The 144,179-nt window shown below is 40.1% G+C and overlaps 3 protein-coding genes across 6 annotated transcripts; 2 read left to right on the plus strand and 1 right to left on the minus strand.

Moving 5' to 3' along the window:
- Positions 1-3,256: 3,256 nt before the first annotated feature.
- Positions 3,257-81,534, plus strand: RIC1 (RIC1 partner of RAB6A GEF complex). 4 transcript variants are annotated; one of them, XR_012691351.1, is made up of 27 exons: positions 3,257-3,555; positions 13,336-13,443; positions 37,414-37,493; positions 51,303-51,410; positions 51,602-51,744; positions 53,025-53,161; positions 53,737-53,828; positions 54,740-54,828; positions 55,259-55,403; positions 55,919-55,967; positions 56,982-57,122; positions 57,878-58,075; positions 61,111-61,149; positions 61,750-61,860; positions 63,300-63,389; positions 63,621-63,787; positions 65,359-65,497; positions 65,795-65,911; positions 66,819-67,547; positions 70,231-70,389; positions 72,630-72,760; positions 74,974-75,260; positions 75,669-75,863; positions 76,392-76,569; positions 76,935-77,123; positions 78,440-78,813; positions 78,970-81,534. XR_012691351.1 is itself a non-coding variant. In XM_075209250.1 (26 exons), exons 1-26 carry the CDS (start codon positions 3,415-3,417, stop codon positions 78,723-78,725), a joined length of 4,248 nt encoding a protein of 1,415 aa, XP_075065351.1. In that variant the 5' UTR covers positions 3,257-3,414; the 3' UTR covers positions 78,726-81,534. The 4 variants fall into 4 exon arrangements, 3 of the variants coding, with proteins under 3 accessions (XP_075065351.1, XP_075065375.1, XP_075065365.1); XM_075209250.1 differs by having other exon boundaries at positions 78,440-81,534; XM_075209274.1 differs by having other exon boundaries at positions 53,740-53,828; positions 78,440-81,534.
- Positions 81,535-89,127: 7,593 nt separating this feature from the next.
- ERMP1 (endoplasmic reticulum metallopeptidase 1) lies at positions 89,128-113,569 on the minus strand. Its single transcript, XM_075209287.1, has 15 exons — positions 113,264-113,569; positions 105,104-105,405; positions 103,200-103,327; positions 102,561-102,666; positions 101,228-101,374; positions 100,394-100,486; positions 99,119-99,331; positions 98,631-98,851; positions 96,978-97,152; positions 94,171-94,361; positions 93,123-93,275; positions 92,752-92,951; positions 91,735-91,850; positions 90,858-91,021; positions 89,128-90,272 (listed from the first exon to the last, which is right to left on the minus strand). Exons 1-15 carry the CDS (start codon positions 113,530-113,532, stop codon positions 90,108-90,110), a joined length of 2,643 nt encoding a protein of 880 aa, XP_075065388.1. The 5' UTR covers positions 113,533-113,569; the 3' UTR covers positions 89,128-90,107.
- Positions 113,570-134,986: 21,417 nt separating this feature from the next.
- MLANA (melan-A) lies at positions 134,987-143,631 on the plus strand. The gene is made up of 5 exons (XM_075209298.1): positions 134,987-135,111; positions 135,821-135,925; positions 139,116-139,212; positions 139,312-139,416; positions 143,490-143,631. Exons 2-5 carry the CDS (start codon positions 135,849-135,851, stop codon positions 143,556-143,558), a joined length of 348 nt encoding a protein of 115 aa, XP_075065399.1. The 5' UTR covers positions 134,987-135,111; positions 135,821-135,848; the 3' UTR covers positions 143,559-143,631.
- The last annotated feature ends 548 nt before the right edge of the window (positions 143,632-144,179 follow it).

The raw sequence follows: 144,179 nt of genomic DNA on the forward strand, positions 1-144,179 counted from the left end.
CTCACGAGATCTCCTCAGTAAGGAGACTACAGCGCGCCGGAGAAGGACCGCAGTGAAAGTGCTCAGCAGCACTGTTTGGGCTGGGGCGCCCCCGACTGATCAATACTGCTGCTGAGCACTTTCAAGGGCCCCCTGGATGCCATAGGCCCCTGGGCTGTAGCCCAGTTAGCCCTATGGTTAATCCGGCCCTGGGTGTGCCTACCACTTTAGAAGCACTTGGATGCCTTACAACACCCTCATCCTACACCCTTTGCGGAACATACCTACTGTCTGTTAGGACCGCGTAGAATCGATGGCAAGTCTCCCAAAATCACGTGACAGTAAAGCTGGGTACACACTACACAGTTTTCATCCAATAATCGGCTAAATTAGCCGACATACGACCTCTCGTTCAAAAGTCGGGTCAGTGTGTACAGTGACACGATGGTCGAAAGTCTGCCCAAATGGACGATTATCGCCTCATTTAGTTGGTCGTACCGTTTAATATTTTCGTTCCAATTTCGTTTCCGCTGTGTAGTGTGTATAAACTTCCAACCGATCCACAACAGTGAGTATGAAATTACAGTCATTGCTCACGACAACATGGCTGTAAAAAGTCGCTAAAGGGACGTCCGCTCTTCCCTTTCTTGTCCTAAACAAGGCTAGTGTGTATGCAGTCCATGGGCCGAGCGATCGGACCATCGGTCGCATGTAAAATCGCACGGCATAAAAAGTTGGTCGAAATTTCTGTAGCGTGTACCCAGCTTTAGGAGGCATTGCAATTTGTTTCATTTCCTGTTATCTTTGGATTTTTGCATACACAAATAAGGATACAAGATACATATCAGGATTTTAGAAGTACAGAACCAGAAGTCCCACAGTTATTTCATTTTTATGTGTTTCTCAAACTAAAAATAAAAAGTATTTGATCATGGTCAGAAGATTACCTTCACATAAAAGGATATGCATAGGTGCCATTTAATTACTTTTATCATTTTGCTGTGCCGATAGTTTACTTCAACACTTTCAGTTTACTCTATGGGAGAGATTAGTGTACTCTACACACTCATTCAGTGTAATTGAAAACTCTGTAAAAGGTAGATAATTGTTATAATTCAGTTCACAGCACTGAAGTGAACAATAGAGTTTACTTAGTTTATTTCTATTGTTTTTGCAAAACACAGAAGATAATCTTGCAATTTAACTGGAAATGCCTTGTTCTGAAAATACTTATTTGTGTGGCCAACATATAGACTTATCTATGACAAAAGCATTCCAGATTCTTTGTAGAACAGATTTAAATGAAAAAAATAAAACAATCTATCAGGAGCAGTGGGCTCAGACACGCATCTGTGAAAGTAGTTTTTTTTTATGCTGCCAGTTCTGACCTTTGCCTGGCTCAGACTATTCCTTGGATTGTTGCCTATCCTAACCTTTCGTTTGGATTGCTGTTGACCCTGATCTTTCAATTGGATATTGACCATTTATGGTTTACCACCAGCTAGAACTCTTCTCAGATTTTGGACATTATTCCAGACAGTTTTGATTATTATCTCCAACATTTTCCCGTCATTCAGAAGTCACATTACTGTACATCAGCCATCATTCCACATTACGATACTTGTGTAATGGGGTACAGGTTTGGGGGAATGCATATGCAAAGAAGTTACTGTGTAGGATTAGGGGATATGGGAAAATTATGAAATTGTGAAACACACACAATTTTATTGACAGTTCAGGATTGACATGGCATATAAAATGACTACAAAACAAAAAGACATATATGTGTGTATCTAGCAAAATAAAAGCATGAAGTATTAGTTCATATTTTGATCAAAACAGTTAAGCCTGCATCCCAGCATCAAAGGCACCTCATTATATGCAGGTCCTACACTAACCTTTATGCTTTAAACACCATTAAAATGCATAAAATCAGATGCACTCACCTCCCAGTATATGTCATTCCATAGCAAACAGACTTTAATCCAAATGTAAAACATGACCAAATATCTTCGCAAAAAGTGTGTGTAAGATATAATTCATAGGTGCAAGATTTTTTAAAATATAAATAAATGTTATCTTCTAGAGTTGCCACAAAATTAAACCTTTATGAGATGAAGTTATTGTTAAATTTTAATGAATCCGATAAGTAACTTCTACAGCCACCGCACCCCAACCTTCCCTGGCCCTTTTTGAACTGTACCCGCCTGATCTCCCAGCTCACCACAGGTACGTGACTGGTGTCGGCCAGCACTGGAAGAACCCAGCTCCCCTACCTCTTCCAAAATCATACTGAAAACTAAGTATAGTTATGTGATGGAAACCATTGGTTTAAAGTATTCCACTTCAGTGTCCTCCCCCTTAATGAAGTGGTTCGCCTATGCCGACCATTACGCTACCCATACGGCTGCGGCCTCGCCTTCTAGGTCGTTAGGGCTCACGCCAATTCCTCTGGGCCGCGCACGCGAAGGGCCCTTTTGCAACCCACTGACCTCCCTTCTCAGGCTGCTCCCGGTGATTGCTCCTACCCCTCCCTGCCTCTTTCCTTCAGGTTGTTGTCCACCCTGTCTTTGTCTTCTTTGGGTTTGTTTTTTTTTGTTATTTTTTATGTGTTTTTTGTTTAATGTAACTGACATACACATTCATCTGCCATTAGAGCTGTGTTCATCTTTGTATTTTTTTGTTAGACTGTGGAAAATATTTTGAGTTCCAAAAAATACATACATAAATGTTCAATTTGTTCTCATAGTCCATTGGCATTTCCTTTAGAACCTCCCTTAACTAGTGATAGACACGCAATTGGGGAATAGATAAAAGTTTATGATACCCTTTATATCTGAGTGTATACTTTAACAACATAAACTTTTGTAACAGCATTATGTCTCTTTATATCCAACTATTCTAAGGAGAGTATTTTGATTAATTGTGATTTCTTAAAATAAAAAAGTAATAATTTGAAGTAACATTTTGCCTAACAAAACATCCCCCTACATCTTTCCCTTTATATGATTTCTGAAGCCACTGAGAATGATCCCCCCCTTGCCCCCACAAGTTTCATCACTCACTCACACCCCCGGTTTTACATTGTCCCTCACTGGGGCTCAGCGGGCTGCTGCTGCCGCGATGACGTCACGTACAGCTCTCATTTTTGCTTCCCACTCAGAACTCACTGAAACTATTACTGTCTCTAGCCAGTCACACCAGCTGACTGCCGATAGCCACATTGCCATTGGCTTTCCATGCTCCATGCGCCTATTGGCTAGGAGAGGCACGGTGGGCGGGGCTCCGCAGGGAAGTGCATTGCAGGGTTACAGTACGGGTACACTCTGCTTCCGGTACATACCATACTCGCTGGCTCGCCGGGGGCGCTGTGCCGGTGCTATAACGGAAAGTTATGTTCTCCCCTGCGCGGCGGTCTTTACACTGACGGGCGTCATGTATTTTCTCAGCGGCTGGCCCAAGAGTCTGCTCTGCCCCCTGGAGAGTCTGGAGAGCCCGTTCCACATCCAGCCGGACCCGCAGCGCCTGTTTCTGGCAGTGTTGTCTCATACCCAGCTCAGTATATGGTACAGCAGAGTAAGTATCATCTGCCCTCCAAGCCCCCCACACTCCACTGCCAGATATTATCCAGTGACAGTTCCAGGTTTCAAGACTTGTCCCTGGCAATGTCCCCGTTTTTTCTCTAGTGTCCAGCTGTACAGAAACAAATTATTTATTAGATGACAATCTCATGATCTAGGGTGTTGATGTTATTTATTGAAGATGAGTATGCAAAATGCAAAAAAACAACATAATCAAATCCAGTAAACCTGAGAGTTGTAGTGCACCAAGGTCTGCTATGCCATTGGTATTTCATGTGTTTTGATGCACCTGCTCAACAGGAAAGTGTCTAGAAATTATTTGTAAGCGTTCCAAAAAAATCACAGTCAACTAACTCCTCTTGCATGTCGCACATTATGTCACACAAAGATAGTTAATTTTAAATGTGACATGTGAACACAGGTAATTTATTACACACATACATGTCTTTTGTTTTGTATAGTTCCTATATGTTGCATCTGTTTACGTGTCATACACTTTCGCTTTCTGTGATTGATAGCTACTGAACTGAGTTCTCTTTCTGCCACATTAGCTTCATTTTCATTATTATTTTGATTTTGCTATGAGTGTTGAATGGTAGTTTTGCATAAGAAAAACCTTACATGCAAAGAAGTATACATATTATCCAGAGCATATCATGGAAACTAAACCAGTTAATAATAACTTAAAGGAACATGTTATTTTTAATGTCTTTGCCCAGAATTTTTGTTGTATTAGCCTTTTGGTTGGATTATAGATGTATACTTTTATCATCATAATATTTATTTATAGGGCGCCCCAAGCTCTGTAGTGACGGACAAATATAACATACATGAATATAATAAACATAATGATTACATGAATAAAATTAAGGGGCATATTCAATTGTTTGATTTTCCTGTAGTGTTAAAAGTATTACCGTTATTACGGTAATTACGCTCACTATTACGGTAATAGTGCGCACGCCGCATTACTTTTCCGTGTAATGCCAACAATTGAATATGCTCCTATGTGTAATAATACATACATAGATAATCATGAGCTGACAATAAAAGCTATTACAGATGCAGGTACGAGTTCTATAAGTATAAATAAACAGGAGCATTAAATTCCAAATAAGACTACATCAGGTAAGTACAAGGTAGACAGCCATGGGACATAGGTTAGATAGCACCCTGGAAGTGAGTGCTTACGTTCTAGAGGGAGAAGTTCATTTTATAGGCAACATGACCTGTGAATAACCACAATACAATTGTATTGATACTGTTATAGTTCTTTTTTTGCAACTTAATTTCATAGATTTGTTATGTAAACAGTAGTTGTGTCATGCCTGCTGACATCTAACAAGTCTAAATTGTTTTATAATGGCACATTTTAGTACAATATATTTATTTTTAGTTTTGTTCACTATTTGAAAGGCGTTTGATTTTTTGTACAACAATGACATGCCTATAGGACTAAACCATAAATGAGAACTGTTGCAGATCTATATGTCTGAATAATAGATAGTTGCAGTTCAATGTACGCTGAAGGATCTAATCTTCTTTTAGCCTCTCCTTTTCCATTTCACAAAGGTGGCAAATGTTGCTGTTGTACAGTATGGAGTATTTTTTCTATTTGGATTTTACTTGGCTGGCAATTAAACTAAACAACAGTCACAGCATGATTTATGCAAAACTGTTTTTGTATGTTGTAGTAGCATTTGAACTGCACTAACTTCCTATCTTGATCTGTTACAAAGTTATTTTAAAGGTACATATGCATGCTGCCATTTTGCTAATTATTTTCTCATTACATTTGACACTTTTTTTTTTTTTGGCAGAACAATTAAGCAGCTTGTTGATTTGCAACATATGCAGCTCTTAATAACATGTATATAGCGTCCTCCTATATCACAGTGCTTTACTAATTGGGAACAAACGCGGTAATAAAAAAAGAATGGGTATTAACAAAAACCGACTGAAGGTTAAAAGGGCCCTTTGACCGGCTCACTTATAAGTAACTTATGGTATAAATTTATTTAAAGGAAATAGCGCAGAAGGCTTATTTATATAATTGCAAATGCACTTATTTTTTGATATTGTGTATATTTTGGTAAGGGAAATCTTTATTTCTGAGTGAAGAAACTCCTTTGTTTTAACCTTGATAGAGGAAATTCATTATTTCTGATGTGTATATCTGATACAATAAGCTTTTGTTTAGGAAGTCTTTTGTATAACTTGGTGTAAGGAAATGCCTGGTTTGGGGTTTTGCAACTTTTCAAGAAGAATTCTTTTTTCATTTTTTTTGGAGGAAATGTGTATTCTGCAACTGTTGGAAGAAAGGACCCATGCTAATCTCATGTTATTTAGAGCTTTTGATGTGAGTGTCCAATACCCTTTAAGGGAAAGGAAGGGGTAATTCGATTTACTGTCAGATGTCCACTGTGCCCAAAATAAGAAGCAGGAAATCACAGCAAGGGTTTGGGATACTGCAGATAAGCGTAAATATTGTTAGCTTTGCATTGGATGTAAATCCATGTTTGGGTAAAAAAATTGCATCCTGATTCTAAAAATAGCATGTGAGGCTGTGTCTAAAACTGTATAAAACTAGAGCCCTTGTACACTGAAATGTATAATTCTGTTGTTCCATCTGACCTGACCACTGATACCTTTAATCAGTGGAACTTTCCTTGTCCGGGACACTTGAGCAAAATAAACATCTCTCTCTGCATCAAGACCCTGCTTGACAATTTCTTCAATATTGCTGTAATCATACAGATTAGATCCTAAATCTAATCCGTCCTCCGGCTGTTCTGAAGTTTGGACCCAGCTCCTAGTACCACCACGCTGCCTGCTACCCAGTAGTTCTGGCCAGTGTGATAGGCCAGGGGGGTCCGTCTAGAGCACCTTAATCCATAGTAAGCGGTCAGGGGTACCAGCCCAAGTGTACCAGCACAGGAGTACACTAGCAGCGACAGTTACCCAGAAAGAATGTGATTCTGAGAGCCATAAAGGAGTCCAGTGGAGGCAGCAGGCTCCTCCTACTGCGGCAGGAGGGGCATATTCGGAATAACGAAAGGGGACGGTAGCAAAGTAAGCCCAGCCGGTTCCCAACAATAGACAAGGTGGCATAGGCGGTCCATCCTGTCACAGGCATTGCTTGCAGGCTTACAATCAAAACTGTGGCAACTTACAAATTGATGATGATATAATAGGAAAGTAGGATTTTTGTACATGGGATTAAATGCTACAAAATGCATACTGGTCCAGTCAGGTTGCAATGTGGAAAAAGTTATTTGAGTATAAATGTTTTTTTTGGTGTTTTTTGTGTGATACTGAAACCCAAAGAAGCTTATTAATTTTCCAAGAAAAGTAGTACAGATAAAGAAGAGCAGATGGCCTAGAACTGCGACTTGTAATGCTGCAGCAAATAGAGGAAGTGCATACGAGATGGATCTGGGGATATGTACACTGAAGGAGTGTTTTGATAAGTAGTGGTATGGAAACCAGTATAGGACAGTGTCTTGAATTAAGAAATGCAGCATTTCTATGAGAAGTGAGTAGTCGACAGTGTCAAATGCAGCAGAGAGGTCCAGGAAAATTGAAAGCGAGCTATGGCCTTTAGGTTTAGCAGTGACCAAATGCTTAGTCAGTGCAGTCTCTATGAATGTAGAGAATGAATGCGTGGCTGAAAAGGGTCTAATCAGTTTAGTGAGGTTAGTGCAGGCAAACCATCTGAAGGAGCTTGGAGGGGAATGGGACCTAAGAGAAAAGATGGGTCAGAGTCTATTTTTCGGCATAGGATTGATTACCAGATGCTTGAAGAGTAGTAGCAAAGATACCAGTGGATAGATACTTAGAGAAATTTAATAAAGTTTGGAATGAACACAGTAGACTGCAAACGACTGTTGGGTTTGAGTGGACAGTTAAGACTTCATCTGCATTTGTGGAATCAAATGAAAATAACGTGCCAGAGGGTGCAGGAAATAAATTGATCAGGTTCTTGCTTGGAAGAGGATATTATTTCATATCTGATATTGTCCTTGAAGTAGAAAGCAAGGCCTTGGGCAAAGTGATAGTGGTCAGAGGGATTGGCTTGGGTGGGTTGAGAAGAGATTTAAATTTATTAAAGAGGTTTTGGGGTTAGAATACTGATAGGAGGTGAGAAATTGCAACTACATTTGTTTGTCAATATGAAGAGGCTATCGTTAGGAGTGATAAATAGCAATATATTTGAAGTCAAGTGCAAGCCTTTTACCAATGAAATTGATATTTGTTTTATAAGGCGCCACAGTTTTGCGCAGCGCTGGGCATTGGGAAAGCGGGACATTCCTGAACGCAGGGTCATACAAGGTAGACAAAATAAATGCAGAAATGAATTAGAGTAGGGAGGGTCCTGCTCATGAGAGAACTTGCATTCTAATCAGGAAAGGTCACACCTGAAACAAGAGGACAAGTGTGGCCCAGAGTGGAGATTGTGACAGTCTATTTTGCTGAAGAGTTTTATTTGAAGGCTGCACATTTCCTTTGTGTGTCTTGACTGATGTAGTAGTCGAAACTAAGAAGAATGAGAAGCTGTCGCTACTTGATTAAGGGAAGTTGCTAGTTTTGTTATTTAAGATGTTGCACTGCCAGATCATGACAGGCTAATGTAGAAATCTGCAAGAGAAGTTGTTGAAGGGAACTACAAGTCCTTGAAATTGAGATTTCTTTTATTTTTAGCAGGCTTGGTTGAGTTTGAGTGCAAAGAGGTTAAAGTGCTTGAGAAATCTGAAACTGAACAAAGTTGGGATAAAACAAGTTCAAATAAGAGTGTCTACTGCGAGAGGAGGTTGCAGAGGGTATTGGACCATAAATTGATATGTTGACATCGCCCAAGAAGATGATGGGTATGTTGGAGGATTAGAAATTAGGGAGCCAGACTGAGATATTTTCAAGGAGTTGCTGAATTCATCCATTGGAATATTGGATGTTGGCAACATGCAGAGAGAAGATGTTTAGAATATGATTGTAAAGCTAGGTACACACTACAGAAATTTTCTCCCAATGTGTTATCTAGAGCAATTTTACCAACTGCTGGTAAAAGTCCTTATCAGCATGCCGATTCATGTGTACACACTTCACACATTTTAAAAGATTTACCTTCAGATCTATGCTCTTAATCTGTCATAACCATTGTCTGAAAAGATCATGATTCTGTAAACTCTATTGAGATCCTAATCTTGAGTGCATACACACTGCAGAATTGGAACGACATTGTTCTATTGCTGAACAAGATTTTCAAGTCAGTTTGAAAATCTTGATCAATTATTTCATGTGCTTTGGAACGATATATGTTCATTGTTCCAGGGTACACATTTCTGTGATATCAGGCCAATCGGTCGTTTATCGTCTGATTGACTCAATAATCCCCTGAAAACACTGTAGTGTGTACCTAGCCTAAGATTTAAACTCTTTTTAAGGTCTTGTTTTGTGGCAATGGGTAAAGGATATTACAATTCTCACCATGGAAAACCCCACATTCTTCATGTGTTTATCTAATAAACAATTTATTGCATATTTTATAAATATATACTACAGTAAAATTCATACATATCTCTATTGTATGTGATTACAGGTTATAAATACTAATGTAGGACCTAGCTGAAAGCTGCTTTAATTAAAAACACACATGAAAAAAATGGTGGAGTGCTGAGCCTCGGTTAAGGAAGTCATAGCCTTTAAATTAATAGACAGAAAAAAGGGGGTTTTACTCCACACACCCAAACTTGTAAAATGTATGGAAAGGTGTATTACTTGTCACGAACACGCTCCCAGCTGCCGTGACTTTGGGGTGTTCGCTGTATAAAGCCACACACGATTTCAGCCTGCAGTCTCTCTCCCCTTATCACACAGGGTATAGACCTATGGAATCGCCCCCAACACAGCGCTCTCACACCCCCAGACACTTCAGGTTCTGCCACCACCTTTAGAAAACGGACAATAGGACCCCAATATACTGTTCCACACTGGCATGCAGCTTTCTAGTTATCCACAAACTAGCAAGACCCACACCAGCGCACACAGGGTTAACTCTTCATACCTCCAGACTGTTACACAAATGTAAATGCAAGCACACACAGCTTGTTAATCAACAAATTGCACACTGGCATTCCAAGGGTTAACTTGGTCGAGCTCTGACTCTTCTAAACAGGCTAATGTTCGTTAGAGTATCAAGAACGCAACTTATTAAATTATAGATTTAATATACAAAAATACAGGGCATTCAGATATAAACAAAAATAATGAATAACAATTAATTGACATAACAAGCAAAAACAGTTTAAAATAAAAAGGGTTCCATTCAGATTTGCACTTACATGAATTGCATTCTGGCCAAGGGAAATTTGGTTAGGAAGATGGACAGCTTATCAATGTGAATTGATTTCCCAAAAAGTCTGACAGTTTGTGCTTTCCAAAACACAGGTTTTTAAGCAAAATGAAATAGGATGGTCTTCACAGGGGCAGCGTTTAATGCTAATAGGGGGCAGGGATGTCCCCTGGGTGTCACTATACTTTACTCACAAATATTCCCAAAGTCTTGACCTGTGGGTAATTCTTCACAGATATTTCCCAGAGAAATAACTCCCCCCTTCAATAAACCGGTCATAATCTCCTGCACATTTAAATACCAAACATGATGGAATTATGACAATGTGACATACCTTTTTCAAAAAGATATGTGATTTTAGCTGTTCAAGGATACCACCCGTACCTGTCATTCACAACCCTGGTGTGATTTCTGCTCCTCGGTATGGAGGTTCACCCAGATTTCCCGAAATTTGACCTATGACAACATTTTCCTTTTTAAAGGTCCTATTTCTATATACCTGTATAGGCTTTCACATGCTGCCTACAAGGATCTCCAGCTGGGAATGGCCCCACACAGTCTATTCAAGTGTCCAAAATTCCCTCCCCAGCCAGGCTGTCTCACAGTAGGAGCCATTTGAAGATGTCCCAGGTGACCCACTTATCTTTTCACACTGGAATGTGCAATGCCAACAAACACACTTACATCAGACTCTCTGTGTTTAAATTTTACACTTATCAATTAATTTGATACAACCTATTTACACTGCAGTTATGAATTATCCCTTATAAATAACTGAAAGCTCTCTATGTTCACGAGACTTCTATTAGTAGGCGTGACAGTACTAAATACATCTTCTGTACACTGTAGAAATGTAGCAGATTTTACCCCGCTGTGACCAATATATGACTCGGCAATTATGTAGCCAAATCACCAACATATTTTACGATGTGTCTTCAATGTGCCACCCACACATAATCTACCGCTCATGTTCCAGCCCTATATAATACTGCATAAAGCATAAACGGACAAAGCAGCTGTAAGTCCCCATTGAAGGTTTAGCAGCTGTGGTCCCCTCCCACCCCTCAAAGGACATAACATCCCCCCCCCCCTTGTCCATCTCAACACTGTATGCAGCCCTGTGCCCCACCACTGTAATGGCCATTGACCATTTGGCAATGGAATGCCTCCTATGCATAGTCTATAACACTTTGCTATTACATTGGATCTAAACGCACTTTTGTGCAGGAAGAGTCCAGCACAGGTAGAAGGGTGTCTCTGTAAAAACATAGTGTTTTAGAATGTTGTGTATAGTTATTGTAAACAAAAGTACATAGCCCACTTCAATTGCCATGATGAGAGGAGAGCAAGGACATACATTATTTGTTTGCTGGGGTGCATTTCATAGTTACTGTGGCGGCTGGTATGTATCCAACCCTGCCCCTGCCATTCAGCAGATAGGCACACAACACTCACTCTTGCTTGCTATATAGTCCCTTGAGCCTAGAATGGTCTAAGTGAGTTTTACTGACAGTAGGTGAATTGTGGGCCTGATAGAACTGTTGGAAATATTAAATTTGTCTAGTGACCCAAACATTTTTCACATTCCCAAGCCTTGGAATCTCAGAGCTTGTAAAATACATTGAGGTGTATATTTGTAGAATGTAGTGTTCCTAGAGTAGAAACCCATGCTGGTTTTGCTAATTGAAGAAAAGGAAGGTTTATCTAAATATATCCTTGAGCTATGGATAACGTTCACAAATGTATGTTTACCAATGAGGACTTTGACAGAATTGTATTGTATTTGAAAGGCCCTTTAGTGGAAGATGTGCATGGGGAAACATAACTTTTCTGGACGTTTTAGTCTTGATGGCTTACAAGAGTTATTACAGTGTTGAATTCTGACATGGCATAGGATGAGTTATATGTACTTGTGACTTAACATGTTTTATGTACTTTGTTTCTCATTTTCCTTAAAACATTTAAATGGTTCTCTGCGTGCAATGGGAAGTCATTTTCTGGTAATAAATTGACAGATCTGTTGTTTTTGGCTCATCACTTCCATGTGCTAAGTAGGATGAGAGGTTGTCTAATTTTCTTGCTTTGTGTCACTGTTTGGCTGGCTCCTGTGCTTAGTTTGTAAGTGAACATGACTAATTATAGGTTTTTTTTTGCAAGCTAACCTTCTTGTACATTTTTTACGCTTCTCTCTCCACTGCCTCAAATACAAGTGGTGAGTTGCTATGGGATGTCCCTAGTATCACACACAATGTTATTACTGAGTTTCATGTGTTCACAGCCTGTGAATAACCTGGAACAGCAGCATAGTGTTTAAACCAGGGACATCCCATCCTCTAGTCGCCTCTTGTATATATGGTAAGAAGAAGCAGGGGAGAGAGAAGCTTAAATTGCCAGGGGAGAGGGTGAATAAATTACAGGATAGTACTGACTGGGTGAAATGCACAACATGATATTAGGGAGAGTGGTGGGGGTGGAGTATTAAATGACAAGGGATGGCGGTTGGAAATTAATAACCGGACCGGGGCAGAATGGTGGAGGCAGAGAGGTGCCAGTGGTGAGGCTTATAGTACATGGGAGCATGGTGGGAGAAAATGAGTGTGTATATCTATATCTATATCTATATATAATATTAATCTGACAAGTTGGTTTGTCAAACGTATGCCTTGCTAGAGCAGCACCTGTCAACTGTAAATGCTGCTATTGTGAAGTGGAAATGTCTAGTAGGCCACACAAGCTCAAGGAGCACCGAGTGCTGAAGGGCATACGTAGCATGTAAAAATTGTCTGTCCTCTGTTACAGCACTCACTACTGAGAAACTGGCCCTGGAAGCAATATCTGCACAAAAACTGTTTGTCAGAAGCTTCATGGATTGGGTTTCCATAGTTGAGCAGCTGCACACAAGCCTCCAATATATGCAATATATTTTATCAACTGGAGTGGTGTAAAGGAAACTCCATTGGATTCAGCAACTGCCTTTTTGTAGGAAAGTTTCTGTGTCGGTGCTAGTAGTCCTATGGCAGACATCATGATTAAATGCAGTTGCCATAGTTTTATTTCTCTTCCCTGTAAACTCTTGTTTCAACCTATCATCTCCAAGCCCTCCTGGCAATGTTATTAAAGTAAATGGTAATTCTCTCACAATACAAAAGATAGGAGATATGGCTTGGTCACAATAAATATGTGTGATATCACTGGGGGGTACGTTGTATTTGAGGAAATATAGGTAGATCTGTAAAAGACTGAACTGTGTCAGACGCAATGCCATACGTTTGCTCTTGACCTGTACAAAGAAGTAATGTAAAACTATATCTAACATTTCCCTGTGCTAGGCACAATTAAACACAGAAAGTGGGATGTTAATATGCTTTTATGGATGGCTATTGTTTGTTCCATCTATTTATTTATTGTCTGTCTTTTGTGTTTTAGCCCGGCGTTTTAATTGCCAGTTACAAGGAATCGGCGAAGGCAGCTGCCCAGTTTGGAGCTTACAAGCAGTCAGAATGGAGGCCAGACAGCAGTGTCATCGTGATTGCAGTAAGTCAGCTGATGGAAAAAATCCATGCCTCTTCCAGTATGTGCTTTATGTTTTTCATTCCTGCAGCCATGTCCAAGGCTGACGATGATGATGATGATATTTTTTTTTCCTTTGTGAATGTTTTTTTTTTTAAATAATTACTTTTAGGGTAACTGAGTTGCTATACTTCTTGCTTAGCTAAAATATCAAATTTATCCTCGCGTAGAAGGTGAAACCAGTAAGAAATACATTTATCTTGTCTTTTATGGAAGGGAGCAGGATTCCCATCAAATTCAATATTTTGGGTCAAACTCTGAGCCATTGTTCATGATAATGTGAGTCGAAAGGCCCTGTGTTTGGCCTGGAACGTTGATGTTTTTGGGACTTCCGCATTTTTTTTGTATTTTTTTTTTTTTATTCGAGCATAACAAACAGAATGCTAGGATATACAATTTGTTTTAACGCATCTAACCACATATCGCAAATAAGTAAGCATGTCTCATTATCGTGTGAGCTATGTAACCTAGCACAGGGTTACTGACAATATAATGTTGTCTAAGGCTAGGTACACACTGAAGAATTTTCCGACCGACCTGTTATCTCAAATGATTCAACCTACGACTGAAAGTACGATCAGTCTGACAATTCATGCATACACACACTGACACGATTTACTTTCAGATCTGTGCTTTTCATCTGGTCCTCTAGTCTTCAGAGAATGAAAGCACAATATTCATTCATTATTGTCATATTGTCACACTGATTAAAACAGACTTGTTATAGCTATCCACATGTCCTAACGAATTTCATTAGCTTCTGTGACTCTGACACAAAACATTCTATCTCGGAATGAATAAATGAATTATTCCTTTTACAGCACTCTCTACATTTATTCACCGGGACATTCATCGCTAGCATCGGCTGAAAAGAACGCAACTCTGTAAACTCTATGGAGCTTGTGAGCATAAGTTCATACACACTACATGATCAGTCAGTGATTGGTCGGAAAATATTAAACAGTACGACCACCCAAGTGAAACGATGATTAGCACTTTGGGACGACTTTAGATCATCGTATCACTATACACACACACACAATATCTGACCAAACTGTCGGATGTCGGCTGATTTGGAGATTTTTCGTGCAATCATCGGGCCAGTGTGTACCTAGTCTAAGACATTGGATCCAGCCCCAATTCTCCCCCCCCCCCCCCCTATAGCACTGCTGCGCAATTTCTACACTTCTTAACAATGACAACATACATTTATTTATTACTGGCGTAAGCTTCTTCATGATATAAGCCAGGATAAATCTCTTCTCCTATTCCTTTTTTTGTCATTTTGCTCATTGTTTGTTGTGGACACATCTTGGTTTAGTAGATTCAATTGTAGCACAGGAGAACACTCCCCTGTTAGTATTTCTTCAGCACATATGTTTTGCATTCACATTGCCCAAGCAGCTGATCAGTGTGTGTCTACCATGTAGCTTTAAATGGTCTAACATTTGTAATAAAGCCTAATTGCAATATACCGTTCTGAACAAATATACCAATGTAAACATTCTAGAGAACATGAGTTTTAACATGTTCTGCTTGTGACTTCAACTTCTTTCTGCTAATACAGATTAGCTGTTGATGGCTCCTAGTCCTGTTTGCTGAAATACCTGTGTTACTTTGTAACTGCGCATATCCTCTGTGTTTTTTGTATTTGTATTTTTATTTATTTTTTATTTTGCAATTGGGCATGCAATAACAAGGGTGAAATCATACTGCCTATGTACCTCTTGTTAAATACACTCTAATAAACAGTAGGTATGAGAAAACTGTATGGTGTCATAAGGTCCTCTGAACCAGTGTTTGAGTAACCACTTTTATGCAAAAATAGCAAACTGCAGATTAGTAAAATCACTCTGTAGGGAAATGAAACTTTTTGCTGTTCTGTTCCTCTATTGCAGTTGGTCTAGACACTAGTATCCTTCATGTCTTGAAGATAATCGCACGGATATCTGTAAAAGGGGTATTGAACTTTATAACAGCCACCCTAACTTTGTAATTTAGACCAAACTGGCCTTAAAAATTGGATCCGGCCATAACATCCACAGTTGAAAATGGCAGTTTTATATAATTTTGACTACCTAAGTGTGTGGGCTTATGGCGATTGTGCCAAACGGGCAAATGATAAATTAACTAAATGTGGTCACAAATGGTATCCACCAGGTACATCTTCCTTTTTGTTTTTTTTTTGTTTTTTTTGTATCTATACTTAACTAGAACTAAGAGGCCCAGGCCAGACCATCACAAATAGCCTCAGACCAGTATTCCTCCTCCACCAAGCTGTACAGTTGACAGTATGCATTCATGTAGGAAGCGTTCCCATGGCATCCGCCAAACCAGATTCATCTTTCAGACTGCCAGATTGTGAATTGTGTGTTGTTGCTCCACATCTCATTAAAAAGACTCCCATCCACCACATACAAGGTACAGAATTTATTTAAAAAAAAAAAAAAAAGGCAGGACATTTTAAACCATTGCTCCAACAGTTTAATGGATCTCATAATAAAAGTGAGAACCAGTGAACTGGTTCAGCTCGAAAGAGATATAACTACTGCAGATTCATATTTAGAGTCATATAAAATTCATCAGGACTACACTAGATGGCCTAATTAAAACAAGATTAAACAACAAAGAGTTTATAACTAATACAGACTAAGAAAACTAAACTTCTAGGTGGCAAATTTGGAATAAAGGGTCCTTCCAACAAGAAAAAACACAAGTCACTCTTGACCCTTACGCATTACAATCCTACTCCGCATCACACTAATTTTGTAGGGGGTAACACCCAAACACTCAGAACATCACATTTGAATACACCACCATATAAGAAACTCAAACTAACATATCAACAATATGACTCTAATCCACGCCAGGAAAACAGCTAGACCTATCGGGTCTAATAGCAAAGCATCTGTCTCTTCGACATCACCCTCCGACACAGACAATTCATTTTCCATTTATAATATAGAAGATACTTCTCAATACGGTAAGTTAGCGAGAGAATCATTTGGCCAGGGGTGGTGATGCGGATTTGACAGAACTCTTTGCGAGAATCACGCACAAATGAAACTACCATGAAATCTAGACATGACATACCTATTGTCAGGCCCGGCGCTCCCATTAGGCAAGGTTAGGCACTTGCCTAGGGCGCCGGGCTCTGGAGGGCGCTACAGAATAAGAAAATACTTTAAAACTGTGCGCCGACCGCTGACCATACCTGTCACGGCCGCCGCACAGCATCAGATGCACGGGGAGGGGGGGAAGAGGCTATTTTGTCACCACCGCCGCCTCTCTGCTCCGTCTCCTCCCCTCCACTTACTAGTGTCAGTGAGTGGAGGGGAGGAGACGGAACAGAGAGGTGGCGGTGGTGAGACAAGGTAAGGAGAGGAGGAAGGAGGGCGGCGCTTTTTTAAAAATGCCTAGGGCGCCGTGGACCCTAGCACCGGCCCTGCCTATTGTCATAATAAGCCTGCAAATAGACACCCAGACTTCTATTAGCCTTCTATCAGTGAGACCACTACAGTACAACTTGTACCTTTTTTAGGGCTAGCTCCCTCGCCCGTCGCCCTAGATCCACAGATGACATCTATACAACACCAGTAAGCAAAACAAAGAGAAAGCTAAATCTAGAAGAAGAGGTGGAAGGGTAGGCCAAAAAAAGTCACAGTATAACTCAAGTCACTATTGAAAATCAGAGGGTATATTCAGTTTAAGCAACCTCAACTTTCCACCTCACACATCTCATTACTACACAAAGGTCTTAAGTTTGCACCGTCAAATAAACTAAACTAATTCGAAATGTACCTGGATTTACATAACTTTACTAGAAAACTCCATTTGAAGAAATAAATTTCAAGACAAGCACTTAATCTCGGGTAGGGCTAACTGAGGATGGTGATATCAGAATCTATCTACAGCAATTTGGAACCTCCACATTCAATTGAATCCACATTCAATCCCACCTACCTTAAGGGCCTCATGTCCCAGACATTAGCAAAAATGGTAATGAAGGACATTGAGCTGTTGAACACAGACATCAAACCAACACAGATCAGTCTTACGAAATTAGAGACACTGCAGAACAATCAGGATATCATAATTAAGGGTGGCATAATTGTAATCGTAATAAAGCGGACTACTTTACTGAGGCCAACAATATATTGCAAGATGATACCACATATACTATCTTGACGTCTGACCCCACTACCCAATTTCAGAAGATATTACTGGATCATCTTAAAGGGGGTCTAGAATTCGGTATCCTACTGAAACATGAGTACCAATTTATTTATACGGCACACCCTAGTATACCGGTCCTCTATTACTTACCAAAGGTCCATTAAAAACACCATCAATCCCCCTGGAAGACCCATCATATCGGGCATTACTTCCCTAATGTCTAACCTTTTACAATACATTTACTCAATTTTACAGAAGTATGTTACGAAACAAAAATCCTATTTACGCAACACAACACACATTCTCAATGTTTTGCAAGGCCTTCAATGGGAAGAGGACCATTGGCTAATTACCAGTAATGTCGCATAACATTGAGTACTTCATGTCCAAAGATCCCTCTCTGCAACAGGTGAGATTTATATTTGATAGTGTTAGATTCATACAAACACACAGTTATTTTTGGTTCAGTAACATTATTTACAAATGAGAGGTACTGCCATGGGTACCAGATTTGCTCCCAGCTCCGCTAACATTTTTATGAGTAAATAGGAGGACGAATATCTGGTCTGATCCCACGGTGGGGGCAAATCTGGTCCTCTGGCAACGGTTCATTGATGATGTCCTCTTCATATGGAAAGGGGACGAACCTTCTCTTACTAAATTCACCAATAACCTCAATTATAACCCGTATAATCTCCATTTTACCATCAAATACAGTAAAGAATCGGTCGAATTCTTGGATCTTGACATTTTTATACAAAGCGATCAGATACATACAAAACATACCAGAAAGTCATCTATGTAAACAGCTACATCTTAGCTACAAACATATGCAAACAAATCTGGCGCTTATACTCTATAAAATCTCAAAAAGAGCACAAAAAGGTAGTCCAAAATATATACGTATTTTTAAAGTCCCAAAAACAATGTCCTCAATGTTCATATGGTTCCAACAAGATTTGATCCCAAAAGGAGGGTATTGTGTATCCAGATATAGTTTTCCACCAATGTTCATACATATAAATAAGCAGAAAGAGATTGTGTTATTCTGTATTCACTTATATTTAACTACGATCAAAAAAACCTTATAATGCCCGTGTAGTATAAAAGGTATTATAATTATCACCATGTGTGACCAGAAGTTCTCTACTGAAACAAATATGCACTTACACAGGGGAATATCTGTGATTCCAAAGATGGTAGTGGATTACACTTGTAGGTCTCCAATTAAGTCCACATAATTCTTTAAGTATGAGCTCGAAAGAAGAAAAAATAAAAGTGCTCCAAATGGTGCATTACCACAATAAAAATAAATTTATTCTCAGCACAATATAAAAACACAGAGAGAGGTATAATCTGAGTGAAAACCGCTGCTGAACCTGATAAGGTTGGACTCTTACCCCATAAGGGATGATCTTGCGCATGTAGGGAAACCTTTTTATCCCTCTCCAGAGGTCGGGTTGCCGGCTGGTTACCGCTGCATACTTCCCAACACTTGGGTTTGAAATCGTCTCCTCTCAGGAAATCAGTGTGTTCTCTCTCAGTCCTCCTCGTCACCGCCTCTGCCAACGCGTTTCAATTTGAATAAATCTTTATCAAGGCAATATGGTGACACTACAAACGGAAAGGTCTTAAAGCGCTTGCATCCAATCAAAACTTTCCCGATTTGCATATGGTTGTCATGGTAACCCGCCGCAACTCGAGGAGGGTATTACTAAAACAAATCCAAGTATTTCCTTATATGTTCATATCCGGATTTCACAAATATAAAATATTTCAAACATACTTCACATAATATGCTGTGACAAACAATGAAAAAATATATATATAAAAATATATAAAAACACTCCCCCCGCTTTCCATTAATGATCCCATACATTCACAGGCTATTTTCATAGGTTCACGCTTTCTTTCCCTCCTTAAAGAAAACATACCAAGTGCCACTTCAATGTATACACAATAAGGGGGATATGAAAGAGATTACTTATCTAATTGGATACAAATATATACATTAAGAAGGTTTATAGGCACAGCCTGATCTATCTTGACCTTCACAATTCCCTTATGTTAATCATATTATAATATTTTATCACTCAAGGGTTTTTTTTCACTATATCCAAATAGACATAAATCTCTTCAGGTTGCACTAACCTTAGTTTCAAAATCGCCATTATATTATGTACATTCCAACTTATGTATACAACGGGAAGATCTATAACAAGGCAAATATATATAACTTTTCTAATCACCTAGTAACCTACTTTATCATGTCTTTCTCTATTCTTTATTCCCTCACAGAAACCATTTGATTTCAAAATCCGAATTCAAACCTTTCGGTATTAAAGTGTCCATCAAATATATAAACTTCATCTCCATTCTAGCTAATTCTCCTTTGGACTCTCTTTTTCTCCAATCCCCCAGACCTTTTTAAACCCGCAAAAATATTTAATGGATGAAATGTTGCACTTATGCTCATTTTTACAATGGAGTGATAGAGAATGTAAATCATATCCTTTTCCAATATTTCTCAGGTGTTCTGCCCAACATTCTCTTAATTTGCGACTAGTTCTCCCTATATACTGTTTCTTACATTCACATTCCACCAAATAAATGCAGTTATTTGTGTTGCATGTAATAAAATCGTCTATCTTATAGACTACACCAGTGATGTTAGATTGGACTTCTGTCCATTTGGTGGTCTCAGATTTTACACTCCTGCATACTATGCAGGAACCACATCTAAAAAAACCTTTGGATTTATTGAGTGTTCTTTGAGGTTTAGAGATTACACTCTTTACCAACATATCTTTTAATGTTGGTGCTTTTCTGTATATAAAACCAGGACGTTCGTTTATAACTTCTTCCAATTCCCTATCTTTTCTTAAAATGGACCAATGCTTTCTTATTATTCTTTCAACCTGTTTGTGGTAAGGATTAAATTTGGTAATAAACGGTATACCTAACTCCTTCTTGTTGTTTTCTTTATTGGAGTCCTGATTTAGTTTTGGAATCAGGAGTTTGTCTCTCTCCATATTTTGTATTTTTTCAATAACCATATCTAATTTTTGGTTATCATATCCTTTTGCTACAAACTGGTTTCTCAGATTTGAAGCTTGTTGATTATATATCTCTACCTGAGTACAATTGCGTCTCATTCTCTGGAATTGACCTATGGGGATACTTTCAAGCCACTTCTCATAGTGGTTACTATTCATTGGAATAAAGGAGTTCGAATCTGTTGGTTTATTATAGTTTTTAGTATTTAGTTTTCCCTCCTCTATATATATATATATATATATATATATATATATATATATATATATGTGTGTGTGTGTAAATCCAAGAAATGTGTTTCTTGCTTGCTTATATCAAAAGTTAGATGAATGTTGTACGGATTACTATTAATTGAATCACAAAATTCTGTTAAGGAAGAAACATCTCCTTTCCAAATTAAAAGGATATCATCTATGAAGCGGTACCAAGAGACCAGATTCGCCCCCGCTATGGGGTCCGTCCTAATTAGATGTTCCTCCCACCACCCCATAAACAAGTTAGCGTAGCAGGGGGCGAATCTGGTCCCCATAGCCGTTCCTTTGAGTTGTAGAAAGAAACCCTCTGAGTTGTAGTGTCACCATATTGCCTTGATAAAGATTTATTCAAATTGAAACGCGTTGGCAGAGGCGGTGACGAGGAGGACTGAGAGAGAACACGCTGATTTCCTGAGAGGAGACGATTTCAAACCCAAGTGTTGGGAAGTATGCAGCGGTAACCAGCCGGCAACCCGACCTCTGGAGAGGGATAAAAAGGTTTCCCTACATGCGCAAGATCATCCCTTATGGGGTAAGAGTCCAACCTTATCAGGTTCAGCAGCGGTTTTCACTCAGATTATACCTCTCTCTGTGTTTTTATATTGTGCTGAGAATAAATTTATTTTTATTGTGGTAATGCACCATTTGGAGCACTTTTATTTTTTCTTCTTTCGAGCTCATACTTAAAGAATTATGTGGACTTAATTGGAGACCTACAAGTGTAATCCACTACCATCTTTGGAATCACAGATATTCCCCTGTGTAAGTGCATATTTGTTTCAGTAGAGAACTTCTGGTCACACATGGTGATAATTATAATACCTTTTATACTACACGGGCATTATAAGGTTTTTTTGATCGTAGTTAATTATAAGTGAATACAGAATAACACGATCTCTTTCTGCTTATTTATATGTATGAACATTGGTGGAAAACTATATCTGGATACACAATACCCTCCTTTTGGGATCAAATCTTGTTGGAACCATATGAACATTGAGGACATTGTTTTTGGGACTTTAAAAATACGTATATATTTTGGACTACCTTTTTGTGCTCTTTTTGAGATTTTATAGAGTATAAGCGCCAGATTTGTTTGCATATGTTTGTAGGTTTATTCATTGGTACATACGTAGATAGGTTGTATGTTAGCAGACAGAGGCAGCTAAAATACTAGTCAGCGCAGACAAATCCATTTTTTGATATTAGTTTTGAGCTACATCTTAGCATCCACTAACAATCATCCACAGTGGCTTCAAAATATCCCATATGGTCAATTTACCAGACTACGGAGGAACTGTTCACAACTCATTCATTTTGAAACACAAGGACAGAAACTCAATCAACAGTTTCTAGACAAGAAATATCCAGTGGATAATGTAGACATCATGTACCAGAGCACTAGAAAGAGACAGGTCTGAATTACTCACAATAAAAGTAAGGCCATACGATTGAGGAAAAGACAAAAAAAAGTTTGCGTCATCACCAACTACAACAACACCTCCTTCAAAAATTAAGAAGAGTTGTGAGTTAAGGGATCTTAAAGACCTACTTCCGTCTAAACCAGATGTAAATTTTCATAAAGCCCCAGATCTAAAGAAGAAACTTGTTGGGAATCATTTCATTCCTAAAACATTGACACAAGCCTCTCACACAGACTAATCCACCAGTCAGATTTTATAATTGTGGCAGATGTCAAGCATGTAGGGTATGCAATAATAGGAGCACACAACCCACGAAAATGATCAGATCCTTAAGTACATCGCTTGAATACAAAATTAAGGTCTTCATAACTTGTGACTCGAAAGAAATAATATACCTCTTAGAATGTCCTTATCCGTAACAGCGTAGGACGTACTATCCGGTCATTAAAACCAAGGATATTCGAACATATGAGAAACATTAGAAAGGGGCTGGAATCGGTGTCTCGCACCATTTCAAACTATTTCACACAAGCGATCCCTTCAAACCTAAAGTTCACTGCTATCATAACAGTACAAAAAAATTGGAGAGATGAGGTGGGGATTTTTCAAAAGTGATCAATAAGGAAGAACACAAGTGGATATACGAACTTAAAACTTTAACTCCTGAGGGCATGAACATAGAATTCAGTATCTGCAACTGCCTATGATACATTATTACTGGGAAAGGTATGGTTTAGGGATCGGATTCTACTGTCATACCACCCAGTGTATGCCCAAACCCCTCTCTAACTTGGAAGCGATGCTGGGTGGGCTTGACTAGTACCCAGTGTAACAACACTGCATAATCTCAAATTCTGTAGATTATTCAACCCCACCGAGTTAATCTCCCTGCCTGTCCTGCCAGAATTATATTATATCATCATAGCAGAATACTAAGGCTTATTTAGATACATATTAGGATGTCACAAATATGCTGGAATACGCATATGCAAATTTTGTTTACATTAAGTTCATCTGGTCATTTTAATTGGGTAAATAGTCCACTAATGTACGCAACAATACTATAGCATTACACCAAAATGTATGTTACCAAGATCATGAGATCACGTACAAACAGCACCAGCTTTGAGAAAGTCACTGTCCTGTGACGAAACTCGTCGGCCAATCATGTCACACCCGGAACTAGCTATGTGCGTTCCAGTGTGTTACTGTTACCGGCACGAGCAACGAGCGGCCTCACACTCGAAGGTGGATTTCCTTCTCCCTTATGGTCCCCAATCAATTGGTACCTGTAACCATGGAGCTAGATTGAGACTTCAGGAAGACAATAATCGCAAGTATTTGGGTTTTTTTAAGAACTCTTTTTCTATTGACACCATTGAACTTAATTGTTTGGAACTGGAACAGATTACCCTTCCTTTTCGAATATAGTGGACTTTTCCAAGTCACCTTTGGAACACATTAACATCCTCTTTGTATCCTGGACATTGGTGTATGAGCATTTATATAGAGTTTTTGATGCATGTAATAAATGTAACTTATTTTATCATATCCACATACTGTTATTAACTCTTCATACTCTACTTCTGTTATTTACACCTTAGATCTATGGTTTGAGCGCTGTTTCATTTTAATTTGTGCTCCACATAACGCATTTCCACTGCTCTAAAGTCCAATGTTTGGCATTGTGTATGGTGATTTGAGGCTTGTGTGCGGCTGCTTGGCCATAGAAACTCAACTCATTAAAAAATTTGTGTCCTGATGTTTCTTCCAGAGCCAGTTTGGAACTTTGTAGTGAGTGTTGCAACCGAGGACAGGCCGGTTTTTTGAGGTTGTGTGGCCTACTGCTTTGTGCCTGAGCTGTTATTGAGAAGTGGAAATGTTTAGGAGCTCTTGCAGTTGACTGGTGCAGCTCTAGAAAGGACATAAACTTGATGAACTGATTTGTTGGAAAGGTGACATTGAAAGTCATTCAGCTTTTCAGTACGACCCATTCTAATACTAATGTAGATTGTATGCTTGATTTTTATTTATTTTTTTGTACTTGTTGACCAAACACACTAATTAAATTGGGTGTCCATGTATCTAAATATAGCCACTCTCAGTTTGAGTGACCAGATCATGGCCAGTTTAAAGATGCATGTAAACAAAGAAGAGAGCTGCTTCAAGTGTGCCAATAACAACCTAATAGAACAATACCTTGTGTAGGGAGCTGACCTGTAATCTTGTTGTTATTATTATTATTATTATTATTATTAATTTTTATTTATAGGGCGCCACAAGGTATCCGTAGCGCCGTACAAGGACAAACAATGGCACAGTACAAGGTGAAACAGCACAGTACAAGTAACAGTAAGCACTATAACTCTGGGGACTCAGGCACAGCATGAAAGAGAGGGAGGGAGGGGAAAAGTGAGTACAGGCAGGTACCTATGGCCCAAGAGGGTGGGCACGGATGACAGGTTGAGAGTCACTGAGGGGAGCGGAGAGAAGCGAGAGGAGACAGAGGGCAGAGGGACTGAGAGGAGGTGAGCTGAGTAGCTGGAGAGCGCAGTTAAAAGTGATGGAAACAGAAGGTAGGAGAGCCCTGCTCAAAGGAGCAAACAATCTAAAGGGAGGGGAAGACAGACAGACACATGGATAAGACGGAGAGACGGGAGGAAGGGGGAGAAGGGAAGAAGGGATGAGAAAGAGAGGTAGCCGACCGGTGGGAGTTTAGGCATGAGACTGGAAGGCTTTAAGGAAAAGGTGGGTTTTTAATGTTCGTTTGAAAGAGGACAGATCATTGCTATAAGTAGTATAAGACATTACCTTGTAATTTAAAAGAACAGCCCACCTTTATTTAAAACTTGTAGAAAAAATATTAAAGTACTCAAATTCTTAATTCTGTTCTCTTTATATTTAGAAGCATCCAAATGCCTTTAGGTTCTAATGTATAATTTTTACCTAAACAATAACACCATTTACATAAATATTAAAACAATGAGTAATTTCCTCTTATCAGGTTAGGGCATATATTATGTTATCACATACATACACATTCCAATTAGGGTTCAAGAGGAACCATATATCTAAAAAAGCATTAGTAAGTATAATGAATGACCAGTTAATAGCTAGACATAAGGACAACTGTTATATTCTAATCCTTGGTATTCCTGCTGAATTTATTGTGAAAGACCATGTCCTTTTTATAGAACACCTAAAACCGTTTTGTGGTGTGAAAACTATATCTCACCAGGAATATTCTCCTCTGCACTATTTTCATTGTCATGTGTATGGATAAATGGTAGCCAGCTCAAGCTGAACCCTGATGAAACCTAATTACTTGTGGCTCTGGGGTAGAAGTCAATAATAAGATAAGAGCAACTGATCGGTCTATAGTAGTAATAGGAAACCTCGTGCACTTCAAGGGCTGCATGCGCTGCCCTCTAACCTTCAAAAGGGCCGCAAATTGCTCTCAATGAATTAAATCTACATTTAATTGAAGAAAGATAAGCAAATATATAATATATCAGCAGCCATTTTAATGTAAGATAAGCGTTACAAGCTATTGAAAAACAAATTTGACAATGCATTGTGACGTCTGGGTGACCAGATTTTCCACCTGTTTTAGAAAATTGTGAGTAAGTTTGGCACAGGCTAATCGCAATTCTGCAGATGTTTTTTTTATCAATCAACCTATTGCGTTTATTTTAATAGGATTATTTTGTATTATACAGGTGCATACAAATGTTTTGACTCCTCTGGTCAAATTACTAAGTGAACACAACCTCTGTCGAACATAACACATTTCTGTATATTTTAATGTATGATTGTTACTTAATTGCTGAATTTGACAGATTAAAAAAATAGCATTTCTTGTGCAAAGGTTTGGACACCCTTCAAGTTGAATTCATTAATTTTTTTTTTTATTTACTGACTTTTTATTAGCCAGATGAAGACTAGTTAGAGTTGAATAAATATTGTCATCATTCTGACCTTTCAGAAAGCCGGTTCTATTCTCAACAGCCATAGTTTTCTTTAAGCAGCTGACATATGACTTGAAAATAAAAATAATTGACTGTTACAAAGCCAGTGAAGGCTACAAAGATATCTTATACCATGTTCATACTGCCGCCCCTGCAATATCCCGGGTTTTTGAAGCCAGGTTTTTGCAGGGTCTCGGAGCGTCCCACCTCAGAAACACCATTCATACTGCACCTCGGACCCGGGAATTTCCCAGGTTGACCCCATTCATACTGCACAAGTCTGTGCCCTGGCAATTTGTGGGAGTCATCACCAGAGCAGTTTTCATTGGCTGAAAAACGGTGATGTCATTGAAAGGTGACTGGTTTGTTGACGCATAAAGATGATGCAAAAGTGGGTGGTGATTGTTTACCACATTACTTTTCATCATGGCCGACGACTCACTTTTGTGTAGCCCAGAGTTCATGTGTTTTTGCTGTTTTATGCAGCAAATGAGAGTTTGCTGCAGCTGCTGACACTGTGCACTCTTGCACAGTCCCAGTTCAGGAGGAGGAAGGCGAAGTTTATGGCACAACAGAAGAAAACTCTGTGTCTGTATATGCGCAGGAGGAGAGCTTTTCTCAGGGCCAGCATTGCCTCAATTTTGAGATTCAGTGCTGCCAGTAACCGAACCATGCGTGCCAGAGAGCGTAGCCACGGAGAAGCTTTCTGGTCTACTGTGGAAGCGTTTGAGGAACAGCAGTGGATGCAACACTTCAGAATGTCACGTGGGACATTTAACTATGTGCTGGACCTTATTACCCCAGCACTTTCCAGGAAGGCCACTATCTTTGGGAAACCTATTCCACCATGTAGGCGCCTTTCTATTGTGTTGTGGTGGTATGCTACCCCTGGAGAATACCGGACAATCTCCTGCTTGTTTGGAGTGGGGATATCCACGGGTGCACTCTAGTGCATGAAGTCACCACGGCATTGCTGGAAGCCCTGTATCATCGCTTCATCTCTTTACCGCAAGGTCAGTGCCTGGATGATACAATTGCAGGATTCCTGAAGCGTGGGTTTACACAGTGTGCTGGAGCCATAGACGGGACACACATCCCCATCATTGCCCCCACAGACAACCATGCGGATTACTACAACCACAAAGGCTGGCATTCCATCATTCTGCAGGCTGTGGTTGACCACAACTATTGGTAAGCATTTTTATGGGTTTTTTTTATGTGACTGTGCCATGTGTAATGCGTATTTTAAAACATTGCTATATGTATTTTTTTATGTCAGTTTCACAGATGTTTTCATCGGCTGGCCTGGACGTTCCCATGACACCAGAGTTCTAGGAAATTCAGACCTTTACCAAATTGCTGAGGAAAGACAAGATGGCTGACTGTTCCCTAGAGAGGTAAATATAGGTGTATTGTTGTATGATGTTTTTGTAATTGAAGCTTATATACTATTGTTTGCTATCAATATTGTATGTATTTACTGCCCCTTTTTATATATAGATATACCACTTGCAAAATGCATTTTCACCATATAGTACCAAGTGTACTGCGTTATATGACCAATATTTTTAACATGGTGACGTGAAACTGCATGTTTTTATTTACAGAAATCTACGTTTGTTGATGGTGTGGAGATACCGGTACACATCATTGGGGATGCTGCTTACCCTTTGAGGCGCTGACTGATGAAGGGGTTCACTCAGCAACATCACCTGTCTCTGGAACAGATCCGGTTTACACATACCCTAAGCTCGGCTCGGATGGTGGTGGAAAATGCTTTTGGGCGCTTGAAAGGATGTTGGCGCTGTCTATTGAAGTGCATTGACATTGACACCAAGCTTGTGCCCCACGTGGTTGCTGCTTGCTGTATTTTACATAACATTTGCGAAATACAAAAAGAGCAATTTCTACCTGAGTGGAATGTGCAGGAATCTGAAATGCCAGTGCTGTCAGTGGACTCCAGTACTTTTGAAGGAGAGCACACCAATACCTCTGCTGAACTTATTAGGACCACCCTCACTGCCAATTTGACCTCACTTGTTTGAATGTACCACACAAATGTAAAAGTAATAAAAACATGTTTATTTCACATATTGTATTTTCTTTTGTACATATATTCCTCATATGTCTCGTCACAAAAATATAAAATGACACAATATAAAAGTGCTTACTTGCATGTAGAAAAAAAAATATATATACACAAGTAGTAAACAGAAGACACAAATGTGCCCAAACAGTAAGTGCAAATTTGCTTTTCACGTTATATGTGAAGCTAACGGTGTGATTCCAGATCACACGTAACATACATGATAACAATTAACTGTGAAACATTTGACCATAAAACATGATTATTACAATTGCCTATATTGTGGCATTTCTGGTTGTGGAGTGGTTTGGTTACCCGGTGGGTATTCTATGTTGGGGTTACCCATAGGTTGAGCATGTTGTGTATTCTGTACCGGGTTTGGAGGGTTATTGTTGCCGAACATTGGTTGCCCCCGCTGGTACATAGGATAATATCCGTCATAATAATAAGGACTTGAAGGAGGTGCCTGCACCCGTGAGAGGAGTCTGTCCATGAATCCCATCATACACTCACGATTTTCGCGTAACACGCGTTCCTGCATGTTCATGATTTGCATGAGGAAAGAGTCCTGGAGTTCCAGCTCATTGTCCATGAAACGCTGCAGTTGTGTATTCTCGTGTTCCCTCATGGTGCTGTCCATCTCTCGCAGTTGATCCATCATAACAGTTGTCATTGTTTTAGTTGCTTGCCCCATTTTGTTGGGCCTTTTGCGTTTTTTAGGAAAGTTGTAAACTGTACGTAGAAAAAAACACAGTAAAACATACATTCGAATATATAATGTGGCAGAACAAAAAAGCAGTGCTGATATGTGCTTGATGCCTCCTCCCTCTTGCCCAGTAGTTTTGCACTGCAACATACGCGTGTTAGTGTTTTAATACTTTGGAGTATATTATATTTGTCTTTTGGGCTTTTTGTTGATATAGTTCTCTTTTTTAAGTTATGTAGATATATTGGTATTTGGCTTGCATTTCTGTTGATATAGTTCTCTGTTTTTGGCACTTTTGTTTACACAGTTCATTTTTTTTTTTCCAATTATGTAGATATATATGTATGTATATATAGTTTGTTATTATCTGAGATTATTAAAGATACTTACTGTTGGAGCGTAAACTGGGACCTGGCGTAGACTTTGACACCAGCACTGGTTCTGGCTGCGTTTCTTGCAAAGTATCTGTAACGACTTGCGCAGCAGGGAATGGCTGTGAATCGTTCAATTCCTCCCAAGAAATGTTGGTGTCATCTGTTGTGGCAGAGCACTCCAGTTCTGGGGTGTCTTCAATAGAATCTTCTATTATTATCGTTGCGGTCTCGCTTGTCTGTGTGCTCTCTGGTGGTGTTGGTATAGCCGCATCCACATTGCTAGAAGATGACAGTGCAATTGGATTTGTCAGAGGAGAATGTCCAAAGACCATATTGCACTGGTCATAAAAGGGCCAGTCCATTCTTTCAGCGCCACTTTTGCGCCTGTTGTGGTCATGGACTTTAGTCTACTGCTTCTTCAGGGACTTCAATTTGTTCAGGACTTGTTGCTGTGTCCTCTTTATGCTACGTTGTGTGAGTATTTTGGCGATGTTGTAGTACACTGTGGCATCCTTCACAGTCCCAGTCACATGCCTTCTAATTTCTTCCTCCCCTCTGACATTCAGCAGCTCACGCACCTCTTCCTCCATCCAGTGTGTCATAATTGCTGTAAATAAACACTGTTTTTGTGAAATAATAAAAGCAATTTTCTCCCTAAAAAACCTTTCTGCTTCAGCTTGATGTTGAGTACACCATCCACCAACTCTCCTAAAAAGCTTCTACAATTTTCCACGGGCTTCCAACGATGACATCATCCTCCAGAGACAGGCAGACAGCCAATCAGCATGTTTTCTGTGCAACCCGGGTTGAAAAACCCGGGTTGCACCATTCATAGTGCAGGCGACCCGGGTCCGACCCGGGAATTACCCCTCGATAAATCCCAGGTTTTTAGACCCGGGATTTTGGACTTGTACCATTCATACTGCACCAAGACCCGGGTCGTTTGAGCTCGCCCTGGGAAAAACTTCAGATTTTGGTGCAGTATGAATGGGGTATAAATGCTTCCAGCATGGAATTCTTTCAAGGCAAAATCTGAAAGATGCAGAATAAGTCCGATAGAACCGCTTGTAAACTGGTTCGATATGCAAAGCAGAACCAACTTATCACAGCAAATGACATGCAGAAAGGTTTAGCTGGCAACAGATTAGAAATCAACAATCCCCAATGTTCTCCTCAGAAAATGTTGCCAGCTTGGTGGCATTAAGAAGCAGCCTGGTGGGGGCAGTTGTAATACTTTACAATAATAATGAAAAATGTTGGAGGTTATTACCCACACCTGCCAGGACTGGTCAGACTGGTGGCCAGTGGTCTAACACACTGCTGGCTGTAGTGCTCACATAGTGCCTGTTCTACTAGGAGAAACAATGGTTTATTCTATTATAATAGGAATCTGTTGGGCTTCAAGAGCCAGGTGGCAAGTAAAAACAGCTGGGTGGAGCACACAAGAAATAGGGCTGGGGAGAACACTGGGCCCACGGTACAGCGTTTTTTCACAGAAAAATTATCCGCATGGAAGATTTGCCCAAGGAATCTCTTCTATGATCTCATCACAAAAAGCAGCATCTGAAGTATGCAAAACAATATTTGGATAAGCCAGAATTTTTTGGGAACATATTGCTGTGGACTGATGAAACAAAAATGTAACTGTTTGGCCCCAACATTGAAAGATATATTTTGGATAAAAAAACATCTTGGCAATCGTTAAGCATGGGGTTTGGTATTATGCGTTTGAGTTGTGTTGGCAGCCTGTAGTACAGAAAATATTGCCAGATTAGAAGGAAGAATGTACAGTTTTTAACTAGATATTAGCAAATCTTAGACATCAGTAAAGAAATCAAAGCTGAAAAGGGATTGAATGTTACAGAAAGGCAATAATCCAAAACATACCTCTAAATCAACCATGAATTAGACTAGGTACACACTGAAGAATTTTCCAACTGACTTGTTATAACATTTGTACCTGTGACTGAAGGTCCGATTGGTTGGGCAATTCATGCGTACACACTAAACAGATTTACCTTCAGATTTGTGCTCTTCATCTGGTCCTCTAGTTGTTTACATAATGACAGTACAATAGTAACTCATTCCTGTCACACTGATTAAAACCACCTTGTCATAGTTATCTACGTATCCTTATGAGTTTCTTTAGCTTCTGTGACTCTGAACAAAATTTTCAGTCTCAGAACGAACAAACTATTTAATCTACAGTGTTTAGTCACCAGGATAGTTCATTGCTGGCATTGGCTGAAAAGATCGTGAGGTATATTTACTACACTGCAGGTTTCCAAAAAGTGGATATGTTGCCTAAAGCAACCAGATTCTAACTGTCATTTTGTAAAATGTACTAAATAAATAACTATAATCTGATTGGTTGCTATAGGTGACATCTCCACTTTTTCAAACACGCAGTTTAGTAAATAGACCCCCATGACGCGGTAAACTCTGGAGATCGTGAGTGCATACACACTACCTGATCGGCAGGTGATTGGAACAAAATTATTAAACAGTTTGACCAACCAAATGAACTACAATCGGCACTTTGGAACGATTGCCGATCATCGTTTGCGTATACACACTAACACAATATGTGGCCGAGCTGCCATTTATAGGGTGATTGGCCTGAAATTCGGCTGAGAAACCTCCAGTGTGTACCTAGCCTAACTTACAGGAAACAAAATATTAAGCTTTTGGAATGGCATTCACAGTCCCTAGACTTGATTTGAATGTTGGGTGATCTCAAGCATGCAAGAGCACCTAAGAATATTTGAGCTAGAAGAGTTCCACAAGGTAGCGTGAAACAAAAAAAAATCATAAAGCATGGATATAAAGATTCTTGGCTCTCTAATTTTATTGTTTGGAAACTGTTTTCTACCAAAGGAGGTGTAAATATTTACTTATACAGGTAAAATGGTGCTTGTGTATGACAGTTCCCATAATGTGTAGGCCAATTCCAAACAGTTACTAAAAAACCTGCATTAAAAACGTATACTGGTTGTACATCCATAGATAAGGAGTATTAAAAAAGTACACTGTATTTAATATCTACTTTTAATTGATGTTGAAACAGAATTATGATTCAGAATTATTGCCCACGCACTTACACCAGTCATGGGCAACAGGCTGGCCTAGGGCCGAAAGCAGCCCCCCGAGCCTTCCAACTGCGGCCACCAGCTCCTTCCTGCTTTATAGTCAGATTTGTTTGTTATAGCTTATACGGTAGATCTTGTTTAAAATGCCTGCTGATATGTTATTATAGATACATGTCTCTTTCTTTGATTAAATGTATTATTTTAAGTTATCACTGAGATTATGAGGGCAATTCAATCGACCGTGTTACTTTCTACAGTAACGCGGCCAATTGAATTCCCCCCTATGAGTAATGTGCAGCACGTTTGAAGGTCAGAGGGCTGTATCATGTGGCCCCTGTAGTGTTTCAGGTTCCCTATCACTGGCTTACAGTCTATTTCCTGCATGCAGCATAAGTCTTGAGTTTTTGTCACAACAGCATGTTTAAGCTCTGTGAACGCCGTCTGCAGTATAACTTGGAAAGTAGAATACGCCCTTATGCCACATATCTTTTTTTTGGTTTTTTTTTTTTCAATCTTCTTATTTATGATAAACTAACACATGTGAGAAAGTGAATACATTCGAGAGACTTGCAAATGTGCCTCCCTAAGGGCTAGGTGCTACAAAGGTTATTTTTAGTAGCATAGTCTCCTAACAGAGAGTACTGATTTTGCGTCCTGTGTGTGCTGCTAAAACAAGCAATTTTTTATTGAACTTCAGGCGAATAATATCCTCCTTGGAGTTTAATTGGAATAACGATTGCTTATTCAGAACATATTGGGCAATTCTGGGCAGAAAATGCTCATTGACATACAGTACAAGGGAAGGTTTTGTTTTTTGTTTTCTTTCCTTTTGACAATTTAGTATCATGAGGTTTGTTGCATGCAAATGCAATTTCATGCAGTGTGACAATCACCTGTGTATCTGTAGCCTAAAGAAGCTACAGCAAGAGAGATACTTGACTATCATGATGTACAAAACTACAGACTTTGGCTCAGAGATATACAGCCACATAAGCTTGAGGAGGAGCTGAGAAATGGAGGGTTTCAAATTTCTTTCCATGCAGGTTTCCTGTTATTCAGCTAAGGAGCCAAGAATAAAAGGAATCTTAAACAGACTGCACAACCTTACTAATTCATAGTTGCAGGATACTTGTTATCCATTCAAGGCCAAAAGGACTTTTTTTATGTTCCCATTGAACAACTTTAAGATTTCACCCAGCTTGTCTGGAAGGCATCTGAAAGGTCACAGAGTGCAGCCACACAATGTGCATGCAGCCAGATATAAATGTGTGCTGCAGGATCAGACAATAATCCTTTCTAATGGATGAAGACTTGTATAACAAGCTGCTTATAGGGTGTACATAGGTATCATTCATTCCATAAAAATAAAAACCTTTCTTATGCTTGTATAGTTTTTCTTGATCTGGCTTTATTTTGTCCTGGGAGCTCTTATTTAATATTTTATCAGTAAGCCAAAGACAGTCTTACATTAAAACATATTGCATCTCTGCTGTCCTTGGCATGCATTCAATGACATACTTCACTTTAGAGTCTTCCTTCTGTTTTATACCCCTGAAGGTATTACATTCGCCAGGACATGTTGTGAAATACAGTTTATGGCTTAAACGTGTAAAGCAAGCTCACTTTGAATCTAAATATACCATTTAAAATTCTGTTTTGTGACACTTTTTTCTTGTTTTTGTTGATTTCATTCTTCTGTATTAATCCATGCCATTTTAACGTAAGGTATTTTGACGGGGGAAAGTGTTGCAGTTCGCCCAAAATAATGAACTTTCCTACGACCTATGTCATGTTCACTTTTTTTTCTTCACCATTGTAATAAGTTGGTTTGCAGAATAGAAACCATTTTTTTGCCCTGTGTTGCAAAGACTTTTGTGGAAACTTTTGAAGTCTCTTGGGCATTGAGAATGAAGTATGCTTCAGTGGAATGCAGAAAGAATGGGACAAGTGTGTGCACATTAACTCCTTGCATCTCTGCTCATTACTAGAAAGAGTGAACAAACTGTGTATAATGTAAAATCTGCAATGAGCCAGTAGAGTATATAAAGAAAATATACAAATGTGATGGTGGGAAATGATTTGTTTTGTCCAGTGGTTGAGGTGAGGGTTTTGTTTGTTTTTTTTTTTTTGCAGAAAATGGGTACAGGCCAAATTTACTAATGTCCAGTTTGGGCCTTTAAGAGGGAAAAGGCCAAATTCTGTACCCGTAATTATTTATTTTGGTTATACTTTGGTACAAGACTTTTTATCATACAGGTAATGGTAAATTTTGTTTTTTCTTTTCATAAGTTTTATAGTTTAACGGCAAGTTGGTATTCAAGATGTAGACCTAACAAGTTTTAAGATCTTTTGAGTGTTCTTATTTTATCAGTATATTGATTTATGTATAGTTTATATCATCATTTTGCAGTGCTTACAACTATGTGTATTACATGAGGGTTAGAGCACGGCATCTGCCCCACTTGGGAGTTTAAGACATTTTGGAGACACATTTATTGTATATATGGTATTCAAAGCATGTCTTTTATAGCAATAAATATTTTTAATGCTCATGTTCTATTCTCATGCCTATTTAGAGATTTTATAACCTAGCTGTATATAAACATGGTAGATGTATTATATTTTAGAAATAATTTGTTTTTAAATTTTTTTATTTTTTTATGTAACTGACATTTTAGCTGTTTGTTTTTTATTATAGTTCTCGTGCTTCTCTTCCTTGAAAAAAAAAAAGAACTAGCACATTGTGATCACCATTTTTTTGCTGACACTTACATTTTACCGCTGACTTGTGTTTATGTTCCTCCACATGTGCAGTTTGTACACGGCTTGTATAACAGACTAGGAGCAGGAGCCTGGCCTGCTGCAGAGAACAGCTCAGCCTTTAGCCAAAATGTGTCTGAAAAACTGTGACCTCCTTAATCCACTAGCTTTAAGACCATAATAATAGTGAAGATTTGCAACATTAGTTGGTCTTTACTAGATTAAGCCATGTTTTTCATGACCAGAGAATACATGTACCCATTATATCCATGTGCTGACACATTTTTAAACTGTATTCTGACCTGTCAGCATATGAGATGACAAAAGGGGAACGTGAGGTGGTTAAGTTTAAAAGTGCTGAAATAACGCTGGAAACATGGTCAACCACGGTGCACATCTGAAATGGAAAGTGAATGTAAGGCTGGCACAGGTTTCTGTTTAGCACCGGACATGGGGTAATTAATACAAAATTGGTGACATTTAATACAATCAAAATCTGCAATATGTCAATAAATATTTCACACTAGTTATGTCATATGATTGGTGCATGGGGACTGATTTAACCACATAAACACTGGTTGTAGTGTAAAAGAATAGTACAACCGTTTTATGTTGGTTGTAGCTATTTGTGCAATACAGTGTGGCATTATATAAACATTTTTTGTAATTATTATTTAATGTGGTGGTCATGTAGCAGTTTTACCTCTGCTGCTACACGCTAATAGAAGCAGCGCAAGATAGTCTGGAGAATTTATGTTCATTCAACAGTCTCCTAGTCCTGTCATTTTCACCTAAAAACATTGCCAGAATATGCTCTTTTCTTACTCAACATTCTGCCAGAACTCTTATCCATTCTCTCATCTTTCATCTTGACTACTGCAGCCTCCTATTATCCATCATTCCCGACATCCATATATCCACACTTCAATCCATCCTAAATGCAGCTGCAACATTGATCTTCCTCTCTCGCTGCTCCACATCTGCTGTACCACTTTGCAAATCCCTACACTGGCTCCCTGTGTCCTCCAGAATAAAATTCAAATTGCTCACCCTTACCTACAAAACCCTCAACAATATTACCCCTGAATACATCTCATATCAAAATACTTTCCCCTCTGCCCTCTTAGATCTACATCAGACCTCGCCTCATCACTGGTAACCACCTCTCACTTGCCGCCTACAAGACCGTGCTGTTATAGAATTCCCTACCATGCCCAATTCAGCCTTTCCCACAGCAAATCTTTTAAATGTTCTCTAAAAACAAATTTTATATATATATATATATTTTAAAAGCTTACCTTGTCCCTGATGATACTATTTACATTAATACACCCTCACAGCTGTCCCAATGTCCCTCTAAGCTACACTTTTGCCTCTTGTTTCAACTGTGCCCTCTGCCACTTAGAATATAAGTGGTCTCATAAGCAGTGTACTCCATACCCTCTGTTTTTCATGTCTCTACTTATTTAGTCTGCCTTGTATATCCTTGTTTTACGTATATGTCTTATCTTTACTGTAGGGCGCTGTGGCGCTTTACAAATCTACAATAATACTTTTTCCAACCCAGTTTTAATTGCATCACTTTATGTATGAAAGTGTCCTAATGTTTGTGTGTTTGAAAAGAGTAAACAAGACCTGTCTTGAAGCTGCCAATAAGCATCTTCATAGGACTGAAAATGTTAAATCTTTTCTCATATTACTTCCGTATTAACACTTTCTACTATAAAAAAAAAACCTGTCTTTCTGTATATAGTGCTAACCGCGCCATAGCACTCTCATACTTTTGTATGACATGTAAGTTAAGAGCACCTGTGTTTTTGTGGTTTTTTTTTTTGTTTTTGTTTTGTTTTTGGGTTTTTTCAGTTCATCTTTCTTAAATAATTGTGGAATGATTTGTACACTGGTGACCATATTTTCCCTGCTTTCTCCTGATGGTAATATTATAATACACCTGGTAGATTGTTTCTTTCTTTTTAATATATATTTGGCTGTAAACCTATAAGCAAAAATGGCTGTTCAATAATTTTTCACTTTTCCCCCCAGACTGCCAATGGATATATGCTGTTCTTTGATATTGTTCCAGCAGGGGAGGACAAGTATTTGTATGAACCCATCTATCCAAAGTAAGTTGTGCTTCGTTTGTTTGTTAGTGTCTGTTTTATTTTTTCACATCTGTGCAAATAATCACAGAATATACTCGGAACCCCAGGGTTTGTATCTCCGTAAAAACGTCAATGGTGCACACGGGCACAGTTTTGGGATAACTAGAATTGATAGCTTATAGCAAGGACAGCTGGCGTGTTAGCCCAGAGTCATACAATACTAGTACATTGAGGATGAGATTGAGGATGACTCTGTCAAAGCCCGTCGCTCTAAACCCCAGCCTTGGCACTCCAAATTCACCCGCTTCCTCCAAAAATGCTCCCGTACGGCTGAACGACACTGGAGAAAATCCCACTCCCTGGCTGATTTTCTCCACTTCAAGTTCATCCTCTCTTCCTATAGCTCCGCTCTCTCTCTCGCCAAACAATCTTTCTTTAAATCCCTTATCTCCTCCCAGTCCTCCAACCCCCGCCGCCTCTTTGCCACTTTCAGCACCCTCCTCTCCCCCCCCCGCCCCTCCTCTCCCCTCCTTCCTGACCGCCACTGACTTTGCCTCCTTCTTCTCCTCTAAAATCGAGGCCATCCGTCTCAAAATCTCCTCCTCCGCTCAACCGCCCGCCCCCGCCCTCCCTCCCTCTCCCTCTCCCTCTCCCTCTCGCCACCACTCCCTCTTCTCCTTCCGCCCCACTACAGGGAGAAGAAGTCCACTCTCTCCTCATCCTCTCCTCCGTCTTCCTGTCCCCTGGACCCCACCCCTCCCACCTCCTTCGCTCCCTTTCCCCCGCCACCTGCTCCCACCTCGCCCACCTCTTCAACTTCTCCAACCTCTCCCTCTCCACCGACATCTTCCCCTCCTCCTTCAAACACGCTCTTGTATCACCATTCTTAAGAAACCTCATCTCGACCCCACCTCTCTCTCCAACTATCGCCCCCATCTCTCTTCTCCCTTTTGCCTCCAAAATACTTGAGAGGCTCGTCTGCAGCCGCCTCTCCACCTACCTCTCTGATCACTCCCTCCTCGATCCTCTCCAATCTGGCTTCTGCCCCCTCCACTCCACTGAAACTGCCCTGGCCATAGTCACCAACGATCTCCTTTCTGCCAAGCTAGGGCCCACTTCTCCCTTCTCATTCTCTTGGATCTCTCAGCGGCCTTCGACACCGTTGACCACCCGCTCTTGCTCCACACCCTTCAATCCTTTGGCCTCTCCGGCTCCGCCCTGTCCTGGTTACCTCTTACCTTGCTGACCGTACCTTCTCCGTCTCCACCTCCGGATCTATCTCCCCCCCCCCTCCTCCCTTCCAGTAGGGGTTCCCCAAGGCTCTGTTCTCGGACCCCTACTGTTCTCCCTTTACACCTCTTCCCTCTGTGAACTCATCAGCTCCTTGGTCTCAAGTACCACCTCTATGCAGATGACACCCAACTCTACCTTTCCTCTACCGATCTCTCTCCCTCCCCTCCTCTCCAGGGTGTCCGCCTGCCTCTCCGCCATCTCCTCCTGGATGTCCTCTAGATTCCTCAAACTCAATCTCACAAAAACCGAACTTATTGTATTTCCTCCCACTCACTTCCCCTCCCCTTCCGACCTTTCTATCACCGTTCTCAACTCCTCTATTTCCCCTGTTTCTCAACTCCGCTGCCTCGGCGTCACCCTGGACTCCTCTCTCCTTTGTCGCTCACATCCTCTCTCGCCAAATCCTGCCGCTAACAGCTGCGCAACATCGCACGCATTCGGCCCTTCCTCTCCCAAGATGCCACTAAAGCCCTTGTCCACTCTCATTATCTCCCGCTTGGACTACTGTAACCTCCTCCGTACTGGCCTCCCCCGCTCTTCATCTCGCTCCCCTTCGCTCCGTACTCAATGCAGCCGCTCGGCTCATTTTCCTTTCTCGCCGCTCCTCTTCTGTCTCCCCCCTCTACCAATCCCTCTACTGGCTCCCCATCCCCTACAGAATTGTGTTCAAGCTCCTCACTCTTACTTTCAAGGCCCTCTCCACTCCACTGCTCCCTACATCTCCAACCTTCTCTCAATTCACGCTCCATCCCGCCCTCTACGTTCGGCTAAACGACCGCCGCCTCTCTTCCCCCTGGTTACCTCCTCCCATGCTCGCATCCAAGACTTCTCCCGCGCTGCCCCCCTCCACTGGAACCAGCTCCCCCGCTCCATCAGAACTTCCCCCAACTTGTCCAGCTTCAAAAACCCACCTCTTCCTTAAAGCCCTTCAGTCCCCCACCCATTGACCTCCTCTCAGTCTCCCCCTACCCCCCTCCCTCTCCTGTCCCCCTCCTACTTCCCTCCTTTTTCATTCTCCTCTCCCCCCCCCCCCCTCCGTCTTTGCCTCCGTTCTCCCCATGCCCTCCTCCTACCATTGTGTCTCTGTCCGTCTACCCTCCCCTTAGATTGTACGCTCCTCCGAGCAGGCCCTCCTCTCCTTCTGTTCTCCACCACTTTAACTCTGCTCTCCAGCTCTTGTCTCCTCCGTGAGGTCCTCCGGCCCCTGTCTCTACCCCGCTGGGGGCTCTCACCTCTAATCTAGCTGTTCATTGAGCTTCTGAGTTACTGGGCTTTCTGTTAACTGTACTGTGCTGTCTCACCCTGTATCGTGTTTCTGTCTGTCCCTGTACGGCGCTACGGACACCTAGTGGCGCCCTATAAATAAAATTAATAAAAATAATAATAAAAGTATGCTACACTAAAGTCTTTCTATCATACTTGTTTGCATGGCTGTCATTGCTTTATATTTCCAAGGTTAAAAAACAAACAAAAATCTTTCAGTTCTGTAGTGCTCTAGTGCCAGCCTTGGTGTGAACAGGCCATTGGGAATAGTGAGTTGTGAAAGAAATGTTTCTCAAACGTCGGAAAGACATCATTGTTTGCACCATGCTTTTGAATATGTTACAATAAATTCAGTTAGTGTGCGATCTGTTTCTAGAGATTACTTCCATTACTGCAAATTGCAAGAACTTGAACTTTATTTTATAATAAAACTTGCAAGTTCAGTAACGATATGTTCTTTTACTTTTCAACACCAAGGATTACTCTTCTTACTAAAGCACATACTGATATATTAATACCAGCTTTCCCTGATGTTCAGTGTCCTGTTGCATCAGTATACTTATATGTAGAAACCTTGAAACATTGACTGCAGTCTATGTCTGGAGGAAAAAAGTTCTGTAGCCATTTGTGCTAATTGGGTAAAAATAAAAGCACAATAAAAATATTGTCTGCCAACTGTTGTACATATGTTAACAGAAAAAGGAGCGACAATACTTTACTAATCCATTCTCTATGCTTTATCTTTTAGGCCGATTACTGACCTTTGTGTCTCCTAATCCACTTTTGGCATGCTTGTATTGAGCACAAGGTGTTCACATCCCCTGCCCCAAAACACACTTTTTACTATTTTCCATTCACTTCTCTCTGCACTCGCTTGCTGTTCTGAGTATAGCAAACAGAGGGGGAGGGTAATGGATGTGTAGGACAGGATTAAGAAGAAATGGCTGGTGCGATACTTAGTACGCAATGTAAACAGCAATCAAATGTACTTCTTTCTTCATACATGCATCTTGATCTAGTCTGAAAACAGGTGTTTGCATCCTTATACAAGTTCTCAATCAAGGCATTCAAAGACAGTGGTTGATCAAAACGTTTTCCTCAGCCAACTTTCTGAATAGCAAACTAACCTCTCTCCTGGGAACATCCACTTCAATCATAAATGAAATAGAAGAGTGTGTTTCCAAATCGTAACTGCTTTGCAGTGATAATGTTTGAAGATTCCGTAAAAACACTGCAAGTGTGTATTACAGCATGCCTCGGTATAGCCCAAGTGAATTGCTTGCTGAAAGGATAGTAAGTAGTTAAAAATTAGTGTGGTATGCTTCACAAAGAACTTTGCTTTGTCTGTGCATGTCTGCCTGCACTGATCCTCTCATCTGCCACTTGTTAGGGAAGGAGCATTTTATGTCTGCTGAGTACATTTCAGCAGCTTTCTTCACACTCCTACAGATGTTTTGTTGGGCTGATCAACATCCCCTTTACACTGCTCACCTTTCAATTTTTTTATTTTTTTTTAAATTCAATATGTTCTCATAAGTTGGCACTTAGAATACATGTACTTGTAACAAGTTATGATAGACAGCATTTAATTTATAGTCAAAATCTGTTTACGTTTGTAAATTAATAATATTCCCTTTTTATTAGCTGGACTACTGTGGCACTTTTGACCCACACTTACTCCTGTGTCTAATGTGTCCTGTGTCTAAATGTAATTATATACAATCCCTTACATTTTGTTACACATTTAGCCGTCTCCCATGTCGCAAGTGTCGCATGTACCATATTATTAACCTGATAACGTGCAATATTTTTAGAATGGACGTTCCATCCAGGTGTTGTGACTGGATAACAATTGTTGCATGCATTTTATTTATTTAGTTATTTATTTTTACATTTTCCATTCTTTCTTTGGCTTCTTTTATGCCAGAATTCAACACACAAACAAGTTTGAGGGTATTTGCTTATTCCACCCTTGAAAGCAATTGTTATAGCAAGGGCAAAAGACTCTTAATTTAATTTTTTTTATCATATTTTTAGAAAGGAACCTGTGTGCCCCTCGATATGCTATTGAAAAGTAGCAATTAAGAGTGCTGTTTCGTTGTAATTTCACACTTTAGAGCAGTCATGGCTGTATAATATATTTTATAGGCCTCATCCGTAATAGTTAATGGTTGCACATTTTATTTGTACATGAGTACTGGGATCAGAATCACTTATGCAAATATACTTTTGGCAGTTATAAATTGGAGCACTATTGTCGTGCTCACGTGGTACAGTCAGCGGTACTGGCACTCACGGGCTACAGTCAGCAGGTTACACCAGAATTGTTTCCATTTTCCATTCGGGAATGCTTGCTGTATGAATGTATATGTTTATTATCAGGAGGGCTACAAGCAGTTTGGGTCACTGTTGTGTAATTACTTTATTTTTACACCCCACTAAGTGCTGAAACTGCATTTAGAGTATTCCTTATATCCATTAGCTAAGTGCCCTAGATTCTGTGCTCAAACGCTTGGTTTACAGAAACATCAGCTAAGCAACATTTTCATTCATATCATTTTTATTTCATAAATTGCCAATTAATTCAGTAGCTTCAACAGATCTGGGCTTTTAAAGCCAGTGGTTGTGTGCATCAAAAAATTGTACAAATTGAGTGCAGTGGTTGCTGTAGAACGTCTGGTTATATTGGGATGGCATAGTAGCTTAGTGGTTAGCACTTCTGCCTCACAGCACTGGGGTCAGGTGGTCATGTGGATTTTGTATGTCCTCCCCGTGTTTGTGTGGGTTTCCTCCGGGTGCTCCGGTTTCCTCCCACACTCCAAAAACATACTAGTAGTTAAGTGGTTACTACTAAATTGACCCTAGTCTCCCTCTCCCTCTCCCATTAGAAATAGTGTCTGTATTTTCCTGTTGTTATCTAGCAAGAACAGATAACAAACTTTTGCATAAAACTATCGTGCTAGGTTCATCCTCTAGTAAAGCTCTCAATTTATCATCCTCCATTATTTATATAGAAGGTTAGTTCTGCAATGTTAAACTATAGGAGAGTTGAAATGAATATATTATACAGTGCTATGTTCACAATAAAACAACAAATGGTCAGCAGTGTTCTTGCCAGAAAATTTTTCCAGCTGGGTGGGGGCTGTGTAATACTTTGCAATAATAATAAAAAAAAAAAAAAAATATATGAAGGTTATTGCCACACCTAACCGGACTGATTGCCATTACTGGTCAGACGGGAGTTCAGTGGTCTAACGCACTCTGCTGGCTGCAGTGTTTATTCAGTGCCTATTACAATAGGGCAAACAATGGTTTATCCTATTGTAATACTGACTCCATTGTACTCCCAACAGCCAGGTGGCAAGTAAAACTACCCGGGTGGGGTACCCAGGAAATAGGTCCTGGAGAGAATACTGCTCAGTAATACTGTATGTGTCAGGAATCTACATAGTCTCCCTATAAATATGGATGTAAAGTGATTTGGAGGGTAAACATTGATGGACATCGTTTTTTAGTGCTAAATGTTAAGACCTTGCTTTACCTAACATCTACAAACTGATAAAACTGTGAAGGATAGTTCTTCACCCTGAACCAGCAAAATGTTATTGCAGCGCCAGATGAAATGATGATGTTTAGGATGCCACCAATTAAACAATGAAGTGGAAACTTCTTTATCATTTGTATTTTGGTACTAAACTGATTCAGTAGCAAGTAATAAATTGTGGAATGCACTCAGAATGCACACTGTGGTCAGCCGGTATTACTGTACCATAACAACCTTTTTGCTTCCAGGCTTTGTATGTTTGTGCCAAGATGACAGACACATTCCAATAGTCTCAAACAGTGAAGAGAAATAGTCAGACCAGGTTTTTCCTTCTTTTGAAAAATAATACATGTCCTGTTGCATGTCCAGGAGTTGTGTGTTTTTTTGTTTGTTTTTTTCCATTTTAAATCCCTGATTTGTCATAATTAAAATAGCCTATGTGTTCTACTAGCATTTTTAATGGTTTTGCAAAACATGAAAAAGAAATCAGAAAACATTGGTTGAGCACTATGGTAAGGTGTCATTGGAAACAATATGTTAGAATAAAGGAGTGTAGAAAATAGAACAGCTGATCAAATATTAAAGCCCTTTTATATGGTATCTACTAATAAACAACAGACTATAAACCAAAGCCCCACCCAGTTTACACACATCCCAACATTACACCTTCTTCAGTCCACATCATCATAACCCCTTTTTATCTTCACCTCCATTCTCCTCTTAATCTCGCTACTGTTCTCCTCATAATCCTACGATCAGTATGTCACCTTCATAATTATAATCATCCCTTGACAAGCATCATTAACACTTCCATTAAGCATCATTATTAACCTTCCCTCATTATCCTGCCACCCTATAATTAACTCCCTCATCCTTTTTAGCCCCTCAATCATTAAAGCTAGGTACACACTACACGGTTTTCGTCCAATAATCTGCTCAATCAGCCGACATACGACCGCTCATTCAAAAGTCGGGTCAGTGTGTGTAGTGACACGATGGTTAAAAGTCTGCCCAAATGGACGATTGTCGCCTCGTTTGGTTGGTCGTACCGTTTTATATTTTCGTTCCAATCTCGTTTCCGTTGTGTAGTGTGTATAAACTTCCGTCCGATCCACGACAATCCTCCGATACTTCCTCGACCTGGGGGTCGTGTGTATGTAAATTTTTGATGTCTTTCTCAGTACATGTTTTGTATAGATGTATATTGCACCTGTCTGGCTGCAGACCATTACACTTGTATAAAGCACGTGTTTTATTACCCTTTGCGTCTATGTTGGCAATGTATTCATATTTACCTCTTATAAACATTAACCTTTATAAACTATTAAAGTTATATTAACCTTTATTAACTAATATTTGTGAAATACCCAGAATAAACCACAGTGTTCATGCAACATTTTTATTGCAGGAAAAAAAAGTACAACAATTTTTAAACACACACAGGTGTCTGTCTGAAAAGATCCGCGTGAGACGTGAGCACGCCCATACGTGCTCAGAGAACCAATCAGAGCGCAGAGTATTTTTAGTATTTTTAAAGGTGCTACTGGCTTGTGGAAAAACAGGTCTTGATGTCGCTTGGGTTTCTATTCCCTTTGATTTCTTTATCTACGAACCAAGGAAATAAAAAATATTTACCATTTAACTTCTATATCTGTAATTTATATTCAACGACATAAATACTCTAATTTTCTCACCTTGCACACTGCCCGAGATCAGTTTGTTTTAGTCCCTGTGGCGCAATCGCAATAATAGCGGGCTTAACCTCCATACGTTCTGGAAAACAGGCACCATTTTGGTTACTATAAAGGTACAGGTATGTGCCCAAAGCATTTAGCTGTCTACACATGTTCACTGAAATACCTTTGTGTCGAACTTCTTTTATATATTTTTCTTTTTCAATTTTTTCTTGTTTGATAACAGGTGTAACATTAGTGGTATCAGTGGTATCTAAACAGGCCTTCTCACCGTTAATTCTTCGTTCTGATATAAAATTAGGTTACAAATTAGGCGTTTACATTGCTTTATGTGACACTAGAATGAAATAAGTCCTTCAAGCAGGTACACTACATGTGCTACTGACCTTTTTTTAATGTCCTTGTCGTCCTGGTCCAGTACTTTGACCATCATCGCCACCTCTCTTGGGCTCATTGGATTTGCTCTTTGCTCTTCTTGAGTATCTCCATCCCCCACCTTAACTTTTCCAACATTTTTTGGCCCTTCCAGCACCATCTCTGACTCAGTCTCCGTCTCCATAGCTGCAACCCTCACTGACACCTTCTCACTCGCCATATTCTCACGCTCCTCGGCGCCAAACTGGTCCCTCTGTCATTTTATACACTCAGACATGGGCGTTCGTTTCTGCTGTGGACCAATCAGCGATGATGCCCACAGAGAATGGAGCATTCCATTACATACGAAGGGATTTTATTATTAGGGAATATTCATTGTATTGCACTCTAGCCGTTAAATGTTTTTCTAAATTTTATGTATGTTGCTAAACTTCTATTTTATGTGAATGAATGAAGAGACAGTGTTGCCTTCTCTTTTATGAAGCCTTGGGTGTTAACTATAGTCAAAGCTCTGCCCCTTTATGCTAACGTCTATGGTATATCGTTACATCCCCCGCAAATGATGCTTCAGTGTGTACGAAATTAAAATTATTGCTCACGACAAGATGGCTGTAAAAAGTCGCTAAAGGGACGTCCGCTCTTCCCTTTATCGTCCTAATCAAGGCTAGTGTGTATGCAGTCCATGGACCGAGCGATCGGACCATCGATCGCATGTAAAATCGCTCGGCATAAAAAGTTGGTTGAAATTTCTGTAGTGTGTACCTAGCTTAACTCCTTCCATCGCACTGCTCCTCTGCATATACTCAGATTGGAACTGATCCTTTTTCCTCTGAGTACTTCCATGCCACTGGAGAGCCTGAACCAATTTGATCTGTGATCAATTACCTTCTGAACAGTTTTAAATTTGATGCACTAGAATGCCAGCTTGTGCGCACGACCTTTCTTAGTGCATCAATTAGATGCCAGCATTTACAGTGTGGGCAGAAAGCTGATAACAGACCATTCCGAGTGCAGTGTGACACAGCAGCGTCGGAGGAGAAGGACTCTGCTCCTCAGGAGTTAAGCACCATGTCGAAACCTGCTGCTAGAATTGTTGCTCCTGTCTGGGGGCGTTGCATTTCTCAGATTGCTGCCTGCTGCATTCACTTTTGTTTGTCGTAAGCGAGGAAGGCAGCACTAAGGCTACATCCAATGACCTATCCAGTGAGAGTATAAAATCTTATCAACAAACACATGTGGGTTATCTCTTATAGTTCAGCTCAGTATGTGAATGAGTACAGAACAATCTCATATTTGCCAATTGTACTAATTTGCAGCGATAGCTCCCCCCTTCATGTTGAATGCATTTCCTAAAATCTATACTTTTTTCTCTGGACTTCACAAAATGTATTGAATAGTAGCTTTTTAAATGCAAAAAAAACATGGTCAATAAACTTGATACAATGGGCATTGCAATGCTTCAAGTTCTGCCAGTGTGACATATTTAGATTCTCCAACTCTGCAGCTTAGTGAACCTGGAAACTACTTTAGTTTAAATGTTGACAATGATACCTTTTATATTTGACTTGGAAACATTGACCTGACAGTTGTTTACAATTTGCATATTTTTCAAAGTCTTCAATTTTTTTTTACTTGTATCTTTTTATGCTCCCCAATTACCTTTACTTTTTCATGCAATGTATTACTACTGTAGATATTGTTCTTATGTACTCTTGTGTTGTGTTACTTGATAATTTCTTAATTTAATCTATAGCCAGTAGTCTCTGTGGTAACAAAAGCCCATTGACAAATGTGCTTTGATGCTGTCATTTCTTTTGTGGAATGAGATCAGTCACAATTGCGTTATTAACCTATTATTGATGGGGCTTGTTTTCATCTCTGTGAGCTTGTCTAGCAAGAAGTAACTTTATAGGTCCCCCAAGGAATTTAATTTCATAGATTGATTTTGTTACAGCATTTTCAAATTCTAAATAAACTTTAAAATTTCAAAATAAAATGTGTGTATATATATATATATATATATATATATATATATATATATATATATAAGAATGTTTCCATCTTTGCATAGTACCAAATTACAGTACAACTTTAATGTAGCCATGAGTCACTTTCAGATACCTCTTGGTGCACATACTACTGATGTGTGCAAGGCTTGAGTCGTAAACAAGAGGCTAGATGTGAATACATGGCTTTTGATAATACCCATTTTATATTTTAAGAAGATAAGCTACGTCCTTGGACAGCCTTGGCTTCGTCACCTGGCCAGATTCACATGTCCCCAAGCATGGATTGTTCTACTTTAAAGCTTCTTAAGGCCAAGCTTTACAATACAGTGATATTTACAACAATAAATCAAATCCGTATTGTCTTGTGTTTTAAAACTTCGTCTTGGACTTCTTGCTAATGGGTTCTGTCTATACTGTCCATACAGAGAATAGGGTGATGACAGATGAAGCAAGATCTTCTCTAGCTGGAAGAGCAGTTCTTATTTGTTCTGCATATTGCAACCCATTTAGAAATATCTTGGTTTTGTTAGAATGTGTGCGGATTGAGCTGCTGCGGGTGTATGTCATATAAGTGGAAGTGGAGCACAGCTGCTGCTGATGTGGCAGTGCATGGTGAACATTCCTCCCAGCCTCTGCTGGCAACACATATTTGTTGTTTAAAGGTCAAAGCAATTCAAACTGGAAAAAAGCGACTTAGGAAATATGTTAGCGTACAGAAAAGCAAAATCCTGAGAACTTTCCCATAGTATTGTTTACACTGAGTGAGTAGAAGGGACTATCCCAGATACTGGTAGAAGCACACTGCACTGTTTGCTTTGACAGAATGCATAAAACATTTGCTGTCTTCTGTTGAAAAAAAACACCTGTAAACAAAAGGGCTCTTTATCCTTACATTTATGTACAAGCTGAGCAACCTGTAGTATAGTACTGCTAAAAGTGAATTAGCTGCTTGATGTGGTCCTGTGCACGTTTTGTATTTAAATAAGCACTAGAGCAGGCTTGGCTAACCTGTGGCACTCCAGGTGTTGTGAAACTACAAGCCCCAGCAAGCTTTGCCAATATATAGCAGGTTATTGCTGTAAGGCATACTTGCCAACTCTCCCGGAATGTCCGGGAGACTCCCGCATTTTGAGAGAGTCTCCCGGACTCCCGGGCGAGTGTGGCAAAATCCCGGATCTGCCCACTTCCTAGTGAAGTGGGCAGAATTAGGTTACAAACGCCGCGATTCCTGGTGAATCGCGGCGTTTGGCCCCGCCCCCTCTGTCAAATGACGCATTTTGCGTCATGACGTCATGGGGGCGGGTCCAAAATGACACGGATTTTGGAGGCCCGCCCCCCCCATGACGCCCACCTCCCCCGCAGGCTCCCGGATACCAACATTGTAAAGTTGGTAAGTATGCTGTAAGGGTATGCTGGGACTTGTAGTTTCACAACACCTGGAGTGCCACAGGTTAGCCAAGTCTGCACTAGGGTATCCTTAGGCTGTCAGGTACAGCATTTATCTCCAGAAACATCAGTGTGGTCATACAGGTGCTGTGTTCTGTATGTATCCTATTGTCATTCACGAAACAAGGAAACACACCATTGGAAATGTCTATCAGTGCATGTGTATTACTGAGATGATGATATCTGAAATAACTAGCGATGTCTTTCCTATCCCTGACTGCTCTAGAAAAGCTGTTAAAAAGAAGACACTACTCTCCCATTTGTAAGACACTGATGCAGGACAGAGACACTCTTCAACCCTGAGCACTCTAGAATGGGCAGTAAAGAAAGGATATAGTACATGCAAGCTTGGTGCTTTTAGAGGTCTGAGGGATGGTACTTAGTAATAGTTTGAGCTTTCAGGGTCATGACTGGTTTTTGACTTGCATTTGTTACTTTTTATGAATTTATTAAATGCACAGGATTGCAAGTTTTGCTGGTTGAGAGGTAGATGCCCAGACAGACTGTACTTTTTAATAAAGCTGTGATTGCTAGATTATATATGATGACCACATAAAACTTGTATTCCTTAGGTTCACATTTAAGTTGCGCACAGTAATAGTCTAAAACACTCTTGATTAATGATCTCAAAGATTACTGGGCAGGGAATGATCTGAATGATTAAATATCCTCTAAATCGCTGAGTAATATGGTGGCTGCTATAATACTGTTCATGTGTTTGATGGTCTTTTTTGCTGCTCTAACATAAATGTCCTCTACAGCGTTGGTTATTTTAGCCATCCCAGTATTTCTGACAACGGCTAATATTGGAAGAGTGAATTTTTTTTTTTTTTAAATAACAATATATTTTAACTCTCTTTAACTTTATGTATGTATGTATTTTCTTATAGAAGTGAGTGCCCTAAAGCATTATTTATTTATATAGCGCCAATCCTATCAGACAGTGATTTAGATGGCACATTTAGTCATTCACATCAGTCCTTGCACCAATGAAGCTTACACTCCAAACTCCCTACACACTCACACCCAGTCTCTAGGATCCATTTAGTCAGAGACCAATGAATCTTCCAGTATGTGTTTGGAGTGTGGGAGGAAACCCTCTGAACAATGGGAAGAACATACAAACTCCACTCAGAGCTCTGGTAGAATATTGCAGATTTTTGATGAGATAACAGTATTTGTAGCTTGTAAACAGTCTCCAAAATATAGGCAAGTTGTTGGCTATTAAAAAAACAAAAAACCACTGGCATACTTTACCATGGTTACCATAGTTGTGAGCAAAGTAATGTATCCTTCCATTCACATCAATAGAGCGGGCTCAACAAACTTAGAGACGAGCAGTCTGGGTGACGAAGGCTGCACTCAAGATTTTGCTAAGACAACTATGAAATACTTGTAACCTGTAAATGGAGGTGTCCAAAAGTACATTTGCTTCTGCTTATTTCATTGTTGCACCTCTGGCCTGAGACAAATTGCTACTATTCACTTGAATGAGTCATATTGTACTGTTATGGTTCTATTGAATGCAACTTGCAACTTTTTGTCTTCTGTTATATTTTGTTGTATGTCACCAACAGCCTCTTTTGCAGGTAATTCTCCTATGGATTTTGCTGAAGATTTGTCTGACAGTCTGAAGTGCATAGAAAAGAACCAATCCCTTTTGCTGCAAAAAAATAAAAGTTTTACAAAATAATCTGCTCTGATATACATGTAATCCTTTTATTAGCTTATTTGGGAATGTTGTAAAAAAAAAAAAAAATAAGACTCCTGTGTTTTTGTATATAAAATAAAAAGTTTAAAACAACTCCCTCTGTATGTAATTTACATAGTGAGAAAAATGTTAAGTGCAGAATATTCACCTCATTCTGATTTTGGTGTGGATATTCACACATTTCCATAGCAGAGTTTGGCCTTAAATATTCCATGCAGAATTTTCTACTCATTCCCCAATCGCACATCGCTGTTCCAGCTCTAGTCATTTACTCTAAATTTCTCAAAATGCAAATTTAAAAATAGTGTGGAATGGTGAAATAAAAACAGAATGTTGGAGCATAGTACAAATGTTGTCTTCGTAGCTGAGGTTGACCAATCCAATTGTGACACTGCATGTATGCTAGTAGAGTCTTGTCCACAAAAAACATGTGTTTTTTTTATAGATTTAAAGGTATAATTGAAATTGCCTCCGTTTTTTTCTCATTTTAAATAGAGGAAGCCCCCATGTAAAGACGATACCTCATTACAAGGAAGAACAATGTGCTCCAGCATTAAATTTAGAAAGCAAAAAAGTTCTGGATTTACAGGCTCCAATAACAAGGTATTGTTAATATATTTATTTAAAAGCATGTGTAAGTGCTGACAAGTCTAGTGATTAGTACAGAGCAGTCTAACAATAACAAACTAGTATTTATATTTCTATCATTAAGGGATGAACTAACTTGGTGCTGGCTTAAATGCATGCGAAGGTCCTAAATGGAAAACAGTATAATGTATGGTTCTTTCCCGTAGCATCCAGTCCATGATGGAAGACCTACTGGTGGCCACAGAGGATTGCCTACTTCACCTCATTCACTGGGAAAGCATGACAAATGGCAGGAAAGCAATCAACCTGGCCTCAATACCATTTTCTGTGGACTATCAGCCATCCAGAGGTATTGTGATCTTTTAGCATAAATATATAAACAATGTGTTTTATTTGTATTATGTTGACATTACATCTGGTTGAAACAGCCATTACTAGACCTGACTTATTAAATGGACAATTAACTGTGGTGGTTTCTTTGTTCAAATGTCCCAAAAGTGTATTTTCCACATGCATATGGAAAGTAGTGACTGACCTTTGCTTTATATGTACGTACCATATTTGGATAGCCAGTGCAAAATAAAATGGTTAAATTCCAATCCAGTTTAGTTTGCTTAATCCTCATTTGGATCAGGACGCAACATCAGATTGTCATGTATTTTATTTTTTTTAAGAGGGTTTTTTTAAAAAAAAAAAAATGTACTAGCCAGTTCTGTAGAAAACCTTTTATTTGTATGATGCTCTTTTAGCCTTTTCTAATAGCTAAGGAGCAACCTAGATCTTGTGATGGCTATGTGTTCCAGGAATACTTCTTTTATTTGTTTACCCTTTTTCCTTGTGATTGTTGGCAGAACTTTAACAATTCTAGGCGGTTTCATTAAATGAAATGACTCTTGTCACTCATTGTAGCTTTGTGGAGGTAAAGATTTGATGTTTCCACAAGTCCTTTTAGTATTTACCATCTGCAACAAGCCAAATACTTATTTGATCACTTAAACATAGCAGCATGGTTTAAGGCACAGATGACTGGTCTAGTTCAATATCCTGGTTACAAGCTGTAATGGAATAGTGAAGACTGTCCCTTGACTCTATGCATAGAACACCTCCCAGGGGTAGCATTTTTCCTGCCCTCATGCAGCCCAGTTGGCTATGTGAAACCAGGTGGGGCTCACTCTGCATAAAACGTAAGCCCCATTTCCCATGCGATGACTAGTTGTTTTTTTTTGGTTTTTTTTTATTGTTTCATTTTTAATGGAATGTACGTGTCATGGGTGTTTTTGATCCTTTTCGGCTTTATCTTGCTTTTTGCTGGTCCACTCACAGTAACGGTCATTGTTATTTAGCAGCTTACATCTAGTAAGGGAAAGTTCGAAGTTGAATATCCCCTTTTTTTAAAACCTTTTTTATTTTTTAAAAGCCATGAATAATTAATTGCAAGGCACTGTGCTTTGGTATCATAGTCAAATTATTTGATGTTTTATTATTTTTACACCTGGCATGTTACCTTTATTAGAGCTTAAGCTTACTTCTCTCAAGAAGATCTCCACTCATTTCTGTGATTAGGGAAATTAGAGTTTACATATGACAAGCATGAGGTCTCTACAGCCCATGTCATTGTGTTTTTTCCAGCAGGTTCATGCTTGGATTTTGGAGATGTGTACATCCGGGACATGGAGTACTGTGTCACTCTTGATGGGTTTGCTGTTGTATTCAATGATGGGCGTATTGGTTTCATCACACCGGTATCAAGTCACCTCACTGCTGATGTAAGATTCCCAGCTGCAGAAGGGTCAATATTTTCTAAGTTAGTGAGAGCTGTCAGACACTGCTTCAGAGTTCACTATTCGTACATGTTAGAATTTACTTCTTTAGAAAGCACAAGCTGAATATGCATGTGAGGTTTTATTTTTTTTTTTTATTTTTTATTTTTTTAATGAGGAACTCTCATTTGAGAGAGTGGTGTGGAATTTGGTATTTCATTTAATAACCCACCCCATTGTTAATCAACATCATACGATAGATTTTGTTGACGTTGCATAATACTACATGCTGCATACTAGTAACGTGGCAAACGCCAATATAAATAGCAAATACATATCAGTAAGATCTCTTCCTCTTCCATTCATTTTGGCATTCTTAAACTGCAAAAACAGTGTGGCGTTACTGCAACAACTCTTACAATAGTCTTGTTTGAGTCATTGTCCAGCCTGCTATCTTTGTGGTTACTGAAGCTTCAGTACCTGTTGATTTCTAACTTTTGTTTGCTGTAAACTATTCATACACATTCTAGAATAGTTGATAGTTGTTTTATTGTGTCTAACAATTGTTTCTATGTTGATAGCAGATACATGGTGTTTGGGCACAAGATGTTGTTGATGGAACTTGTGTGGCAGTAAACAATAAATACAGATTAATGGCGTTTGGATGTGCCAAGTAAGTATCAAATCGTCACACCTACAAAAACTAGTTTTAGAGGGCCACACCTCTATGCTTAGGAGCTTGAGACTTATTTTATCCTCAATGTGAAATGTTATTGGAGTATGAGGTGTTTCTGGAGCAGGACATGAGTAGACACCATTGGTGCTTAAGCTAATACATACAGGACTTGCCCTGACTTAGGGGGAAATGGGGGTTGGTCACTTCAGAAATACTACACTTAGAGTTTGGTACACTATTCTGTGGAGGAGCAGCCAGCAGATCATTATAAATAACTCTATACATTCCTACATTTTTAGACAAACCCAAATTGGATAGTTTTTAAACATATTGGCCAGCCTAGATAAACTGAGGGGAAGTTTAGCCCACTCTTTGTATGGTCGCCATAGCAGTCGATAAGGTTGTAGGATGTCGCTGTGGAACTCCTAAGGGAAGACCATTGTCCAAATATTTGGATGGAACAACCATCTATATATAAAATACATCTGTCACCTCCACACAATGGAGCAAGTCATTTTGTGTGATGAAATATTATCAAAGTCACTAGGAGCTCGTGCCAGCTAAGCTTATGGTCATGGAATATTAGGGTACATACTAATGAATACATATCCAGCCTACAAGATGGCTGCCGACAAATTGTGTAGAATACAGGTGCACATTTAAGTGTTGACGGCATATAAAACAACTTTTTTAATGTTTTTTTAGTCAAACACCTCAAATTTTCTCTGACTGTCTGATAAGGTTGATTAGTAGTTTGTTGCTAATTGATAACCATCCAAATGGACAATTCTGTATTGTATCTCCATTTCATCATAAGTGTATCTCTATGCTGACACACCTTATTAGAATCTGACACATGTCAACGACATTGATATAAGCATAACCTAATGTAATTTTCTTTCCCCCAGTGGATCTGTGCTTGTATATACAATAGATAACACAACTGGTGCTATGCAGCTTTCTCATAAATTGGAACTTACTCCTAAACAGTACCCAGGTAAGAACTTGCTATTACATAGGCTATCACTAGCACTTCAATTTGTGACTCTTATTTCTGGGAAAGAAATGTTTTTTTCTTTAAATTACCATTATTTTTGTAATTTTATAGTTAAACATTAATTTACATTTTAACATTCATACGTGCTTGGTGACACTCTCTAGCCAATTTTGTTTTTGAACATCATCATTAAAATCTGAAAAAAATAGCATGCTATAAGTGTGTGCTTTGGATGTAAACCTCACAGTAGGCATCCACATCTTGAGTAGTATTTTTACTGTTCATGTATGTTCTGTTTGACTACTGAAGAAACCCTAATCCACTCAAAGGTGAATAAAAGATGCTGTTTATTATGCATTATATATTTCATCATTTATGTGGCACTGCCAGAGAAACTATGCAATATGCTTATTTAATCTGTTTGCATTAGATATCTGGAACAAGACTGGGTCAGTCAAGCTGATAAAGTGGTCACCTGATTACAGCGTTGTCATGGTGACCTGGGAATGTGGCGGACTTTCTCTGTGGAGTGTATTTGGGGCACATCTGATTTGTACGCTTGGAGGAGACTTTGTGTAAGTAATCACATGCGGCTTCTGTCTGCATTGTCATACCTGTGTTTCTCGTTGTTTGTCGTAGTATTCATTAATTGAATGGACATTTATAATGCTTGTGGTTTAATGGATATAGAAAATGTAATTAGCTGCTCTTTCGATCAATGTTATGCTTTAAGAAACCTTTCTTTTCATGATGATTACATCAATCAACTGTGATACTAAAATTACAATTTTGTGGCTTCTAAGTAGATAGAAAAGAATTTAGCAGCCATTTCAAATACTCTTAATCATTCTTTTAGCAGATTATTTCTAAATTACTCTTAAGGGACAGTAACACTAAAAAACTTGTTGGTTTTTATCTATGTAATTTTGGTATTTATTTCAATAATTAGTTGTAGAAATCTCCATTTATTGTTTGTTTTTAATTTAAAATATAAACTGTTGTGAATTTAGACAAGGATTACCTTTAAATTAAAGATATTTGGATTTATCAGCTCTTGCATTTCTTTATCTTCGAATCTTTTTCTTTATAGTTACAGGGCAGATGGTACCAAGAAAGAGACTTTGAAAATCAGCTCAATGGTAAATACCTTTAACCCAGAAGTGGATTGTAGATCTTCAGTTCAATTATTAGTAGTATTATTATTATTACATTTGGCTAGGGCCGGATTAACCTGAGGTCTAACTGGGCTACAGCCCAGGGGCCTCGGGCATCCAGGGGGCCCTTGACAGAGTTCAGCAGAATTATTGACTGGCCCGATCAATGCTGAGCTCTGTCACTGCAGTACTCCTTCTCCGGCGCTCAGTAATCTCCTTACTGAGGAGATCTCGCGAGAGTGTCACGAGATCTCCTCAGTAAGCAGCTTACAGCGCGCTGCGGAAGGGGGACTGCAGTGACAGGAGAAGGTAAGCGCTTGGGGGGGGGGAGGGGGTTGTCTAACAGGGGGGCTAGTCTGCTAACGGGGGGAGGGGGCCTCACGGGGGAATGGGGGCCCCCTTAGCCCAGGGGCTTCCATTCTGTTAATCCGGCCCTGCATTTGGCTATCTGATTTTGTGTCTTTTTACAATGTTTTCTTAATTGTTCAGATTGGAGTACTATAGGGTCACAGGGCCATCAATTATTGATGGCCCTGATAACCCAAAATTGATATTGTCAGATTTGAACCACCCCCTTCCCCCTTAGTTTTTATTTTACAATATGTAAGTTTCCCATGCAGTAACACAAGCTACCAGTGCAGTAGATGGCATTGGTAAAAGCACAGCAGGAAGATGAAATAATGTTTAATGTCACTGAGACTTTAACTTGGTGTCGTATGATACAACATTAAAATATTAAATATTTTGAAACTTTTTTATATACTATTCCGTACATGGGATGGTATGTCCTACTTTTCTTTTTTTTAAAGGGATTATGTGTGGGAGCATGAGTGCTTTATTTAATGCATGCCAGCTGTTTTCCACAAATCATTAGATGTGTAACAAAGGAATCGCATAATTTTGTGTTTGCATGTTCAGGTAATTGTTCAGAACTTGTTGAAATAGTTGCCAGCAGCTGTAGTTCATATCTTCACATGGGGATTTGTCTGTTTACCGCAGAGCTGGGGACCTGAAGGCTACCACTTGTGGGCAATTGCAGACTCCACTGGACAAGGGACAAGTGACACGGCTGTGCCCAAGCAATCTGGAATACTTCAATTTCAGTTCATTAAGAGTGCACTTACTGTGAACCCCTGCATGGTAATTGATTTTTTTTTCTCTAAAATGATGAGCTGGATTTGCAGATTGAAAAGATGGTTAATCTTGCTGATAACAATTGTCTGCAACTGTGAAATGACATACTGCAAACTGTACATTGTTTTTGTTAATCTATGCAAAATGATTTGCTGGTTTGATTGCAGAATAAATAAAAAAGGATCCAGTTCCAACTTTCATATTTATAAGTGTATGCATTGAGCTGAATGTTTTGCACATGACAGCCTGTATCTTTCGTCCATCCAGGGAGGACTTTTACATGTTGCAGAAAAGTCCATGCAAATACGTTACATTCTGTAAAAGTCTTAGAGAGAGCTATGTTTAAACTTAGTATGAGGAGGATTGCTGAAGTGCTGTGTTTGCCCAGTCTTGTTGGTTTCATATTACTGTATCAGTTAATCCTGTGGTGATTTATACCATGCATATATTAATCAGATTTAAAATTCTTTTACATCTATGTTCTGACAAGTCCTCATGACTAAAATTGTCCAGGACAGGACCACCCCTACCCTCTGTTTTCATGTCTGCATTTAATCTGCCTACCTTGTATGCCCCTAGTTTGTTTGCTCTGTATTGTTCACTGTGTGGAGCTGGTTCTTAAATGTTACTGTACGTTTCTCCCAATTTCACCAAGTATTTTTGTAACAACCACTGTCAATTCATGTGGTTTTTCATGTGTTGAATTGTATGTAAGGGTATAATGTGAAATGATGTTAAAAGGTCACTCTGTTCTCTTACAGAACAACCAAGAACAAGTATTGCTTCAAGGAGAAGACCGCTTGTACTTGAACTGTGGGGATGCATCTCAGACACAACACGTCAGAAGTCCATCATTACACTCTGAGTCCCTGCATAACAGAAGTTCATTCCCTGTAGGAAGTGTAGATTCTCAGGGCTTGAGCACTTTACTTGGGCACAGACACTGGCACATTGTGCAGGTACTTAACTTTTTTTATTGTTTTCTTTAAATAAGCGTTAAGCCTTTAAGATGATTGGATTTGATTTCTCAAACTCTTTTTTGTGATTACTTTTGCTGGGGAACGAGCATCAACTGAAAACAAAGATTGCAATGAAGATTATCTGTCAGAAAGAGCAGACTTTTAATTGAAGGTGTTGTACTCTCTCCCTCTCACAGGTTTGTAAAGGGGAGAGAGTGGCAGAAAATATTAGTTGAGAGCCACTTGCAACCCGTCAATGTGCTGCCCTTTACATCTAGGAATCCCCCTCCTTAAAGTTCTGCCACCAATCCCTGTTAAAAGCAAAGAAAGAGGTTGTACAATCCTTTAAAGAGGGTGACTGACTGAGAACTTGCTGCAAGAAACAGTTTTCCCTTTCCCCTTATCATTTCACTGGGACAGACATGTGTTGGTCAAAAGAGTATTCATCAGGCAAAAGTACTTGTTTGGTTTATTTAGCAAGAAGATGCTACAGTGACATTTATCTTTAACCCTTTAATGCTATATGACATTTATGAACATCACATCTGATAGTTGAAAACGTCAATCTACAGATTGGCATCAACTGGATCTTACTGGTATTGGATATGGTAAGTTCTAGATCCTAACGGAGGATATAATATGGATGTGGTGGACAAAACGTTATAAAATGCTCTCCACAGTATTTTCTACAATAATATAGAAGGTAGACCTGAGCTTTGAACACTCTGTTCCCTGTGTTCCTGTCTCCCCAAGCTATGTTTAACCCCAACGTTGTAAGTATTCCTAATTAACAATGTGGAATTTGAAAAATCGTTTTAATTTTCAGTTGTGACCATAACGGTTTGTCTTTTGCTATTTCTTCTGTTTCCTTTATTGCTTGTATTACCAAATTAGGATTGAAGGGGATGTTGGGATTGATGGTTTGGCCTACAATGGTATGCTAAAGGTTTTTTCCTTGCTGTTACATGCTGTGTTCATTTGTAGAAATGATGTCAGTGCTATCTGCTAGAACTGGTTTAGCCTGGGTATTTTATACTGTGAATTGTGTAAAATTCGACTTTGGAATTGCACTCAAAAATGCAACAAACTGCTTTAGAATATTTTGTTATTTGAAATAAACACACCCTTTTTTTTTTTTTTTTTTTTTTTAAACTCTTTATTTAAAGAGGAAACAACAGGGAAAAATACAATCAACACGATTGACATAAAAATATTATATGATTTATCATGAAGGTAACACGTTATACTCTCCATGCTTGCGACATGTCTTATGTAGGACCGTAACTCCTGCATAGAGGGAGCCCTAGGGTCTTTCCAGTGTTTTGCTATTAGGGATTTAGCAGCTGCCAAGATATGAGAGATAAGCTTGTTAGAAGGTGTGCTCTCATCAGGTATAGGGCGAGAGAGAAGGAATGACCAGGGGTCCTTATAAATTCTGTGTCAGAACAACAGATAAGTAAGTGTAAGAACCATGTTCCAGAAAGGAACTATGCGAGGGCAGGTTCACCATATATGTCACATCGTACCTCTCTGACCACATTTCCACCAGCAGCTCGGAGTGGCCGCAGGAAACATTCGAGACAGCTTATCAGGGGTATAGTACCACCTATAGTACACTTTATAGGCTGTTTCCTTAATTAGTGTAGATATCGTGCTCTTGGCAATCCCCTCCCTGATCTCCTCCCAGCATGAGTCGTCTGGAGGAGGTCCCAGGTCACTTTCCCATTCCCGCTCATGTCGGCCTGGAGTATCGAAAGTGTAGTCTATGAGCCAATTATAGATCTGGGAGATCATCCCTTTAGTGATAGGGGAATGTAGACGCATATACTCAAAGGAGTTCGGGGCCCGAAGAACCTCCTGGGGGGGCATGGACATTGCGAAGTGTCGGACCTGGAAGTACTCAAAGAAAAGTGGACGAAACGGTTCAAAGCTATGATGGAGTTCTGACATAGAGGCCCAAGTTTGATTGACCACCAGGTCCGAAACCACCCATATTCCCGCCCTTATCCAAGGAGGAAAGTGTGGGTTGCCCCAGAGAGGAGTCAGAGGGGAGGACAATCTATATTTGACCCGACATGAATCCCAAAGGGATAAGCAGAATTTAAGAGAATGAAGAGAGGACGCCGCTGGTGGTCTATCTATGTTAGCCAAGCCCCAGAGAAACACACCCTTTTTATTGTATGTTTTTTTTTTTTTTCCTTTTTATAAATGTGATTTCTACTTTACAGAGTGTAATGACATGAGCTTTTCACATTTTAAGCATAGGCATTGTCAATATGCTCTCTCTCATACATGACCTACTGATTAATGCAAAGGATATAGTTCAAAAAAAGTCAATAATCCTAAAGCAAAAACTTGTTGCTCTTTTTTTGTGTTATGGCGATCCACTTTAAAGCAATCGATGCTTTTAGCTTTGGATGGCAAATAAAAGAAATCCAGTTCCTGGATAGTGCTAGTGAGGACATGTTTGACACGTTGCATACATCACAGCTCTCAAATAACTGCAGCATGGAATAAATTATGAATGGCACCTGTCTTCTCTCTGGTCTGCAGTCTGGAGAGGAATCATTCCACTATGAATAAATAAACAGAGGATTAACTGTCAAAGTCTGTGGAGCTTTAGTTTTATACACACATTAACTGTTGCTTTACAATGCAAATGAAAGTATTTTAATTTTACAAAACAATACTAATATATTAATCTGATATATATTTTAATCTTCTATCAATTAAGTTGGCAGTGGTATGGAAGTTTCTGAATAAACCAGCTTGTTTAAAATGTAAATTGTTCAGCCAACTGACCCTGTCCTTGCATCTCCTCCTAACTATTTTCTGCTTCACTTTACTGCATTGTGCTTAAACGCTTAACCCTCCAAAACATAAAGATAAGTGTGAATTTTTCATACAGTGGGCTATATGCATATCATTTAACGGAACACTGATAGATTGATGTATGCTTTAGTTTTAATAACAATTTGGTTAATCCTTCACTGCAGTGTAATCCCATTTTGCATCTTCTATTCACTTTTCCTTAGGTACATAGCACCTACCTTGAGAGTAATTGGCCAATCAGGGTGAGTAATTATAAGAAGTTGTTTTTAAGAGCAGTTTTCATTGGGACAGCTTGGTAGTAATACTTGTAGTTGCACATATTTCCATAAAAACATGAAATCTCCTGTTTGCTGTTCCATATGGTGTCATGTAATATTAAGCTTCTCTGAAGCGGTTTAGTTCATGATTTCATTTATTTAAATTTCCTTTGTGTAATGTGACAAAATTTAATCATTTGGACAGGGTATGATGTATTTAAATATCTGTGTGTACATATACATCTACCAGTAACTATATAGAGTTCTTTATATTGCTATTCTAGCTCTTTGACTGTTTTGCACCTTTCAACGGTCAGGTCAGTTTTGTTAGTCCTGTTCTGTTGCCTTCTAGGATTAAGTTGGTCTTTCTGCAACAACTTGTGCTTCTTTTGTTAGTAATAGCAACTACATTTTTTTATGCAAGAATTTTTGGAAACGTGTTTTTGTGAAATCCATGATGTTCTAAATAAGGAACTTTAAATAATTTTAAAATTACATTGTGCATACAGAAACATTGCTTAGTAAAGTAGAAAACATTTTAAACAGTTGTTTGATACAGTTTAGGTAACATTATTCTTTTTACAGTATTCTGCCATAGACAAGACTGGGCAAAATGTGGCTGTAGTTGGAAAATTTGGATTTGCACATTACTCCTTGATCACAAAGAAATGGAAGCTGTTTGGGAATATCACTCAAGTAAGTTATCTATAAGAGTTTATCACTTGTAAGTATTCCAAGATGTGTGTGGGTGTGTAATATGTATATAAACTAGTATTATTGGATCATTTCTAGTTAGGAGATTAGGGAGTCTACTTTAAATACTGAATCATGCTGTGCTATGGAAATAAGAGCAGAGTAAGGCTGGGTACACACTACAGAAATTGTCTCCCGATGTGTTCTATATAACGGGGGGAAAAAAAAAAAAAAAAAAGTCCCAATCAGCATGATGATTTATGTGTACACACTATACATGTTTTTATATGATTTACCTCCAGATCTGTGCTCTTCATCTGTCCTAACCATCGGCTGAAAAGACTCTGTAAACCCTATGGAGATCCTGATCATGAGCCCATGCACACTGCAGGATTGGAACAACATTGTTCCATCGTTGAATGGGATTTTTAGTTCAGTTTAACAGTCTTGTTCAGCGACATAATGTGCTTTGTTTATCAACTGATTGGACCGGTAATCTCTGAAAACACAGTAATTTGTACCCAGCCTAAATGGATCTGAACCTGTGTAGTGTACAGATATGCCACTGAATCTTAAGTAGTAAGTAGAGATCAGGGGGAGGTGGGTGTGTTGAGGGCGGGGCTTGGTGTGTCACGCCCCACCCCCTAAACAATCACCCGTTGTGACCAATTGTAGCAGGGAACGTGGCCATGGTAACGTGCAATTTGCATCCTAAGCCCCGCCACATTAATATTTAGATTAATAGGATCCTGGAGGTTGTCCTGCTCTCCCGGGAGTCCAGGAGAACTCCCAGAAATTCGGGAATCTCCCGGACATTCCGTGAGAGTAGGCAACTATGATCTAAAGTGAATAGAGAGAAACACACATCACATGTAAAGTAAATGGATCTTAAAAGAATAGTCCTCTTTGCTTTGTACAAGAGTATTTTCGTAGACTACCATACTGCTGTCACTTCCTGGGACTGCCTATGTTTATGAATGATTCACATTTTGAACGAAACACTCTGCAGTTGTCTAAGTATCTTTTAAATTATGTGAAAGGGTTTAATAATTGCCTCTACCACTGTTAGTCACAGACCCACAGTTTATTCATCCATTCCAATGTTTTCAGTTAAACCAAGAATCGCTGGTTTATACCTTGTGCTAGTGTTTTACTCAGAATAGTTTATTCTCAAGGTGTGTACCTTTTTTTTTTAATGTCATTTCTTCCAGTCTTACTGAACTTAAATCATTGCATGTAAAGTACTGACATAATCACACTTTACCTGAAAAGTTTATTTAAAGTAACTTCAGATGGTGTGTAAAATATATTAAGTTGAGTATATTTAAAAGAAAAAATTGTGAAGGAATGCAGTATCTGGTAAACAATAGAACCCGGTTAATGAATGTGAAACAATGTAGTCATTGACAATTTGGGTTAATACAATGTCAACTTGTTTTCAGGAGCAGAACATGCTTGTGACAGGAGGTCTGGCTTGGTGGAATGATTTCATTGTTCTGGCATGTTATAATATAAATGATCACCAAGAAGAGGTGAGAAAACGTCACAAGATCAAACACTGTACTGATCCATATTGAGGCTAGAGTTTATATAAAAAGTGGATTTCAGAGAATAAACCATTTTCTTAAGCAACAGATCCATCATAACTATTGGTATCTTGTGCAGTCTTTTTTTTTTTCTATTTTTCACCTGATAAAAATTTGCCCTTATACTTTTTTTAACACTTCCATATTGTTGTATTATTTTTTTTATTTTTTTTTTAGTTACGGGTTTACCTGCGTACGTCCAATTTGGATAATGCCTTTGCACATGTGACTAAAGTGCAGCTAGATACACTGCTTCTCAGCGTGTTCAGAGATATGGTGATCCTGTTCCGAGCAGACTGTTCCATCTGCCTTTATAGTATTGCCAGGAGATCTAAAGCGGAAGGGTGAGTTGTCATTGTCATCAGATGTTCTTTTAGCTGTGGATATAAGGAAACATTCATCACTGTATACATTAGCGTGCTGTGTAAAATTATATTTGGACTTTATGGGGCGGATTCAATTCCCTAAATATCTGTGAGTTGCCCTCCGAACGGCCGCGAGACACCTCGCACTGATATTTTGACAGACATAATGCTGGTTTTTTACTCGCGCCTCATAGAGGTACGAGCAAAACTCGTCTTTATTTTTTTTACCACAGTAATGGTAAAAAAAAGTGCATCTGCAATGTTCTTAGGGACATCGTGGACATTTGAATCTGCACCAGTAAGTTAAATGTTTGGCTAGGATTCATTTTTTGGTATTTTGCCTAAAAGCTTTCCACAGATGGCAACATTCTGAGAGACCTTTTGTAAAAATAATTAATAAATTTGTTTAATTACAGATTTAGATTTTGCACATTACATATGTGCAATAAAGAATTAAGTGATCATTTCTTAAGCTTGAACACAATTAGGGATGATTCACTAATTTGGTGCAAGTGATCAGTAATCTAGATCAACCCGTCATTAATACATTTTGATCATCCCAGTACAAATTAGACTAAGGCATATGTCTTATTTGTTGCTATTGCACATTTTGCAGCACATTTATAGATAACCCCCCAATGTCTACCCAGGAGCCATCTAGACTTTTGTGCACGTTTTGTAGTTTGCAGAAGAGGAGCTATTCATGGAGTCTCTGTGATCATGTTTTATTTAGTGCATTAAACTTTAAGGAAACCAATAAATAAATATACTGTACATATGTTCCTCCACCCTTTCCATTCAATTGTGTGAGCACCTGTGATATAGCGTGCACAGAATGTAAATGGCTTAACTTCGTTGGCTTCCCTCCAATGTGACCTATTTATATTTAATGATTAGTGAACTAGGCATGGTACATTATATGTAAATATGTACATTCAGCACAGGTCCCCCCCTCTAGGGGAAAGGCCTACTTCAATTACAAAAAATGTGTCAAATGGCATCTATGACTTTTTATATATATATTTTTTTTTTCCAATAGGGAATTAAGCAAAAAATGTGTAAAGGTGCTACGTTTGTGACTATGAAAATGCAAGCTATTTAATGGCTGTAATTAGATTGACTTCAAAGCAAACAAATAACCACTAGGCATCTAAAATTTTCAGACAAGTTTCGATTTTATCTTTATTTGTATAGCTTAAGCTTCTCTCACACTGCAATATTGCAGCATGTGTTGTAAAATGACACACAACATAAATATCCCATCAATATTGATAAGATCATAATTGTGCATGATGGAAAGTTCGGTTGGACGGTGATCACTGTTGGCCCATGTGAGAAGTCATCTTCCAGCCACAGTCAACTTGGAAGGATGCTGCCGCTCAGCGTAAGACCCGTAAGACTAGGTATAATTAGACTTGGCCAAATTGCATAATAATCCCGTTTCTGACTTTCAGGACGAGTGGGAGGATCTGCCTGTGTGTAACACCTTTTAGACTATATGTAAAGTTTGTAGTATTCTCATATTTGTTTGTTCTCTTTTATTTCTGCAGCCCTCATCCTTTGGTGTGTTTACAAGTCCTTCAGGAGGTGTCTATGTCTCGTTATATTCCCCACCCATCACTTGTAGTGTCCGTTACTCTAACATCGGTCAGGACAGAGACTGGCATTTCTCTAAAAATGCCCCAACAGGTATGGTGCCTCAGCTACCCGGTGATCCCGGAATGTGCTGCTAATATCTGTGTGTCTGTGTACCTCCGTCAGCCCGTCTTATGCATACTGTATAGTTGGTAAAAGAACCAATTTTAATGATGGCAGATAATTACTTTTGCATATTTGCATAGATAGTGTTGTTGTTTTTTTATGTTTTGTTTTTTAATAACATTTGTCCTGTTGAAGATTAATAATGAGAACTGCTAACTCTGTCAAATTGTGTTACACAAAGTCATTAATCATCACTTTAGTTTACACTTGTATTACCTCTTTCAGGCATGTGATGCAGAAAGTATTATGTTGAATTTAGCAGGACAACTAATAATGCTGCAAAGAGATCGTTCAGGTCCTCAAATTCGAGAAAAAGATACCGGCTCCCAGCAGCGCAAGCTTGTAAGTAAAGAAGAAGAGGGAAAGGAGCAGGTGCATAGCGCCCTCTGCTGTATATTTGTTTTTTTAGCCATTGACGTTAGATTGTAGACAGTCTGCTCAGCATGTTTTTGTTTTTTTGTAAGGAAGCTAAAGAGATTTTGTGCACATAAGCAACACTCGTCAAGAAACAAATGTTTTTGTTTTTTTGTATAAATGTATTTTTAGTGCTATGATTATAAATTTTCCAGCATGTGTTTTATTTCCCCCCTATTATGTTGTTACCTCTTTTTGTGGGTGCTTTGTGCTGCAGGAAACTACATCAGATAAATTGAAATGATAAACAGGGATATTGAAATGTGTAACAACAAGAATGTCATTACACAGATTTAGTAATTCACAAGTGTTCAACTGATGCCATATGGCGCTGGGTTATGGATCTTGCCAGCTGATTATTTCTTTTAAGGGTTTTTTTCTGTTTTAAAGGGGTTCTGCCTTGCATTCTAGTTATCTACAGGGAAGGCAAATCAGTGACTTAATATATTGCATTTTTAACTGCTGCAAAATATTAGTGAACGTTCTGGGCATCAAAAAGTGTATGAATAGTTGGTGCTTCCAATGAGTAGAATATTTTTGATCATTTTAATTTCGTTTTTGTTACAAAAAATAAAATAAAACATTGTTGTAATGTCGTGTAGAACCTCAAGCTTGCTATAATGAAAACCAGGCTATATCTTCAGAGTGCTGTAGCGTAGAAACATGCCCTGTATGAAAGAGAGAAAAGGAGGCTGGAATATTAATTATGATGGATTTGTCATCTTCTGGGTATTAAGGAGAATTCTATTAATATAGCAACCACCAGGTCTTGGGTAGCATAAATATGAGTAAAGTTGTGTGATCTTACTTTGATGGTCTTTGTGCTTTATTTAAGCTGCCTTTTTGTGCTCCGGTGGTCCTAGCACAGTCCGTGGAGAATGTATGGAGCACCTGTCGGGCCAACAAGCAGAAACGTCATCTTCTTGAGGCCCTCTGGCTCAGTTGTGGAGGAGCAGGCATGAAAGTTTGGCTTCCATTATTTCCCAGAGATCATCGTAAACCACATTCCTTCCTGTCCAGGCGAATAATGCTACCTTTTCACATCAACATCTACCCGCTTGCAGTTCTGTTTGAAGATGCTCTGGTTCTCGGGGCCATCAATGAGAGTGTTGCTTATGACTGTTTGAACCAACTTGGCTCTCCTGCTGAACATTTGGGAGTTCAGTTTCCTTACTGTATTGTAGAGAGGACCTCACAGATCTACCTCCACCACATCCTCCGACAGCTTTTAGTCAGGAACTTAGGCGAGCAGGCCTTGCTCTTAGCCCACTCGTGTGCCTCTTTACCTTACTTCCCACATGTGCTAGAACTGATGCTCCATGAAGTTTTGGAAGAAGAAGCTACCTCAAGGGAACCTATTCCCGACCCATTGCTTCCCACCGTGGCCAAGTTCATCGCAGAGTTTCCCCTTTTCCTGCAGACTGTGGTGCACTGTGCTCGGAAGACTGAGTATGCCCTTTGGAATTATCTTTTTGCTGCTGTTGGCAACCCTAAGGACTTGTTTGAGGAGTGCCTAATGGCTCAGGACCTTGACACGGCTGCCTCTTATCTCATTATTCTTCAGGTAGACTTAAATTATAGTTTTTTAGTTGTGTTAATTAAACCATTGGGAACTGGCATACCAATAGTGAGAATATATCAAATGTTCTCTCTTACCCTATCTCTCAGCATGTACTGTTAACGGTTTAAATCAAATGTTACAGCAAGACACAGACATTACTGTGGAGTTAAGCTCACCAAGAGGTGACATGGCACTTAGCCCATCCATAGCTTAGCTCCAAACACTAGTAAAAATGCTGTTCATAAACATATGTCAAAGGCATACATTTTCACTTATGATACTAGCATGAAGAAAAATGATGTATGCGTAAATCTGTAGTCATTAATGTCTTGTATTATTGTGGTGCTCCAGATTTATAAGAAGGGATTAGAGTAACGCCGCCTTCTCCCTTACTGTATATGGTAGTCTCTGCTAATTATGCTCTATAGACATTTGTTTAATTGTGTACAGGTAAATGTCTGTGTGCATGTCAATATTCAAGACTCTACTAGGAAAGAGTGACTGTTAACGTCTCTCTAAATTTATTTGAACATAACTGGCAAGTAAATATTCTTTTTTTTTTTTTTTTCTTTTTTTTTTTTTTATTCATATGCTGTAGCGACTATATCCCCCCTTTAGATTAATAAAGGGATATGTGTCTCTGGTGGCTTCGTACTTGCACTTCCACTTCCCTCCAGAATCTCCCTGAGTGGAGAAGAAATAGAACCGTATTCAGTTTATGTATGTCTCAACAAATGCATGTTAGCTGCGTTTTTTTGTTGTTTTTTTTTAAACATCTGTGAGAAAACAGGAAGTTATCTTGTTCAGGCCAAATGCACGTGCAAATACTTAACTATATCATTGTGTTTTCAAGATATGTGGAAGAGCTGCATGTAACATTCATTTAAACTATACAAGTTTCTGTATAATACATTTTATCTTTTTTATCAAGGCATATAGATCTATGTTTTGGTAACATATTATTCTAGAAAGCATAAGGATAGCAGATGTGTTTACTAAACATGTGAGCAAGTTATATGGAAACAAAGGTATAGTTGTTCTTTTGGGAGCCCTTGAAAAGTCATCAGTAATTTTATCTTTATTCATAGTTGCTTCAGTGCAAACTGATTCTAATAGTAATTTAGATGATACCATTAATACATGTTACCATGGGGGGTATTCAATTGTTAGTGAGTTGTTGTTGTTTTTTTTTTGTTTGTTTGTTTTTCTTTCCCCACCGCGTAAACCCTGCGGATTTTTGCTGGCAATAACGACTGTTTTGAGTTAGCGCAGCGGGAAAGCTCTTGCAATGCAATTGAAAAACAGGGAACGCTGCCCCTGCGCGTTAAAAATTGTGTTCGCGAGATTTTAGGGGAGTGAAGGGGAGTTTTAACACGGTCATGTATAACAAAAAAGGGTTTTGCATACATTTCCATACATTACATTGCATTACACAATGATAATATCTACATTACAGTACTTTCTTTAGCATATTTTTTAATTGAACTATTTTTTTACCATACAATCATCTATACCATGTTAGAACACATTACTACATTCATATTTGTACCAAAAACATACATAAATATAATAAGCGATTTTAATTTTTTTTTTTTATTATTATTTCTTCACAAGAAAATCAACTTACACAAGTTAGGCATTAGTGATAAACATAAGTTTAACTCTTTTTCCACATTACTACATGATTTCAAATACTTTTCAGAGGTTTTTTATTTTTAACACACCCCAAGGAGGTGCGAGATAAAACGGCAATTGACGCGGCTGCCTCTCGCACACCCTCTCGCACACCCTATACTTTCAATAGACCTTCTACTGGAGCGCGAGAGGACTGTTTCATGAAAAAAAAAGTAGCGTTAAAAATGGAATTGAATTGCGGGTGAAGTTAACACGCTTGAAAATTATAAAAAAAAACAAACGCGTTAAAATGACAACACAGTCAAAAAAAACCAACTCGCTAACAATTTAATAACCCTACATTATTCCGTAAGGTGTTACATGCAACCTCCAAGTGGGGGTTACAATCCACTTTATCTCTCACGTAACATTTGCTAACTTTATGCAGCATTTTAATCGAATTTGAGACGATGTTTATAAACATATGACTCTGGAAATGGGGCTAAATTTGTGACTATTTCATATTGGGTCAATGTTTTTCGCTATAGCCCATTTAACTTGGCCATCTTAATATTTTGGAAAGTGCCAATTATTTTTCACATAGCTACTTTGCACTGAATGTTTCTCATGTTTTGTATGACATTTTATAGAAAAAAAACAGTAATGTGTATGTTGATGGACAAGTAGAATCTGTTACTTTTTCCCCTGTAACATAAATTTAATCTCTGAGGAAACCATGGAAACAGTGGGTACCACAGGCATTGGATGTCTTATGGAATTATTATGGTATATTCCCAGTGATCCGCACTTAAACCAAACCAAGATGTCTGCTGGGTTTTAACTGGCCTGATTGCCTGCTGTTTTGTACTTGTTCTAATTGTTTGTCTTTACTAATACCAAAGCTTAGAAAAACAAAGAAATTTAAAGACTGTATCCTGGGACATACCGTTAAATTTCTATCTGGCAATGTTGCTTCTAGCTTCATTTACTGGCTATATCATGTATGTAAAAATACACCAGAAAGTCATTTTGTAATTACCATTGCAAACCTAAGTGTCTGTCTTTGTTGTAGAACATGGAGGCAGCAGCAGTGAGTAGGCAGCACGCAACCCTCCTCTTTAACACTGCGTTGGAGCAGGGGAAATGGGATCTCTGCAGGCACATGATACGATTTCTAAAAGCTATTGGCTCTGGGGAATGTGACACCCCTCCTCCCACTCCCACCACACAGGTAATAATTACTGTGATTACCAATGTGCTGTGTAATGTTTACATAGTCTGTGTATGATGAGCTGTTTATTTGTGCTATATGTTTGCTGCGTCATGTATGACATAATTATAATGCCTGCAGATGTGCAGAAGTCACCTTCCCCCCTCCTCTAAACTTTGTGTCTCAGTAATTTTTTTTTATTACAAAATGTAGGACTTTGTAAATTATTGCCATTGCTATTCTGGAACGCTCCATAATAGGAGCCAGGCTTTCAATCCTCATCCCCTCTCCAGTGTATGTGTCTTGGCCTCCCAGCACATTGTACTAGAATGCATCGCTGTTTCTGCGCAGGGCCATCTTTTCCATTGGGCACGATGGGCAGGTGCCCGGGGGCCCCACAGACAGGGCTCTTAAGTAAAATAAATAATCCTGCAAATATCTATCTATCTATCTATATATATATATATATATATATATGATACACATATACAGAAGTAGGGGCCCCGCTACACTGCTTTGCCCGGGGGCCCATAATGTTGTTAAGGTGGCCCTGTTTCTGCGGCCAGAGATGCAGAGTGGGTCATGATGTTAAGGTGATATGGTATGCAATGCAGGAGTGTATATTAGTGTAAGAAAAATAGACCTACACTACTTTTCTTAGGGAGACCTCTAAATAGTTTTGCACAAGTCATTTTTTTTTTTCTTGCAAAAGTACTTCCTCCTATGTTTTGACCTGACTTGTAACTTTAGGAAATTTATTCAGGTCATTCCATATGGAATCTTTGTAAAAAAATCTTTTGTTCTTGACATGTGTGTTCCAGTTATATTTTCTTGTTTTACTAAATGTCCAAATAGTGATTATCAAAATTATTTTATGTAATAAAAATGTTATATCCACAATACTTGCACAAAAGCCTTTCTACACCATGCAGATGTCAGTGCTGCTATCCAGGTTACTGTATGCTTCTCCGTAGACAGAAATAGAATCACCAACCGCAATATTTGTGATCACATGCAAGTGATTTATTTCCCCAAAATCAAACTTTCCTAGTGTTAATTGTGTCAGGTCTGTTTTTGTGCTTGATAGATGCACATAATGTCGATTTAATTACTACCATGACAAAGACATAAATTAACCCTCTTTTAGCTGGTGAATTTGGCAAAACTTGTTCCCAAGGAGACACTGACTCAAAGCTACAGAAAAACCTTGTAGTGCAGCGTATCTGCACTAATTTTGCTGCACAGAGCATCCTACATTTTATTGTCCGTGACACTACACTGATTTCTGGTTTGTAATTAATACACGCATGTCTGCAAAAGTACAGCTGTCTCCTTAGAGTACGGCCATATAACTTTATTCCATTGTTTTCGAAGAGCAATGCATCTAGATGGAACAAAAGATGATCCTTTGAAAGTAGAAGTAGATAAAATCTGTGCTTATTTTGAGGCATTAACATTTTAGTCGTCCACAGAGCCTTTTTTTGCAGTTTCTTTCCAGTTGGTTAGACTATCTCTGAAAGCTTGCCTGTGTGTCTGTAAAATCGGGCATATTATTTGACATTTAGTATGTAATGCCCCTATCTACCATTGTTTGCCTATCCTAATGTGGAATAACACACTATAATTTAAGCTATATTACTGCCATGAGACATGCACATCTCTGTACCGATAGGCATAAAGGAGAAAAATTATGCTTTTAGGCACACTACAGGTTTTTCACCTGATTATCTAGGCAATCACATGATAAACGACTGGTTAGGTCCGATATCGCTTAAGTGTGTATGCTCCCATGATCATGTTTTATTGTTCCAGAGCACATTTTATAGTTTGGATTTTACAAACGGACTAAAATTTTCTATAAACTATATGGAACTATGTTTAGCAAATTTTGCAGTGTGTATGCTGCAGTGTAGACAAATCTCTATAGAGTTTAGAGTCACAATCTTTTCAGCAGATAACGAGCACAGATCTGAAGGCAAATAGTTTAAGCGTATACGCGTGAATCAGCATGCTGATCGGGGCTTTCAGTTGTTGGTAAAATCGTTAAGAATATTGTATTGAGAGAAATTTTCTGTAGTTTGCACCTAGCTTTAAGCTCCATGCAGTTTCTGAAATGTTCCACATTTCGTAAATGTAACTGTTTAAACTACCATATTACTAAATGGCCTATCTAAATGCATAACAGTATACATTTCTAGAATGCATCTGGCTTCTCAATGTCTGTTTTGTGTGAAGATGTTTTATTTCTGCTCTTTGTACAGGAGCCCAGTTCTGCTGGTGGTTTTGAATTCTTTAGGAACCGAAGTTTGTCACAGTGTGCTGAGAATCTTCCCGTGGGAAAGTCTAACCTCCAGAAAACTCTGAGTATGCCTTCTGGCCCTGTCGGCAAACGGTGAGCTGTCATTCATTTGTAGAATTGTTATTAGATCTGACCACTGTTTTTTTGAATTTCATTAGTTTTTCATACCCATAGAACCCAATATACCTAGTTACCAAAATCTAGTATGCACCATGACTATTCACAACCACCAGTCGTTTAAAAATAATCCTTTATGAGTACAGAGAATAAACTGCTGCAGTGGCGATACCTGTGTAAAATAATCATGGTTGTTCTATTATCTACCTATTTATTTTTTGTGGGGATTTTTCCCAAATCTCTGTATTTCTTTTTGGCTGGCAACATATTTATAGATTATCTGATTGAGAGGTACCTAATATTTGTGAGTACCCAACCACACTGCAAGCAGACATGTAGTCATGGCCTGAGGTTTTCAGAATGACACAAGTATTTGTTTTTACAAAGTTTGCTGCTTCAGTGTTTTTAGACCTTTTTTGTCAGATGTTAAAGGCTTTTATTGACAATTACATTATGTTTATGCAAAGAGTCAATATTTGTAGTGCTGACCCTTCTTTTTGAACAACATCTGCAATTCGCCCGGATATGCTGTCAATCAAATTCTGGGCCACATACTGACTGCCCATTCTTGCCTAATCAATGCTTGGAGTTTGTCAGAATTTGTGGGTTTTTGTTTGTCTACCAGTCTCTTGAGGATTGACCACAAGTTCTCAGTGGGATTAAGCTCTGGGGAGTTTCCTGGCCATGGACCCAAAATTTCGATGTTTTGATCCCTGAGCCACTTGGTTATCACTTTTGCCTTATGGCAAGTTGCTCTATCATGCTGGAAAAGGCATTGTTCTTCACCAAACTTTTCTTGGATGGTTGGAAGAAGTTGCTCTTGGAGGATGTTTTGATACCATTCCTTATTCATGGCTGTGTTCTTAGGCAAAATTGTGAGTGAGCCCACTCTCTTGACTGAGAATCAACCACACAGATTAATGGCCTCAGGATACTTTACTGTTGGTATGACACAGGATTGATGGTAGCGCTAATCTTTCCTTCTCCAGACAAACTTTTTTCCAGATGCCCCAAACAATCTGAAAGGGGATTCATCAGAAAAAATGACTTAACCCCAGTCCTCAGCTGTCCAATCCCTATACCTTTTGCAGGATACGAGTCTGTCCCTGATGATTTTCCTGGAGAGAAGTGGCTTCTTTTCTGGCCTTCTTGACACCAGGCCATCCTCCAAAAGCCTTCGCATCACTGTGCGTGCAGATACTCACACCTGTCTGCTGCCATTCCTGAGCAAGCTCTGCACTGGTGGTGCCCGATCCCGCAGCTGAATCAACTTTAAGAGATTTTCCTGGCGCTTGCTGGACGTTCTTGGGTGCCCTGAAGCCTTGTTCACAATTATTGAACATCTCTCCTTGAAATTCTTGATGATCCGATAAATGGTTGATTTAGGTGCAATCTTACTAGCAGCAATATCCTTGATGAGAGGCCAGACCATTAAGGGCAGGTCCTCTGTGGCCAGAGGTAATTTCCAGAGAGGTAGAGCCCTATTCTCTACAAAAATCTAGACCCCAGGCTCCCGGACAAGCCGGCAGGCTGATGGACCCTTCCCATCTCTGTGACCGCAGGGATAGGGGGATGCCTGCTGTGGGTCAGAAGTTCCCAGTTTTGAGCTGATGGCACTGCTGGACATATTCCAAATTCAAAGGGAAGTAAGTAAGATGTGTCTTTCATCTGATGCAATAAGTTTCCTTGGCTGACCACTGCATCTATGGTCCTCAACGTTGTGTTTCTTTGTGCTTCTTCAAAAAAGCTTGAACAGCACATCAAGAAACCCCAGGCTGCTTTGAAACCTTTGCCTGGGAGAGACCTTACTGATGCAGTATAACTACCTTGTGTCTTGTTGCTGTGCTCAGTCTTGCCATAGTGTATGACCTGTGACATGAAACTGTCTTTCACAACCGTACCTTTGCAGCGTTTGGCTGTTCCTCACCAGTTTAAGCCTCATACACAACTGTTTTTGTTTCAGTTAATGATTGTGTGTCATCTTGCATATGAAAATGATGATCATTATCACCTGTTTGGTATAATTGGCTAATCATACACCTGACTATAATCCTACAAAATCCTTGACTTTGTGCAAGTGTACCTAAAAGAACAGTTGCTGTTTTGAAGGAAAAGAGTGGTCACACCAAATATTGTTGTTTTTTTTTAATATTGTGCATAACACGGCTACTATTATGTTGTGTGTTTAGGTGGAGTAAAGACAGTGATTGTGCAGAGAACATGTACATAGACATGATGCTGTGGAGGCACGCTCGGAGGCTGCTGGAAGAAATCAGACTAAAAGACCTTGGCTGCTTCTCTGCACAGCTGGGCTTTGAGCTGATAGGCTGGCTATGCAAAGAACGCACACGGGCCGCACGGTTGGATGATTTTGTCACTGCCTTGAAGAAGCTTCACAAGGATTTCCTTTGGCCTTTTCCCGTTATACCAGCCTCTTCCATCGGTTCTCCTTTTAAGAATGGCAAGTTCCGGGCAGGTGCGTTGGCAGTGTTTGTCCTCTGGTTATCATGGATCAAGATAGGAGGGGTGTTCTCTAGACCAGTGTGTTTTAAATAACATGATGAATGATCACTGTTTAAAAGAAAGAAAACACCAGACATAAAATGATCTAGGCTTACAGCTCAGTGGGAGATGTGCTTCTTAAAATTGTTCTAACGTTTTGTTTTAGAATTATCTGAAATCATCACTACATAAGACAAAACTTTTTTAAAAGGATTTGTTTTACAATTGGTATAGTATATTTAGGTTGGTACTAACCCACATAGCTGCATGTTTATTTATAAAGTTTTATTTTGTATTTTATTTAGATTTAACAAAGCCATTTTATTTAGTTGTATTTTTACATGCTGTACTAAAATGATTGCTCTATTGCTTTTATGTGCAGTAACTGGAGAGCAGTACCTTAAGTCCCAGTCTGCCAATAACTTCCTAAACATGGACATGGACAGTGGTCTTCCTAGCGCTCCTCGAAGTCACTCATGGATGGGAAGCATTGGTACTTCTCACAGAGAGATGGACACTGCCTCATCTCACAGCCCTCACACCCAGGATGCATTCCTTTCTCCTTTATTAAATAAAGGTAAGCGTACGAATGGCTATAGTATAGAGAAGGAAGTGACTGGGAGTGAGCATATTGCTAAGAGATTGATTATTAAAGTAGCAAGTTAAATCAATAGGTTTGGTTACTAACAGATGACATAGCTGTCACGTGACATCAGTCTGCCTACAGCATTGACTGGCAACTGGTGGCCCTTCTAGCCTTTACCTGCGGCACTGGCTTCTTCTTGTAAATGTATTGTGAAAACTTACTACTGGAAATATGGGTAATGTGAAGTGTATCAGTGCCTATCGCTGACATACAGAGTGACAAATGTTTATCCATCTATAATAACCAACAGAGTGATGTCAAGTTCCCAGAAGTATTTTGAAAAGGGGAAACACCAGCTAGTGTGCTATAGCTAGCAATTCACATGTGATAAACTCCTGGCACGTTCACCCTGTGTGTGATGTGTGCAGTTTCAGTATTAAATTTTCACTAAGAGGTTCAGCCTCTTTCACTATCTAATTTTACTACAATCAAATAATTCTTCATATATCTTGTTTGCAGGAGATGAATGTAGCATTGGCTCAGCAACTGACCTCACTGAAACAAGTTCCATGGTGGATGGGGATTGGACAATGGTTGATGAGAACTTCTCCACCCTTAGTCTGACACAGTCAGAACTAGAACACATTTCTATGGAGCTGGCTAACAAAGGACCTCACGTATCTCAAGTCCAGTTACGGTATGCAAAGGTTATGTGATATTGGGCTACAAAACTGTATGCATAAAAGGACAGGTTTAAAAAAAAAAAAAAAAAAAAAACAGTACAGATTAAATAATGTATCGGTACTGTCCATTTAAAATCCCTGTTAAGTTGAGTTAAAAGCACAACTGAAACACACAAATTTTGTTTGCACATGACATTTGTGCTTTCACTGGCTTTCCTCATTGCTGATAGTTCTCTGTTCATAAGCACCAGGGACAAAGATAGTTAGGCATTGCTTGATAGCATGGTGAATAGTTTAGTTATTTTTATGCTTTTGAATGAGTATTGAGGTGGAATTTGTTGTTGGCAATGTAAACAGCTGGTTGTATTCTCTCACACAGATACTTGCTGCATGTTTTCATGGAAGCTGGCTGCCTGGAGTGGTGTGTGATCATTGGTATTATACTGCGAGAATCTTCAGTTATTAATCAAGTGTTAAACTTCATGCAATGTCCTGAGGTCGCAGATGAGATGTTACAGGGTATACAGAGTGGGCTGCAGGCTGTGGATGCCTGGGCCACGAGTGACTGGTAAGTATGTAGATGTAGGGCTAAACTACACTTGGACCTACAAACAATCACATGCAAGACAAAATAGTAGGAGACAAGTTTTGTTCTTGATTTTTTTTTTTTTTTGGGTGGGGGAGGGGATCTGGGGACACCTACACGTTGCTCCAGCAAAGGAAAAAAAGACATTGCAATAGCCTCAATTCATTGTCATATGCTTGACAGCATGACATGTATAGGTAAATTTCAATGGGGGCTTCATGTAAATGTGAATTCTTAGTTACAATATGTATAAGCATGTAGTCTAGACACCATTTTATGTAACAGACATATAACATTGCTCTATAAAAATGCATTTTACTTTGAACACATTAGATTTAGTAGATAATACTTGTATTTTATTTTAAGTGTCAAGCTCTGTCTAGAGTTGGGCCTTAATTCATCAGAACGCATATTTGCTATATGTTTTGAAAGTTTAAATAAGGTAGAATAGTAAATATAAAAAACAAAAAAGCAATAACGGCACTAGGTGAGCAATACCAAATGATTAGTGCAATAACACAGCAGAAACCATTATAATATAACACAGTAGGCTGCTTCTTATCCTTAAGCACCTGTTTGCAAGGGCAATACCTAAAATATAAAACAAAAAACGTAAGCCCCACACATAGTGTATTTCAACTTAATACCAATAGTGACACATAAAATGTGATTGGTAACTGCGTACCAAAAAAACGAATTCTTAGTGGCTTATATGATGCATAAACTTACTTCCTCTTCAGTTTTCCATGTAATGGTTTTTTCCCGACTTTGGTCCATCCTCATAAGTAATATGAGCATACCTTGGACTAACACTTTCTGTGTTGCTTTGTTATCTGGATCACCTATCCAAAACACATAACCATGGGACGCAGAAAGGGTTAGCCCAAGGTATGCTCATATTGCTTATGGTTCTTTCCCAATTTTAATCCATCCTCATATCATGCAAAATTGAAGAGGAAGAATCTTTACTCCTTGTTCATGCATCAGATAAGGCACTAAGAATCTGTTTGGTACTCAGTTACCTATAACATTTTATGTATCACTATTGGTGTTAAGTTGTAATACACCGTGTGGCGCTTCCATTTTTTATTTTCTATTTAAGGCAGAATAGGGCTTCATATGTGAAAATTATACTTGTTAGGGGTCATTTATTCTTTTACAACAATTAATACCTGACATATAATGTATTTACAAAACATAACAGATGCATCATTGTTAAGTACATTTTCATTGTACCTTATTGCTCTTTTGTCATGTGCAATTAAGATGCAAATAATTTTCTATATGTTAACATGCAGCCCTGGATACAAGCCATTCCTAAACATCATAAAACCTCAACTTCAGAAGCTGAGTGAAGTGACAGTGGAGCAAGTGCAACCTGAAGCTTTTCAGCCCTCCGTCATCTCAAAGGTCACAGAACAATCCAGCCCAAGGGCAGAGGAGAGTCGCAACTCAACCAGCCACAGCTCCATACCTCAAAGTGACGCAGGTAGCTGTAATGTCAGTAGGCACGAGGAGAATATGTCCGGACAAGAGCAGGAGGAAGCCTTTCAGGATGGAAGTTATGATTGCGTTATTTCTTAATGCAGAGCAAGCTGTTCAGACTGAAATCACAGCAGTATTAGTGATTATAATCACCAGTGGCTGGTCACACAACTGCCAGTTTTAATGGGTATGAAAATGACTTTTTATTTTATTTTTTTGTCCGTGGTTTCCAAGAAACCATCACTAAAGAAATGTAAAGCCTTATATTTGTGTTTTTTTGTTTACACTTTTTTTTTCTTCTCAAATATAATTTTATTCTTATTAATGAGAGCTCTTATATCAGTGTGCTCCTAGATCATGAAAACAAAGTTGTGCCGAGCTGCATGACAAGAGGATTAATTTTCTTCATATGTGTGTGTGTGAAGCACAGAGAACAAGGATCTACAATATACAGATTACAAATTGCTGCCTGGTGTGAACTTTGCATAATAATCCTTTCTTTGGGCATGCACATTGTGTGGGTCAACCTTTTAGCTCAATAACATTTCACAGTTGTAGCTTTTACAGAGAAGCATTTTTTTACTCTTGTGGCAAAAGAACTGCAGCTTAAGTCACCCACTTATTTCAAATTCTCTTAACCCAACAATTTAAAAAGCCTCGATGACTGTGTTTGCTGCTGCATCAGTTCAGTATGACGACTGCTTTGTGGATAAGGGAGGTGTTATTTTCAAGCTGTAGGAAGATAACTTGGCGTGTGCTGTCAGTCTCACGTTAGCACAGGCCTATGATGAACTGGAGGAGCTGGCTTCAAAATTGCTGAAAATTTGGATGCTATGATTTTTCTTTCATACATCTGAAAATATTTGGTATTACGATGTAAATATTATGTATTTTTGTGAATACTTCTCTCTAAACAATATAAAGTTTGTCATCTATTATTTTGGATTTGTAAGATAACATTGCAGGACCGTCAACGCCAGCCTGTCTCTAGCTGGAAAGCCATTTTTTTGCACTTTGCAGTGGACATGACACTTTTTAATATTGGTTCATCAACTACACTGTGCTTCTACAGAATTCTCATTTTAACTACCGTGACTGACCCCCCCAGAACATGTCTAGTTTTTGGGGGGGTTTTTTTCTTTTAAAATAAGGTACAATAAGGTTCTTATTTATTACCTTTGTACAATAATTCACTTGAACATTCGTTTTTGTAAATAAAAGCTGTAATCATGTTCCATATTGCTATTTTCAGCCTTAATTTCAACTATAAGCAAAATTATTTTTGACCATTTTATAATATGTATGACCTCATTTTAACTTCCATAAACAATGACTGGATACAAAACAAGAAATGACACGTTTTGTGACCAATCAGTTTTTCTCATTTTTTTATGTACCCAGAACCGAAATGTAAATTAAGTCCAAAATCCTTGCATAACAGTATTAAGATATAGAAATCAGGCTGTTTTTACTGTGCAATTGGGGAGGGGGGGACCAACGTATTATTTTATACATACATGTTTATTTTTCTAATAGATATATTTGATTATTATATGGACCAAATGTTTCTAGCAACAGGTTTGAATGTTGTGAAAGATTAGATAAAGGGTGATTGTAACATCAAAGGTTTCACACAGATGGTGGAATCTGTGCATCTTGTGCTTTTAGGTAAGACCCTCTGGTACCAGCCACCCAGTTTTAGGAATATCCATGGAGTCTCTAGTCTTCTGGACAATGAAACTCGCACCCAAAATAAACATGAATTTAATAGGTTTTTTTTTCAAATTAGATATAGTTGTTTGTTCTCCAAAACAATCCCTGGCCAGACACTGATGAGTAGAAAACATGCCTCTTTCTTAAACATGTTTATATACAAAAATGCATTCAAATAACGTAAGGTGAGCAGTAGATATGAAAATAGAGATATTTACTTTTAACAGTGCAAAACTTAGTATATTAGCACAGGGGACAGTTCTAAAAGCTGATTAACCATATCAGTTCTGACGTACCAGTGCTTATTTTTTCAAATGAAATATATATTTAGGAACATAGCCACCAAATTTTGAATGTTACTTATATACCGAAGCACAAATATTTTTGTCTTGTCCAACACCAATATAATTTCAGGCCTGATGAAAATCTTAATTTCATTAAACTGAAACATTTTTTAGATGTTTGATTAAATGCAACCACATGGGCTGAAACTGCCATTTGTGCTAAAATCCAAGGATCAACATTAATGCCCACCATGGCTACACACATTTTGGTCAAATTGGATGTGATAAAGCCGCTCATACAGTATCTGGGGCCTATTAGTGCAGTTGGAAGATGACCTCACACAGATTACGGTACATGCTTGATAAATATCTGATTATCAGGCATTGCAGTGATTTTGTGGCTACATATCCTGCAATAGCAGGCCAATTACATGATAATGCAGCAGATGTGGTGTTCAGATCTGTTTTGGAGAATCTATATAACAATAAATAATACTTTTTTTAAAAAATTTTTAAAAAAAACCAAGTTTCCAAATTACCTATAGTTGTCTTTGGGTGCTGGCTTCAGTTCTTGTCCAGTAGTGATCTCTGAACTCCGTAAATTATATATAGTATAAAGCAATTTGTTACTGACATTGTAGTAAAAAAAAAAAGTGAATTACATTTATTTTAAACTGAGAACTGATCAGAAACCTGTGTTTGATTTTTGTCCCCTCCAACACTCTTCATTTTAGGTTTTCTTCTACCAGAAAACATTTCTGCAATCTTTTACAGGTTTCTCTCTGCTAGGGACAAAACTCTCTCCTGGATTTTGTTACATTGGTCAATGCACAATTCTTTTAGACACTAATGCGAACAGGTGCAATAAATTATTAAAGTAATAAAGCTATGGTTACTTGCCTTTCCATACATTTGACTTGTCGTGGTTATTTTTGTATACATGTTTTGGGGTCTTTTTTATGTTATGTTTTTTATGTTTTTTTATTCACCAGTCAATGAACATGTATTGCTTATGGTAGATTTTGATTTAAAAGGTAAACCAGTTTCCCTGACACTACAGTCTGTGTACTTAAGAAATATGGCTCTTGTTAAAGTGATAAAGAAAATATATTTTGTGTTGCTCAGTTCTTAATTTTTTATGTTCCTCAAGTACTGCCTTGTGGCTCCACTACATTTCCTGATAAAAAAAACAACCAAAACAATACTTTGTGTATATATACAGTCTCTCGCTTTTCTTTTAGGTGTGTTCTACATATAGGGCAGATTTATACATTGCAACACTTGTTTCTCTAAGCTCACAGTGCCAGCCCCATTCTGGACCATAAAGTAAACAACATATATAGAGTAATATGTGATGTAAAGGATACCCCTACATCACATCTACTACACATCATCTCGCCTAACAACCTGTCCCCTCGACCCTATTCCCTCCCAACTTCTCTGCTCTTTCTCTTCCACTCCATGGTCACCTCTTCAACCTGTCTCTTTCCACTAGCACATTTCCATCCTCCTTTAAGCGTGTGCTCATCTCACCAATTCTAAAGAACCCATCTCTCGATCCAGCCTCTCTCTCCATCTACCGCCCTATTTCTCTCCTCCCATTTGCCTCAAAACTAATTGAGCAACTAGTGTGCAAACGCCTATCTCACTTTCTCTCCTCTTACTCCATTCTCGACTCTCTGCAATCAGGCTTCCATCCCCAACATTCCACTGAAACTGCTCTCACAAAAGTGATCATTGATCTACTTACTGCAAAATCTAATGGTCATTTCTCCATACTCCTCCTGGACCTCTCTGCTGTTTTTGACACTGTTAATCACCCTCTTCTCCTACACACGCTTCATTCCTCTGGTCTTCGGGACATCATTCTTTCCTGGTTAACTTCCTACCTATCGAACCATTTCTTTATTTTTTTTTTTTTTTTTTTTTTTTTTACTTTTGACGCATTCTCCTCTCCACTCCAAATATCTGTTGGGGTCCCAAAAGGCTCTGCTCTTGGCCATTTACTTTTTTCATTGTACACCTCTTCTTTTGGGGTACTAATTCTCTCATTGGGCCTCCAATAACACTTCCACGCTGATGACACCCAAATCAATAACTAGAGCTGCTTATCCCTCCTGCCAGAATCACCACCTGCCCTCATCTCCCTCGCTGTCAACACTAGCATTTTCTCAGTCTCCAAAGCCCACTGCCTTGGTGTCATACTTGACTCTGCCCTCTGTTTTATTTCTCACATCCAGACTCTCTTTGACTCCACTTTAAAAACATTGCCAGAATACACTCTTTTCTTACTCGGCATGCTACCAAAACTCTTATCCATTCTCTCATCATCTCCCTTCCTTGACTACTGCAACCGCCTATCTGGCATTTCTGACACCCATATATCTACACTTCAATCCATCCTAAATGCTTCCGCAAGACTAATCTTCCCCTCACTGCTCCACATCTGCTGTACCACTTTGTAAATCCCTACACTGGCTCCCTGTGTCCTCCAGAATCAAATTCAGATTTCTCACCCTTACCTACAAAGCCCTCACAACACTTCCCTTGCATACATCTGAAATCTCATATCAAAATACTCTCTCTTCCGCCCTCTTCGATCTATCTCTGACCTGCATCTTTTCTCATCTCTGGTAACAACTTTTCACTCCCACGTACACGACTTCTCCCCCACTTATGAAATTCCCTACCACGCTCAAATCTTGGACAGAAATCTACATCTCCAATAGCAGACTGAGTCCAACTTTTCAGCAAGAACCCATGTTCATCATACCAGACTTACAAACCCTGTGGTAGACCTGGGAAAGGGGAGGTTTCTGTGTGCAGAGCAGTGGCTAAATTAGAGTTGTGATGGAAAAATGAGGCTTGATAATGAAGGTCTGGCTGGATATTCTGTGGGAGTGTCAAATTAGGCCCATGAGCTAAGCCCCTTTTCAATTTGACCTTCAAAAGAATTGGGGTCAGTTGATGAGGGGGAGGGAAGACTAGCATTCTGTGACTGTTTCAATTAGTGTCTGAGATGCAGTTCTTGGATCTTAATACATATAGAAATAGTTTGACAGGTCTGCTGTGTTCAATACTTTATCAAATGTCCAAAAAATCCCTCCAACAAAACCTTTAAATGATGGAACCACTCACCTAGACCTAGGTGCTAACATCTCAAGGTCGAAAATGTCAGAAACCGAGATCCCCTGCCTATTGCAGGAGCCAAGATACTTACATTATGGGCTGCTCTCCAATGGTTAAGGTAAACCATAGTAGTGGAATTCTAAATGCTGCTGCTGGGCCCTTGAGGACTAATGTTAAAACCACATAAGTAGTACTGACGTCCAAGATCTGTGACCCCCGTGGTGAAGGTAAACTGCCCCTCATCCCTGAAAGCTGCCAACCAGGGACATGAATGCCGGATGAGCGAAGTCTATCCACCTCTTCATGGAGGTGTGGGGTTAAAAAAAAAAAACTGTTCCATGACCATAGGAGATCAGGACCACCTGTTGAAGCAGGAGCACCACCATGGCAATAAGCCAGAAGGAAGTTGAAATTCCCCCCCATGGAAAGCAAAACTGTAAGAGCTGATGTTTCTTCCAGCTGTGTCTATAAATACTTGATATTCAGAGATACCAGAAAGCCCTCTGTCCTCATCTGTATCACTGATTGGAACAATGCAATCTTGCACCTGTGGAAGGAATTTGCTTTTTGTTTACTATTTACAAGGGGGAGTAGACCAAAACAACATACGGTCTATAGAGAATGTTTGGAGATCTTCTATGGGTCTCAAGATAACAACAATGAATTTACACCGGTCATAGTGTAGAAAATAGTTGCTAAACCATGAGGATAGTGTCCTATCTAAAAAGGATCCAGGAGGTACAGAATTTTAAAATATCAGAGCCCTTTGATGTCCTAAAGTATAACACATGTTTGCAGTGTTCAGCACTTCTTATATGGTAGACTAGCAGACTTTCTTGTGCTTGGAAACCTGGGATAAAAAGAAAAATCTGTTGGTGGATACAAGAAGCTTAGCTGGAAACCCCAGTTGATGATGATGAGCTCCCAGGTGTCTGACACGAAGATAGTCAGCACTCTTTGCCCACTTACCTCACTGGGAATGAGGGTGTCCTTGAAGTGAAATCCAGATCAGACACATCGACAACAATTTCTAAGCAGTAACAATGTTACCTGTATTTCATTTAAATATCTCTGAGAGCCTTTGACAGCTGTGGGATCCACCATGTCCTTGCACCTTCAGGATAGCTAGTGTCCAGAAACTTCTTATCGTACACTGCCTGGGAGGTAAGTGGGTTTTTTTTTGTTTTTACTTGTATTTTTCCCTTAGATTGTACGCTCCTCTGAGCAGGGCCATCTCTCCTCCTGTTTCCACCACTTCTAACTCTGCTCTCCAGCTACTTAGCCCTCCTTCTCGAGGCTCCACTCCACGTCCACTCTCGCTCCCTCCTCCCCCCTGGGGGTCTCCCTGTCTTCCGCGCCCTCCTTCTTGGGCCCTGTCATTTGCGGATCCTACCTCCCCCTTCCCCGCCCTCTCTAGCTATGCATTGAGCTTACTGAGTTGCTGTGCTTACTGTACTGTGCTGTCTCCCATTGTATTGTAATTTGTTTGTCTCTACGGCACTGCGGACGCCTTGTGGCGCCTTATAAATAAAAATTAATAATAATATTTTTAATAAATTTTGTGGAAATTCCCCATTATTACCACAATGTAACTCCCCTTTAAGTATTTTTCACACTATAGGGGAAACACATCTGCCAAAACACATCTAAAAACTGGGGGTACACTTACAAAGACACTATCTACATTTGCCTTAGTCTATTGGTTTGTAGTTAAAGAAGGGGGAGGGGGTTAAAGTACCTACATGACTGTTAGAGATGAAGATTACCTCACAGTGCAACAGTCTATTTATTGAGGCACCAAAGTTATTTTATTTTACTTTAGACATAATATGTAGTATATCACACTGCAGTTTTATTTAGTATGCTTGTGCATTGTTTTTTTCTTATTACAACTTTAAAACAATGAAAATACCTTTAATAACAAAGCATTAAATCCAACAGAACTAGAAAGCATTTGTAATGCACACATTCCACCCAATATGCCCCTCCAATTTGTGTGTGTGGGGGGGTTAAAAAATGTCTGTTTGTTCAGTTGCTGAAAAGAGGGACCATTATTGCCAGGGTCTGGCAGGTATAATGCAGATGCAAATTTCACTTTTTCAGCATTCATTAGTCACAGGGCTATTCAAACAATTATTTTGTTTTCCTAATTGTTCATTTCTAATGTATTTATAAGAAGTTGAAATGTTTTATCCAACAAATTTAAGTCCAAGCTAGAGTCACAACAATCTGTATAATATGCAGCGGTGGGGAGTTTGAGAAATCAGGAGAACCTGGGTATAAAGTACAGGCAACAGCCATTACACAGCTTTTGAGGAAGTGAGAAGTGTAGTTGTAGACAGGAAGGATCGATATTTCTTATAGGGTGGTCTTGTCCCAAGAGTAGGTGCTTTTTTTGTTGCCTATACGGATTGATTCCAACAACACAATCACCCTGGGAGAGTATTCTCAATAAGTACACAGCACAAGTTATCTTCCTCCAAATATCACTATAATGAAATTGGTGAACTACGATTAGAGTAGACATTGCTTTGGTCAACATAAAAGTAACTAGATAATAATGAATAAAAAATTAAGTATATTATGTGTTCAAATATATCCTTTAGGCCGGGTGACGAAAGTGACGGTCTCCCAGCGGCGCTCTATGTAGTGCTGTTTGACCTTATTGGAATGGACCTGCTAGAGCTGTACGAGGAGATGGTGGAGGGCAGAATGCCTCTTTCTCTGAGAGGGACTGATCATGATCCTGTATAAGCGCAAGGTGGAGAGACGTGACCTTAAAAATTGGCGGCCCATCTCTCTCCTGAACGTGGACTACAAGATCCTTGCCAAAAGGCTAAAGGTCGTCATTGGGCAGATTGCAATCCTGTGACCAGGAATGCCACAAGTCTGATCTGGATGAACAGACAGCCTTGGGGACACAGTCCATTACATCGAAGATAATCATGCACATGTGGCCCTGGTTAGTCTTGATCAGGAGAAGGCCTTTCATTGTGTTTCTCCTGATTTTATTCGTAGTGTTTTGTGCAGGTTTGGCTTGGGTGATATGTTTTGTGCTTATGTTAACCTGATGTACCTTGACATTTACAGCTCGGTGTTGGTGAACGGCTGGAAGACTGAACCCTTTTCCGTCATGTCTGGGGTCAGACAAGGCTGCCCTCTTTCATTTCTTTTTGTTTGTTGTATAGAGCTCTGCGTGCTGTGCATCAGGCGGAATCCAGAGATAAGAGGCACCGGGTCCAGACTGACTAGAGGCCATGTGTTCGCTCTACAGGGATGACGTCATTGTCTTCTGTGCTCGGCGACAGGACTCGTCCAGACCTGCGAGAACTTCGTCCGAGCTTTATGGTCAAGGGTCAACTGCAGGAAGTCAGTAGCGATGCTCTTCGGGCAGTGGCACCTGTCATCCCCCCCTACATTTCCCTTCACAGTCAAATCGGACTTCATCAAAATTCTTGGGAGTTTGGAGGAGAGGAGGAAGCCCTGAAGTGTTGGGAAGAGAGAATGTCGACAGTCAGACAAAATATTGGCCTGTGGAGCCTCAGAGATCATTCCCATTCTGCAGTACACAGCCCAAGCTTGGCCACCTCTCGCTGCCGTCTGCAAGACCGTCACGAGGACGGTCTTCCACTTAATCTGGGGCTCCAAAATGGACAGAGTGAAGCGGTCGGTTATGAACAAGGAGCCCCTGAAAGGTGGGAAAGGGATCCCGGATATCCCCACCATGATGCAAGCTTTCTATGCAACTGCATCCGCAGAACTCTTGATGAGAACAACATTTGCTCTGCTGGGAAGTCCATGTCTCGCTTTTTCCTCCTGCCTCTTTGGAGGACCCTTGGTTGGGACAGCTCCTTCCCTTACAACTGGACTACACCTTGGTTTTACCTGTATGTTGGACAATTTGTGAGGGAGCACCACCTGGAGGGACTTAAACCAGACTTGTGGAAGTCAAAAACTGTCCACAAGCTCATCAGAGCAAAAGACATTATGGAGTTTGTTCCAGGGCTCCCTACAGCTAAACAAGGGTAGGAGAATGTGGCCTCTGAGAGGCTGACTAATAGGCATAAAGACATTGCATGGATGGCTTTCCAGTGGGGGTTCTGCACAGGTTCCAGGAGTGCATGAATGTCCTTAGAGGCAGATATGTTCACTGCCCCTTTTGTATCACTAGAAGGGAAACAGCACAGCATATTTTTTGCACTGTTGGATGCCTTGAAATATGAACATATAAGGACAGTGTGCCTAGGACTTGTCTTTCATGCCATTCGTATTTTATAGATTTCCTGGTACCCATACTATTGGGGCAATCCAGGAGGCCTGGCGCTTTATGAACAGTTTTAAAGGACGCTATGTGGTATACCAGTAGTCGCCTCATTTTGAAGCGGGAGATGACCATCCAGGACTGCCGCAGGCTGATCCACAGCCTGCTAAGAGACTAACACCATGGACAGTCCTAAGGAAGATTAACTTTTTGTCCCCCTCTTCTTCTCCCCTCTATGTGTGTGTGTTTTATCATTAAAACCTTTGGCTTGTGCTTCCCCTTCATTCCCCCCCCCCTCCAACCCATTCCCCTATCACTGTTTGAAGTGTTATTGAATGTCATGCCTTATTTATGCACCCTCCCCATATTGGTCTGTCCTCAAAGCTTCGGGCTTGTGACTTCCCCACCTTACCCTCTCACCTACCGTCCCCTCACATCCATTGTTTTTTTGAAATGTTATATTGTTTAAGTTTGCATGGTTAGTGCAGTACTCAATGTATAGTGTAGGATGTTATATCTTGTACTTTATGCCTTGTATTGTACTTTGTGAAACAATCATTCATACATTTAGTACTTCGTACACTTAAATGCAATGTATTGTGGGGTTTTTTGTACATTCTGTACAAATAAAGTTACTTTTTCAATCTAAAGTGCTCAAACTTAGTTAAAAATAAATCTCAGAACCTCGGCTCAGATATATCTCCCTATCATTTTGGTTACCTATTTGCTTTTCTGTAGGTGGGTTGAGTTATCAATTTCTGACCTTCTTTCTATAACCATATATTGTTTTACCACCCAATTTGAGGTACCAGAAGGTGCTGGAGATTTATCAAGACTGTGCATGCCAATATGTTGTGTATTAAGTTTTGTTACCTAAACTTGAGTTTCTTAAAAGAGAATTAAAATGATGAAATGGGTAGAATACATACCACACAAACAGACAAGATTTGTTTGTTTTTTTGACCATAAGAAACACCACCACCAGATGGGTGCATTGAATGGTACTGAATAAAACCAGCAAAACCCTCTTTAGGTCTATGCGGGGAACAAGGCAAGTGCCACAAAGGGAAGGAGCAAATCCTGGGATGTCTATTTCAACAAACATCCACCAACCTTTTCATGGCACAATGTTTATTTTTTTTAAAAAAAAATGAACAGTTACTGCACAGTCAATGTTGATTCAGATTGATTCAAGTATAAATAGCACATTGGCAAAAAAAATGCAAACAAAAATTGACAGAAAAATGAAAAACACACATTACTGAACAGAGATTAGCCAAATCCTAAAGGTGTTTTTAAGCCAGATTCAAGCAAACTGGTTTCAGAGCCTGATCTCATTCTTTAGTTTGAAAGAGGGTTGAATTCTAGAATTTAAGATGAAATAAAATGGATTGTTCAGTTAGGCCTCTTCTGCTTAATTTTAATATGAATATTAAGGTTCCAAAACTTCTGAATCTTCTGCAAAATGATTCTGTGTTTAAATAATTCTCATCCACAAAATCTTACTGCACAATCTCCACAGTCTTGGAGGATGCCTTCAGCATAGATTTGGGAGAGAACCGATTACCTCTGAAGGATGCTATATGGAACTCCTGCTATGCTGCCTCCATTTTAATTAAAAGCTCTTGTAATAATGCAGAAGATATTAGCTGCCTTTCAAATGACATTGCTCATATACTATTAATGATAGTCATTAAGAATGAGTTCTAGAAGACAATATGATTAACATTATAAGACAACATTCATTAAGACCACATTAATGTTTTTGTAAACAGGGATTTTCCAGTGTGAAAAATATTAAAACTCCATAGTTAAATGTTCCTCTTTGTCCAACAGTTGACTAGTCCAAAATACACAGGATACATTCTGGAATTGTTTTCATTTACTTATTTTCCGTGTCCCGACTACAAATTCAGTGCAGTTTTCATCATTATTAGACCACTTATTTCCCCAAGCAAGAATCAGCAACAGAACAAGCAACTGCCATGGTCCATTTCTTTTTTTTGTTTATATCAGACGAGTGTTCATGCAGACGTGTTTTCCATAATACCTTTAGATGACCACAGTGGTTATATTACATGCACATACTGTGCATCAATAGACATACTGCTCATAGGTGCTGACCCAGCTGGATGGGAAGCTCCAGTCTGGGAATCTTTGCTGTAAAGAGCGAAGCTGAGGAGAATACTGATTTGGCCCAAAGAAGTAGTGCGATGCTGCAGCAATTGTGATCATTCCATCAGGGTATCCATCCAAACCCTGAAACATAATATACATATGTAATCAGTGGATAGAAGACACAAATGTGTTTCAGGAGTTACGAGATCTAAAGTTACTGAAATATTATAGAGTAGTCCAGTGTGGACTCCAGACTCATGGTTGTGAGGCTTCCCAGGTTTAGTCTCTATGCTGCAGCTCTCATCAGAACAGGAGCTGCCTCGTAGATTGCTATAGGACAGGCCTGTCCAACCTGCGGCCCTCCAGGTGTTGTGAAACTACAAGCCCCAGCATGCCCTGCCAGTAGACAACCTGTTGATAGGTGGAAGGGCATGCTCATGGACTGAGGTGTTTATTTTTGCCTTTTCTAGCGATATATTTGGTCCTAAATTTGTATGGATGTGTGCTGCACTAAAATTAATGTTTCTTAAAAAAACATAATATCAAATCCTTTTCTATCTTTGAGAAATATGACAGATTGTTGATTCCCTGACCAAAACACAAATGCAAAATGATATATCCACTACATTACAGTGACTGAACCATATCAAAACCAATCCTTTCTGATGCCCTCCAATGGTGGGAATGTCTTGTGTCTAAGTAATAGTTTAACTAATAGTTACTTACCTTAACTTCAATCCAGAATTTCCATACTGGAGCGTGCAGGCCATGGGAATAATATATAAAATAGTCTCCACCATTGCTAGATATAGGTATCCCATCACCCAAGGACCAGCTAGACAGCACTGATGTGTCATGTGGTCGCATGTATACAGTCATGTGACTGGGTCCTATCAGAAAACAAAAAACAATTTATTGTTTGCGCGCTAAGTAAACAGGGTTATGGCACAGACTATGCATGAAAGTAGATCTATGACACAGCACAGATGCATAAAACAATGAAAGCACAATGTCCCACTGGAGCCTCCCGACATGCGACTTCGTAGTAGTTTAGGGTACTATAAGAGTTTTGTGCACGTAAAAATCACCTATGGTTTAGATTCTGTAATACCCAAAAAGCGCTTAGGCCTTTGACAGGACTTGGCATAGAATTTAATTTTCCTTTCTATTGGAAATAAATATTCACCATAAGTTGAACAGAGAAAAAAGTCACCTCCATGCAGGCAGACTTCAATTGACAAAACTCTAAATTATCCATGTTCTTCTTTGTAAACTATGGGGTGAGATAAGACAGACTTTCCTCTCCAACTGATGTTTATTAATAATACCTTCTGTGAATGAAATGGAAGTATATTTTGAGAAGAAAAAAAAAAAAATACTTTCTAGAGGATGAAAGCTGCAGGTAACCTGTAGTATATAAGGTTTTAGCCTACACTGAAATGTCATTTGCATTTTCTAAACAGACATGTTTTATATTGTTTAGTATAAGTTCTTTTTACCATCATTCTTAATAAAGTTAGAATACTTTGTATTATATTTATTATAGTTTTTCTTCTAATTATTATTATTTTCCTGCATGGAATATGTGGTGCAAGTTACTCACCTTTAACTTCAAAGTTCAGGCGTGTAGCACCCCAGGACATGGTTTCCCTGGATACAAGTTTAAAATCCCTGTCCTCCGAAACAGGAGGTGGAGGGGCCGGGAGATACCAGTTCTTTCTGTTGGTGGAAAATAAAATTAGTACCAAGTTCTCAGCCTCTGGGATAACCTGACATATCTGGATCTATGTCTAGATTCTAAACGCCCAAGTATTTAGGATCAGGAGGTATTGCATTTTACAAGGTAACAGTGGGGCAAGAAGAGTGTAATCCCAAATCCAACAATGCCTGCTTCTGTTTACAAGCAATGTACAGCCCATACTTTATAAAGCAAAGAGAAAGATTTATGGACTTATCCGTGAAACAATCAAGTTAGCAGTTTATCATCTAATAATGCAAACATTTAGGATGACAGTAGAAAGTTTAGATACCATATAAACAGACATTGTGGTAGAAGGTCTAGAATCACTGTTCTAGTACTTTGTATACACCAGTGGTGGGAGTTAGATGGTGCTCAGCAGGTTCACCAGTGGCCTTCCTGAGCAGGATTGGCTGCCCTCCTTACACCAGCAACCTGGGCTATGAAAATACTTAGTCACATAAAGAGGGGGATAATGTACACAGGTATGAGGGCTGCTATAATTGCATAAAGACATTTCTCTGGGAAAGAAACCTGTTCTGTGTCACTCTCATAAATACAAGAGTTCTATGTGTGTGGACACTGCTAAACATTAAGTCTGCACTTTTATACATAAATATGCGCCATCTTTAAAATACATAATAGTAGGTGAAAAAACACTTTACAATGCAAACCATAAACCATTAATTCCATTACAACTACTTTTAATTAGCTTATTAATATGTTCACATTATTTGTACAAACTAAAATAGACACACACAGTACAAAAGCTATTTGTCAGATAATTAACATTACAAATAACCAATGGATTGATCCCATGGCCTCTTAGCATCGTAGCTCTGTGATTCTGTAAATAGTCCTGTGTTAAACTGAAGCACTAACCTGAGCAAGAAATGAACAGGAAAGAACCATGGAAATCCACAGAATGGAGCATCATCACAGGGGGCTCTGACAGAGTCATTTAATTCAGGTATATGAGGTGTGATGTGTGCTAATCCATTGTAATCAAAGCAGTTTACCCATATCCCAGAATCTCTCTTAATCACTTCTCCATTCAAGTTGTGTAAAGTTCGTGTTGTGTGCTGAAAAAACATTACAAATAATCATTTTATACAATATTCTTATTGCTGTTAAACTGCTAAGGATTTATCTTCCAGATGAGGCAAACTATCTATTCTGCTTAGTTTCTGCAAATAATCCAAGGAGAGGCCATTTCTTTCCTCTTCAGCAACCAGAATGTAAAGGAAAATTACCTGCAGGAAGATCCTCTTTGGCTTGGGGCTGTCTATGCTGCCACTGTAGGGGAAGAACATACCACTGCATACAAGGACGAATGTCACACCAGACACAATAGCCAACAATATCATTATCGTTTTGGTGCTCTTGACAAGATAAATAAACTTGATCTAAAAAAAAACCAAAAAAAAAAACCACACATTTAAAAATAGATTTTGCAAACATTTATGCATTAGAGAAGGCTAATCTTTAAGGCAATTCTTTGCATTTCATAAATTCATTTTACTATGATTACTGAAACACCTTCCACTTGTGAGTTTTTGATTTGATTCTGTGTAATCTGAGCAGTAAAACATTACATTATACAAAACAATTAGAGTGCAGATTGAGCCTTTTATGTCTAACGGTCTACAGTCTATGCATTATCGACTGTGCTGCTTTCAAAGCGGAATATACAAAATACATTTCTGAAAGAGCAACAAAATGTCTTGAGGATGAACTATAGAAGAGACCACTAGTCTAATCAAATCCATGGAAGAGCATGCTTTTCACAGTGCAACATGCAAAGTACCAAAGGGGAAGATAATAAAAGGTGATTTACTTTTTCAAGCCTAAAAATAACTGAAATAAATGGCCAGATACCACACAATTTCTGAAGTCACCGATTTCTGCAGTGCAAGGTATAAAAAATATGGAATCCAGTAAAGATTGGGAGATTTCCATGGTGATTTACTAAATCAAAGTTAACTTCCTGTTTTTAAACACTCAAGACAGTTTAAAAATATATAGTAAAAAAAAAGTTAGTGTTTTACCACTAATTTCAGTGACGCTTTCAGCTTGTGCACTACATGCAGGAACCCCATAGGAAATGTAAAAAAATCCCAAATACTAAATTCCTCCAAAGTTATTTATTTCAGGTGTCCTTTTTAATATGGAGGGACAAACTTAATATGTGGATGAGAACTAAATCCACACAGCTATTGGATATACTAGGATTACTGTTAGTAGAGTAACCATATGGATAGTCTACAATACCTGCAATAGTCCAGGACTAATTATACTTACAAAATAAGACATCAGAATGACAGTACAAACAACGATAAAGGCAGCCATCACAAGATCTGGGGGGATTTCAGTTCCACTGCGGCCGAATATAGGGGTGAACATCTCAAACACTGCCCACACATGGTACATGGTATGCAAATAAGGAAAGAATAATCCCAACAGATACACTGCAATGTATCTATAGGCTGAACCTGTGGACAAGAAAATAAAGAGTAAAGAAAAGAGCTTCCATGGTGACCAAAACACAGGTAATAAGGTAACATTTCATGGTTACTATGACATTTCTTGGGACTTGGAGATGCAATCCTCACATAACTATATACTGAAGACTGGATTGTGGAAAATGTACAAATCAAAGAGAACATTACACATAATATTTATCTTTGTGAGAGTATCCACTCAAGGTTTATTCCCCTAAAGGGGATATATATTATAATATTAGCTTAACTCTGGAATTCAGGGAGCACCAGTTTATTGAATGGGCTGAAATTAGAGGGAGAAGATAATTTTTTGTATCCAAAACACTATGACTATGGTGAAGCTGTGCCAGACACACATTTAGGGTACAATTTAGAGTTGGCCAAAAGTTCAACTACAACCCAAAATAAAAATCTGCTTTGTTTGTTTTAATGCACATTGGCAGTAAAACAATGCAGAATTTTAAACTTACAGGCAGCATGCAATTGCCACACCTTACATCTGGAGAGGTGAGTTGAAGGCATTCAGTGCAAGTTATATACAGCGGGGGCGCGGACATGTACGGAAGATGTGGCCTATTTAGACTAGGCCACATCTCCAGATCAGAATCTTACGGGTCATATCATTTGCAGCTTCCAAAGCTCCAATGCAGGAGTCGGCAACCTTTTTCTTTCGGTGCACCGGCAAAAATCCTTTCAAGCCCAGGAGCACCAGATAGATAGAATGCGTGCTGGTATAAGGTGGCATGCCATACTGCCACTTCTTTGCTTGTAAAACTACGAAATTCTATTCACCTACATTTTTCATACCGCCACTTCCTCATTTCCACTTTAACCACTATGGGCAAGGTAGAAATGTAGAAGTGGCGGTCGCTGTGCCCCCAGTTCGATTTGTCCCCCCACCGCTGAGCCCAGTTCGATTTCTCCCACCGCTGAGCCCCCGGTTCCTCTTCACTTAATTAGATAAAATAAAGAAATCAGCACCAAAAATATAGCTAGGGCTGGTGACTGCTATTACGATGGGTCAAGTATGGGGAACCCTGCAAAATTGCCAACCAACAAAAGTCTATGCCAGGCTGGGCACACTAACAGGTAGACATGCAGCATGGGCTCCCCTTTTTATAATGCAAAAGCCAATCCAGCACAGGCGGAATTCCCTTGGAAATCGGGCCCCTGAGCTTGTGCACTGTAAAATCCTCCCACACCTTCTCACCCCTCTGCCATCACATGACTACAGAGGCTTCGTACACAGTGCACAACACTGAGAAGTCACAAATGCGTTCCAGGTAAGAGTCGGAGTGCGACTGGTAGCCATAACATTCTCTCCTCTAGAAAGTTTTTGAAAAGGAGATAATGATTTGAAGGACAGATAAGAATGAGGATGCATGGGTACCTCACTTGAAATTTAACTTAAAGTAGCGATCCAAATAGACCTTTTTGAAAGATGTGCAACTCAAAATACACAGATTAGGCTGTGATCTGTAAGTTTACACTAATGTTCAGGCCGGAAAATTGTAGCCTAATCTAAAGAAGGTCCCTTTAATGCCTTCTATTCTGTCTCCTTGCAGGCAGTCTGAATAGTAACACAAATGTCTGCACAGTTATGCAAACTGGAGTTTCACCTATTTGTATTTTTTATCTTTATCTACACATACATTAGTTTGTGTGTTTTCCTAGGACGAAGGTCATATCTTTAACAGTAATTATACCATTATGTTAAGAGTTTCCTTTTGGCCTGTGGAAATGGATTTTTATAAGCAGACCTTGCCCATATGCATAACATGTTTTATATCAATGTTTGTTTAATTTTCTTCATACCCTAGTAATACTAGTACTAGTGGGATGTTGGTGGGTCCACTTATGTAACAATTTTAAACCAACCTACATAAAAAGATTCTGTGCCAATACAGAACATTTCAGTTAATGATCTACCACTACAATATCAGGGCATTCCAGAAAGAGGTTTCCCATTGCTACTGCTGACCCACTAAATGAATTGTGGAATTACAGAAACCTGTGTTATTTACTCTTCCATTGGGCACTACAGAAATCAAAATATAAAGAAGAAAGTGCTGGCAATCTCATCACCTTATAACTGTGTTTCATTTATTTAAAATGATCTACCCAACTTTCATCATCATCATTTATTTATATAGCGCCACAAAATTCTGCAGCACTGTACAGAGAACTCACTCACATCAGTCCCTGCCCCATTGGAGCTTACAGTCTAAATTCCCTAACACACACACAGACACACAGACTAGGGTCAATTTGTTAGCAGCCAATTAACCTACCAGTATGTTTTTGGAGTGTGGGAGGAAACCGCAGCACCCGGAGGAAACCCACGCAAACACGGGGAGAACATAAACTCCTCACAGATGGTCGGGAATTGAACTCATGACCCCAGTGCTGTAAGGCAGAAGTGCTAACCACTACACCACAGTACTGCCCTTTAAAACCAATATAAACTCAGTAATAACAGATCTAACCCCTCTGTATTTACAGATCCATCATGCGCATAACAAACACCAAAACAGTTAATGCCTGGTGTCTCATTCTCCTATTCAGTATTTCAACCCCAAAGATGCAGGAACGCATAAAGCGCTGTACCTTGATGCATAGATTCTTGCTGAATAAACAGCTTGGTGATTAACGGGAAGATCACCCACATGGTAAAGAAATAAGCAGAGCACAGGCCCTTCTGAGTCAGGAGAACCATGGGAATACCCCAGGATAATAAGGCGACATCAAAGAACAGGTCTCCTAGATACTGACTGCTTGCCTTCTGGAATAAGGGAAGAAGGACACATCATTAAATAAAACAAATAACATTTTTGAACAACTTTCAGTCTCTACATATGGAAAACTTGCACATTCTATAAAAAATACTTCAGTTTGAGCAGAAATCCAATTTCTGTCATTTTAGATCAAGTGGTTACAATATCATTCTGCGGAATTCTTTAATTTATATTATGTGAAAGACTCAAAGTAATAAGAGATTAGCAACAGGCTGCCAGATAACATTTAGCAGGCGAGGATTCAATTGACTGCTCAGAGTAATACAAATGAACATGTCTTCTCTCCCCACGTTGAATAGCACAGTGTAATCCATATTTATCAAGCCCCTCCCCCCAAACACACACTACACTGCCCACCTACCAAGCCCTAACGGGCATACTTGGCTGTACAATGCCACACAACCCATCCCTGGTGTAGTGTGGGATATGCATTGGCATAAGAAGGTATTCGCTCCCAACCTAGCACAGGTACTTGAAGTGTGTGGACAAAGAGGAAGCAAAAAGAGCAAACAGAGAATTGCTAGGGGAGATTTATGCTGCGACCTTCTGTTTGGTGAGCTCGCAAAGGGGGTGAAGAGGAAAAGACAATATTAAAAGGAGACAGCGGGGAATATAGTTGGTGTAAGACCAGATCAGGGATGTTCGGCAAAGTGCAGTTACTGGTGGAAATCATTACCAAGCACTAATGAACTCTAGAGCGTAGGTTCTCAACCTCTGCTAAAGGGGTAAATATTTATATAAGGACTTTTTAAATCCAACCATACATTTATTAGCAAAGAAAAATACAAAAAAAAAAGTAATGGAAGAGAGGATTTAAAGGGTATTTTAAAACATGTAAACACATTAGAAGATAAATATGCTCACAGATTAGGGGATACTTCATATAAATGAACACTTTTTCATTAGCTTATCTCTTGGAGGAACATGGTAAAAAAAAAAGATTTAAAAAAAATAAATATAAAAATATTTCTAAAAAGTTGAGAAAACCTGCTTTACACATTATTAATCTGGTCATTTATTTATTTATTTTGGTTGAAAGCATAACGTGATGTGGTATGACTGCTTGAACACCAATTTTTGTTATTGCTTCATGAAGCTTAATCACAGCAAACCCGACCAAAAAAAACAGGCGACACATAAATAAAGATGGTTTAGTAGTGCAAAGATGCAAAAAAACAACAATTACTGACCTAAAAGAGTTTTGAAATACTTGTTGTTCCTTCCAGTTTACATTATGAAGTGAAATGGATTGCACAGCCCTCCAATAAGACAATTTTTTTAATTTATTTTATTATTTTATTTTTTTTTATTAAAAAGCAACCGTGTGGTCGTCTACCTGGATGCATTTTTCCAATCAAAATTGACTGGATCCTTATTTTCAGTAAGAAATATTTGACATCCACTAATTTCTCATATCAAACATTCCCAGTAAACTGAACACAATGGTTTCTAGTATGAAACTTACAGCAAAGTAGAGATTTTTAGCCAGCGTGTGTATTAGTACAAGCTTGGCTACCGCAGCGGCCCCGTACAGACTCACAGATACATAAAAGTGTGTATACCATGAAAGGGCATTGGAAAAGATGGTAACCAGCACGGCAATAATCAGGACAGTTACTAGTGCCGAGATCCAGCTTGTTACACTAATGAACAGTCCAACCATGAGGTCCTGAGCATAGTTCGTACCTAGATGCATTCGAAGAAACAAAATACTGAGTCATGTTAGGATGATAAAATGGAGTATTTCAGGATATAAGTACTCTAATACTACTACTCATGTAAAACAGAAACATTTTAGTATGAATACCTGAATAACTTGGGAGGCTTCATTAACACAAAGAATAGTTAGTCCATTAGTACAACCTTCAGCTAAATACAAGAGACAATACTATTTTCTATATATTGTAAGTTATTTGTGTACAAAAGAATGAAATTGAAAAATAAAAAACTTACCCCCACGCTTGTACTTAATGGTCTTTTTACTCAGGTAAAATAGTGTAACTGCTCCTATGATGTAATTTACAATAGTACCAATGCGAGCTGGGTAAGACAATACAAATATACCGCTCACATCAAAGAATATCAAATTCCCATGGCGGAACTCTGAGGAGTCAGCAAGCAGGTGTGAGGACGCCAAGTATCTCAAGATTCCGAGTATATTGTCACCTGGGACAAAAGAAATAAAATTGAAGTCAAGCGGCCATTGGGAAATCCCCACGTTATAAATAGAACCAGTCCCGCTAAGAGCTCCTTTGCGCTGGGAGCTACTTTAGCTTCATGCAATTGGGTTTTTTGCTTCTGCCAAGCCAGTATCTTTTGATATTTGACAGATGAAGGAAGACCCCTGGATGTAGGCGAGCAATAAAGAGGATAAATGCGAGTACATGTAGGGGCGTTTTTATTTCAATTAAAGTAATTTTTACAGTTGTGTGATACATTTCTTCTATGGTGCACTGCAGGTCCCGCGGCCCTGGGTGCCAAGGCACGCCCTGGAAGCCATGGGCATACTGGTGCTTGTGGTACTACAAGTATCAGCTTGCCCATACAGTTAATGGCAGCTTAGCCGTGCTGTTACTCGTGGTGCACCAGGGACAAAGTGTTTTTGTTTTTTTTACATTAAACTATTTTTACCCCATACCTGCCGTCCCGGAAGAGCTGTACTGGAATTTTTGGGGGGGAATTTTTTTTTTGTGTGTGTGGACCCAATTTTCCTGGGGAATCCAGCCCCATGCTGACCAGCCTGGAGCTGGTTTGTCATTATGGCAGGAGGACCCACTTGTGGGTTCCCCTGCTACAGTATCACCAGCCCCGGATGGCAAAGTAGTGCCGTTAATAGTAAAACCAGAAGGACCCCACAATCTTTGTCCCCCTGATTTTGCTATTACCAGCACTAGGGTCGGTTAAGCTTACGTCTTTTTTTTTTTGTTTATTTGTTTTTTTTACTGTATTTCCGGCGACATGGCTGGCTGCATTGCCAGTTTAAATGTAATCTTACTGTTGCCATTATGACTGTCAAAATTATAGTGTTAATATTATGGTGTCAATATTTTCATTGTCACCATTTTGTACCCAACCCAGGCAATATGCAGCCATTTAGCATAATTAACAAAAAATGCTTCTTAAATATGAACAGCTGAGTTCTGCAAAATGTAGAACAACTATGACTGATTTATATCGGATAGAGGACTGGACCAGAAAGAAAACATACAAATGAAGAGCATCGCATACCTGCTCTCTGGATAGAATCTGTGTGAATCCTGTCTGCGGTGTCATACTTTGTGTGGTAAATGTAGCCATTCTCAATGAAAGCCAAGTCAATGCCTACATGAAACAGACATTAAGGAAGAGTAGTCTTTCATTTCACAATTATAAAGAGCCAGGACACAGACAAAAATATATTTTACTATGGAGGTATATCATCATCATCATTTATTTATATAGCGCCACTAATTCCGCAGCTGATATTTGACTGAATGTTTGACCTTCTTCAACAAGCCTGCACAATCACTCAAGAGACATAGCGTTGTCCATATATCTTGCCCAACGAAACAGAATTTAAATCTTTCCTTCTCAAGTAGTTTATTAATGATACCGGACGATTAGGAAAAGTGCCAAAATGTTTGCACCCTACTTATGGGTTCCTAGGTGAGCAATATTCCATAGTATATTTGGTACGCGCATTTTTTAATTTCTTTCAGATTGTTTCTGGATATACCGTCCGGTCTTTGAAGGCTGGCTGCCACACATAATTGTGGAGGTGTTTTAAGATAAGACTTTTATTAAGTTTATCATAAATCCAATTATTTAGTTAAGCGCCATATTGATATCTTGACTTTTTCTATCTATCTAGATAGATATAGATATATACACATACATACACACACACCTCTATATAGTCATCGAAATCCTCAATGGCGTTTTGTAAAGCCTCTACATGCCTAATGCAAACTGCAACTAGGTGGCGTGTTCTTGCACAACAGACAATCTTATGAATCACAGTACAACTAAAAAACAAAACAAAAAAAAAACCAATAATATAAAACTGTCAAAGTCAAAACAGACCTGGAATATTGCCAAAATCCCTGTAGATACGGAAATCTGTATCTGAGGGAATAATGCCGCTCTGGAACACTTCCTGGGCCACTACGGAGGCAAAAGGGTGAACAGCAGCTGCAGCGTAGGCTTGCACCAACCAGGGATTTTCTGGGCCTATCACCGCAGTAACAAAGAGAAAAAAAAGTTGTCAACCAAAGTTGTTTGAAGATGTATGTAAAGGTACTCAATAAATATGTAAACTCTGCTCTGCCAAGGTTAAAAGGTTTTCCCTTGCCTTTATCATCTACTAATTATGTAGAGCATATTCATGCATTAGGGGGAAAAAAGACTGTACTATGAAGTGCAGATATATTTTGTTCATAAAATACAAATTAATCTACTTTGACATATCTACCATACTATATATTGTACTATGTACACAGCTAGAAATTATAAAGGATATAAAAAAAAAAAAAAATCACATACAAATAAATAATAAATGACACACAAACATATACAACAGGGGCACACGGCCCCTGGGGGCCCAGTGTAACTACACATTGGCCAGCTTCTTGGGGCCCATCGATCCGGGCTCCGTTTCCCCTTCTGCGCTGAACTCCAGCAACGAATAGGAGTTCACTAAAAGACAGGAAAGCGATTGCAAGGATCCAATAATAGAACAGGCTTGTAACGATCAGCTTCCTCTCTTCGCTTGACTCTCCTATTGAGGTTTTAGTGAGGAAGTGTACTGTAATTCCTTTTAGCAGACAGGCATAGAGCAGCTCCGTTACACAGCATCATAGCCCAGTCACTAGCATTTCATCTCACATCAGAAGACAGGCTGTGTGTCAGACAGTGCCCATATACAGAATAAAAAAGTAAATTCATAATTAAACAAACTTTGTATTCCAAAATATAATTCAATGCAATGATAATTAAAATATTAAAAAAAGATGGGAAAACCCACCAGCGCTCTATATTCCAGTGCTGCTAGATAAACTTCAGACAACCATTTTCACTAGCATATTATGTTATGATACAATACTCATTGAGCAACTACTCCCCCTCCTGGTGGGAGGACTATGTGGGTCCCTCCTCTTCCCCCCTATCCCCCTCTTCATTGTTTAAGTTTTTATCTTCTGTACCCCAAATATATGCAAAAATGTTTCAATAAAAACTTCAAAACAACCATAAACCAGTGGTGAATGTGATATAAAAAGAAGAAATAGAGGTGAATCCAGCACTCCAGATATCTCCCAAAAAAAACCCAGACAAAACCCTTAATCGGAGTAGTAAAACAGGCATATACTAGAAATCATGTTCTTTGTATGTTCAGTATCTGACATTTATAACTACGCACCAGTCTGAAACACCAACTCCTTCCCTCCTACTCCCGCAGCCTCCAGGTTGATGAAAGCACAAACCATCTTGGCCCATGGATGCTGTGTGATGAATCCATGACTACCCTGTACAGAGAGAATATAGTCATTAGTCAGAATGATGTCAAACAGGCTGCAAAGATGTGCATAGATAAAAAGCTTGTATTCCTGTGTAGCTGGAGAAGCGACCTCTTTTTATGAAAAGATCCTTTGGTTAAAATTTGGAAAAAAAAACGTTCATCTTAAGCAGGTTGCAAATGATGGGAAGTAATTCCAGAACAAAGGGCTTTACGCAGAGAAAGTCATTTTCTGGTGGATTAAAACCTGGGAAACCTTATCCTTGCAGAATATAAGTGAAGCAGTTTAATTCAGAAACAGCTTTCAGAAAATAGGCTGAAATATCCACTATGACAGAAGTATTCATTAGTTAGAACTCTAACATCAACTTACTGTATAGATAAACCTGTATATTCAGGTACAAACAGAAATAAAACAGACAGCTATGTAAGGATGCTTGACCATTTAAGCTTTTCAGCCAATGCCCTTTAACATTGAAATGTTTATTTCATCCACCATTGCATAGCTGTTATGCAAAGCTCAGAACAGTTGATTGAGGTTACCTGTAGGATATTTTCTTCCGCGCCATTGAAAAGGAAGATAATCGCATGTTTCAAAGGAACAGATTTACTTGATAAAGACCCAAGGACTTCAAGCATAACTGCACAGCTCACGGCATCGTCACTGGCACCTAGGTTAACAGTACAACACTTATTGCTACAGACAACAGTAATCATTAGTATTTAGCCAAATTAAATTATAAATTACAAAAAAAGTAAAAAGATTGCTGCAATGGGTATGAACGGAATCCCAAAACATACCTTAAAAATGACCACTATAGTAGAAGTGAGAACAAAATAAAGATCAGTTTGTCACGAGCCGTGGCGGTACTCACAGCCGCTGCGGCCCGCTTCTCGCTCCCCCTAGCGCCCCGGCCGTCACCTTGACGACCGGGACGTCATTTCCACTTCCTGCCTGGCTATTGCCAAGGCAACGGCCGGACGCTTCTTCTGTAGCGCTGCGTCCCGGCACTGCTGGAAGCCGGGCGCATGCGCGAAATAGTGAGCCTGTGGGCTGAATTAGCAGGCATTAGCCTGCAAGTGTGCATGCCAGGGCCAAGCCCCGATTGGTCCTACTGTGTACTTAAGGCAGTGAGGTCTGCAGCCGGTTATAGCTTCTGTTGCCAGTCTGCTGACCTGCTCTGCTCCTTGCTCCTGTCCTTTGGATATTCTGTTGGATTGTCCGTGTATGACCCCTTGCCTGGATTTGGACCCTGCCTGTGTTTCTTGTGACGCCGACCTCTGGCGTGTTTACCGATTTTCCTGTTTGCTCGTGACCCTTGACCTCGGCTTGTTTATTGGATTCCCTGTCTGCTGCCGGCCCTCAATCCTTGCCTGGACTTCACTCCGCTTTCCTGGGTTCTCCCTAGCCAGTACGCACTTCACGACCCTCTGCTAGTCTGCGGCCAAGTCTGTCCCCACCACTAGGGGCTCCAGTGAAAACCTGACTGGCAGAGCAGACTCCGGGTTGTGCTGTACCGGCTAGAGGGGTTCCTAACACAGTTACACAGTGTAAAAGACATTCACAACAGAATGGATTTAGAATTCCAAAAGTTCTGAGACTTTTGTATCCATCTAGAATAGTTGAAATAAGGCAAAGCTCCATAGTGGAGTATACATCAAAACAAATGACTTGCAGTGCAATGAGATACACCCCAACAAAAACTCTTGTGAAAAAGTAGGGTACTACTGATGGTGTATACATTATATAACACTATTACTAGCACAGATAATCTCTTATGACTCATTGGCACCTATCAGCTGGCAATGCGCTTTTCATACGCCAACGTCTGAAAAATAGGATGAATGGTTTCTTATTGGCTTGATCTCAGTATTGCCTTCTAAAATTTTGAAGTCACATTTAAAATTTTACAATACATCATGACCTACTTCTCCTGTGTTAATGGCACTGCAAGTACAATAGTTTGTATTTGTAAAAGACTGATCACTAAAGCATGTGTTAGTTTTCATGCGCTGTTCCCTTTTTCCCCTTTTCCCCAGTGCATGTGTGTTAAAAAGCTCTAAACTTCATGGATTGTTCAGATTATCAAACAAAGGAGTGGCAAGGTAAGTCCTAACACTTCTGTTTGTCTATAAGTAACATCATTATAAAAAGATAAACAGCCACTGCTGATATATGACCAAAGTGCAAATATAATTATAAGATTTGCCACTACTGTAGCAAAGCAGATATCAGCAATACAATGTGGCTAAACATGAGAATGCCTTATTCTCTGCCTGGTTACAAGATGTGCATTAGTTTGTTTCATTTGTCAATATACCTACTATTTCTAAAGAGACCAGTTAGTATTATTGATATGTAAACTTAGTGAAAGTTCAGGAAACTGCACCACTGCGAGAGCTTTTGGGAGATGACCCTTGTTCTTGTTTAAACAAACCATTCTTACCTGGGGTGTTGGCTACAGAGTCGAAATGACAGTTTGCAAGCACAGCATGCTGGGCTCCCTTGGCTGGCTCAAATTTCACAGCAATGTTAGTTATGTTATCATAGTAGCTGGTGAACCCTCCAAGGAAGTCGATGCTGAACGATCCAGTCGGCCTTTGTATATCAACTGTTATTTTGTGAACTTTGCTCTTCTTCTTCTGTATGTCCTTGATCTTGTCCAATATGTAGTTCACTGCATGGATTTCATTTGCAGGGCTTCCCACTGTCCTGGAGTCAATAGCTGTGATATGCTCCAGGTAGACCCTGTAACAAGCAAGATAGCTTAAATTACCAGCTCAGCTTAAATTACCAGAAAGTTCACTTTGATCCAAACCTTTGAGGGACCACTAAACCAGTCTGTGACTGGATCACTCATAAATAACTTTTGGTATGAATTTATTTAAAAGGAAATAGTGCAGGCCGCTGATTTATATAAATTGCCAATGCACTTATTTTTTGATATTGTGTATATTGTGAGACAGGAAATCGTTATGTCTGAGAGCAAGGTAGAAAAATTGTTTTTTTTCTGTTTACCCTTGCTAAAGGAAATACCTTATTTCTGATGTATATATCTGATACAATGACTCTGTTTACAAAGCCTGTTGTGTATTGTGATGTGGGAAACTGGCTTGTTTTTGTTGTTCTATGTGAATATGCATTCCAAACAGTCTGAAGAAAGGCCCCGTGATAAATCAGATCTTTTGATGTGTGAAGGTCCAACATTGAACTGTATAAAAGTTGAGTTGTGTGAGCATGCAATGTATTCTTCTGATTTCAACATCTGACCTGATCACTGGTACCAATAACCAGTGTGAGCAAATAAACATCTTGCTTCAAGACCGGCTTGAAAACATCTTTAATATTGCTGTAATCCTGTGACCTGCAGATTAGACCCTAAATCTAATTCGTTCTCCGGCTGTCTGGGGTTTGGACTCAAGCTTTTCCAGCACCACCGCTCTGCCTGCTACCCATGCAGCCCTGGTTAGTGTGATAGGCCAGGGGGGAATCCATCCACAGCAACCCTGATCTATAGTGAGAGGTCAGGAGTACCAGCCCGGGTACACCAGCAACGAGGTACACTAGCAGCGTCAGTTACCCAGAAGGAACGTGGTTCCGAGTGCCATAGAAGGAGCTCAGTGGTGGCAGCATTGTAAGCCCCTCTGACTGCGGCAAGAGGGCACATTTGGGATAACGAAAGGGAACGGTGGCAAAGTAAGCCCAGCCAGTTCCCAGCAACAACAGACAGGGTGGCATAGGCGGTCCATCCTGTCACACAGTCCATATTTGCAATGTCTGCCACATGTAGGATTTCAGTAAACACAATGTGCTCAGCATGTCTGAAATTAAAAATAAATGAAAAGAAATTGTTGAGGATAACATTGGTCTGAAGAAAAATATAGTAAAATAAACAAGCCCATAAGCATTTATTGCAATGTGTAACTGAGTGGGCTATTTGCTTAGTAGGGGTTAGGTTACATATAGCCGACTGCAGGGCTGTAGCAAGGGCTGTGCGATAGGGGCGACCGTCCAGGGTGAAACGCTGAAAGGGGGCGCAGTTTATGAATATTTTAGGTTCATTTGGTTTAAATTGAGGGCTGGGGGGGGGGGCAATTTTCTCTCTCGCTCCAGGAGCCAAAATTTCAATTTACAATTCTGGCTGATGGATACATTTCAAAATAGGTATTTAATACATTTATTCGTAAGTTTTATGCATAACAATGTTCACACTTGGTATGCGTCACAAAGACAAAGTCCACTTTCATATAACTTTCCACTATCTTATTTGCCACACCCTCCATGTAGGAAATAGGAACCATTCCCATTACCAGAAACCGGGAGGGATCCTCACAGGATACTGAGAGAAAGTCTGCCCATGCCTCTCCCACAGAGCTCAATAGCAGCACATTCAGAGAGAATCTGCTACATGAGGATATGTACAATATCAGGGATCGGTCCAGAAGGAGAAAGCTGCTTTAAAAAGTCAATAATCTCTATGTTGTCACTTGCTTAAAAATGTGAATTTCATTAATTTAAAAGCAGCTATGTAAATGCACTCCAAAATATAGTCAGCTACTCCTCCAATTTGAGTACGGCAAGAATATGGGCTTCACTAAGTGTTTGATAATTTCTAAGCCAGGCTTGGCTTCTCTGTTGCCAATATGACTAAAAAACTAAACGTGCCCTGGCAACTGTAAAAAGTTTGTGATTCCTCATCTCCTGCAACACAGATAGACTCCGATTAACATGCCCATCTCTTGCCTGTCAGCAACATTAAAATTTGAACCCGCACAGGCTGTTGAATAAACATGCCCGGAGTAATAAGATCAAAGGTTGATACAGTTATCTGTGCCACAGAGCCAGATTATGTTGTGGGCTGTTTAGGATATGCTGGTTACTTGGCCCGTATAACACAGAATATTTACAGAAATCATTTGCTGGTTATAATGTGTAATGTTGGTACCTGTTTCATCTAAAAACCTGCGTTTTATTTACCAATTGTTTCTACCTTTATTTTATATATATTTTTTTTAAATATAGCTGTGTTTAAGGGTCATAGGTTACCAGAAGGTGATATTTCGCCCACTGAAACGGATTTAACTATATTATGATATTTGTATATATTATACAGAGTATCCAGACCTGCCTGAACAAGTGTCCCATATCTTGAAGGTAAAATATAATATTTTGCCATAGCAGCAATATAACAGATAGAGTTTAAGCTCTTACATTGTGGGAGGAAGTGGCTTCTTCCAGCTCCTTGATGGGACACTTTGCAGCTACCATGATATTTGAAGCCAGTTTGTGTTTGTTTGTTTTTTTTAAAATATTTACTGAGATTTTTGGATGGATAACAAGTGAAAAATCCATAGTTCTTCTGTGATTGGAGTGTCCATCATAAAGTTAAGAAGGTTATAAATAACTACATTAAGGGGTGATCACTGGCTAGGACCACCGAATATGAAAGAGTACCCCTGTGGGCAGTTTTGTCATCATCATCTGGGATCAGTATTAGGAAACATCTACTCAGTCTATGCAGAGTATAGCACCATATATAATAAACTTTCCAAAATATATCCTTATTGCTTAATGCTATTTCTGCCTATACATCTCCTAGGCCACTACAGTTGGTGGGGGTCCCAAGTTCAGGTTCCCAAGTGTCTCTAACTTTCTCACTCATGACAAATCTATACAGATTGGTGAACCAATCAATCAAGGTAATCATGATATGATAAATCCAAGAGACCATTAGAAACTCACACAGATGGTCAACATATAAGCATTTTATAATGATATCACATATTTTATTGTTTACGATGTTTGATACAGTGAATGCTTGAATGTTTTTAATGTGAATAAATCGAAGTTCTATGTACATCCATTGAGACGTGTTTTTTTTTTTAGAAATATGTTCATTTTTCCATGAGAGTATTTATTAAGTCAACTACTCAGGCTGTTTTACATTTATTTAGTTGTTGCATTTGTTGCACAAGAGGTTGCAGTCTCTTGTTACAGTAACTGCAACTCGTCCACACTCCGCGCCTTCTAGAGTGGATTTTGTTTTTCAGTTTTTTGATCAATATGTCACTAGACTAAAAAGATATTGGGTGACTAAGGGGCCTACTTATGAAAGCCTTGTAGCCCGTCAATCCTGTGAAAGTTTACATTATAGGAAAATATAGTATCAGACCTATTTATAATCCTATTCACTAGATTTTCGCTCGCATCCGCCATCCACATTTTCTATAGGGACAGCAAAACAGATATTGCATGCCCTTGGTTACTAATGCCATAGTCAGGAGACTTTAGCAGAAATTAACTGTTTCTAAAGTGCTGTCAAAAATTAGCTTTTCAATCTGTGCATGTTCAATAGATACAAGGTGGGGCATAAAGATCTCCCACATTTTGAAAGGGTATTAAGAAAAAAAAAAAAAAAAAAGGAACAAAATTATTTAGGAAAGCATTGCATTTCTTTGTGAAAAGAACATAAAAAACAGTTTTGTTTAATCAACAAAGACAAATGGCTTCCGTCGTTGACAATACATTGCTGAAGACGTTCCCAGAATCTCACAGAACCTATTCAAGAATTTTCTCACATAGGGCTCTGCAATTGGCATAATCTCCCTCACTTCACTCTTGAACCAACATCATTTTAAATTGGCATGTAAAATTATCCTCAAACTCGGACTTGATATCCCCAGTGCCATGGTATGCTTATGAGCGGAACGCCTTGGTGGTTGCTGAATGGATGTGCTCACTGCTTCTACATTTTCTGGCATTCTAACTTTCCTAGGTCTGCCAGGTGATTTTCTTTTCAGTGTAGATCCAGTTGCATAAAAATTAGAAATCCATAGCAAAATCATTTTCTAATCTGGTACAGATGCATTTCGACCTAGCGCGAAGCGTGTATGGAACGCTCTCTGCGTTGTTATCACAAAACGGTTGTTCTCATAATACCCTTGAACAACAAAGCCCCGATGTTCACTGGTCCAATTCATGATTGGTACTAAAAACAGCAGAGCCTAACCTACCAAATTAAATCTACCCCACAACAGCTTACACGGTGCCCCCACGAAATATGGGAGATCTTTATGCCCCACCCTGTACTTGCACAGCAAACCAGTAAGTGAAGTCTTTCACAGCTGCACTAAGCTAGTGGCAAAAGACATCGCTGGGGGAGCAGTACTTCGCCAGGACAGCCTGTTTTCAGAAGTGCTGTCTTAGCAACCAAATAATGTTAAATACCTCAGAAGAATCAGAGCGAAGAGCTGTAAAAGGATTAAATATCAGGTAACAGCCCCAATAATTGATAAACAGGCCTCTTAGTCCTTAAGGCTCTTCCACATAGGCATGTAACGACATGCACAGGTATCATGAATACGACACTATACTTACTTATATTCAAATATACCAGAATGTAGAGCAAAATTGAAAATAAACTGCTCATAGGCAACTCGCAACATTATCTGCACAGTTGCTTATGTGAAAAAACTATGTTGCTACTAGTGATCCATTTTTCTTATTTTAATAAGCCAAACCATGACTTAATTCACCAGAGACACATTGCTACGCTTCCATTTTCCCCATTCGATTTATCATCTGTATTACCTGGGCTGAATTATGCAATTGATGTTGTAAGAAGGACGGATTCCAATGAGAGCTGCATAGGAATCTGTGATCCATGTACTCACAAATACTTATTTACATTGACAGCAATGTAAATTGCAAATCGGACCAAAACACCAGAAAATTGTGCATTCGCTATTTACAGCTCTTTACACTGCCACCCATGAAAACAGCAGATGTATGCATGTACAGACCAATGATTGCTGTGCTAGCTTTACTTGCATCCTGTTCTATGTGGAATTTAATATATGAAAAATACGGAAATGGCTCTTCTGAACAATTCCCTTAGACTAATATAAAGCAGTGTTATGCATACTTAGAGCTAGTATTTCTAAAGTGTATGAAAGAAAGATGTAAAACTCTATTCGTTGCTGTATACAGGTACGAGAATGATTAAACACTACATTCAGAACATAGCATAGAAACCACCCTCATCCGGCATAAACATTAATGATTTAATTTGGCAAAACAGAGTAATATAATTTGGAAATTAAATTGGCCACTGAGAGACATTTTGGGCCCCAGAACAGCAACTTTTAAGGGCACCTTCCATCGCCACAGAAAGGGGCAGGGCCAAACCAGGTATGTGGCTCCTCCCATTACACAGGCAGGCCAGGACCCCGATACTTTGTACCTGTTCTCCCCCCCTCTTGGCACCCTTGGTAGTAGACATCTCAAGATGTGCCCAGCTCTGCACCTGCAGTGTATATGATATATAATTAGGTGGGGCTTATGTCAGACATACATACACACACATATGCATATACTCAACCAGCTCATAAGAACAAGAAGAGTATGTTTGACAGTGAAAATCACATTCGCTATCAGGCTTGATATTATACAGAAGACATAATACTGCTTTTGTGTACGAATGAAAGTAGAAAAAATATATTTTTACAAATATTACCACAAATTCCTATAATAGAAGCATGGGCAATGAAGAAAGCACCTAGCAACTTTAGAGGTGAATTCGCAACAGTTATTTAGTGTCTACAACTGTCATCATCAGCGTTTATTTGCACTGGCCCTTTATCAGGTGCAGAAGATACAGCTGACAGGTGTATATGCATCACCATACTTGGCTGCCTCAGCCGCATTTGCATAAACACTCCCTTACTGTACTCAGCCTATGGCAGAAAGCCTTTTCTCCCTTCAGTTATAACACTGCATGTGCTCATATATGTGCGCTCTCTTTCTAGGCATGCACAGTGCAATTTTTTTTAATTTATGCTATGTAAACGGGTGTACATCCAACTCAGCATCAAGCCCATAATGTGCAATGGAACAATAAAACACGATCGTGGGAGCGTAAACACTAATACGATATCAGACCTAACAGTCATTTATCATGTGATTGGCACAATAGTTGGTTGAAAAACCTGTAGTGTGTACCCAGCCTATGCAGCAAAGATTCGAATTGCAGACAGCCTTTGAACTGTTTAGGGTGTAGTCTGACAGTTTGATTCCTATCTGGACCAACCCTTCCAGGTAGTCTGATAAAATCAGCATTCTGATCACCTAACAGATGCCACCTATTCGACCACATACATAGGGGCCAGACTATATAAATCTGATGATTTGGCAAAAGAGCCATCAGCCGTTTTCCACATACACAAGCTGATGTAAACATTACCCACAACAACATTAGTCAGACACCTTGATCAGATTATGATTATGCTGAATGGTCATTTTCAACCTGGACTAGACAAATTTTCCTCACCAAACACTGTTCTACTGCTGCTCTGCCTGTCTCTACAATGGTGGCCTGTACTTTACAGAATCCAATTTAAAATATTTTTACTAACAGACAACGCCAATAAAAAGAGCAACAAATATCTATTGAATCATCTCAAAAGATCTCCTAAATCCGGGTACACACTACAGGTTTTTCAGCCAAATATCGTGCCAATCACACGATAAACAACTGTTTGATCCGATATCACATTAGTGTGTACGCTCCCACGGTCCATGTTTTATTGTACCAAAGCACATTATATAGTTTCATTTGATTTTATAAATAGATTAAAAATCACTATCAAAGATGTTGGGCAAATTCTGAAGTGTGTATAGACTCATGACCAGCAGTGTAGCCAGATAGAGTTTACAGAGTCATGATCATTTCAGTAGATGGCAATGACAGGTGAAGAGCACAGATCTAAAGTTAAATCATGTAAAACGTGTATAGTGTCTATGCATGAATCAGCATGTTGATTGGGACTTTCAGTTGTTGATAAAAATAGTTACAGATATGGTGGCATTGTGAGAAATTTTCTGTAGTGTGTACCCAGCCTTACTCCAGCCATCTGCCTGTGAGATCCAGCCTTCTAAGTGTGTGGCTAAATTGGGCAGATCTGGTGGGTCTGACTATTCGCACTGTGTGCGACAGGTTCTGTGTCTTCCAAAATTTCATGTAATTTGGAAATCACAGGAACAATTGTACCCCTAAATGTCATGGTCTGAGAATGTAGTGTCCATTAAATACACAGGTGAATTGTTTATTTTGTATGACCTTGGCATAGAGAATGTGTGATTAAATGCAAGTAAAAGTGTAAATAAATGCAAGCCTGACTCTTCTCACATAAGGAATGTGACAGAACCTGCAAAGGGAGCTTATGGTGTATATACATGTACAATTAGCTGGAAATTCACTCTCACCACACTAACTGGTAGCACATATCTGAACAGAGCATACATTACACGAGAAACACATGAATACAGTGAATGGACAAGGTCACTTCCCGCACTGAATGGAGGCACCGGTATGTATAATATGACCTAGTACTAGCATAATATCAAGTCTGCAGATGTAAATAGTCTGTGGAGACACCAGTGTTGCTTGGATAGGGAGAAAAAAACAGGAGTACAGAGCACAAGACTGACCGCGGTCAGTCCTCTGAGTACACATCATACACAGACCCCTATTAGGCTATAGGTAAGTCATACAATAGCTATACAGAGACATGTACAGTGAGTGCACTGTAGCTACTACTGGGTATACCTGGCAGTGGTCGCATTGAAGTCGGTGTTGCGGGTGCCCGGTGTCACTAGCTGCCGCAATGATATGTGCACCAGACTTCTCATCCCCAGCACATAGAGTAGCAGCACAACAGGGACGCCGGCCCCAAATACCAAGGTCCGACTCCGTGTCTTCCGGTCACTGCCGCCCTTCTCCTCCCGCCGGCTCCCATGACCCGATCCAGAGCCGACACCGACCGCATTGTGCCTGGACCTACGGACCGCCGACCCTGCGCCCGCCGACCTCTCCATGCCTGAAACACACTAGCCCCGCCTCTTGCTGTCATGGCAACCTTCCAGCTAATCAGATTGCGAGCTGTCATTGATCCATCCAGTCATCACGCTGCTATCAGCATACCTGATAGGCGGAGACTCTCCGGTGCCCTTAGCCGGCAAATAACAGGCAGCGGAGAGGGTCAAACTATCTGCTCATTCATTGTCTGAGTCTGGTGTTTGTGCCTAGTGTGCAGGACAGCGCTGGGTGATCTTCATCTCTCCTGTAGGTGCTATTCACCAACCTCAGATATCTGCAGGCTTTTCAGCCCGAGGATGCTGACAGAACAAACTTTAATAACGGAGATGTAACGTCCCCTGTAGACTTTGGCAGGAGTAGATAGCAGAACAGGATGTACATTTGTGTCTATCTCTGCTAAGTGGATTATTTTATTACAGTGTGGTTATTTGTAAAATTTAGTGGGACACAAAGATTGTTAAATATGTCATTGCTACCTGTTGCTTTCTTTTAGATGCGAAATACAGATAAACCTTATTATTCCTATTAATCCTGTTCATTGGATTAGCAAAATAAGCATTCCGAGTTAAAGATTTCAGGTGGCCTAAAACATGATTGTGTGTGCTCTGTATGAAAACAATGATATACCTGTGTGCTATGCATACCACAGTGCAAGTGTAAAAATAAATACATAGCAGGCATGGCAAGGCAAAACGGTGTTCCAGACCCATTTGGCCAGGATTTTTTACAGCTCCATAGTCATAATTCACAGCCTAATTTACAACACATACAGGTCAAGTCTTAGCATGACAGTCTCACATCCAGTGCCAGTACCCAATATATACATATTCAATCCTAGTAGCACTTTCAGGCCCAAAAGCTCAATGCCTTTGACATACAGACCAAATGCAGTGGTGATCAGATATCCCACCTTTTCCAGGATATACCCTCATTTGTCATATGGGGAATGAAGAAAGGAGAGAACAAGTATTGAAATAAACCACTGGTGGAACCACAAACCACAGCAGATTACCACTGCAACAGTTTACACCACATCTTTTATTTATTAATGATGTGTTTACTATTTATTAAACATTTAGTGTTCTGCCTTTTTATTGCTAAACCTGTTCGTTTATTTTGTTAATTTCTATTTGTTTTCATTTCCTTATGCATCTATTTTAATCATCCTCTTATTCACCCAATTCCGTTAGTATTATATTTATCACACCAAAACAGCCAAACTTACATATTTCAGTATGTTTTCTTCTACATTTCTCTTTCCTCATTCATTCCGTTCTCAGAAGAGTGCACTACAGCTGCTGGGATGTATCCTGGAAATGATATTGCTGGGTATTAATGTGTTTGGCATTGCTTGTTATAATGTGTTGACAAAGCATAATTTGTGCACAGTGTATTTGGCACTTATTAGTAGAATATGTTTTTTTTTATTCAACTTAATTATTTAAATCTATTATATCATGCATTATTACACTTTCATTTTCCCATTCCTCTCCCTTTGTCAGTACACATTGATCTCACTGACTGATGATTTTCTAGTTAGTTACCACTGTTTAAAGGAGACTATGACACCCCTAGGGTGCCAGAGTTTGGGGTATTTTATCCTGCTCCAACATTTTTCCTGTGTTATATATTTGACTCCTGGTTTTGACCTCTGCTATTGTTTCCTGGCTACTCTTTTGGATTCCGATTTTGGCTACTTTGATTACCCAGTCTGACCTTCACTACTCCTGACTGCTGGTATACGATTTGGCTCTATTTGATTCACTCGCTCTGAACATACTATTCCTGTCTTCCCTTCTAGATTCTGATTCTGATTCTGCTCTTGTTCGCCCACCAGTTACCGAGTCGTCTTGTTTGACCATCCTGTTCATCTATTGCTTCACCAGTGACTGGCATTGAGAGCAGCAACCTACATGTCCCATGCCTTCTTGCAGGGGTCCCTGGTGAATACCAGAAGTGTTTAAAGCTGGGTACACACTACAGGGTTTTTGTCCAATAATCGGCTCAACCAGCCAACATACGACTGCTCGTTCGAAAGTCAGTGTCAGGCGCCGCTCGGCGGCCGCCCGCCCGTCTGCATAGCGCGTCACTTCCCCTTCCGCCGGCCGGCCAGCTACTGACTTGGAAGCGTTCCCGTTGCTAGGCAACGGGACGCTGCATGAAGATAGCGCTACGGCGCTAAAGAATGACTAGCGCTACGGCGCTGGAGTATGACAGCACTACTAGTGCTGAGGGCATTGGCTAGCAGCACTATTTAAGCCTCTCTGACCCCACTTCCTGTGCCAGAGTTTCAGGTCCTTTCCTGTCCTCCAGCGTTCCAGTGTTCCTGTGATTACCTGTTTCCTGACCCTTTCCTTCCTCCAGTTTATTGCCGTTTGCCTGTGACCATTGTGACCCGGATTGCCTTTACTACCCTTTTGGATCTCCCTTTTGTACCTCGCTGTCAGAACGTTATCGACCCGGCTTGACTCACTACCCCTTCGGATTCTCCTTGTGTACCTGCATTGCCCGCACCGTTGCCGACCCGGCCTGTCTGACATTCCTCGTACTTCGCTATCTGACTCGTGGAAGGACCGCGACCTGCGTGTTTCCTGCAGCTAAGCCCATACCTCCTTGCGGGGGTCCCTGGTGAACACCAGGGGCACGTTAGACTCCGCACCTTCCTCCGAGTAGTGCCAACGATAGCAGGTACGCTATACTAGTCGTGACAGTAAACTCTGGCCATGTCTACCGAAGGAACTGGTGAACCCTCAGCCCGGGACCTTCTTATCCATTTGGCTCAGCGAGTAGAACAGCAAGAAGCAGCCCAAGCACATCTCCTACAATGTGTCCAAGGTATCGCTACACGCTTCGATGCTTTACAAGGATCTCTGCCTGCTACTCCAGCCATTACCACCTCCTCAGTGGCGTCCTCTAGTGTGGCTACTGTATCCACTGCAACTTCTGGCACGCGTATCCCCACGCCTGAAAAATACGATGGAGATCCCAAGAAATGCAGGGGTTTCTTGAACCAGTGCTCCATCCAGTTCGAGTGCAATGCAGGAGCATTTCCTTCAGAGCGTACGAAGGTGGCGTTCATGATCTCCCTCCTGAGTGGTCAAGCACTAGCCTGGGCTTCACCTTTGTGGGAGAATGGAGACCCTCTTCTTAACAACTCCGGCTCCTTTATTGAAGCTTTCAGGAGAGTCTTCGATGACCCTGGGAGAGTAGCCTCTGCTGCCACCAGCTTGCTGAACCTGCGTCAAGGCAACCTATCTGTCGGGCAATATGCCATCCAGTTCCGGACCTTAGTGTCAGAGCTGAAATGGAACAACGAGGCGCTGGTCGCAACTTTTTGGCAAGGGCTAATCGACCGCATTAAGGACGAACTAATTTCTCGGGATCTTCCCTCTAATCTGGATACCCTAATTGCGTTATGTATTAAAGTTGACCTACGCTATCAAGAACGCACCCAGGAACGTCCTGTCTCTAAGCGGGTGGTTTCTCGTCTGGCTCCTCAATTTCAAAACCCAGTGTTGCCTATGGATGAACCCATGCAAGTAGGACGTTCCCGTTTATCCCCAGAAGAAAGAGAGAGGCGCTTCAGGCAGCGTCTCTGCCTTTACTGTGGCGATTCCGGACATGTTCTCAAGGTCTGTCCTAAGGGACCGGGAAACCCGTCCTCCTAAACGGTAGCAGGAAGGCCGGTTTAGGAGTATCCACAGTTGCTCCCTACTCAAGAAACACCCCTGAGCTTCTTATGGCAGTCACCCTAAGCACCCCTAGAGGTCCCTTCTCCACCACGGCCTTTGTGGATTCCGGCTCCTCCGGGAACTTCATTTCGGCCACTCTCATTGCTGGGCTTCGAATTCCAACTCTCCCCTTGCCTCAATCACTATCATTAACGGCAGTGGATGGGAGCCGTGTCAGTAGTGGCTCCATCTCCTTCATCACCTCACCTATTCGGTTAATGGTAGGAGCCCTCCATAGCGAGATGATTCAGTTATGGGTGTTGCCAAAATCCATCAATCCCATTATCTTGGGGCTTCCATGGCTACGAAGACACTCTCCGCAGATATATTGGGATCAAGCTCAGGTTACCCGTTGGGGTACAGGATGTCATCATAGATGTCTATCTAGTGTTCTGCCTCCCGGTTCCCAAGTTGTTGCTCAGTCCACGGTTACGGAACCTAGCCTTCCAGCTGCATACGCCGACTTTCAAGATGTATTCAGTAAAACTGAGGCCGAGTTATTACCTCCCCATCGGCCCTGGGATTGCTCCATCACATTACTTCCCGATCAACCTATACCCAAGGGGCGAACTTATCCCCTTTCTCGCCCAGAGACCTTGGCAATGTCTCAATATATTAAGGAGAATCTGGAACGTGGTTTTATTCGCAAGTCTACCTCTCCTGCTGGGGCTGGATTCTTCTTTGTCAAGAAAAAAGATGGGTCTCTGCGCCCATGCATTGACTATAGACCCCTGAATCGTATTATCATCAAGAATCGGTACCCGTTACCTCTTATCTCCGATCTATTTGACAGGATCAGCGGGGCTCAAGTGTTTACCAAATTAGATCTACGAGGGGCCTACAACCTCATTCGTATAAAGAAGGGCGACGAGTGGAAGACCGCCTTCAATACGAGGGATGGTCATTTCGAATACCTGGTAATGCCCTTCGGTCTTTGCAATGCCCCTGCCATCTTCCAGAGTTTCGTTAATGACATCTTTCAAGACCTGTTGTATACCTCCGTAGTCGTTTATCTAGACGACATTCTAGTGTTTTCTAAAGACTTGAGTTCTCATCAAGAACAAGTGAGGGAGGTCTTACGAAGACTGCGCAAATATCATCTCTATTGCAAATTGGAAAAATGTGTTTTTGAAGTTCTCCAAGTGTCCTTCCTTGGGTTTATTGTATCTGGCTCTGGGTTACAGATGGATCCCACCAAGGTGTCGTCCATCTTGAATTGGCCTCAACCGCAGGGTCTTAAAAGTATCCAAAGATTCATTGGATTCGCCAATTATTATCGACAGTTCATCCAAGACTTCTCTTCCATTATTGCTCCAATTACAGCATTAACTAGGAGATCTGCCAATCCCAAGATATGGTCTCCAGAAGCTGTTTCTGCCTTTACTACTCTGAAGAAAGCCTTCTCCTCAGCCTCTGTTCTCTCTCAGCCGGATCAACAGCGACCTTTCTTTGTGGAAGTAGACGCCTCTTCAATAGGCATTGGAGCCGTGTTATTCCAAAAGACACCTTCAGGTACCCATTCTCCATGCGGGTTCTTCTCCAGACGATTTCTTCCCAACGAGATTAATTATGGAATCGGAGACAAGGAGCTTCTCGCTATTAAAGCAGCTTTAGAGGAATGGCGACACTTATAAGAGGGAGCCTTATTTCCGGTTACCATCTTTACAGATCACCGAAATTTGACATTCATTCGTGAAGCTCGCTGTTTGAATCCTCGGCAGGCCCGCTGGGCATCATTCTTAGCCCGCTTCAATATGATTCTTACCTTCTGTCCAGGTGCTAAAAATGGGCGGGCAGACGCCCTTTCTCGTTCGTTTGATGATACGGACCGCCTGAATCCATCGATTCCTCATTGCATTATTGACCCTTCTAACATCGTTGCTATTACCAATACGGTGAGGGATGCTCCGCCCACAGGACGATCATTTGTGGAACCACAATTACGTCTCAAAGTATTGCGTTGGGCCCATTCGTCCTGTATCGCAGGTCACGCTGGCATAAAGAAGACCACATTCCTTCTCTGTCGTCGTTTCTGGTGGCCTACCATACGTGCTGATATACGGGACTTTATTGCAGCATGTACCATTTGTGCTCAACACAAAACTTCCAGGAAGCTTCCTGCTGGTTTGCTCCAACCCCTGCCTACGCCTGATGCTCCCTGGGAGAGCATAGCCATGGATTTTATTACTGACCTTCCCTGCAGTTCTGGATTTAATACCATCTGGGTTGTCATTGACCGATTTTCTAAAATGGTGCACTTCATTCCTCTCTCAGGTCTACCTTCGGCCAGTCACTTAGCCGACACATTTATCAAGGAGATCTTCAGACTTCATGGTTGCCCTAAGGAAATTATCTATAACAGGGGAGTGCAATTCATCTCCCGGTTCTGGAGGGCCTTCTGTAAAAAACTGGGTACGGAGTTAAAATTCTCATCGGGATATCACCCCCAGACTAATGGTCAGACCGAGCGGATCAACCAGGATTTAGAGACTTTTCTTTGTTGCTTTACCGCTGATAATCAAAGCAGATGGTCACAATTCCTCCCCTGGGCAGAATTCTCACACAATCACCATGTCCATGAGTCTACCGGGTTTTCTCCATTCTTTATTGTGACCGGGATGCATCCTATTATCCCAGATCCGTTTCCAAATTCTTCCTCCTCAGTTCCGGCGGTGGACTCACTCTATCGAGAATTCTCTCTCATTTGGGCCACAACCAAAGCAGCTCTGCAAAAAGCATCACAGCACCATAAGACCTTTGCAGATCGCCACCGAAGAGCTACTCCTCTATTGAAGGTAGGGGATCAAGTATGGCTTTCCACTAAAGATTTAAAACTCAAAGTACCATCTATGAAAATGGCTCCACGTTTTTGTTGGTCCTTACATCATCTCACAAGTCATTAATCCTGTGTGTGTAAAGCTAAAGCTACCTGCTTCTTTACGATGCCATAATACTTTTCATGTTTCCCTACTCCGGCCATTGGTGCTTAACAGGTTCTTTGTACCTCCATCTCGACCTCCTCCAGTTCAAACCTCCTCTGGAACAGAGTTTGAGATAAGCCGGATTCTGGATGTCCGTTTTCGCTATGGGCGACAACAGTTCCTTGTGCACTGGAAGGGATTTGGTCCGGAAGAAAGATCTTGGGTGGATAAACCGGACCTCCATGCTCCTCAGTTACTCAAGAGATTCCTTCAAACAAGGGGAGAAGGAGGAGGGCATACTGTCAGGCGCCGCTCGGCGGCCGCCCACCCGTCTGCATAGCGCGTCTGGTTGCTAGGCAACCAGACGCGTCACTTCCCCTTCCGCCGGCCGGCCAGCTACTGACTTGGAAGCGTTCCCGTTGCTAGGCAACGGGACGCTGCATGAAGATAGCGCTACGGCGCTAAAGAATGACTAGCGCTACGGCGCTGGAGTATGACAGCACTACTAGTGCTGAGGGCATTGGCTAGCAGCACTATTTAAGCCTCTCTGACCCCACTTCCTGTGCCAGAGTTTCAGGTCCTTTCCTGTCCTCCAGCGTTCCAGTGTTCCTGTGATTACCTGTTTTCTGACCCTTTCCTTCCTCCAGTTTATTGCCGTTTGCCTGTGACCATTGTGACCCGGATTGCCTTTACTACCCTTTTGGATCTCCCTTTTGTACCTCGCTGTCAGAACGTTATCGACCCGGCTTGACTCACTACCCCTTCGGATTCTCCTTGTGTACCTGCATTGCCCGCACCGTTGCCGACCCGGCCTGTCTGACATTCCTCGTACTTCGCTATCTGACTCGTGGAAGGACCGCGACCTGCGTGTTTCCTGCAGCTAAGCCCATACCTCCTTGCGGGGGTCCCTGGTGAACACCAGGGGCACGTTAGACTCCGGACCTTCCTCCGAGTAGTGCCAACGATAGCAGGTACGCTATACTAGTCGTGACAGTCAGGTCAGTGTGTGTAGTGACACAATGGTCGAAAGTCTGCCCAAATGGACAATTGTCACCTCATTTGGTTGGTCGTACCGTTCAATATTTTCGTTCCAATCTCCTTTCCGTTGTGTAGTGTGTATAAATTTCCGACCGATCCACGATAATCCTCTGATACTTCCTCGACCTGGGGGAGCGTGTGTATGAAAATTTGTGATGCCTGTACCAGTCCCACGTGGTGCGGTATCCGCACATTACTGACTTGTGTTTTGTATACATGTGTATTGCACCTGTCTGGTTGCAGACCATTACACTTGTGTAAAGCACGTGTGTTATTACTCTTGCATCTATATTGGTTTTTATACTTTTTCTTGATGTCGCTTGGGTTCATATTCCCTTTGATTTCTTTACCTACGAAACAAGGAAATAAAAAATGTTTACGATTAAACTTCTATATCTGTAATCTATATCCAATATCAGAAATAGTCTAATTTGCTCACCTTGCACACTGCTCGAGATCAGTTTATGTTGTGGCCCCCTTGGCACAATCACAATAATAGTGGGCTTAACCTCCATATATTCTGGAAAACAAGCGCCTTTTTGGTTATTAGAACGGTACAGGTATGTGCCCAAAGCATTTAGTTGTCTACACATATTCACTGAAATACCTTCATGTATAACTTCTTTCATATCTTGGTATTCAACATCAATTTGTTCTTGTTTGATAACAGGTGTTACATTAATGGTATCTAAACAGGCCTTCTCACCGTTAATTCTTCGTTCTGCCGAAAAAAATCTATGTTACGAATCAGGCATTTGCATTGCTTCGTGTGAAACTATAATGAAATACATAAAGTCCTTTAAACAGGTACACTACACGTGCTACTCACTTTTTTTAATGTCGTAGTCGTATTGGTCCAGTACTTTTACCACCATCTCCACCTTTCTTGGGCTCATTGGATTTGCTCTTTGCTCTTCTTGAGCATCTCCATCCCCCACCTTAACTTTTTTTAACATTTTTTGGCCTTTCCAGCACCATCTCTGACTCAGTCTCCGTCTCCATAGCTGCAACCCTCACTGACACCTTCTCCTCACCCGCCATCTTTTCATGTTCCTTGGTGCCAGACAGGCTCTTCTGTCATTATTATGGTAGTTCTATTACCGTAATAGCGGTAATAGTTTTAGCGTGGCGGTACTTTGTGGGGAATTGAATTCCCCCCTATGACTTTTAGCGATTTGGGCCATGTTTTGAAAAATGTTTGGAGCATAGAGGAAGGCTCTTAGATTGGAGTCCCTATATGATACAACCAGAATGAAAAACCTACACTCTGGATCGATTTACTATTTTTCAAAAGTGAGTGGAACCCTGTTATGCACCAAGATACTATAGCTACGTCTTTTTGTTTACTGTCAGCAGTTAAAAAGTATATCTGCATAAACTGTCTTCCTTTTCAAGAGGGGTGGATGTGATTCTCCTGAAGCATAACAATGTTAGCCTGGCCTCATTTAAAGGCATTTGTTCATGGTTTTGGATATTTAAAACTTAAAGACAGTATTTTAAGACTTATCTTGGTTTATAATAGGAGACATATTGATCTATACATCTTTTCAAGGAAAAAGGCTTGGCAACCTTACTGGAGACTTCCCAGGAGAGAGGAGAGCATATGTGTCACGGGCACTAGGAGTTTTACCCAGAATTCATCAGGTGTAGCTACACTTACCAGAAGTGCGGACCTCTGGGTAGTGTGGTGAATCAGTGGAACCATACAGTAGAATAGAGGAAAGGAATGTCAATAGTATAAATGCTGAGTCTTGGCACCGTGGAACTGTAATGGTACAGCAGTTTAGTAAACAGGATAAAATGAGGAAAGAGTCCAAGTGCCTTAGCACGCAGCTAGCATATAGCAGGCCAGTACTTGATAACTGGATAACGTTAGGCAAAGACCAATCAACAATATAGTAGAAAAGTCAGCGACTTGCAGCTACAATACAGAGGCACTTGTAGACTTTAGTCCATCTAATAGGTACCATACAGAGTAGTAGCTATATCACAACGAAACATGAATGGTCTACAGCTGGTAAGTTTCACCACGGATATGTAGAGAAGACTTGTCCAGCACAGAATAGCGTGAGTGGTCTGCAATTGGCAAGTTGTACCACTGATGTGAAGGGAAGACTTGTCCAGGTGCAGGCGTGGAACGGAGTAACGTGAGTGGTCTGCAATAAGCAAGTTGTACCACTGATGTGAAGGAAAGACTTGTCCAGGTGCAGGCGTGGAACGGAGTAACGTGAGTGGTCTGCAATAGGCAAGTTGTACCACTGATGTGATGGGAAGACTTGTCCAGGTGCAGGCATGTAACGGAGCAACGTGAGTGGTCTGCAATAGGCAAGTTGTACCACTGATGTGAAGGGAAGACTTGTCCAGGTGCAGGCATGTAACGGAGCAACGTGAGTGGTCTGCAATAGGCAAGTTGTACCATTGATGTATAGAGGAGACTTGTCCAGAAGCAGGCAGGTAACGGAGGTAGCGAGAGTAGTCTGCAGCGGGTAAGTTCTACTACCGATGTGGAGAGAAGACTTGTCCAGAAGCAGGCAGGTAACGGAGGTAGCGAGAGTAGTCTGCAGCGGGTAAGTTCTACTACCGATGTGGAGAGAAGACTTGTCCAGATGCAGGCAGGTAACGGAGGTAGCGAGAGTAGTCTGCAGCGGGTAAGTTCTACTACCGATGTGGAGAGGAGACTTGTCCAGAAGCAGGCAGGTAACGGAGGTAGCGAGAGTAGTCTGCAGCATGTAAGTTCTACTACCGATGTGGAGAGGAGACTTGTCCAGAAGCAGGCAGGTAACGGAGGTAGCGAGAGTAGTCTGCAGCGGGTAAGTTCTACTACTGATGTGGAGAGAAGACTTGTCCAGAAGCAGGCAGGTAACGGAGGTAGCGAGAGTAGTCTGCAGCGGGTAAGTTCTACTACCGATGTGGAGAGGAGACTTGTCCAGAAGCAGGCAGGTAACGGATAACACGAGCAGAAACAGGAAACACCTCAGAGTCTCAAGGAATGAGAACCAAGAACAGGCAAAGGTAATAGGGCAACAGGTGCCTTAAGTACTGAGAGGTGATTAATAAACCAATGAGACTAGAGGCGAGGTATTAACAGTTCAGGGTTTCTGCACATGCGCAATCTTAGTCAAGATGGCGGACGGCCGCGGCTCAAGAGAGGCGCCGGCAGGAGCGAGAGAGACCCATGTCCCAACCTAGAGGCACTAACAGTCCGGTGAGTGACAATATGAATCGGTTAGGGTAGGCCTACAGGGACCAAGGGTTTAGGAGCCCACTATCTATAGGGCACAAATGGTTTAGAGACCACATCACCTGCGAATAAAGGTGATTCATTCTATTCAACAGAAAAGGGATACAAAGTGTGTAGTATGGGGGGTGAGGAGGTGTTTAAAGTGGCTCTCACACCAAGTGGTTTAGCCATTTTTGTAGGGCGTTGAAGAATGTGTTTTGGGTAAGGCAAGATCCTGGGGTCTTATAATAAAAGGAGCTGAACTGGTGAAGTGAGAGCAGCCTAGATGACTTCCTGGGTGCATATCTGCAGTGAACTGAAGATGTGGGATCTGCTTGGGTTAGCTCTGACTACATGTATACTTAAGTGGTACTAAGATATGTTGGTTGTGGGGGGCTGGGGTGAGTAGATCTGGCCCTGAAATTGGGTATGTACTTCAGCAAGAGGTCAGTAGCCAGGAGGCTTGACTGAGCCCGGAACTGATAAGTAGGTCAGTTGGCTGGGGCACTGATGGATATTGTCGAGGCAGGGATAATGTATTTGTTTAAAGCCTATTCATGTGGCAGGGCATTGCCATTGATGGCGGCTGTGGGACCAGTTATGACTTAGGCCGTGGCTGCTTTCCCTGGTAATGTGATAAGGTGTACACCATGAGCTGTAGCTTTGTATTGTATACTAAACCCTTATGGGAGTCAGCTGCCAAGTACAGACTTGAGGCCCTGGCAGTTGATAAGCAGCAGAGGTCTCTGCTGGGCACAGGGATGATCAGACCTATGTAATCATCAGTCAAGAGAAACTCTTAAGGAGCATCTGTATATTTCTTTTTTTTTTTTTTTTTTTTTAAGTTTTATTTTATTATGCAAGGTCATGATAACAACAGAGAACGAATGACAAAGTGCAAACTGATAACAGAAGTAATCAGGAAGTAACAATATCAGCAACCAGCATAGAACATGTGAAGGCACTAAGTCAAACAATCAAACAATTTTAGTAGTAGCAGATGACCTAAGGTTTTTATAGAAAGAGGAAGAAAGAAGAGAGAAATGAGAGAGAAGAGGAGAGAAAGGAAGAAGTGACTAGATCCATTGTTAGTTGGAAAAAGGACCAAGAGAGATATGAGGTTTTGAAGCTGAGTTAAGTAAAGGGTGGGCACGCCTGGAAGAAGGATAACCATGGGTCCCAGACCTTGGAGAAGGCTCCAGAGGAATTTCGGATAATACTGGTCATGTATTCCATCCGTTCAATCTGGCAAATTCTGTTGATTATGGACTGCATGGAAGGAGGGGATTGCGAGCGCCAGTCTGCCGCTATTTGGCAGGTAGCTGCCGAAACAATATGTCTGATCAATTTATTCTGGTGTCGGGTTGCCGTGGGAGCCCCCATAGGAAGAAGAAAAAATTTGGGTTCCAGGGGAATATCCACCTGGAGAATTGAATTAATCAGACCTCTTATCTGGATCCAGAAGCCTGTCAATTTTGGGCACGACCACCATGTGTGGAGAAATGTGCCTTCATGGGAGCACCCTCGTCAGCACCGATCAGATGAATCAGGATGGATTTTGCAAAGACGCGACGGCACATAGTACCATCGATATAGCACCTTATATGCGTTCTCTTTAATTCTTACGCAGATGGATCTAGAGGCGGCGTTCTCGTAAATTTCAGACCATTCCTCTTCCAGTAGCTCTTCACCAAGGTCCCGTTCCCAAGCGAGTTCATGGAGGGCTCTAAGAGAAGAAGGAGAGGAAGCAAGTTCGTGGTAAAGCGTTGATATTAGACCTTTAGTTGAAGATTGGCGTAGACAGAGGCTTCAAAGGTGGAAAGAGGTCGGGCTAGCATGCGATCTTTAGTGACACTATGGAAATGGCGAAGTTGCAAAAACTGATAAAAGTGCTTTGAGGAAATGTGGATCTGTGATTGAATTTCAGAAAACTGCGGAAAAGTTGCAGAGGTAGATAAATGATTGAGGTAAATGACTCCCCACGAGTACTATGGCTGGAATGAGCTATGATGCAGTCCGGGAGGAAATTCCGGAGAGTTGAATAGCGGAACAACCGGAGAGGGATGGGGAGACAAGGCAAATTTTTGGGATGTTGAGTCCCAGATGGATAGTGTGTGTGAAACTATTGGGTGAGATAACAATCATTTAGGGCGACGAGGCCTTGGGAGCCATAGGAGAGAGGATAAAGAAAGCAATCCCAGACCCTCTGCCTCAATTTTAGACCATACCCTGGCTTCCTTCGGACCGGACCACAGGACACACTGAGCGAGTTGTGCGGAGAGGTAATATCTTCGAAAATCAGGAATCCCCAGGCCTCCCCCCTGCGGGGACCTCTGAAGAACCTTAAGTCGGACCCGGGGTCGTCTGCCCGACCAGACAAATCTGGAGACATGGAATTGAAGGAATTTAAAAACATATGGCGGGATGCGGATGGGAAGAGTCTGAAAGAAGTAGAGCAGCCTGGGGAGGATATTCATTATGACGACATTAATGCGTCCAATCCAGGAGATGTAGAGCTGTGACCACGATGTAAGGTCTGTTTTAACTTGATCGAGTAGGTGAGGAAAATTGGCTTGAAAGAGATGTCGATAGTGCTTTGTGATGAAAACACCCAAATATTTAATTTTGTGGCGACCCCATTGAAAAGGAAACGAGCATTCTAATAATAGCTTGTCTGTATCTGATATATTGAAATCTAGAACCTCCGTCTTATCTGTTTTAATCTTGTAACCCGAGAAATGGCCATAGAGGTCTAGCTCATCTAGGAGAGGGGGAACTTATAGTTTGGGGTTAGTAATAGTGAGCAGGACATCGTCCGCGTACAGGGCAATCTTATGGGTAGAGGGGCCCACCTGTATGCCAGATATCTCATGATTGTTTCGAATTCTAGCGGCCAATGGCTCGATGACAAGAGCAAATATCAGTGAGGACAGGGGGCATCCTTGACGGGTGCCGTTCGTGATCGAAAAGGGCATTGAGGTCAGACCATTAGCGGAAACAGTAGCTGACGGAGACCGGTATAGGGCTAGAATACCTGTCAGGAATTTATCTGTGAATCCCATTGCTCGAAGCACACCCTCCATAAATGACCAGGAGATGCGATCAAACGCCTTTTCGGCGTCGAGCGCCATGACAAGAAAGGGAAGATTATCATTGTTTATTGTGTGAATTAACTCGATAATCCTTCTAGTGTTATCAGGAGCTTGGCGCCCTGGAATAAAGCCCACCTGGTCAGGATGGACGAGGGCTGGGAGAAGTGGTTTTTGCTAATATTTTCAGGTCAACATTTAGTAGTGAGATGGGCCTATAACTAGCGCAAAGAGAGTGGTCTTTTCCTGGTTTAGGAATTACAATAATGTTAGCCCTGGTGGTGGCGGAGTCGAAGGGAGTCCCCCCAAGCACTTCGTTGAAAAATTTTGTCAAATCAGGACCAAGGACCTCAACAAACTTCTTATAGTACAGGGAAGTTAGGCCATCCGGAACAGGAGCTGAGGAGGATTTCAGAGACTTAACTGCCGCCAATACCTCCGGTAGAGTAATATCTTCATTCAAGGAAGATTGTTGTGTGGTAGTAATTTTAGGGATGGATTTGGATACAAGGTAATCAGTCAGGTGAGCTTCCAGATTATAAAGAGAAGAGTAGAAGTCTCTGAATTCTCCAACTATTCCCGTTGGGTCATAAGTTACATCTCCAGAAGGAGACTGACGGATTTTATCAATATGTTGCAAGGCTATTTTTTTCCGGAGCTTTCTAGCTAATACAGAATTAGCTTTATCCGCTTTATCATAATACCGCTGTTGGAGTTTCTGCATCGTGAAAGCTGCTCTACGGGAAAGGAGGGTATTTAGTTGACCCTTCAGTGACGCAATCTTGGGAAGTAGGGTCGGGTCATGGTGAATTTGATGCTGAGTAAGGAGTGAAGCTAACCCACTTTCCAAGGATGAAATTTCCTTGGCTGCTTTCTTTCTAGCTGCAGCTGATTGGCTAATTAATTGGCCTCGAATGGTAGCCTTGTGAGCCTCCCAAACAATTCTGGGGGCAATGTCAGTGGTTGAGTTTTCTTGGAAGTAATTAGTAATGGAGGTCTTAATGTCTAGGCAGATAGATCTATTAAGTAAAAGCGCGTCGTCTAGGCGCCATCTACAGCGCTGGGGGGGGGGGGGGCGGCGGTTTAAGGAGATCTAGTACGAGGGAAACACCCGAATGGTCTGTCCAAGAGAGGGGGGTAATGTCTGCCCGCGTCACATGATGAGTGAGTGTGAAATGTGTAACATATCTATGCACGTGTATAGTTGATGCGGGGCTGAGAAGTGAGTGTAATCCTTGGCGTCTACATTACATAGTCTCCAAGAGTCGTACAAACAGTGGTGTATAAGGAGTGTGGACAAGCTGGAGGATTCAGGGGAGGAGGAGAGACCCCGCCGGGAAGAGGGGGGGGGAGACCTGTCGAGAGCTGGATCGAGAGTAACATTAAAGTCACCTCCCATGATAACATGGCCCTGCGCCAATCGCTCAATATGCTTAAAGAGCTTTGTAAAGAAAGGTTTTTGCCTCTGATTCGGGGCCATCTGTATATTTCTTAATCCTGTGCTTAATTGCACTATTTTGGACATAAAGGACACAGGGCATGCTAATAATGGAGGCGGAAACAGCTTAGGCTGAGCCACTGATTCCAGCAGTATATGCTGCACTGTTGTCAATTGGATTGATTGCAGATAGGTAATGGGAATATAGTCTCTAAACTTTGGTCATTGTGCTGGGTAGGATATTGGTGCTGGGCTCTGGGTATGAGGAAGGCCTCATAACTTTGGTGTGGTTATTACTGGTGAAGGGTCTCTGCAAATTAACACACCTCTTCTTATCAGCAAATTCTGCAATGGAAATCCCTGATGTTTATAAATTCTGTCTGGTTTAGACTAGACAAGAGGAGAAAGATGGCTTTCTTGGATGAGAGTAAGCCACACCCATGTTTGTGTTTTCTTTGTTATTTGAAAATCTCATCCTCTTCTTTTATCTTAATTGTTGTTGTATCATCCACAATACTTTCCTATCCTCTGTACTGTTCTACTGTAGCTCCTTTTTTTAAAGGACAAATGTCACATTTTCTAAGAAACGAAGAATGAAAAATGTATGATAGGAATTGAGGATCTATAAAACATCAAATGAACATCTCAAGTTTAACATTGAAAAAAAATTCCATATCATATTATTGTAAATAGTATCTATGTAAACAGTAAATGTTGATGTGTTTGCTTATTTTCTGTGAGTTTTGAAGTCATCACTTAAGTGTTCATTAGGAAACAGTAAATTGTAATGAATAATGTACCCTCTGCTGTAAATTATTATGGATATTATAAGTCTGCTTGGATTTCTGTGGGCTATAGCCTTGTGCTTTTATATTGTCACAGAACTCCTTGGTGTCTTTAATATTATTATTAACATGTACCTCTGCAGCACTTTACAATTCAGAAGAATTTTAACTTTAGCTACTGCTAGATTTAAGATTCTTTCGGTCATTTTGAGCATAGATGTCCTAAAAAATAATATTAGATGTTTGTGAATTTGAGTGTTGTTTCCATTAAAAAGATCCTCTATTAACATTGTTATTGATCTAACTACACTTTTCTGAATGTTGTCTGTAGTATGTATCACAAACTACATCCCTAAGTGACACAGTCTCATTAACTAAACCCCTGGCTGTTCTAAAGGAATGTCTCAGAAACTCATGACCATCATGAGGATACAAAAAAAAATTCAGCTAATAATAGTGGTATGCTAGAAATGTTGTGTTTATAGACTGCCACTTATATCGCCTCCCTTTACTTCCAAATCCTGTCTCATTAGGCCATGGCATTTGATGACAATTTTATAAATACAGTTCTGACCATACTTACACCAAAAGTAAAAGCAGACAATCCCTTCTTTTCTTTATTATATATGATATTAGGGGGATTTCAAAGGAAGTTTGTCACTAAATAGGTTAGAATTGTACGGCAGCCACAATCCAACTGATTGACACACCTATGAATAACAAGAAAACATGATTGTAGTAGGCTATGAAATAAAAAGGCTGAATGCATAAACATTGCCTGGTTTTATGAATCCTGGTTACTGCTGTTTCACATTGATGGGAGGATCAGGATATAGTGACAATTTCATGAGTTCATGGAACTATGCTACCAGGCTGTGTATAGGCTCCTGGTGGCAGTGGAGTTATGTGGATGTATTTATTTGGGACACATTGATAAAAACAGCAATCTATATGCCATAATACCCATCGGAGAATGATTTTTTTCCCCAGAAATATAATGTTCCATGGCACAAGTTTTGGTTATGGAAAGTCCAGGAATGGTTCCATAACTTGAAAGTGGAATTAGACTAATGCTTCATATAAGAAATGAAGAATCACAGCTCACCAGCACACAAAAATACAGGATCAGAATCCACCAGCTGGAGATATAGGACTGATCCTGTCACTTAGTAGTTGACTAAATTGCATTTAGTTTTTCAGTGCATGTGCCAACAGTGTGACCTCTTTCAGCTTCATTGGGTGCTGTTTGTGCCATTATAAGTTGACATACACAGGTCAATAGTAGACATATTTTATCTATATTTCCCTGCATTACTAATAGTGGACTGATCAGTTATAATTGGATTACTATTGCACATCAGAGTTCTTGTCAGGATTCACTAGGATGAGTGGGATCCTTCTATTCTGACTGAGATTGGCGGTACTTCACCCAGAGGCGCGGAATCTAACAAAGTGGAAAGTTTTCATCAGAGGTTCCCGCAAGAGAATTTGGGCTTTGCAGCTTCCACCCTGCAGGTCGCAGCCCTCTAGGGGAGTTCACAGTGAGCAGTGATAGAGAACCGAGTACAGAGAAGAAGGTAGGCAGGTTGTTAGCCACTAATGAGTAGGAGTACTGATTGATGCTCAGTGATAGTCCATAGAGAGATAGGAGAGATGGTCTGCAGGAGTTACCACTAAGGAAGTGGAGCCAATAAGCAATAGTCTGCGGCAGCACACTTAGCGTGATGGCCTGCAATAGTTACCACTAAGGAGCGGTGCGGGTAATAAGTGATTTGCAGCAGCACGCTTGGAGAGATGGATGATGATCTGCAGTAGTTAGCTCTAACGAGTGGAGCAAGTAATTGGTGATTTGCAGGGCCGCCGAGAGGGGGGGGGGAGCGGGTACTATTTACCCGGGCCTGGACATGTCAGAGGGCGAATTTTATTTTCTAATCTGTCCACTCTATGTTTTTTTTTGGGGGTATTTTTTTGGTGGGGGGGGGGTGGGGGGGTGGTTGCTTGCTACCACTCAATGGTGGGGGGGCTGAATAGTTAAGAAGAAGGAAAAAAAAAACAAACATACTCACGTGATCGCCAGCATCCCTCCTCCTTCCTCTCTGCTCACTCTGAATGTCGTCATTCAGTGAGGAGCAGGGCAGAGCGGACCAAGTAAGAAGAAAGAAGACAGAAGAGCAGATGAAAGAAGGTAAGTAAAGTAGAGACAGACTATGGATGTTTCTGAAGTGATTTCTTCTTTGAACTCATTAACAGCTACAAACCCAGCTTTCAAAGGAATTAACGTCCCAAGCCTCGTACGGTATTTAACGGAAACAGGGAAGCTGAAGTCATCCAGTAGCATACAACAGTTAACGCAATGAATGGCAAGCAGCCGGCTCTGCGGATCTGATCAACATGTACAAGGAAGAATTAAAACCGTTTTCTATCTCACTTTTATTAAGGGAATGGTCCATAAAGGATTGTGGCAGGAAAGTTATCAGAAAGAGCCCAAATATGCCAATAATTTACATACCCATATACAGAGAGCAGACTACAAGGACGTGAATATACCAGAATTATATACCATAGTCTTTCTCTCTTTAGTTAGCACAAAACGTACACACTCTTGAGTGCTGGGTACAGTGTTTTGGAGTATGAAACTGAAGAATGCAAAATGTGTTTAATCACAGTGAAGCTTATGATATCTCCGTAAATAGCCCAAATGAGGAAAAAAAAGAAAAATAACTCCTTCCCTTGTGTACTGGTGGTCCTTAATTCACAGGACTGTTAAATAAAAAACAAAAAAAGTTTGGAGTGTCTGCAGTTCAAATAAAGTTTATTTCATTAAAAAAAAAAAGAAAAAAAAGAAAGAGAGATGTAAAGGGGTCTGTGAGAAAGAGAGAGGCACAGCAATGTGTAAAGGGGTCAGAAAGAGAGAGGCACAGTAATGTGTAGAGGGGTCAGAGAGAGAGAGGCACATTAATGTGTAGAGGGGTCTGAAAGAGAGAGAGAGAGGCACATTCATGTGTAAAGGGGTCTGAGAGAGAGGCACAGCAATGTGTAAAGGGGTCAGAAAGAGAGAGGCACAGCAATGTGTAAAGGGGTCAGAAAGAGAGAGGCACAGTAATGTGTAGGGTGGTCAGAAAGAGAGAAGCACAGTAATGTGTAGGGGGGTCATAAAGAGAGAGGCACAGTAATGTGTAGAGGGGTCAGAGAGAGAGAGGCACATTAATGTGTAGAGGAGTCTGAGAGAGAGAGAGAGAGAGAGAGGCACATTCATGTGTAAAGGGGTCTGAGAGAGAGGCACAGCAATGTGTAAAGGGGTCAGAAAGAGAGAGGCACAGCAATGTGTAAAGGGGTCAGAAAGAGAGAGGCACAGTAATGTGTAGGGTGGTCAGAAAGAGAGAGGCACAGTAATGTGTAGGGGGGTCAGAAAGAGAGAGGCACAGTAATGTGTAGAGGGGTCAGAGAGAGAGGGGCACATTAGTGTGTAGAGGGGTCTGAGAGAGAGAGAGAGAGAGAGGCACATTCATGTGTAAAGGGGTCTGAGAGAGAGGCACAGCAAAGTGTAAAGGGGTCAGAAAGAGAGAGGCGCAGTAATGTGTAGGGGGGTCAGAAAGAGAGAGGCACAGTAATGTGTAGAGGGGTCAGAGAGAGAGAGAGAGGCACAGTAATGTGTGTGATGGCACAGGGGGCTTGTAGAAATGTATTGTGTGTGAGGTAGGTGGTGGCTAATTAATGGGTGTTATTTTGTTTGTGGGGTGATGGTGGGGCAATGTAATAGTGGGGACTATTATTTTAAGATGAGGTGGTTTGGGGGCTATTGAATGAGGGTGAGTTTGGGGAGAATGAAGTCTCTTTATTAAATGTGAGTGAATTATTTAGTGGCAGGGATGATTGCGGGAATATGTATATTAAATGTGAATACTGTTATTTTAATGGAGCTGGAGAAAGGCCTAATTATTACTAGGGAACGCTATTGATTTAACAGTGGGGCTGGCTGTAGTTTTCTAAATGTAGCCATTTTTTTTTCCAAATAGGTCCTCCAACATTCCAGGATCCAGACAAGCCGCAACTAAAGAAACCAGCAGCCACATGTGGTAAAAGTGAGAAGAACAGGTAGGACAGAGCAGCATAGTGTGTGAAATGTTGTGATTCTAGTAGGGACAATGCCAATGTTTGGTGAGTGTTTGGTGAGCCCAGTGGGCGCAGGCCAAGACTGAACTCTTTCTGTACACAGTGCATTCTTCCTATACTACACAAGGGTGCTAGATGTCCTGAAAGTCAGGAGTGCTTGGACAAATGTCACGCTCCGAGGAATTGAGGACCTAGTGATTTTGTTGTGCTAGCCATGCCCCCAATTGTGTGACCACACCCCTGGAATTTTTTTTTGCTTAACTATAAGGGGGGGGGGGGCATGAATTTGTTTTACCGGGGCCCTGAATTCCTCTTGGCAGCCCTGGTGATTTGCAGCAGAGTGCATGAGCTGCTTCCAGGCCAGGAGTCTGACGAGAAGAACCAGCACTGAGGGGTGCTGGGAGGAGCCTTATAAATGAGAGGCAATCAATAGAGGAGCAGAGCAGGTGAGCTCGGGTGAGATGATCACCTGCGAATGCGCAGAGTCGTTTGCCGACCTGACAGCCAGGGAAGAAAGCAGGGAATGAGGAATGAATAGATGCTCAGGTTACCGGGTAGCAGCCGTGGGCGAGCGGCGTGTGACAGTTCTTGATATAGCTGCTAATATCGCAGTGTGCGTGGCTAACTTTACACAGTCGTAGTGACAAAAAGAAAAAAATAAGTATTATCCTTGTCCCAACACACACACACACACACACACACACACACACACACACACACACACTTTCTGTTCCATGCCAAACCCTTTGAAATCTCATTGTACCTTACTAAGTGATGTGTAATGTAATATTCAGAAAGTATCTTCGTATATGAACCTATGTTAAATAGTTTGCAAATTTTTTTAATTGTAGAGTTAGCTAGAAAAACTAGCTAAACTTATGCACTTTTCCTACAAAAGGTCAGACCCTGTAGAAAAAGTGCTAAATGCTATTGTAATTTCTAAACACATTTTCATACTCTTTAACCATTCTTGCCCATACTTTTGAATGCAATTTAGTTGCATAGATAAACTTATATCATCTATTTTTTTTCGTTGATAAAATTCCTCTACCCTTGAGTGCATGTGATTTTGAAGGGCTTGCGCAGAAGGGATGAATTGCTTCAGCTTTCACGCTCATTAAAACAAATCAAAGGGTTCCTTAAGAGTTGAACTCGTGATAATCATAAGATTCAAACACAAAAGAATATGGGAGAAAAACAGTATCTGCATCCACAAACTAAGTACTGCACCATCCATTGGGAGGTAAGTTCATGCCATCTTCTCTATTATTCTTTATAATGTAATTTTAATTATTTGGTGAATTATTTTATGGCAACATTTTGTTACTAAATACAAACATTAATGTTTCTTGGGTGAAAATTATTTTTAATTTACTGTAACCATATAAATTTAGAGTAAATAAATATTGGACAATGAACTTGTTCATCGTATGTTCCAACAAAGTGGAGTAGTTAATTTGATTTTCAACAAATAGTAATGCTGATTTTCAGTAGTTTGCTCGGTTTTGACATTGTGTCCTGCAAACAACCATCTTATTCAGTTAACTTTCTTGATCTTTTAAATACATTTTCTGCTACAAATGTAATTTAGAAATAAGTGTGAGATATTTATTTTACAAACACGATTTGAATTTATACCACTGATTTTTAAAATGTTTTTTTTACTATATTGTTTTTGTTATGCAAACCATTTTATATATATACATAGTTTATCACAATTTGTACACAAAAGTAACATTTTTTCCTTTCAAATGTGAGATTAACATAGTTTTTCTAGCACACAGCCCAGAGATTCTACATGTGAGATATAATTCAGTGAATGGGTTAATGGGCTTCTGAAGCACTAATTGGGAAACTGGGAGGGTATTTAGCTGTGGGCTCAGAGGTAGCCTAAAGACGTGATAGAAGATTGAAGTAATGATTTCAGACAATTCTTTTTATTTGAGGTTCAGCAAAAGCTGGTTGTGTGAGCTTGGGAAAATGCCCCGATCTGACTCATCGCGTGCACTGGGGGCATACAGCAAGGGCCGGCCACACTCCGGGCTTAGCGCAGAAGCGTAAGTGCCATCTATGTACTAATAAACTATCTCTAAGTTTATATTCACTTTACTGCATGTTGTCAGATATTGGCAATGCTGTCTGTGAACCTCTTCATCCCAAACCATGTATAACATATGAAAGTGAGTAAGCGTTCTAAAGAAACACCTTGTCATTACACATCGTGAATTAAATAATCCGTGCTACTCCTATATTTCTTCATTTGTGTATGTCTGCACTGCAATTTATGTTTTGCCTGTTTTTATTGTGCATGTTTTTTCCATGTTTAAACAATATTGACTCGAACAGGAAAACAGAAATGTGTAATCACAAATTTTGGATACAATTTCCCCCCTTTAGTGTTGTAATGGTTTGCCTATATATGTCTTGATTACCAAAAAAACTGTGTTTAGTGCTTATGTCACACCCTAAGTCTGCATGTGGCTGGCAACTAGCTGATGTTGGGATTGCATTTTAAAACTCCGGCATGTAAATGCTATGCTTCGCACAAGCGTCTGATATCTGGTTCCAAGTGCTAGATCTGTGTGGATGCTTTTGCAAAATGTCCAGAGCTCAAGCAGCACAGAGTTAATCCTATTAATTTTGAAGTGGTTTCCAGTGTGTAGAAATTCAACTGAAATCAATAGTAAAAGCTAGGTTAAAAAAAAACAAAACTGGACTGAGGATTGCTTAACTTCTGATCTAAGAGGCATATTTATTTTGAACTGCATTTTACATTCTATCAATTTCATTCCTTATTGCATAGATAAGGAATTAAATATTAAAGTTCTTGTTTTGGAACAGCAGTCATGAAAAACTACTATTTCTGTGAAGTCCTGTCTCATGTTCTCTATGGTCACTATTGCAAAGTGGCCACTTTTGCGATGGTGACCGGAGAGCAGATGGATGCAGTGAGGGATCCGAAGATTCCTCTACCACAATTGACGTGTTGGCGTGGGTTTCCTCCGGGTGCTCCGGTTTCCACCCACACTCCAAAAACATACTAGCAGGTTAATTGGCTGCTAAAAAATTGACCCTAGTCTGTGTATCTGTCTGTGTGTGTGTTGGGGAATTTAGACTGTAAGCCACAATGGACAGGGACTGATGAGAGCGAGTTCTCTGTACAGCGCTGCGGAATTAGTGGCGCTATATAAATAAATGGTAATAATGCAGGTATTTTTATGTAACCACTGATTGACAAATAGGCCCCTAAAAGTAGAATTTATCCCTTTATGGAACACAAATGCAATGGTTAAAAGGCTGCATCATTAATTCCTAGCACAAAAAAAATGCTTGTCAGTGTCAGGACCTAGTAACTACCCTGGTACCTGATTGTCTGCACCCACCCTGAGTTCAAGTGATGTGGTTAAGAGCTTCTGGTTCCTGGACATCCAATTGCTGTACCGAGCGTTTAATTTGAACGCTCAATGTGCATCTCAGTGGGTAAGCTTAGGGTTTTCTATTGAGCGCCAGATATTCAGTGATTTCACAATGGTGAAGCAATCAGGGATTTTATTTCATATAAAGCTATTAAGCTATTGCTGCAAGGGAGGTCTCTTGGGTCTTTTCTGCCTGTTGGTACAGATGGTTATAGCCTGTACCTTGAATAACATAAATCACTGTGGCAGACTAAGAAGCAGCTTAGCATTTTTCCCTTGTCTGTTTCTTTTTAATGATTTATAATGCTGCAGGCTTAACACATTGAGTATCATGGCACTTAAAACGCCACTGTACCCCTCATGTCAATCATTTTATTACAACTTTTTATCACTGTAAATTGACAATACATTCATTTTAGGCCTGTAGGACAAGATTTAAATTGCAAGATATCACTTAATATGTTAAAAGGATTTCAGGGACAATTCTTTAACATCTGGGCCAGTTTCTTCAAACTAGGGACAATCAGCAACTATGTAACAGGTATACAAAAAGTCCATGCTCCAGAAAAGGAGATGCTTACCTGAATTTGCTGCCCTGCTGCTGGGAAGAGGCTGCTCTCCATCTTCTTGGAGCTAGGGTTGTGCAAAACAAATGGTTACAAGTGGCCACGGAGATGATGCAGTGGCGGTGTCCACTTTCCTGTTCTCGGAACAAATCTCTCTGATCAGCCCCCATAATGGTCAGTGAGCAGTTCAGTAGGCTGCAGTATTTCACAGCATTTATATAGGATATAGCAATTTTTGGGTTGGAAAATATTAGGCTCTTGCAGTGCTAATGTGCAAGATACCTGTGGTTGTTGGGCTTAGTGTTTTATTACATTTAGTCTAGACTTGTTATCTCCAGTAATTTGGCTTGAGGTCTTCATTTTTTTTTTATTTTTTTTTTTTTTTTTGCTACAAAAACCTTGCTTCTGTCTAGTCTTCATTCATTAACATGACAGTAAGCTGCCAAAATAAAGCATGTGTAAGTCCAAAAAACACACTCAATCTAGCTTTGAAAGTGGTGCAATACAAGATTCTGTTTGATTAAAAACTGGATTACTTGAGTACATGTTATATTCAGCTCAGGGTACTCTACAAAATATATTAATTACATACCTCAAACAAAACTGAAAACGGTGTGGTATTGTTAATAATGGGAGATGCGTGGTTTATACACAAGGGCATTTTATACTAGATCAATTCAAGTGTCTACACACAATGTGAAGTGCATCTGGTCTTTGAAGGCAGACTTCTACCTGTAATAGCACAACAATAAAATTGCCATTATTGACCAGGTTCAGAGACCCATAGGGGTGGCTTGACCCGCTACATGGCTTAGAACCCGATGTGGTACTAGAACTAGCCAGTACTGCATTGTTAAGGATCAACGGGATCAATGTTTTTCAAATTGCTAAATATTTTTGCAGCTGTGAAAAGGGATGTTGCACAGCTTTCAGAAAATCTAAAAATAGAAGGTTCTCTTAGTCTACAGAGGGCTGGGATTGCATTAAAATCGACATTAAAAATGTAGGCCCTTTGTGGTAGTTGCATAATGAGGGAGGTAAGACTTTGGGGACAAACAAATGGAGGCAGACAGAGCATGGAGTTTGTTAGGCAAGATATGAGCATGTGGACATACCAGAAGGCCTATGTCAAACACAGTAAAGGGGAAAGAAAATGGGAAGTGTACTGTGACCTGGCCTTTTGGTGGTGGTAATGGCATTGCACAGCTAAATGAAGTCATCACCATTGTAATAACTAATATACTTGCATGTATGTGTTCTTCTAGGACTGCTGGCATTGCCATTCTTGCTATAATAGTAGCTCTTGTCCTAATTATTGGATGCTGGTACTTTAAGAAGCGAAGTGGCTACAAAATAGTTGGGGTAAGAAAGGACTTTTTTATTAATTAAAACTTTTTGGTTTTTTTCTGCCCAAAATTAAACTGAAAATTCTTATGTCTCTTGGAATCTTTATTTTTCTAGAGTCACCACTTCCGTCCGGCTGCAATCCGATCAATGTTGGGTGCATCACGAGAGGCTGGAGAGTGTAAAGTGCCGTTACAGGATTACAACACCTTGAACAATGTGGTAAAATAATTTCCCCGTCCTTTAAACCAGAATATCATGGAGACTGGTAACATTGTTACTTTCGTGAATGTGATTTTTGCATATGTTTGTCATAATGACCTTTTTGCAGCCATTGGTATATACAATTCCTGAAGTGTAAATTTATTTAAAATTTTTGTGGGAGTTGCAAATTGTATATGTTGCATATCACTGTCTCCAGACCACACCAATAGCTCATGTTTTCTGGACCTCCTCCCAGGAGAACGGGTGGATGAACTGGTGTCCTAATAATCCAATGTATCTACTGTGAGGAGATTTACATAATATGCACTGTTGGTGAAACATACATTTTATTTGTATTTTCAAACATAAAACCATATATATATTTGGTGACCAATTTGTAGGTAAGAGGTTACAAAAGATAAAGCTAGGAAGAGTTTCTGTTGCTAAAAGATTGATCATCAGATGGATACATATAAAGCACAGATGGATGAACTGACTACAAATAACATTATTTAATGTAGAACTACTTGGGAGATACTTGAATGTCATTAAACATAAATCACAAAATAAAACAGAGCAATCCTAAAATGTTAAAACTGTCAAGACTATGTTAAAACTATCATCTATGCACTAATCATCTCCCGCCTGGATTACTGCAACCTCCTCCTCACCGGCCTCCCCCACTCCCACCTCTCCCCCCTCCGCTCTATACTCAATGCGGCCGCGAGACTCATCTTTCTCTCACACCGCTCCTCCTCTGCCTCGCCTTACACTGGCTCCCCTTCCCCTACAGAATCCTTTTCAAACTCCTCACCACCACCTACAAGGCTCTCTCCCACTCTACCGCCCCCTACATCTCAGACCTCCTCTCCATTCATACTCCTGCCCGCTCCCTGCGCTCAGCCAATGATCGGCGCCTCTCCTCAACTCTTATCACCTCTTCCCATTCCAGAATCCAAAACTTTTCCTGTGCTGCCCCCCTTCACTGGAATGACCTCCCTCTTTCCATCCACCTCTCTTCTACTTTGTGCTCCTTCAAACGTGCACTGAAAACCCACCTCTTCCTTAAAGCATACCAACCATCCACATAACCTCTCCACTCGCTCTCCCCCTTGCCTCTTCTGGCTCCCCCTGTGCCTGTTCTGTTCTCCCTCCCTTAGGATGTAAGCTCACTTGAGCAGGGCCCTCTTCCCTCATGTCTCCCTACCTGTTCTTCTGCTCTGTTTTTTTTTTGGTTTTTTTTGCATCAGCCAGCCTGGAGCTTCTGAAGTATTGGTATTTTTGTTTATTGTTTTGTACTGTTTCACCCTGTATAGTCGACTGTTTGTACTGTGTACGGCTCTGCGGAAATCTTGTGGCACCTAATAAATAAAGGAGGATGATAATAATAAGCAAGTTTGTGTGCACAACACCTTAGAAGAGGATGAGAGAAATGTATGGGTCACGTCAAATAAAAACCATCATAACCTGTGACTTTATGGTCCAGTGGATAGGGAGAAAAATGACAAAATACAAAGTATATACCACTAAAAGAGGGACATGACCTGTCTTGATAAATATATCCACAATTATTCTAATCACAAAATGTGTTAATCTATTCCAATCCGCCTATATAAGGACCAGGTGTAGACTCCAACACTGAGTATAATTTGCTGAGCCTCCGGTAACAACTCTATGTATGATGCCCACTTGGCATAAAATTTTAGAACTCCCTTTTCCATACCGGGGAATTTCACCGTTCTGTCAAAGAATAGAAGCTCCAATAATTTATGATTTTACTTCAGTTAAAAAACGTTGGAGAGGAAGATTTAGAATTGTGTAAGACTGCTACTTAGTGACAATTAGTATAACTGTTAAGATTGGCATGATATTAACAGAAGGGAGACTATTTTTTCCAGTCATCAAAATTGCATAAAACATTGGTATGGGGCTCCCACATAGTGACTCCAAAAGTTGAACTCTGGAAGGTCAGAACCTTGTTCCAGAATCGTGACATTTTTCAGCATTCCCAAAACTGATGATAAAAGGTGGCTGGGTGATGTTGGCATTTTGGGCAGATGCCTTGCTCATTAGACACAATGTTTCCTGTGTCTGCAAAATGTAGGCTCAGTTGCTCACTTTGACATGTACTTCTTGTAATTTTGCTATATAATATCTTATCATAAGATGGTAAGGTATCAAGATTGGTAATAAAGGGGACATCATGACACAATTGAGTGTACGGATCCAGAGCTTAGTATTGGAGTATGAGATCTTTATATGAGAATCTTATTCTGAACTTGTTGGTTTTCAAGAAACGTAACAAATTATTTAAGGTGTCTGGCTCACTTAGGTTTATGTGTCATAGACATGGCAAAATGAAGAACCTGTAACTGCATGTAAAATTTTCTAAAGAATGTTTTTGGGAAAGTTGTTTGGAGTACAGAGTCCCACCAGGGTCAAACTCATCTATAATAGATGAGCTTTCCTTATTTCCATTCCAGAAAATGGTTAATAGATGGCCCAGGTTCAAAGGCAGGTTTCCCCCATGTAGTGTTGTATATAGTGATTACAGGAGTCTGCTCCAGTGTTTTATTAATCGAATGTCATGCATGGAATAGAACATTATTTTCCATTTCGGGGGAGCATATGTAGTAAGGTGACCAGGAAATATGGTGCAATTTTTTTTTTCTCTGTTAACATTGTAATCCTGCTGCAATAGCGAGCCAGAGGCATAGTGAAATAGTGCACAGCGAGCAAAAGCTACAATTTCGCGGAAGCCAATACCGCCTCTTTTCAAATATAAATGATTTAGCAATTCTAGGCTTACAATTCCTCCAAAAAAAGTAGTAAACCTCTAAGTACATTCTACAAAATGATAGCTAGAATCTGATATGTTGCTATAGGCAACATCTCCACTTTTCAAACCCGCAGTTTAGCAAATATAACCCCAAGACCCTTTGAGCTATTAATTTTGGTAGATATAGTGCTAATTATGTGCATACAATTTAATTTATGTTAAGTTGTTTTTTTTTGTTTGTTTTTTGGTAGGTTGGCAGGAATATAGATACCCAAGTATTTGAGTCTCTTTGACTATCTTAAATTGTGATACTGTACTGCGGAGCTTGGAAGAGGAACCAAGACGAATAATAGTAGTGACACGGGGCAGCCCTGATGTGTTACCTGTTGGATATAGAATGCATCAGACAACCATTAGTTAGGAGTTGGATCTGTGGCTGTGTAAAGTATTCATGAAGCTGTCGGCGAACCCAAACTGATGCAACGCTTCAAATGGGTGATCCCAAGTGATCAGATCAAAGGCTTTTTCAGCGTCCAATAATGGAGCAATAGTCGGGGTTCGAGTTCCCTTAGGAGCATAGATGTTGTATCACCACCAGAATCACAGGTCACTTTAACTAAAAGAATATTAAATTTTCATTTAGGTTTCTAGCTTGGACTTTGTCTCCCTGATTTACCAGTAGCCGTCTTGCTTTTTAAACTCCAAATGCTAATATTCTAGAACTCTAGACTTCTGATGCATCTGAATATACCAGCTTACTATATCTATTTTACTGTAGTCGGCATCAAAAAGGAAACCAGAAACCAATTTACAAGTGTACCCCTCTGATCTGAAATGTTGACATGCATGAGGATGGTTTTCAACAACCATGAAAAATAAATCCAGATTGATCCCAGTAGTTGTGAAGAAAAAAATAAATAAAAATTCCACAAAAAAATATTTAAACTTTTGAAGCAATGTTGAATACATTGCTGTGATAAAGGGATAAATGAAGTATATTTACCTTTTTCAGTGCGCATGTATAGCAAACATTCCTGTCCTTCTCTGCAGCTAACACCTCACTGCCCCTGCAGAGTAGTGCTACAGCTTGTCATAGCTTCAACCTTTCTCATCTAGAGGGGAATTTAGGAGACTTGTAACATAACACTTCCCATTATTAGAGCAAAATCTATTGTAGTAGCCACATAGTTGTCTGTTTGTTTGGGATAAACATTGTTGTGTGTGTTTGTTGGTTTTCCAGTGATGACCGCATAGTGCCACACTCAACGTCTTAGCTGTAGTTGGTGTTAACTTTTTATTTTATTATTGGCAGATACCTGGGGCTCCTCCAGCATATGAGAAGATTGCTGCAGAGACTCAGCCACCACCTTATACACCATGAACTAAACACCAGCTCTTCAGATTGTTCTTAATGATCCTGGAATGATCCAATAAAGATGTTCAAATCATTCTTATATCTTGTGAGAGTCATATAATTTTGTTTTTACTTGCCGTATGCTGGCCAGATAACTGACGCGGACACAGGGATTTATATGAAGGTATGGGTATTGAGTTTTTGTTATCCGCCCCCACCCCCCCCTGCAAACATGCACACTTGGTGAGGGGGGTGCAGCTGAGAGGAGGGGTGGAATGATTCACACCCTTAGATCTTCATCTAAATTCTCTATGAACATCTGGCCATTAACAAACTTGTGAATCTTATATGTGACTATGGCCTTTTATCTTTGAAATCTTTCAATTCCCCCCCCCCTCCTCCCCAAAAAAAAGCAATTTGCCCTCTTATACATGTAAGCCTCTAATAATAACTTCGTTATTTAAACTTGTGTATTTCATTTGTCATACCAAAACTTTCTGACTAAAGCCTATGTTCAGGATACACATGATGAGATCTATGTCTATGGAATGGGCCAACTGGTTTCAACATATATTTATATATCACACACGTTAACCCGTGCATGATACTCATGCATTCTAGTCAAATCAAGCTACTTAAGGTGTTAAA

This window comes from Mixophyes fleayi, chromosome 1 (assembly GCF_038048845.1).
Source record: "Mixophyes fleayi isolate aMixFle1 chromosome 1, aMixFle1.hap1, whole genome shotgun sequence".
NCBI classification, from domain to species: domain Eukaryota; kingdom Metazoa; phylum Chordata; class Amphibia; order Anura; family Limnodynastidae; genus Mixophyes; species Mixophyes fleayi.

Excerpts from the sequence above, each read along its gene's own strand:
- MLANA (XM_075209298.1), top strand. The coding sequence starts at position 135,849 with ATGCCCCGATCTGACTCATCGCGTGCACTGGGGGCATACAGCAAGGGC. Across the intron at positions 135,926-139,115 it reads TCCGGGCTTAGCGCAGAAGC|GACTGCTGGCATTGCCATTC; the intron begins GTAAGTGCCATC and ends GTGTTCTTCTAG. Across the intron at positions 139,417-143,489 it reads ACAACACCTTGAACAATGTG|ATACCTGGGGCTCCTCCAGC; the intron begins GTAAAATAATTT and ends TATTATTGGCAG.
- ERMP1 (XM_075209287.1), bottom strand. The coding sequence starts at position 113,532 with ATGGAGAGGTCGGCGGGCGCAGGGTCGGCGGTCCGTAGGTCCAGGCAC. Across the intron at positions 103,328-105,103 it reads CTCTGTAGCCAACACCCCAG|GTGCCAGTGACGATGCCGTG; the intron begins GTAAGAATGGTT and ends CTGTTAACCTAG. Across the intron at positions 90,273-90,857 it reads AATTCTGGATTGAAGTTAAG|GGTTTGGATGGATACCCTGA; the intron begins GTAAGTAACTAT and ends ATTATGTTTCAG.
- RIC1 (XM_075209250.1), top strand. The coding sequence starts at position 3,415 with ATGTATTTTCTCAGCGGCTGGCCCAAGAGTCTGCTCTGCCCCCTGGAG. Across the intron at positions 57,123-57,877 it reads TTACTGTGAACCCCTGCATG|AACAACCAAGAACAAGTATT; the intron begins GTAATTGATTTT and ends GTTCTCTTACAG. Across the intron at positions 75,864-76,391 it reads TTCTCCTTTATTAAATAAAG|GAGATGAATGTAGCATTGGC; the intron begins GTAAGCGTACGA and ends TCTTGTTTGCAG.